Here is a 144,179-nt window from a genome sequence, read left to right on the forward strand (position 1 = left end):
CTCATTCAGCTCCTGAAACTGATCTCACTTTGCCCTTACAAACACCCACATGCCTGCTCCATCCACTGACACCTCCGGCCTACTGTGCATACTATGGGGTAATGATCAATCCCTACTGTCAACTCCTCCCATAGAGATTCATGCCATCGCACTAGATACCAGAGGTCCAAGGCAGACACTTTCCCTGTGGCAACATCAAGCCTGGTCCCTCAGCCATCATTCAGTCACACCAGATCTTCCATTCCTATCAGATTTTCCATCACATGGCCATTTCCATCCACCCCCAGAGTGTTGGGGGCATTAAAATAATAAAAACAGCCCTTATAGTTCCTGTGACTTAATCATGCGTCCAGTATTCATCTATCATCAGTCAGTAATATCTGTCAAAGTGAAAGACTTCCATGTTTTTGCTGGTAGCTTTCGAAGCAATAACCTTTCGGCATTATGGCAAATAACTTTGTTGATTGTTCTGGTCTGTGCCTAGTTACATATACAACTACAGAGAAGGGGACAGCACGTCTACTAGACTAAGTCAATTTCATTGACAGCTTTCTGATCACTTGGACATGCAGCACAATTGGGGAATGGCCCCACAAAAAAGCTAGAAAAAAAAGACAAGACTAAAAACTTAAGAAAACTTCCCATACACACACCAGTTTTATTTGCAACAGCAATGTATCTGGAGCAACAAAACAGAGGACAACACAAATAAAACCCACTATGGTTGTATTAAATTACAACAGACTTGAATTTCACACTATCACTTCACAAAAATAAAATCTCCTCTGGTCTCTGTGGGTCATGCAAACCGTGGAAAACTGGCCCTTTTTTGTTTTATAAACATTTGTTCCCATTCCTCAAAGCACTGAAAGCAGCTATATTTCTTAACTCTCAAACTGTTAGCCATGTAAAATCGAACCTCAGCGGCAGAGCGAAAGCTTGTGTCTGAGGGCATGCACAAGCTGATGTGTAGCAGTAATCAGTAGCCATAATCAGGATCTTTGACTCAACCTTTAGTCAATAGTTTCTTCATTCTCAAGTCAGTGTTTTCTGAATTCCCATAGCTAGTTACAGGGGGAACATTGGAATTTAGGAAATCCTTCATTATTAAATTAGCTACATGAAGTAGTCCAACAATCTATACGCCGCCATCTTACAGAGTATCATGGTCTTCTCTCATTGACAATGATGCTCTATAATGGCAGTGTATACCTAGTTGGACTACTTCATGTAGCAAAAATAGATTCAATTTAAAAACAGAGCATTGTTTCTAAATTCCAACATACCACCTGCAATAGGACACGGTTTCTACGACAACAGTGCCTGGGGGGGGGGGGGGGTCTATGTCAGACACCATTAGAACACTGGCTGCTAAACAAAACAAAAAAAATGCTTTTATCTGATCCAAAAGTCAATGTGAAAGCCTCCCCCTTTCTCATTTATTTTCCTCCTTCCATTTTTCTTCTTCACGGCTTTCTCTGTTGCGACATGTTAATTGTTGTGCAGACTGGTATGCTCCTAAGAGGGGCTGAGGCTAAGGAGGCACACATTAGAGGAAGTACAGCTTGTCTGCCAGCTGGATAGCTGGCTCTGAGTGGAGGTACTGGCCCGACAGGAAGGCCAGTTTGTGGGCATACTTGCACGGCGCAGGCACTCGGATAGTCCCGGGCCAATTCCAGTACATGTGGCACATTTTGAAGGTCAGCCTAGAGTGAGACCAAGAGTTAGATTGTGTTATAACAGGGTTATATGTTAATGCTGCAAGAATGACAGGCTTTCATGTGACGCATCCACTCCACCCACCAACGTATAAAGTCAACAATAACTGAGTTATGTAAACTGGCAGATACTATTTGGCCCTTACTGCCAACTAGAGATTTATGGTGGCATAATTCACTGTACATCTAACATTACCTTTGCAAGTGGTCTGGGGAGAGGTTTGCTGTGTTGTAGACTGAGATGTAGTGTGTAGGCAGGCCACAGCCCTGTCGAACGTGATGCGCCATTAGGTAGAAGTCAACCCTGGGGAGAGAAATATAAATAATTTGATAAATGATGAAGCGTTACAAAACTGATGACTTAAGCCTAATTCTGTCCACTTCTCCACTGAAGTATGCACTTGTTCATTCCCCCCCCATGGATAGGGTCAGAGGAGGAGAAAGGGGAAGAGAACCAGCACTGCGCTCCATTAAAGTGATACTTCAGGATTTTGTCTATTTCCCCAGAGTCAGATAAACTCATGGATACCATTTTTATGCCTCTGTGTCCAGAATGAATGAAGTTTGAGGTAGTTTCAAGACACAATGCCAACTAGCTTAAGTGCAATGACTGGAAGTCTATGGGTATATGCTAGTCATTGCACTAATGCTAGTTAGCATTGGCTCACGAAACTACCTCTAACATAAAAATGGTATCCACGAGTTCATCTGATTCTGGGGAAGTAGATGAAGGGCCACATTGCCAAAATCCTGAAGTATCCCTTAAAGACAGAGCCAGGACTAACCATTCCCTGTTGGTGACTGTGTGGTCCAGGACAGTTCCTGGCGGAGGCGTTCCAAAGCGGTCTCCGGAACAGGAGTACAGGTTGGTGCTGACACGTTTCTGTACCACGATGAAGGCGAGCTTGGGCTCATAGTTAGGGAACGTCTCAAAACACTTGAGCAGCTGAGGGATCTCATACAGCTCCACTGTCTTCAGCTGGCCGTCAGACACTCCGTCCCGATATACCACAATCTTCTCCGGGAAGTTATGGTTCACCTGGAAAAACATAAATCACGGCATATTTTTCACTAGCATATGGGTCTTTCTATAAAACTAGGATACCAGTGATGATTTCCTGCACTGGACAACTAACTATACAGTAGCTGTTGATAAGTCATTGATAATAATTAGCAAACATTTTTAATGTAATTACATTAAGATATAATGGGGATCATAAGATTCACGAGTTGATTTAAAACCGGTTTAATCCTTTATCATGGTTGATGTCTTGATGGATTTGTCCAAAATTGTATGACATAAAACATTACTCTTCTGTCCTTGCATTTACGGAGGGCAAAGTTGTCTTTATATCATATATTAAGCATTAAATCAGTTAACCTCTCTGGGATTGGGGGCCGTATTTTCACATCCAGATGAAAAGCATGCACAATCAGTTAAATTAGACATTGAACTTGTAAGAATCCTGGATCTAGCTGTAAGGACAGTTTTTTTGTAAAGAGATCCGGGAAATGCAGTAAAATTGTGTCTTAAGTTACAAATGAAAATAGTTTCAACAAATCCAAAATAATAAATGCGATTGCAAAATCGAATGCCCCTAAATCAAAGAGTCGCCTTACCTTGCTTGATACTTAAAACCTAAAATCGATACTGTCATTAAAGTGGTTCTTCAATTATGCATAATACTTGTTGGATGCGCATTTGGTGTCCAGATGATTAGTTACGCAGTGAAAATGGATACACATCTGATGCAACAGTCCAAGTGCTGGAAAAATGTCCTGATAATGTGTGTCTCATTCGTTACACCGGTGAAGACAGTTGTGCCTGGATCCACGTTCAATCTAATATCCTAGATTTAACAGAAAGCAACAAGGTAATATGTTAATGTTTTCATTTGTTTCTGGACACAGCCTACCGCACGCAATTGTCTAGGAAAGACTATTGTGCAACACCCAACACTATTCCGATTAATTATTCTGGATATAATGACAAATTACATAGCCTAGTGGGATTATTCACAACATGATCTGGTAATGAATAAAATGACAAATGCATTTTGTTTTCCATGTTACACCTGCAAATTTAAACGATGCAAAGGGGCTTGAAGTAGCCTAATTGAACCTGAATTTGGAGCTGACGTTATCTTCCTGTCTGGGTTGGTGCCCCCCTTGGGTTGTGCCGTGGCAGAGATCTTTGTGGGCTATACTCTGCTTTGTCTCAGGATAGTAAGTTGGTGGTTGAAGATATCCCTCTAGTGGTGTGGGTGCTGTGCTTTGGCAAAGTGGGTGGGGTTATATCCTGCCTGTTTGGCCCTGTCCGGGGGTATAATCGGATGGGGCCACAGTGTCTCCCAACCTCTCCTGTCTCAGCCTCCAGTATTTATGCTGCAGTAGTTTATGTGTCGGCGGGCTAGGGTCAGTCTTTTATATCTAGAGTACTTCTCCGGTCTTATCCGGTGTCCTGTGTGAATTTAAGTATGCTCTCTCGGAGGACCCGAGGCCTAGGACCATGCCTCAGGACTACCTGGAATGATGACTCCTTGCTGTCCCCAGTCCACATGGCCTTGCTGCTGCTCCAGTTTCAACTGTTCTGCCTGGTGCTATGGAACCCTGACCTGTTCACCAGACGTGCTACCTGTCCCAGACCTGCTGTTTTCAACTCTCTAGAGACAGCAGGAGCGGTAGAGATACTCTTAATGATCGGCTATGAAAAGCCAACTGACATTTACTCCTGAGGTATCGACAACTACTGTGATTATTATTATTTGACCATGCTGGTCATTTATGAACATTTGAACATCTTGGCCGTGTACTGTTATAATCTCCACCCGGCACAGCCAGAAGAGGACTGGCCATCCCTCATAGCCTGGTTCCTCTAGGTTTTTTCCTAGGTTTTGGCCTTTCTAGGGAGTTTTTCCTAGCCACCGTGCTTCTACACCTGCATTGCTTGCTGTTTGGGGTTTTAGGCTGGGTTTCTGTACAGCACTTTGAGATATCAGCTGATGTAAGAAGGGCTATATAAATAAATGTGATTCTATATTTAAGGAATAAGGCACGAGGAGGTGTGGTACATGGCCAATATACCACGGCTAAGGGCTGTTCTTATGCATGACACAAGACGTGCCTGGATACAGCTCTTAGCCGTGGTATATTGGCCATATGCCACAAATCCCTGAGGTGCCTTATTGCTATTATAAACTGGTTACCAATGCAATTAGAGCAAGAAAAATACATGTTTTGTCATACCTGTGATATACGGTCTGGTATACCACAGTTGTCATCCAATCTATATGTACAATTATATAAATTGTATAACATTATACAACAGGTGGGTCTAATCTTGATTGGTTAAAAACAGCATTCCAGGTGTCTATTCTATAAGTTACCACCGGCTAAATCTATGACGTAAAAATCATATTTACTCTGTTCCATCTGACTGCGCAATCCATTGTCTCATTAGACCAGCTAGGCAATTTATAAACTTGATCTCCACTATAAAAAAAATATCTAGACATCTCAAACTAACATTTAGTTTAACAGCAGAGATTTGTATAAACCTTGGAGTCTGTCTCTTCGACATTTGCAACATTGTTTCAATATTCAAATTCGATCTCCAGCTGTCCCATAGTATTGAACGTGTCAGGAGTTGGGATGAGACAGACCAGTCAAAATCATGAATCAGCTGGCATCATTTTTACGGATATAAGTCATGTAAATTGAAAAAAGGTAAAAAACGGAACGAAGTGCAGGTAGTTTGCTGTCTTTCCAGCTTCAGTTTGAAGTTAAGTGTGTTAGCTGTGTTGTGGCTAGCTCCTCTAAACAGTGTCCTGACAAATGAGCACATTTTTCATTGTTATGGATGTATCTAAAAAATAATGTCACTAAAAAACAGCTTTCCGAAATGCAGCTACTTTGCTGTTATTCTGGCTGCACTTTTTGATGTGACTAAGTTAGCTGTAGTTGGCTAGCTAGCAAGCAATGGATAAGAACGTTGACAGCCAATATAACAACGGAACATTTATAATGAACGACTGGGTCGCGTCCATAGATAGAGCAAAAAGACTGAACCATTATTTATTGAAAAGACCCATGCCCACTGCCAGTAAAAACTCTTTATTTTACTGTAACTAGATTTGAGAACACACACGGTCAAAAGTTTTAGAAAACCTAATCATTCAAGGGGTTCTCTTTATTTTGACTATTTTCTACATTGTAGAATGACAGTGAATACATCAAAACTATGAAATAACACATATGGAATCATGCAGTAACCAAAAAAGTGTTAAACAAATCAAAATATATTTTGTATTTGATATTCTTCAAATTACCCACCCTTTGCCTTGACAGCTTTGCACACTCTTGGCATTCTCTCAACCAACTTCATGAGGTAGTCACCTGGAATGCATTTCAATTAACAGGTGTGCCTTCTTAAAAGTTAATTTGTGGAATTTCTTTCCTTCTTAGTGCGTTTGAGCCAATCAGTTGTTTTGTGACAAGGTAGGGGGGTATACAGAAGATAACCCTATTTGGTAAAATACCAAGTCCATATTATGGCAAGAACAGCTCAAATAAGCAAAGAGAAATGATAGTCCATCATTACTTTAAGACATTAAGCTCAGTCAACACAGAACATTTCTAAAACTTTGAACGTTTCTTGAAGTGCAGTCACAAAAACCATCAAGCGCTATGATGAAACTGTCTCTCATGAGGACCACCACAGGAAAGGAAGACCCAGAGTTACCGCTGCTGCAGAGGATAAGTTCATTAGAGTTACCAGCCTCAGAAATTCCAGCCCAAATAAATGCTTCAAGTAACATACACATCAACATCAACTGTTCAGAGGAGACTGTGTGAATCAGGCCTTCATGATCGAATTGCTGCAAAGAAACCACTACTAAAGGACACCAATAAGAAGACACTTGCTTGACCCAAGAAACGCGAGCAATGGACATTAGACCGGTGTACATTTGTCATTTGGTCTGGAGTCCAAATTGGATATTTTTGGTTCCAATCACGTGTCTTTGTGAGACACGGTGTGGGTGAACGGATGATCTCCGCATGTGTATTTCCCACCGTAAAGCATGGGAGGAGGTGGTGTTATGGTGCTTTGCTGATGACATCGTCTGTGATTTATTTAGAATTCAAGGCACAATTAACCAGCATGGCTACCACAGCATTCTGAAGCGTTTACACCATCCCATTTGGTTTGGGCTTAGTGGGACTATCATTTGTTTTTCCACAGGTCAATGACCCAACAAACCTCCAGGCTGTGTAAGGGCTATTTGACCAAGAAGGAGAGTGATGCAGTGCTGCATCAGATGACCTGGCCTCCACAATCATCCTGACCTCAACCATATTGAGATGGTTTGGGATGAGTCGGACCGCAGAGTGAAGGAAAAGCAGCCAACAAGTGCTTAGCATATTTGGGAACTCAGTCAAGACTGTTGGAAAAGCATTCCAAGTGAAGCTGGTTGAGAGAATGCCAAGAGTGTGCAAAGCTGTCATCAAGGCAAAGTGTGTCTATTTGAAGATTAAAAAAATATAAAATATATTTTGATTTGTTTAACAAATTTTTGGTTACTACATGATTCCATGATGTGTTATTTCATAGTTTTTATGTCTTCACTATTATTCTACAACGTAGAAAATAGTAATGATAAAGAAAAACCTTTGAATGAGTAGGTGTTTAAAAACTTTGACCGGTAGTGTATATATATAAAAAAATCCCAGGCTGGGCTGAAAGGCCTTTAGTACACTGTGTTAAAAATAAATAAAAGGCCTCAACGCATAGTAGGCCTATTTTAAAAGTCACCTCATAGTATTTCTGCAGTGCAGCCAGCAGACACACTCTGAACCCGTTGATGATCTCCTCGTTGGGCATCTGGAAGGTCACTCTGGAGTACCACCTAGTCAGCAGGCTGAGTGAGGAATAGGAGGAAATGTCATAGGTTGAATCCCAAATAACACTCTATATAGTGCACCCTTTGGGGCCTGGTAAAAAGTAGTACACTATATAGGGTAGCCATCTAAACCCCAAAAGACTAGGTCTGGCTCTGACTGCATGTGTGGGTACACAGACCCACAAGCCACTGTGGCCCCTCATTATTTCAGATTTTTTGTTGCCCCCACTCCCATTAAATTTGCCCATCCCTGATATAGGGAATAGGGTGCCATTTGGGATACAACCATAATTACTCAGAAAAGCCATCAAGTAAGTTAATTTCATACACTGATATGTTACTGTGCGGTGTGTCTTTTAGGGGGCGTGATTACCTATTCAGGCTGGCGACGAAGCCCATGACTGATCTGTTCTTCTTGCTGGTGTCGTGATGGACGTCCACTCCAATCACCATCAGATGTTTCTGTTAAAACGTAAAGCAAAGACAGGCGCTAAAAACACTAAACTAAAACAGGAAATCTAACCGCTGGATAAATCCATTTGAATTCAATCACTTATTGACAACCCCCCCTTCTGTTTAATAGAAAAACAACCAAATTGGATGTTCTAAGTCCACAACAACGCTTAAACCACCTCAAGAGACCACTTTTGAGGTTAAGGTTGAGAAATGTAGATTTTGGGGTGTAGTTACCCTTTAAATCAACTGCACATCAGCCAGAGACCATTGTTTGGTTAGCATTGTTACTGATGTTTCTGTAGCGCTCATGTGATTGCAGAATTTGCTAAACAAATGGCCAATGGATCGATGCAAATAATCATGATATCCTTCTGCCAGGTGGGCATAGGCTAATTCGTAGTTAACATTTAATTGAGAAGGTTTAGGGAAAGCCTTTCGATCTACCAGAAGACGGTTGACATTCAGTTAGCATCATCGCTAACAGCAACACAAAGTGGTAGACAAACGCACACAGGGGCATTCCTGTGCAGTCAGAGCCAGGGTATTCCTGTGCCATTGCCTCTTCAGAAAGTTGAAAGAAAATACAAATCACTGGTGCATATTATTCATGTTTTATGATAAAAATTACATTTATAGTTTATTTCCTACTAAGTTCAATACATTTGGAATATTTTGACTTCCGTTTTAATGTCTGGATTCCATCCACGTTTTCCGCAACAAGAATTTCATAGGGTCCAAAGCTTGAATTCTGACTTGCATGTCTCACTGTCTCCATCTAGTGGACACATAGCATCTCTACACCCAAACATAGTCAACATCAGCCAAAACCTTACCAGTAGTGAAAAATATATCACTAACCAGAGGGACATTCACGGTCCACAGCTCTCCTCCCAGTTTGCAGTTCATCTGCAGCAGGATTTTCTGGGCTACGCTCCTCAGCTTTTGGGGTTGGGAGATGGTCCGGATGTTAATGGCCTACAAAGCCAAAGAAATTAACATTTTTCAATTTTAGATTTACCTTTGCTTTAGGCAGTTGATAAACCTTTTGGTTCCTTGCCTCTTTCCCTGAACCTTACACCTTTAGTATTCACAGATCTTATAGTACCTGAGTTAGTGGTGTAAAGTAGCCCTACCTAAGCAGTTTTTATGAGTCTCTCGACTTTACATTTATATAACTTTTGCTTTTACTTCACACTTAAAGAAAGTAATGCATTATATACTCTATACACTTTCCCCTGACACCCAGAAGTACTCATTAGATTTTGATGGACAGGATAATTAACTCACTTATTAAGAGTACAACCCTGGTCATCCATACTGCATGTGATTTGGCGGACTCAGCAAAACACACATGCGTCGTCTGTAAATTATGCCTGAGTGTTGGGAGTGTGCCACTGGCTATCCGTAAATAAAAAAATATATATACACTGCTCAAAAAAATAAAGGGAACACTAAAATAACACATCCTAGATCTGAATGAATGAAATATTCTTATTAAATACTTTTTTCTTTACATAGTTGAATGTGCTGACAACAAAAATCACAAAAATGATCAATGGAAATCAAATTTATCAACCCATGGAGGTCTGGATTTGGAGTGACACTCAAAATTAAAGTGGAAAACCAGACTACAGGCTGATCCAACTTTGATGTAATATCCTTAAAACAAGTCAAAATGGGGCTCAGTAGTGTGTGTGGCCTCCACGTGCCTGTATGACCTCCCTACAACGCCTGGGCATGCTCCTGATGAGGTCGCGGATGGTCTCCTGAGGGATCTCCTCCCAGACCTGGACTAAAGCATCCGCCAACTCCTGGACAGTCTGCGGTGCAACGTGGCATTGGATGGATGGAACGAGACATGATGTCCCAGATGTGCTCAATTGGATTCAGGTCTGGGGAACGGGCGGGCCAGTCCATAGCATCAATGCCTTCCTCTTGCAGGAACTGCTGACACACTCCAGTCACATGAGGTCTAGCATTGTCTTGCATTAGGAGGAACCCAGGGCCAACAGCACCAGCATATGGTCTCCCAAGGGGTCTGAGGATCTCATCTCGGTACCTAATGGCAGTCAGGCTAACTCTGGCGAGCACATGGAGGGCTGTGCGGCCCCCCAAAGAACCCCACACCATGACTGACCCACCGCCAAACCGGTCATGCTGGAGGATGTTGCAGGCAGCAGAACGTTCTCCACGGCGTCTCCAGACTCTGTCACGTCTGTCACGTGCTCAGTGTGAACCTGCTTTCATCTGTGAAGAGCACAGAGCGCCAGTGGCGAATTTGCCAATCTTGGTGTTCTCTGGCAAATGCCAACGTCCTGCACAATGTTGGGCTGTAAGCACAACCCCCACCTGTGGACGTCGGGCCTTCATACCACCCTCATGGAGTCTATTTCTGACCGTTTGAGCAGACACATGCACATTTGTGGCCTGCTGGAGGTCATTTTGCAGGGCTCTGGCAGTGCTCCTCCTTGCACAAAGGCGGAGGTAGCGGTCCTGTTGCCCTCCTACGGCCTCCTCCACGTCTCCTGATGTACTGGCCTGTCTCCTGGTAGCGCCTCCATGCTCTGGACACTACGCTGACAGACACAGCAAACCTTCTTGCCACAGCTCGCATTGATGTGCCATCCTGGATGAGCTGCACTACCTGAGCCACTTGTGTGGGTTGTAGACTCCATCTCATGCTACCACTAGAGTGAAAGCACCACCAGCATTCAAAAGTGACCAAAACATCAGCCAGGAAGCATAGGAACTGTGAAGTGGTCTGTGGTTGCCACCTGCAGAACCACTCCTTTATTGGGAGTGTCTTGCTAATTGCCTATAATTTCCACCTGTTGTCTATTCCATTTCCAGAACAGCATGTGAAATTGTCAGTGTTGCTTCCTAAGTGGACAGTTTGATTTCACAGAAGTGTGATTGACTTGGAGTTACATTGTGTTGTTTAAGTGTTCCCTTTATTTTTTTGAGCAGTGTATATATATTGCCGTCTGGTTTGTTTAATATAAGGAACTTGAAATTATTTATGCGTTACTTTTGATATTTAAGCATATTTTAGCAATTACATTTACTTATGATACTTAAGTATATTTAAAACCAAATAATTAGACTTTTACTTACGTAGTATTTTACTGGGTGAGTTTTACTTGAGTCATTTCCAATTAAGGTATCTTTACTTTTTCTCAATTTTGACAACTATTTCTACCACTGCAGAGGTGTAGGTTAAGAAAAACAGTGCTGGCACCTAGCCATGTTATTTTTTGTACATTTACTGTATGTTGTGTGTTTGTTGCAGAGTGGACAATCCTGGCTAAATGAAGATCAATAGTGAATTGTTTGGAGGTGTGGCAGAATTAACCTGAGAGGGCACGGGACTCTGGACGCAGCACAGCTTCTTGATGGCACTGTAGAGGTCGTCTCTGTTGCCTGTCATAATGCACACTACCAACTGCACATTGGGCTGAAAAACGGGCCAAGGTAAAAAGAGAAAGCTCATAATAGATTCATAATTAATAGGATTTATATAGTGCTCTTCCACATCAAAGCGCTTTAGAATGAAAGGACAAATCTCCCTACCACCACCGTTTATGCATTACTGATGTGAATAACTCAAACATCATCATAGAAATAACCACAAAGTTGAGATACATTCGAGAAACAAACTAACTTCCACATTTTTATTAGTCAAATGTTTGAAGTAGGCTCAAAGGTTTGGGCTGTAAGAGAGGTTGGGAAGATATTCAGAACATTTTTACTGTATTTCTCTTCATGGCCTATACAGCTTCTGTGACTCAATAACAACAATTGATCACAAAAAATGACTGTTCTAAGGTGCTCAGAGGCAGTAGTGTCATGTCCTACCTCACTAGTGAGCTGGGAGTGGATGCTCTTGACGTAGGTCTCGGTGCGGTCGTCCTTCAGCTCCACGCGGATGGGCCGATCCAGCCTCAGGCCCATAGGTCCGGCCACCTTCCCAAAGCAGGACACTAGCTCCTCGGCCTGCTCAGCACAGCGCCGAGGGTAGAAAATGGCCCAGCAGTTCATGGGGATCTGAGAGAAAAACAACAGAACGGGCCAGAGAAGTTTGAGACTGAAATGGCATTATTCCCTATATTTTTTTATTTTACCTTTATTTAACTAGGCAAGTCAGTTAAGAACAAATTCTTATTTTCAATGACGGCCTAGGAACAGTGGGTTAACTGCCTGTTCAGGGGCAGAACGACAGATTTGTGCCTTGTCAGCTCGGGGATTTGAACTTGCAACCTTTCGGTTACTAGTCCAACACTCTACCCACTAGGCTACCCTGCCGCCCCATATAGTGCACTATGATTGGCCAGAGCCAGGCTGATTTCTTGATTCCTCAGTTTCTTTTTCTTCAACTAAATCAAAACGTTTAAAGTGACTGCGTGGGAGACTGATATCCTTAAATCAACCCTAAAACAGACTGCAATACAGACACAAATTATAGTAAGCTACCGTAGTCATTCTCCTGACATCATTAGTGTGCTGTACTTGACCCTTTGACCGTGAGACTCACACAACTGATAGAAGCATCCCTGATAACCTCCCTGGACCAGCTGACATCAGCTCCGGTGACAAAGGACACTGACTGCAGACAGATGGTCTCCAGAGGCAGAATTCTTCCTATAGTCTGGATGGAACAACAGAGAATAGTTCAAGTTTCCACAAGCACCCCCCCCAAACAAATGCCTGCGGGGTCGATAATTGTCGGTTATCACCCTAGCCATAGCGTGTGTGTGTGTGTGTAAAAGAAATAGGCCCCCCGACCCACCATTTTTGTCAAACAAGCTCTATTTTGTAGTCCAGCAACTATCACGAAATAACACTGATCACATTTTTTCACACTTTTACAGTTATTTTAAAATCAGCTCTTGTACAATATGATATAAAACACAGGGAAAATGTATTTGACTGCACTGGGCATTTAAATAATCCTGTAAGAGTCTGCTGACTTCCACAGGCTTTTAAGAGGCATTTTCTCAGCTATTTGCAATACAGGTAAAACCAATATTCTTTGAAAATCCCAGATAAGTATCATTAGAACCATTCAATCCATTTCCTTTTATCATATTTTGAACCACTCTCGACTAGCCTACCTATTGTTCGTGCAGTGAGGAGGATTCACCATCTTCATTTTTTCCCAACAATTTATCTGCAGATAATTGCTAAAAAGGATACCAGTATGCAAATTAGGAAGACAAATGAACGTCTTACCGATGCGATTCGGTAGGCTACTGCCGAGTTATTCACTTAAAAACACCAGTCTGGCAAATCCTGATGGACTGCATATCGGAAATACAAATGAGATCTTTGGTTAACTTGCACCAATGCGATAGCTTGGACATATAACTACGTTACATGCCCGAACATCACTTTCACTGCCCCAGACATGGTATAGTTCTTAAATGCATTGGGGTCATGCAGGACCTATATCATGCTTTCGCTCTATATTCAGCTATTAATAGGCTATATTTGGTTATTATGATATGTATTAAGATGCTATGTAATAATTTAGCAATACAAGTCTACTCTATTCTTTAGAATCGCGTTGTATTAATTGCATACATTTTTGCTTCAAAAGCATGTCATTTTGAGAAGTTTTGAAAATAGAACACTGCCTCTAAGACAAACATTCCAGATAGATATCTACATGGCTACAGTAGGCTAGCCAAGACTAATGCTAGGCATCTTTTTGTAGCTTTATTTTTGCAGACCATCCACAGTAGCCATCATATTGCTAGTATGTTCACTATTGAAGGTTTACTTCTGTAAATCACTTTCCCTAAAATAAATAAGCTCAGTGAGTAGATTTATGAGGCGCTTTTTGCTCAAGACAGCTTGCATGTGCTGTGTGAAGGCATCAACTCATGTATGCTCAGGTATTTGGGACTTGCGGGAGCGTGGTGGTGCTTGAACGAACGGTCATTAATTTTGCTCAAATAAAAATAGCATGACTTTTTGTCTGAAGAGAATTGAAAAGTTGCCTTTTAATTTAAGTGGAAAAAGTAGCCAGCTGAAAATGAGTTCGTAATCGGCTGTATAGCCGACAGCCAGTGCTAGTGGAAAACACTATCTTGCTTATCAACTGAGATTTACTTCTGGGAATTGCTTTTATTACTTGACTACTTTTATAGTTACACAAAGAAAGGTATGTGAGCCTGTATGCATAAAACGTCTCCAGCATGGGGAAAAGTAAAACCGGAGAGTAGTGGATATATACTACCGTGGTTAAGGAGTCAGGGTAAGAGCTCTGTATAAACATTCTTTACCCTCGAGTCTGATTAACTCACCAGGTATGTATTTTTAGGAGACTTTTTAACCCATTAAGAGCTATTCTAACCCATTAGGAGATGCAAGCAGGTCACTGCAAATTGTTAATCAACTGAGATTCACCCCTGGGAATTGCTTTTAATTACTTGACTTTTAAAAGCAGGTTTTAGACAATTTATGATATGCTCTTGTGGGTAAACATTAAGGGAGAAGCGGTTTGTCCCTAAGATGAAAATCAGGGTGGGGACTGTGGATCCGTCTATGTCCGTTAGTACGTTCATTCGTCACACGCGATATCTGAGACAGCACTAGCCCAATTTTGACTCAACTTTGGAGAGTCTTGCCACAGAGATCTGGCATTTTACAAAATTACTCTGATTGGCCAGATGGTGGTGCTATAACAAGCGATTGAAAATGCTAAATCTGAAAGGTCACGCCCGAAACGCTGTTTGACCTAAAGTCATGAAATTCGGTACATATGTCCCTCTCCTCACAAGGAACATGTTTTCGTCAGGGTCCCATAAGGTGCGACATGATGGAATTGAAAAGTTGTAAAAAAAAACATCATTCATGGGGGACAACAACGTTTAAATGTTGCCCTGTTTTTCACAGTTCTAAGTTGTTTTTCGAAGGCTAAACTCAGCTTCAACGTGGACCCTGGGAGCTGTGCTGGTAACCTTTCTGCATACAGGACAATCCCAATAGACCTAACCATAGCAAGTGATTAAGGACCAGAAGAACTTCATTCAATTTCATAGTAATCATAAATGTGAATTTGTGAATTTAATTTAACACACGGCTGACCTCGTCCATTTACCGTCAATGGATTTCACTAACGACGATCCAGTACCCGGCCATTTTTGAAAAATGTGTGAGTGAGAATGTTGTTTATTATGTAATGAGCTGTGTGGAGTCTCACCACTAGGGTGACCACATTTAAAATACCCAAAAGCGTGACAACAAGATGATTTTGCGGGACATTGCGGGTCAGTGTAGTAGATGGTGTTAAAGTATATAGCCTCCCTTTATTTTGTTTCAATCAAAGCATATTCTGCCTAGTGGTCCGCACTGTTGAGTTTTGGCCACATTACATAATTTTTCTAAAATCGTATAAGAAATGTGGTGGTGTTTTTGGTGTAACAGTGACGTTATACCAAGGCATAAAATGGAAACCTGCAAATGTGGGTAGGTTTAGTTATTGGCGGGTAAGAATGTCTATTTCACCAGCCACGTTGGTGGGTGGTCAATTTGCAAGGCTCTACATTGAGAGCATTATATTCGCAAAGAAAAACTGTCAAAAGTATGTGCACGTGCGAGTTAGAACAATGCTGCGGTAGCTGTTTAAGTATTCCTGCCCTTTTGTTTCATAGCTGCTAATTGCACAAAGAAATACAAATCCTTTCTCATCTCGAGCATAAACTGCCTTGCATAGGAGATGTGTGCAATGAGTGGTGATAATCATTTTGAGGCACTGGCACATGCATAAAAGTTGGTCTAGTTTACTTGACAGTCTACTAAGTGAGACTTTGTCCTCGTGAGTTTTTGGGGCTTTTTAGATTTTGTTCACAATTTCAGTTGTTTTTCAAACGTCGACTGCATCAATTGATAGCGAACAGACATCCTAGTCAGATTCCAAATCTCACACAGACTCCAGTGGCAACGTTAAGAAGGTAACCTCCCAGCATCTGAATATTGATATTTTGATTATTAAAAGACTCCGGTCACAAAAAAATGAAATTAAGCATTACACCACATTACTTCTTACTAATACATTTCTTATTTACGAAAGCATGCTCACCTGTTTTTTTTTGTACTTAACTATGAAAAAATATTTTAGCTGGTAAAAAAATCTGAGTGGCTGGTAGATTTTAAAAAATCTACTTAGACTTAACAGGATTGAATGAAGTAGAAGCAAATATGTTGAAAGAGCAACTAATGAGGACGAGAGCTTCGTAAGTTTGACGAAATTACTGTTTATCTTTAGAAGCAGATTTTTTTTAATAGTAGTTAATTAAGCCTGTCTTCTCCAAGTTTAGCTGGAATTTAGCCCGAAAGGATTAGAGAAATATGATTGGTTGACGAACAGCTCATTACAAGATCATGGGCATTAATATGGAGTTGGTCCCCCCTTTGCTGCTATAACAGCCACCACTCTTCTGGAAAGGCTTTCCACTACATGTTGTAACATTGCTGCAGGGACTTGCTTCCATTCAGCTACAAAAACATTAGTGAGGTCGGGCACTGATGTTGGGCGATTAGGCCTGGCACAAAGTCAGTGTTCCAATTTATCCCAAAGGTGTTCGATAGGGTTGAAGTCAAGGCTCTATGCAGTCCAGTCAAGTTCATCCACACCGATCTCGACAAACCATTTCTGTATGGACCTCGCTTTGTGCACAGGGGCATTGTCATGCTGAAACAGGAAAGGGTCTCCTCCTCCACCAAACGTTACTGTTGGCACTAGACATTCAGGCAGGTAGCGTTCTCCTGGAATCCGTCAAACCCAGATTCATCATTCGAACTGCAAGAAAGTGAAGGTTGATTCATCACTCCAGAGAACGCTTTTCTACTGCTCCAGAGTCCAATGGCGGCGAGCTTTACACCACTCCAGCCAATGCTTGGCATTGCGCCTGGTGATCTTAGGCTTGTGTGCGGCAGCTTGGCCATGGAAATTAATTTCATTAAGCTTCCGACAAACAGTTCTTGTGCTGACGTTGCTTCAAGGCAATTTGGAACTCGGTAGTTAGTGTTGCAACTGAAGAAAGACCATTTTTACGCACTACGTGCTTCAGCATTCTGTGAGCTTATGTGGCCTACCACTTCGCGGCTGAGCCGTTGATGTTTCCACTTCACATTAACAGCACTTACAGTTGACAGGGAGACCGCTCTAGCAGTGCAGACATTTTACGAACTGACTTGTTGGAAAGGTGGCAATGGTTTGTCTATGGAGATTGCATGGCTGTGTGCTCAATTTTATACACCTGTCAGCAATGAAACAGCCAAATCCACTAATCTGAAGGGCTGTCCACACACATCTGTATATATAGTGTATGTTTTCATAAACGTAACGTGACTGCAAAAGACGGGTAGCATTGTCTGACTGAAATATGGGACAAATGGACCATTTTTTTCCAAATTTGTGGTGTATGAATTGATTGCAAAAAAAGATTTAAAAAAAAAATCACCTTTATTTAACCAGGTATGCCAGTTGAGAATAAGTTCTCATTTGCAACTGCGACCTGGCCAAGATAAAGCAAAGCAGTGTGACACAAACAACACAGAGTTACACATGGAATAAACAAATGTAGTCAATAACACAATAGGAAAAAAATCTATATAAAGTGTGTGCAAATGAGGTAAGATTAGGGAGGTAAGGCAATAAATAGGGCATGGTGGCGAAGTAATTACAATTTAGCAATTAAACACTGGTGTCATAGATCTGCATAAGATGAACGTGTAATTAGAGATAGGGGGGTGCAAAGGAGCAAAACATTTTTTATAACAATATGGGATGAGGTAGTTGGATGGGCTATTTACAGATGGGCTTTGTACAGGTGCAATGATCTGTGAGCTGCTCTGACAGCTGGTGCTTAAAGTTAGAGGGAGATATGAGACTCCAGCTTCAGTGATTTTTGCAATTCATTCCAGTCATTGGCAGCAGAGAACTGGAAGGAAAGGAGGCCAAAGGAGGAATTGGCTTTGGGGGTGACCAGTGAAATGTACCTGCTGGAGCGAGTGCTACGGGTGGGTGCTGCTATGGTGACCAGTGAGCTGAGATAAGGCGGGGCTTTACCTAGCAAAGACTTATAGATGACCTGGAGCCAGTGGGTTTGGCGACGAATATGAAGCGAGGGCCAGCCAACGAGAGCACACAGGTCACAGTGGTGGGTAGTGTATGGGGCTTTGGTGACAAAACAGATGGCACTGTGATAGACTGCATCCAATTTATTGAGTAGGGTATTGGAGGCTATTTTGTAAATGACATCGCCGAAGTCGAGGATTGGTAGGATGGTCAGTTTTACAAAGGTATGTTTGGCAGCATGAGTGAAGGATGCTTTGTTGCAAAATAGGAAGCCAATTCTAGATTTAACTTTGGATTGGAGATGTTTGATGTAAGTCTAGAAGGAGAGTTTACAGTCTAACCAGACACCTAGGTATTTGTAGTTGTCCACATATTCTAAGTCAGAGCCGTCCAGAGTAGTGATGTTGGACAGGCGGGCAGGTGCAGGCAGAGATCGGTTTAAGAGTATGCATTTAGTTTTACTTGTATTTAAGAGCAGTTGGAGGCCACGGAAGGAGAGTTGTATGGCATTGAAGCTTGCCTGGAGGGTTGTTAACACAGTGTCCAAAGAAGAGCCAGAAGTATACAGAATGGTGTTGTCTGCGTAGGTGGATCAGAGACTCGCCAGCAGCAAGAGCGACATCATTGATGAATACAGAGAAGAGAGTCGGTCGAAGAATAGAACCCTGTGGCACCCCCATAGAGACTGCCAGAGGCCCGGACAACAGACCCTCCAATTTGACACACTGAACTCTATCAGAGAAGTAGTTGGTGAACCAGGCAATGCAATCATTTGAGAAACCAAGGCTGTCGAGTCTGCCGATGAGGATGTGGTGATTGACAGAGTCTAAAGCCTTGGCCAAGTCAATGAATACGGCTGCACAGCATTGTTTTATCGATGACGGTTAAGATATCGTTTAGGACCTTGAGCGTGACTGAGGTGCACCCATGACCAGCTCGTAAAAGAGATTGCATAGAGGAGAAGGTACGGTGGGATTCGAAATGGTCGGTGATCCGTTTGTTAACTTGGATTTCGAAGACCTTAGAAAGGCAGGGTAGGATAGATAGAGGTCTAATAGTTTGGGTCTAGAGTGTCACCCCCTTTGAAGAGGGGGATGACCGCAGCAGCTTTCAATCTTGGAGGTCTCAGACAATACAAAAGAGAGGTTGAACAGGCTAGTAATAGGGGTTGCAACAATTGCGGCAGATAATTTTAGAAAGAGAGGGTCCAGATTGTCTAGCCCAGCTGACTTGTAGGGATCCAGATTTTGCAACTATTTCAGAACATCAGCTATCTGGATTTGGATGAAGGAGAAATGGAGAAGGCTTGGGCAAGTTGCTATGAGGACATACTTGTTGGTCGTCGGACAAAGGGCCAAAATGTGGGACTGACCCGTATAATCCGGGAATGTGGTCACCCTACTCACCACCAGGCTTGGGCGGTATACCGTATACTGGGGTATTTTGAAATACCACCAAATAAATTATCTCCAGCTCAGGGCTCCAGCTATGCATTTGGTTTGCTAACTTTCTAGGTAAGCAGCTAGCATGCCAGATCAAGCTTCTTGGTTACAGCAGAGATAAATAATCCCCTCCTGGATCAAGATCCCTGATGACTTATTATTTTTTGGGCTGTTGTTTTTTTTTCTCATTGGAAAGAAATAGCACCCCTTGTGTACACTGCCTTATTCCCCAGTATGGTTCAGGAACGGTAAGAAAATCTGAATACCGCCCCAACCTACTCACCACCAGATAAATAAATGTTAATTGTGTTTTTCTATGTGCGACTTTAGCTACACAACTAATTTGTCTCCGAGATAAATTATATGTTTTGTTTGATTGTGCAGTGTATACTCACCACCAGGATGTCTTGACTGATCTCCAGCCCCCAACGTGCCAGTTCTGTCTGGGCCTCTGGGTTGGTGTTGATGTTCTTCAGGAGCTGCTTCAGGGAGTGAGTGTGCTGCTCACTACTCACATTGATGTGCATCGTCAAGTCCTGGGACAGTAAAACCGGCACTTTCAGAATCTATACAGTACTAGACTATCCGCCCCAGTTACTATGTGACTTTTCTGGGTACAAATATAATTTGTACCCCCCCCTATTCAATTGATTTCATTGCGCCAGGAAAACTAAAGCAAGCGCAGCTAAAGTCTTTGATAGAAAAATTGGCTGGTTACTATTGCTATCAAATCACTGTGTTGCCTTCATGTACAGTGGATGTCATAGAACACTCCCCAGGGAGAATTCATTGCCGACAATGACTTTACCTTCATGGCGCGGAAATCCTTTCTCATTTTGTCAGGGATTCCAGTCATAAAGGAGAGCTCTGGCAGAAGCAGGATCTCGCCGGTTATGACTTGCTGTAAGACAAAATCACACAATTAAATATAATGTATATTGTATCTTTATGGAGAAAATGGCTCCAACTCAAAAACTCAAATGACTATCTACAAAGCATGTGTGATAGTAGAACATAAAGACGGAATGAATACAGACTCAAGCCACAAGGTGTCATTCTGTTACAAAGATACAGACAAGTACTTTGTTACAGGGTAGTTGGGTGTGTGAGGAAAGACAAGGTCCTGTTTATCGATGAGTATGAAATAAATAAGTACAAAAAGTTAACTATGTCAGGATAAAGCTACATTTCATAATATCCTTTGAAATAGTTTTACCTTTCCCCCAGGCTTGGACCTCTCTTTGGGTCGATGGATAAGCATGGGTTGGTCCATCTCTTTTATGGTGATGCCATAGTTTTTGCTGTTCAGATTATAGGAAAAAAGTTAAACTAGACAAGTTTTCCCCTATATTCATTTAGCAGCAGTGGCCACCGCTGCAAAAAAATATGGAATTTTCTTCATACACTGCTCAAACAATTAAAGGGAACACTAAAATAACATCCTAGATCTGAATGAATGAAATATTCTTATTAAATACTTTTTTCTTTACATAGTTGAATGTGCTGACAACAAAATCACACAAAAATTATCAATGGAAATCAAATTTATCAACCCATGGAGGTCTGGATTTGGAGTCACACTCAAAATTAAAGTGGAAAATCACACTACAGACTGATCCAACTTTGATGTAATGTCATTAAAACAAGTCAAAATGAGGCTCAGTAGTGTGTGTGGCCTCCACATGCCTGTATGACCTCCCTACAACGCCTGGGCATGCTCCTGATGAGGTGGCGGATGGTCTCCTGAGGGATGTCCTCCCAGACCTGGACTAAAGCATCTGCCAACTCCTGGACAGTCTGTGGTGCAACGTGGCGTTGGTGGATGGAGCGAGACATGATGTCCCAGATGTGCTCAATTGGATTCAGGTCTGGGGAACGGGCGGGCCAGTCCATAGCATCAATGCCTTCCTCTTGCAGGAACTGCTGATACATGCCAGCCACATGAGGTCTAGCATTGTCTTTGCATTAGGAGGAACCCAGGGCCAATCGCACCAGCATATGGTCTCATAAGGGGTCTGAGGATCTCATCTCGGTACCTAATGGCAGTCAGGCTACCTCTGGCGAGCACATGGAGGGCTGTGCGGCCCCCCCACACCATGACTGACCCACTGCCAAACCGGTCATGCTGGAGGATGTTGCAGGCAGCAGAACGTTCTCCACAGCGTCTCCAGACTCTGTCACGTGCTCAGTGTGAACCTGCTTTCATCTGTGAAGAGCACAGGGCGCCAGTGGCGAATTTGCCAATCTTGGTGTTCTCTGGCAAATGCCAAACATCCTGCACGGTGTTGGGCTGTATGCACAACCCCCACCTGTGGACGCCGGGCCCTCATACCACCCTCATGGAGTCTGTTTCTGACCGTTTGAGCAGACACATGCACATTTGTGGCCTGCTGGAGGTCATTTTGCAGGGCTCTAGCAGTGCTCCTCCTGCTCCTCCTTGCACAAAGGCGGAGGTAGCGGTCCTGCTGCTGGGTTGTTGCCCTCCTATGGCCTCCTCCACGTCTCCTGATGTACTGGCCTGTCTCCTGGTAGCGCCTCCATGCTTTGGACACTACGCTGGCAGACACAGCAAACCTTCTTGCCACAGCTCGCATTGATGTGCCATCCTGGATGAGCTGCACTACCTGAGCCGCACTACCTGAGCCACTTGTGTGGGTTGTAGACTCCGTCTCATGCTACCACTAGAGTGAAAGCACCACCAGCATTCAAAAGTGACCAAAACATCAGCCAGGAAGCATAGGAACTGAGAAGTGGTCTGGTCACCACTTGCAGAACCACTCCTTTATTGGGGGTGTCTTGCTAAATGCCTATAATTTCCACCTGTTGTCTATTCCAATTACACAACAGCATGTGAAATTTATTGTCAATCAGTGTTGCTTCCGAAGTGGACAGTTTGATTTCACAGAAGTGTGATTGACTTGGAGTTACATTGTGTTGTTTAAGTGTTCCCTTTATTTCTTTGAGCAGTGTATATACACACACACATTCCTGCCGAGGCGCTTTTAAATGGATAGTTGTTGGCTCAATGACTGGAAGTCTATGGGAACAGCTAGCATGCTATTGCGCTAACGCTAGAAGAACTCTACATAACAAATGCACACAATTCTCCAGCCTTACCTGTAGTACTCGACGAAAGTGGTCGTTGAGCCGTCGGCCATGGTGAAGGTGTCTTTGGGGGACTTGCCCCACTCAATGTCGTCGATGCGGTAGGTGCGGTTGTTGTATCGGGTGATGACAATGCTGCCTATCAGCTCTTTGGTGCACTCATCCTGGAAGCTCTCCCTGCTTTGCTGGTAGATCACGTTCCTGGATGGGAGAGGGGTCAAAAGGTCAAAGGTTATCAATCAGGGCCCCGCAACTCACCCCAATTTGGCCTGAAAACCACCCCATTTATGCTCTTCATATCATTCCATTTAAAACCTCAAAGTAAAAAAACAAGGGAATAACACTCGCACATGTCTTTTTATTCTACCACTGACTTTGCTGATAAATAAATGTACTTAATGTGTGGTTGTCTCACCTCTAGTTACCTAAAGATGAATGCACTAAATCGCTCTGAAAAAGAGCATCTGCTAAATGACTAAAATGTAAACTCATTTGTTCCTTGAATGTGACCCTTTAGTGCCCTAGCCTTGACATAACCCCGCAGTCTCAATTCCCTGAGATAGTATGTCTCAACCACTTTAAAACAGTGTCCAAACCTCTATGAGCAGGCAGATTTACTTTCCGTGAAAGCTTGTTGATGTGTGTGGAAATATACAGTTGAAGTCGGAAGTTTACATACACTTAGGTTTGAGTCATTAAAACGACTTTTTCAACCACTCCACAAATTTTGTGTTAACAAACTATAGTTTTGGCAAGTCGGTTAGGGCATCTACTTTGTGCATGACACAATTTTTCTAACAATTGTTTACAGACAGAATATTTCACTTATAATTCACTGAATCACAATTCAAGTGGGTCAGACATTTACATACACTAAGTTGACTGTGCCTTTAAACAGCTTGGAAAATTCCAGAAAATGTCATGGCTTTAGAAGCTTCTGATAGGCTAATTAACATAATTTGAGTAAATTGGAGGTGTACCTGTGGATGTATTTCAAGGCGTACCTTCAAACCCAGTGCCTCTTTGCTTGACATCATGGGAAAATCAAAAGAAATCAGCCAAGAAGTCAGATTTTTTTTTTTTTAGACCTCCACAAGTCTGGTTCATCCTTGGGAGCAATTTCCAAACAGCTGAAAGTACCACGTTCAGCTGTACAAACAATAGTACGCAAGTATAAACACCATGGGACCACGCAGCCGTCATACCGCTCAGGAAGGAGACACGTTCTGTCTCCTAGAGATACGAGTCCAGTATCGACATAACCTGAAAGGCCGCACAGCAAGGAAGAAGCCACTGCTCCAGAACCAACATAAAAAAGCCAGACTACGGTTTGCAACTGCACATGGGGACAAAGATCATACTTTTTGGAGAAATGTCCTCTGGTCTGATGAAACAAAAATAGAACTGTTTGGCCATAGTGACCATCATTATGTTCGGAAGAAAAAGGGGGAGGCTTGCAAGCCGAAGAACATCATCCCAACCGTGAAGCACGGGGGTGCCAGCATCATGTTGTGGGGGTGCTTTGCTGCAGGAGGGACTGGTGCACTTCACAAAATAGATGTCATCATGAGGTAGGAAAATGGTGTGGATATATTGAAGCAACATCTCAAGACATCAGTCAGGAAGTTAAAGCTTGGTCGCAAATGGGTCTTCCAAATGGACAATGACCCCAAGCATACTTCCAAAATTGTGGCAAAATGGCTTAAGGACAACAAAGTCAAGGTATTGGAGTGACCATCACAAAGCCCTGACCTCAAACCTATTGAAGACTTGTGGACAGAACTGGAAAAGTGTTTGAGAGCAAGGAGGCCGACAAACCTGACACAGTTAGACCAGCTGTCAGGAGGAATGGGCCAAACTTCACCCAACTTACTGTGGGAAGCTTGTGGAAGGATACCCAAAACATTTGACCCAAGTTAAACAATTTAAAGGCAATGCTACCAAATACTATTTGAGTGTATGTAAACTTCTGACCCACTGGGAATGTGATGAAAGAAATAAAAGCTGAAATAAATACTTCTCTACTATTATTCTGACATTTCACATTCTAAAAATAAAGTGGTGATCCTAACTAACCTAAGACAGGGAAATTTTACTAGGATTAAATGTCAGGAATTGTGAAAAACTGAGTTTAAATGTATTTGGCTGAGGTGTATGTAAACTACCGACTTCAACTCTACATGGTGTATCAATGAATATGCTATTTGTAAATATCTCTATGACCAGCATAAGAATACGGCCTGTTTAAATTTTTATGAACTCATCACATACTGTAGACAGTGCATCATGTGGATATGCACACCATGTGAACAAATAACTGGCAAGAGAAGAGATTTATCATGCATATTTTTGAGTATCACAAAAGTTAGTAAGTTACGCAATGCAACAATGCTTCTATGTGGTGTAAGGTGCACTGAAATAATCTCACATGCAGTCGAGGACAGAGTCATTTCGCAGCACTTTGTGGGACACATCCACCTGGAGGTACAGGCCTCCGTCAGTGTGCTTTATGCACGTTGAGTAACCTGGCCACACCTGCAACCTAGGATAACAAAAGACAGAAACCAAGGGGCTTGAGTCAACTGCTATGATCATTGAGATTTCAATTGGAGTATAATTTCTAATCTAATCACTTACCGATGCTTCCCAAGTATGACTGCGCTTTTTGGATCGTAATGATTCCGCCCCACAAGCTTCAGTCCCAGGATCTTCATTACCCTTGACAACACACATGAGGAGAACAATGTCTTGTTGCACCAGACAAATTTAACATTTGGTAAAGCCAGTGAGATGTTTAGTTTTTTATTTCATGTTTTTTTTTTTACAAAAATATAAAACGCAACATGCAACAAAGATTTTAATGAGTTACAGTTCATATAAGGAAATCAATCAATTGCAATAAATTCATTAGGCCCTAATCTATGGATTTCACATAACTGGGAATAGAGATATGCATATTTTGGTCAGAGATACACAGCATGGCCAAAAGGATGTGGACACCCTTCGTATTAGTGGATTTGGCCATTTCAGACACACCCGTTGCTGACAGGTGTATAAAAATCGAGCACACCACCATGCAATCTCCATAGACAAACACTGGCAGTAGAATGGCCTTGCTGAAGAGTTCAGTGACTTTCAACGTGGCACTGTCATAGGATGCCTCCTTTCCAACAAGTCAGTTCATCAAATTCCTGCCCTGCTAGAGCTGCCCCGGTGAACTGTAAGTGCTTTTATTGTGAAGTGGAAACATCTAGGAGCAACAACGGCTCATCAGAGAAGTAGTAGGCCACGCAAGCTCACAGAATGGGAACGCAGAGTGCTGATGCGTGTAAAAAAAAAAAAAAATGTCTGGCCTTGGTTGCAACCCTCACTAACTACAGAGTTCAAACTACCTCTGGAAGCAACATCAGCACAAGAACTGTTGGTCGGGACGCTTCATGAAATAGGTTTCCATGGTCGAGCAGCGCACACAAGACTAAGACCATCATGGGCAATGCCGATCGTTGGTGTAAAGTGCGGTCATTGGTCTCTGGAGCAGTGGAAACGGTTTCTCTGGCGTGATGAATCACACTTCATCTGGCAGTTCAACAGACAAATCTGGGTTTGGCGGATGACAGGAGAACGCTAACTGCCTGAATGCATAGTGCCAACTGTAAAGTTCGGTGGTGGAGGAATAATGGTCTGGGGCTGTTTTTCATGTTTCGGGCTAGGTCCTTTAGTTCCAGTGAAGGGAAATCTTAACACTACAGCATACAATAACATTCTAGACAATTCTGTGCTTCCAACTTTGTTGCAACAGTTTGGGAAAGGCCCGTTCCCGTTTAAGAATGACAATGTCCCCGTGCACAAAGCGAGGTCCATCCAGAAATACTTCTCGAGATCAGTGTGAAAGAACTTGTCTGGCCCGGACAGAGCCCTGACCTCGACCCTATTGAACACCTTTGGGATGAACGCCGACTGCGAGCCAGGCCTAATTGCCCAACATCAGTGTCCGACCTCACAAATGCGTGACAACTCCTTTTCAAAGAGTGGATGAGGTTGTTGATTGTGGCCTTGTGGAATGTTGTCCCACTCCTTTTCAATGGCTGTGACACGCTTACATCGATCCAGAGTATCCCAAACATGCTCAACGGGTGACATGTCTGGTGAGTATGCAAGCCATGGAAGAACTGGAACATTTTCAGCTTCTAGGAATTGTGAACAGATCCTTGTGACATGGGGCCATGCATTATCATGCTGAAACATGAGGTGATGGTGGCAGATGATGGTGGCACCACAATGGGCCTCAAGATCTCTTCACAGTATCTCTGTGCATTCAACTTGCCATTGTGCTCGTTGTTCGTAGCTTATGGCTATCCATACCATAACCCCACCGCCACCATGGGGCACTCTGTTCCCAACGTTGGCATCAGCAAACCGCTCGCCCACACAACGACGGTTAGACGTACTGCCAAATTTTCTAAAAGGAAGTTGGAGGCAGCTTCTGGTAGAGAAATAAACATTAAATTATCTGGCAACAGCTCTGGTGGACATTACTGCTGTCAGCATGCCCATTGCACACTCCCTCAAAACCTGGCATCTGTGTTGTGATAAAAACTGCACATTGTGCCCCTGTGTAATAATCATGCTGTTTAATCAGCTTTACATGTTGCATTTATATTCTTGTTCAGTGTATAATTCGCTACTTCAGTGAAAAATCTTTAGGATTTAGGGGGAAATGGAACGCTTTAAAAGAAGTCTGGTTTTCTGTGTAAAACAGCTGAAGCCTCGTAATAAAGCATGTTTTTGCATGAAGCTATCAAGCAAGCACAATAGATAAGAGATTAGCTCATTACTGACAATATGGGTACACTAAGGCCAGCTTAGCGCACAGAGAACTTCCCTCATAAGTAGACCACAGGCCTTTTGTTGAAAAACACCCCCAATATATCCTAATTTAAAGTGAAAATGTCAATTAGTGGTAGGCAATTAGCGGTTTATATTGCAGCACCAGTGTGTTATTATTAGATTCAAAATGGAAGCAAACAGAAAATCAGCAGGGACTACACAAACTTGTCCAATAAGAAATATTGTTTTCCATTGTAAAATATTTTGCCACAGTGTGCCCTAATGATGGCTAAGTTTTGCCCTAATGAATAAGGACGGCCCTGTCACCTTCTCAGCACCACGTTGTAGAAGGGGATGCACAGGTCAGAGTTGGGTGGAAGGATCTTAGTCATCTGGACCTTGATGTCAACCTCTTGGTTGTCAGTTCGTCTCACACTCTTTAGGTGAACCACCTGTATGGAGGAAAGATTAACATCACAACATGGGGCACAGAGGGGAAGATGGCTAAAGACAGAAGTGTAGCTGCCCTATGTGCCACACCGGTATTGTGCGTTGATGTTGGGTCTAGTTGAGTGAAGACACTTTTAAAACAGTATAGTTACTGTAACTCAAATGCGTAAGCAACTGTTCCCGTTTTTTGTGTATTTACAAGTATAAGCCAATTATCTGCACATAATTAATACACATCTATAGTCACAGACACAGTAGGCCAGACAGAGAAAAGTGACATACCTCTTCCATCTTCACAGGGAGGTAGAGAATTGAGCCATCAAAAGCAACAACCTCCCCAGTAGTGGGGCGATGGTCCTTCATCATGCCAAATCGCATACCCATCGACTCCACATTAGGACTGAAAAGTGGGACAAAATGTAATAAGTTACTCCTCTTTAACAAACCAAATGATATTTCCAGAGCAGATATTTTACACAGGAATGCTGCATAAAATATGAATGTAGCTAACACTTTTAACTTAATACATGTACTTACGTGAAAGTGACATGGTACTGATAGACTGCCTCATTCCTGCAGTGAATGGTGATGTGGTTTGAGCCTATGGGCAATGGTGTTCCTTTGGTACCAGTCTTGTGTAATGTTTCACTGCAAAGGGAGAGGAAATAACCTTTCAATGAATATGCAAAACGACCGTTATAGTCCTCATAAAACAATTCATAATTGACCTAAATACATTTCTGCCTCATTTGACTGCCTTCAACGACAGTAACATCATTTTAAGCAACATAATTTGCTTCATAATAGATGGTTTCATTACATGGTTTTACAAATAATGGTACTTTGATGGTACTTACCAGGTGGCCTCCATCTTAAGTTCTCCCTTAGTTTGAGAGCAATCTGGAGTCATATGAGCCTCTTTGGGTGGGGATGGAGGGAGAGTAGGGGGCACAGTTGGTCCCCTCCCAGTACCCAAGGGGAGCATTGACGCTCGTCCCATTCCCACCATCTGAGATGGTACACCTCGGCCAAGGAAGCTGCAGACAGAAACAGAAGCATTACAAGTTCTTCATTGAATTTGTTTTAAATTCCCATCCATAACTACGTTAAATAATATGTATTAGGAAAAAAAGCTGCTATCGAATCAATCTTACTGCTCATCTATTTGTCTGAAGAAAAAATTCTCAATTTTCATTATCTGGCCTAGTTGTCTTTGAATTATCGGGAACGAACCTTGACAATGAGTCACACTGAAAAGTGGAAAGTCTGATTACCTCCACATTAACAACGGATAATTCAATAATAATTTGAAATTAGATGGGCATATACTGAAAAGGATGGGGATATGTGAGAGGGACCTGTGTATGTGCACAGCATGAATGATGCATTCTAGAAGCATTACTGTCAGGACCCTAAGGACCTTAGTAGCATGGAGGAATTGGCCTGTTTTAGCAACAGGTTAAGTCGCAGGGTTTGAGCTCATCACCTTCTTCTCACCTGTTACCTTGGCCCATCATGTCCTCAGGGAATCTGTCTCCACCCGGGCCGACAACTGCCACTGCTCCAACAGGGGCTGTCTGTGGTTGGAGCGCTGCTCCAAAAGCACCCCTCCCTGGGCCAAACACCAGAGAAAAACACACAATGAGATTCAGTGGATTCATCCTCAAGGCCTCAGTTGGAGCATAAGGAAATCAAGCAACATCCCTAAATATTTTAAAGCTCAAATTACTTTTTGATTCTGTCTACATTTTGACAGAGTGCTCAGAACTTAGAGGCTATGTTGGATGAGGCAAATATATTTATTGCGTAACAAAAATGGTTCAACTTTAGTGCATCAGTTAGGGCGATTAAATAGAATTTATGTTTTTGGACAGATTTTTGCACTCTCGCTTCACCTCTTCCTCTGGTTTACACACACACACCAACAAAGTTGAGAGATCACATCTTCCTCTCTGACAAGCGGTTTCAACTCGCCATTTGCATGAGAGGTTTGGTCAAACAGAAATCGTTTATATGGACACCAAAACATACTGAGACATTATTTTACTATAATAGAGGCGAAGTTAACTTTTCTAACAATACTTTTTTTTAAGCCTCAACTACTCAAATTGCACACAGAGCAGACACTATGAAAACAAGAGTATCAATGGACATTGATTATGGTAAATTAATGCAGTTTGTCGCGCGCGGCATTGGGGTACCACATACTGTAGCTGTCTAGTCTGTTTTATAAATGTGCAATAAGTATAAAACAATTACATAAGGAATTGGCAACTCGTTCTCATTCTGAGAAATAAGGTAGGCCACTTGATTTCCACTTGATTTCAACATCTAAACAAAGTGGACAGGCTAACATCCTTTGCAAATAGTTGGCGACAGAGAAGGGTGTGCACATAACAATTCAACTGTTCAACCTTGTTATCTAGCAAATAGATCCAAGTTGGCTAAACTTTAAATAAAGATTATCTGGCTAATCACTAGCACATGGGCTTGAGAGATTGCTGATGAGACCTGTGTTACTTTCCTATAGTTTAATGCCTGCTACAAGAAGTCATTATTGGTGAATGTGCATTATGCATGGTTCTAGTTACATTTGTAACAAAAGGGCATTTTCATACACTTGAGAGTTCAGTGATTATTGCAACAAAAAAACAGCCGTTTGAACTATTTTGATAAAATGATCATGGTTGTGGCAGGCTTATATACACTACATGACCAAAAGTATGTAGGCACCTGTTCGTCGAACATCTCATTCCAAAATCATGGGATTTAATATGGAGTTGGTCTCACCTTCGCTGCTATAACAGTCTCCGATCTTCTGGGAAGGCTTTCCACTAGATGTTGGAACATTGCTGAAGGGACCTGCTTCCATTCAGCCACAAGAGCATTAGTGAGGTCGGGCACTGATGTTGGGTGATTAGGCCTGGCTCGCAGTCAGCGTTCTAATTCATCCCAAAAGGTGTTCATAGTGTTACGATTTCCCTTCATTGGAACTAAGGGGCCTAACCCAAAACATAAAAAACAGCACCAGACCATTATTCTTCCTCCACCAAACTTTACAGTTGGCACTACGCATTCGGGTAGACCGCGTTCTCCTGGCATCCGCCAAATCCAGTCCCTCAGACTGCCAGATGGTGAAGCATGATTCATCACGCCAGAGAACGCGTTTCCACTGCTCCAGAGTCCAATGACAGCAAGCTTTACACCACTCCAGACTAAGTTTTGCATTGTGCATGGTAATCTTAGGCTTGGGTGCGGCTGCTCGGCTATGGAAACCCATTTCATAAAGCTCCTGACGAACAGTTCTTGTGCTGACATTGCTTCCAGAAACAGTTTGGAAGTTGGTAGTGTGGGTTGCAACTGGGGAGACGATTTTTACATCCTTCAGCACTCAGCAGTCCCGTTCTGGTGTTGCTGAAATAGTCAAATACACTCATTTGAAGGGGTGTCCAAATACTTTTGTATATATAGTGTATTTAGCCTAGGTATAAGGTCACAAGCCCTGAATTCATTTGATTATTTCTGACTGTTTGAAATGCAGTGTATTTTACCTTTAAATTGTACAACAACGCTTATTTAGAGAAAACATTTTTTTTTTTTTTAAATCTAGATATATTGTGAATCACCCATATGTTAGAGAAAAAAAGAGAAGATTTTTAGGCCATATTGCCCAGCCCTAATCAGAGTGCATCAATATGATGGATTTCCAATCTTCTAATTTATTAAATGTAAAGGCCAACCATTACTTTTAACCCATGCCATTTGAGCTTGAGGGGAACACGTGATACTCTTCCCAGTTAGTTTCATCCAGTATGCCTTCATCTATGGACTGTGTCCCAAATGGCAACCTATTCCCTATGTAGTGCGCTACTTTTGACCAGGGCCCATAGAGAATGGGGTGCCATTTGGAATAAAAACCTAGTTTTTCATAAACTCAAGATTACTCACCCACTGGCAGCCCTCCCCTGCCCCAGGTCTTTGAGGGATCGATCCCCATGCCTCTGAACATGGACACCAGCGACGATCCCTGGCCTTGGGTGGACATGTCCACCTGCCAATTACAATATCGTTACAAGAGCTATGAGAGAAAAAAATAACTTGGCTTAAATGGTATTTTAACAATTTAAAATATTTAATCTGCTCTTGATCGAGCTTGCATGGAACTAATAGACTAGTCCAATAAGTGCAAACCTTGAACCCTGGTATGGGTAGAAGTTAGGAGAAAGACTTTACAACCCCAAGGAACACAACACAAACCTGTTTGGCTACTACTTCCTCTTCTGCCTGCAGACTTGGCATCTCTTCAGGCAAGTCTTGCTTTGCAAGCTGACCTGGAGTGGCTTGTCTAGGGTGAGGCCCCAAACCAAGAAGGGGTTCCCCTCTTGCCACACCTACGGTCGGATCAGCTGTCGAGAGAAGCCACCCTCTAGGGCGGCTAATCCCACCATCTTCTGATCTAGGCATGGGTATCCCCCTGGCAAAGCCAATGAAGGGATCGCTCACTGGGAAGGGCACTCCTCTCCCGTACTGCATAAGCAGTGTATCACCAGCGGTGGTGAAACCCCTGGCTCTTCCTAAGCTAGCAGACCCATCTGTTGCAAACATAAGGCCTCTGGCTCTGCCTATTGCTGGTTCATCTGAACGCAGTCCTCGACCCCATGCTTGCTGCTGCAGCCAAGGAATGCGGGTTGCACCAGGGAGGCCTGGGAAACAAGGCTTCTTTGGATCCATTCCAGCTAGCTCCTCTCACATGCAATGCCTGTAGTGCAAATGCAAAGGCTTATTGGCAAGGGGAATTGTGTAAACTTTGCTAAACCATGTGAACGGTCCAGATGGCATGTCATTTGTATTTAGTCATAATGAAAGAACTAGCTACTTTGTTAGTATCAAAACATTTATGATAAATGTATTGATGGGGCATAAGACAGGGAGCATCTTGCCAAGTGTACTTTACTCAGACTGAGAACCACCTCTGAGTTGAGCACAAGGTGTAGATACCATTATTGTTAATGTCAGGTCAAACGTCGCAATGTCTATCTCGACGCTTGCGCAAGCGGTTGCAGCCAAGAGGAGTAATCATTACGCCGATTCTGTTGCAAAACGTTTTGCAACAGAAACCGTATACACCAAACATACAAGTTACTGTTTCCATAATGAATACACCCCAGTTGGGCATAGCTAGTTACCTGCCTGCATATTTTCTCCCTAAAATGTACGAGACTAATAGCTACTTGCTAGAATAGATGGTTACATTTCACACCAAAGGTATATTAAATATTGCAATAGCTAGCAATGTATGTTTTAGCAAAAGCGAATGAATGTTAATAGGTTCGTCATTAGCTAGCTAACGTTAGCTAGCGTGCTTGCTTTTGATTACAAGCAAATGCACCAGGGGAAAAACGGGAGCCGAGAGATAAACAGTTTTAGGAACTTAAATGCATATTTCGTTGCGTCGTACGTTCTTCACAATTCAAATATAACTCCAAACCTTATTTTTCTTATACTGACTTTAAATGCGTATGGAGCACTTTCTTCTCAACATTGGTACAGACCTTTTGCCATCTGTAGTCAAAATTACCGGGAAACGTTTGGCCACCTGGACACGCCCATGGTAATAAACTATTGGTTAATAGAACAACTTTGTCAAAAGTGTACAGGCTCTCGAGAGCTGTCAGTAACCATGTTTCAGTCACTTTTTTTATGGAGTAAAGTAGGCTAAATGTCGGATACAACATTTCATGACAGGCTGATGGATGGAAAAATAAAAAAAAATCGGTAAATGTTCCAAATGTCAACAAATCAAAATACGCAAGACAAGGTGGGATATTTTTGTGTCGGTAAAATGAATTATGCGAGAATGTCGGCGGAAACGCATTTATGCACAAATATTGACATAATAACCATCAAATCAGATCATATCGTAGTAAACTTGGGAGTCACACTGTGACATTTGTGATTTTGTGGTCCACAATAGGAGTTTTTTTAAACATGCAGTTTAGTCCTGTGGATTTAGAGATAACTTCACAGGGTGATGAAAGTGCAAGGTTGAGTTTGATGCTCTTTGGAGTAAATATCGAGGGTATTATTCTGGTGACGTGATAATCAATGCTTGGCTGCCGTTGGACAAATTAAAATAATCTCGCTTCTTTTTCCATAATAATATGAAATAGTATCATGTAGTCTATAAGTGCGCTCTAGCCAACAGCGCTAGCACCAAAAAAAAGTTGAGTTGAAAAAGCGATGGGCACCTTTTTTCGGCACCTGGTCATTTAAAAGCAAAATGTATTTTTATATGCACTATGTCATCATGCACAGCCTTTTATCTGCAACAAGTCAATTTGATGGAAACATCTCTGGTGGGAAAATGCGCATGATTTTATGCCGATTTTAGAATATTTGCATGAAATTCTGTCAGCAATTGGATGGAAACCAAGCTAGTCTGACAAAATACAAGTGAATTAAATATATATATATGTGTGTGTGTGTGTGTATGTATGTAGGTAACACAAGAAATGTACATAACAATAACGAGGCTATGTACAGGGGTACAGGTTAGTCGAGGTAATTTGTAAAGTGACTATGCAGAGATAATAAACAGCGAGTAGCAGCACTGTAAAAACAAAGGGGGGGTCAATGTAAATAGTCTGTGTGGCCATTTGATTAGTTGTTCAGCAGTCTTATAGTTTGGGGAAAGAAGCTGTTAAGTAGCCTTTAGGTTCTAGACTTGGCGCTCCGGTACCGCTTGCCGTTTGGTAGCAGAGAGAACAGTCTATGACTTGGGTGACTGGAGGCTTGGATCATTTTTTGGCCTTCCTCTGACACAGCCTAGTATATAGGTCCTGGATGGCAGGAAGCTTGGCCCCAGTGATGTACTGGGCTATACGTACTACCCTCTGTAGCGCCTTAAGGTCAGATGCAGAGCAGTTGCCATACCAGGTGGTGATGCAACCGGTCAGGATGCTCTCGATGGTGCAGCTTTAGAACGTTTTGAGGATCTGGGGACCCATGCCAAATATTTTCAGTCTCCTGAGGGGGAAAGGTTTTGTCGTGTCCTCTTCAAAACTGTGTTGGTGTATTTGGAAGATGATAGTTTGTTGGTGATTAGGCAAGTCAGTTAAGAATAAATTCTTATTTACAATAACGGCCTACCCCGGCCAAACCCTAACCTGGACGACGCTGGGCCAATTGTGCGCCACCCTATGGGACTCCCAATCACGGCCGTTTGTGATACAGCCTGGAATCGGACCAGGGTCTGTAGTGACAACTCTAGCACTGAGATGCAGTGCCTTAGACCGCTGCACCACTCGGGAGCCAGATGGGTTTAATGATGTTGCATACTTTGTAAATATTATCAAGCAAGAAATGTAATAATTTGCAATCCTGTCAGAAATCAATTCATCACCTATCCTGGACGTTAGTCCAGTTAATTATTACCTTCAAGGAGATTAAGCTTTTGGGCAGCCACAAACCACTGAATACAACTTTTATAATTACTCTGATTATTGGCATTCGTTATCATCATCATGTGATTGTTTCACATCCCAGAACCGTTTCCCCTGACAGATAATGTCTAGGGATTAAGGTCACAGAAACAAATAATCTTCAATTTACCAGCAACTAAATGAGATGAACAACGTTTACCTTCATCTCACCTAGAATGAGCCATCATAATCACACAAACTGTCCCACAGAATGTACAATCTGCTGGTAAAAGAGAAGACAGCAGAGAAGGGAGCTCTGTGTTTGATTGGCCAGGACGATTATTGCTATTTTACCTTGTCAAAGACTCAGTAGCTTTGGCAGACTGACTCATATACCCATTTCTCCCAATTTATTAATCTCTGATAACAAAATGATTCACTCTAATCAAGTATTACAAAAGGCAGAGTTTTAGGGAACTGATGAATTACCTGGAGTCACAAAAAGAACAGAGATTGCTGGGCTGACTGATTGGCCACAAAGAGGGGCAAGGGTATGCTACACTTGTAAAACTCATGACAAGAGGCCCGTAATACAAAAATAAATACAAGATTTGTTTTCATGATTTCCTTGAACTTGTTTTGTCGACGGACTGTCACAAAGCCAAAGTGACATCCCAATCAGCAGCTACTATCTACAGTTAGTTTGAGCTGTCACTCACTGCATAAACTGGCGCTCTTGCATAAAATTCCACAGCAGGAATGTTCCACCAGTCTCCCAGAGCAGCTTAAATCCCATTTAATCACATCTACTTCTCCCCTCCTCTCCATTACAAGAGACTGACTGGCTGCTGACAGGTTGTTTTCAGAAGATCTCAATGCTTGTGCCCTCCCTGTTTTCCTGGGTAACAACGTGTACCACCGTTCCTTGGCATCCAAACCATTGATTAATAATAATAATTAATCATGTGCCTCATTGTGAAGTGGGGCAATTTCAATGACAGTAGGGCTGGCCAAGCACTGTCACTAGACACTGTTGGTAATCTAATGCAACAACCAGCATGCCCATCAGACCCAGCAGTGGGTAATGGCGAGCAAAGTCCTAGGCTGTGCTGGTGATCACATCCGGGGGAGAGACAGACAGCCCAGGCAGTGGTGGTATGTGGGAAGGAGCTGGCCTTCCCAAGGCCCAAAGGGGTTAACGTACCACAGCTGTTCCCTGGATGATGATGTGAACAGCCTGGGAAGCGCTCTATCCCTTATGTCCTGTCCACGCTGTCTGTCTCCCCCAGCATATTTCCAATGTTGAAAATAATATGTTTTAAACTCCAGTGGTTTTGACTGAATATTCCTCATCGGTTTATTTGTATTAACAGGTGCCCTCTGTTATGCCCAGGGGTGGCATAGAAGGGAACCAGAAGGACTGTTTCTTGTCTGACCTGCAATGTCACTGTCCACAGATCATTGGGAAAAATCAGGTCCTTTCCCATGTATTTAATAGAAAGCAAGATATATTGTATTTATTTGTTTTATTCTAATTCCAATCACCATGTACTTGACACCTCAAAACCAACACAATTTAAGATGGTCTTTATAAACAATCATGACCTAGCTTTGGCAGGATAATCAATTCAAGTCTTTAAAATATATCACTTTTCCAAACATATTAGTTTTGTATACCATCCCTGTAATCAATCATACTATGACCTCTGCAAAGAGGTCTGAGTGTTAATGGCACAGGCGATAATCCACTCATCCAATCCATAACTCCATGGGTCACTGGTTCAATCGCCAGCAATGATTACCTTTCATTCCCTATATAATGCAAAACAGTAATATGTCCAAAACTTCTGGATAAAATTGAGATGAAAAAGAACAAAAAGCAGTCATTTAGCTGGTTTATGTTTAATAATGTGTAAGGATATTTATGGCCCCCCTCTTGACATCGTATATATCTTTTTTAAGGTTTATAGCTCATTTCCTGCAATTCTACACATTTTGCTATCGGGTGGAGAGAAATTGTTGTAGTTTTAAAACAAGTTTACTGCAATTCTACACAATTTGCCATGGGATAGGGAGAAGATTTAGCAATTTTATAACTCATTTCATGCAATTCTACTCATTTTGCCATGGGTTGGATAGGAAAAATAGCGGTTTTACAGCTAATTTTTCTGCAATTCTACCCATACAGCCATAGTGTGGAGAGAAATGTTTTCAGTTTTTGGGCTAATTGAATGACTGTCAGTGTCTCACATAACAAGAGAAAAACTGCTGATGCACAACCAAATTTTGTGTATTCTAACATTCAACAGTAAGTTGAGACTCTGACTGAGTTCCTAAAAATGTATATAATAGATTTCCATGAAATATGACCTATAATTAACTACAATATGAGTTAAATAGTTTTTCTTCCAAAACATTAAGTATGTTAAAAGTAGCTTTTCAGCATTAATATTATTCTCTCAAAATGTTTGATTAGCATTATAAACTGCACATCTTTCTCTCTGCCCCATGGCAAAATGTGTTGAAATGCAGGAAATAAATACAGTACCAGTCAAAAGTTTGGACACACCTACACATTCCAGGGTTTATCTTTATTTGAACTGTTTTCTACATTTTAGAATAATAGTGAAGACATCAAAACTATGAAATAACACATATGGAATTATGTAGTAACCAAAAAAGTGTTAAACAAATCAAATTATATTTTATATTTGAGATTCTTCAAATTAGCCACCCTTTGCCTTGATGACAGCTTTGCACAATCTTGGCATTCTGTCAACCAGCTTCATGAGGTAGTCACCTGGAATGCATTTCAATTAACAGGTGTGCCTTGTTAAAAGTTAATTTGTGTAATTTATTTTCTTCTTAATGCGTTTGAGACAATCAGTTGTGTTGTGACAAGGTAGGGGTGGTATGCAGAAGGTAGCCCTATTTGGTAAAAGACCAAGTCCATATTATGGCAAGAACAGCTCAAATAAGCAATGAGAAACGACAGACCATCAATACTTTAAGACATTAAGGTCAGTCAATCCAGAACATTTCAAGAACTTTGAACGTTTATTCAAGTGCAGTCGCAAAAACCATCAAACGCGAGGATGAAACTGGATCTCATGAGGACCGCCACAGGAAAGGAAGACCCAGAGTTACCGCTGCTGCAGAGGATAAGTTCATTAGAGTGACCAGCCTCAGAAATTGCAGCACAAATAAATGCATCACAGAGTTCAAGTAAGAGACACATATCAACATCAACTGTTCAGAGACTGTGTGAATCAGGCCTTCTTGGTCCAATTGCTGCAAAGAAACCACGACTAAAGGACACCAATAATAAGAAGACCGGTGGAAATCTGTCCTTTGGTCTGATGAGTCCAAATGTAAGATTTTTGGTTCCAACCGCCGTGTCTTTGTGAGACGCAGAGTAGGTGAACAGATGATCTCCACATGTGTGGTTTCCACCGTGAAGCATGGAGGAGGAGGTGCTTTGCTGTTGACACTGTCTGTGATTTATTTAGAATTCAAGGCACACTTAACCAGCATGGCAACCACAGCATTCTTCAGGGTATGCCATCCCATCTTGTTTGTGCTTAGTGGGACTATTATTTATTTTTCAACAGGACAATGACCCAAAACACATCTCCAGGCTGTGTAAGGGCTATTTGACCAAGAAGGAGAGTGATGGAGTGCTGCATCAGATGACCTGACCTCCACAATCACCTGACCTCAACCCAATTGAGATGGTTTGGGATGAGTGAAAGAAAAGTAGCCAACAAGTGCTCAGCATATGTGGGAACTCCTTCAAGACGGTTGGAAAAGCATTCCAGGTGAAGCTGGTTGAGAGAATGCCAAGAGTGTGCAAAGCTGTCATCAAGTCAAAGGGTGGCTACTTTTAAGAATCTCAAATATAAAATATATTTAGATTTGTTTAACACTTTTTTGGTTACTAAATGATTCCATAAGTGTTCTTTCATAGTTTTGATATATTCACTATTATTCTACAATGTAGTAAATCGTAAAAATAAAGAAAAACCCTTGAATGAATAGGTGTGTCCAAACTTTTGACTGGTACTGTATATATATATATATATATATATTAAACAATTGGGGCGTTGGGGGGCCTTCTACTTATCCTTCCATATATACGGTTTTCAAAATACCCCTTAAAATACCACAAAAGAGGCATAATAAGTCATGTCAAACTGTTGAATTAGGTGAAACACATTTTAAAATAAAACAAATAAAAAAACTGGGATACCCCGCGTACCCGGTATACTGTTCTCTCCCAAAATATCTGCACCACAATTTTGCCCTTGGCCCATCCTATATTAGACTAGTAGGGTACAAGTGGGTAACTTGTCCCCCTTAAGAACAATGTCTAATTGCTGACACAGAAAAGCAACTTTTGGAAAAAAAATGGTATGTGGATGAAGGTCATGCTTAGGTGAATAAACTATAAAGGGAAATAAATGGCTACAGTTGACACTTTTTTTGTTATTTCACTTTTTTTGTTTTTAGAAAATTGCCATTTTTTTATGTCCCGGGGTAACTGCCCCCGGGGTACCAGTTATCCCAGTAGACGATTATGACACAGGGTTTCACACAAGTGTGTTAAAATCCATTTAATCAGTTTAATTTATACATTCTCTAGTAATTAATGCTTAAAAGCTAAGTCTAGTTGTCTTATTTTAATTAATAAAATAAAATATGGGGGGGAAATGGTGTTGCACATGTCACCATTAATATATGCACCATGAGGAGATTTGATGTAAAGTCTCTCTTTTTAACTCACCCGCACATTAATTTGCTTTGTTCTTTCTTTGTTGTTCCTTTTCCGTACAATACATTATGTACAATTGTACTAAATATTATTTTAATAATGCAAGACTTTAAATCCCAGCAGTCTTTAAAATGACATTCAGGAGCAAAAGGTTTTCGATAGTTGTTTAAAATTAATTTAAAAAACATATTAGTTGGAATATCAGAGTGCATGCACATCCCGGCTGGCCAAACCCTCCCCTAAACCGGACAACGCTGGGTCAATTGTGCATCACCTTGGTCACAGCCGGCTACGTCACAGCCCATGATCTGTAGTGACAACAAAAGTTGTGATGACACAGAGGACATTTTTTGTTGAGCAAGACCAGTGGCAGCCACGGAAATGTTTGGAAAAAATAATTTGGTGACATCTTGTGGTCTTAAAGTGAATTACAGAGTGGGCAGTTACCCCAGGGGGCTAGTTACCCACTAGTACCCTACATTGATGTCCTCAATTTGAACCAGTATAGACCTACTGTCCTCAATTAAGTTTAGAGATTATGTAAATATGATCCGTTTGTTTTTTTGATTTAATCCTTTTTTCCCTGCTGGAAAAAAATCGAACAATATATTATAATAGCAGGTATGCACCAAGTCCTATAGCCTTAAGTACATGAGTAGTAAAATGTTTGATACGTTTCAATTACCTTGCATGGACTTGTATCTTTGTGAACACATTTTCGTGTTTGAGCGTTCGCAGATGGATCTAAACCGCTCGTGGGAAAATGTATTTCTGTCAGCGAATTAGCCTACCCTAAGCCACACTGGAAAACAAGCGCGTTGTGAAATCAACCTAAAAATAGCTTTAACATGCAACGTTTTTTATGACGTTTTAGAGATTTTTCTGGGAAGATTTCTTTGAAGATAACTCGATGCTGGCCATAAAATTCATCATTGTTTTTCGCCTCTTCTTGCGCATTTGGAGAGGCGCGGATCACTCTTTTGGGAAGGTGAAACGCTCTGACTGTGCATGGCTTTAAGGTTTGGACTTATGTTTCTCAGTACTGGCTGTCTTGTTACATAGGAAAACCATAAACTACTGGACCCAAGATCACAGGCGTAGCCTACTGATCAAGAATGCGCTTAATTGGAGTACACTGGCGAGGTGTCCCTTGCATCACCGCCGGGATCACGTTTTCGTAATGTTCAATACTTCGGGCGTCGATCCCACTTCCAATAAGAGAGAGGATGTTTCCGAAGTTATCAATGGCACTCTGGAGCTTTTCTATAACGTCCTGGTCACAGCTGGTCCAACAGCCATGTGGAACGATACGTGCGGGGAGACACTACTTGATTTCGGCAGTGGAGAGAAGATAATAATCGGAGTGATGTTGGCTATCATCACAGCGGTCACGGTGATGGGAAACACATTGGTTGTCATAGCGGTTTGCGTGGTGAAAAAATTAAGACAACCGTCAAACTATCTTCTTGTGTCCCTGGCTGTGGCAGACCTCTCCGTGGCCATAGTTGTCATGCCCTTTGTTATAGTGACAGACCTAACTGGAGGCAAGTGGCTTTTTGGGGAGGTGTTTTGCAACATCTTCATTGGTATGGATGTAATGTGCTGCACAGCCTCCATCATGACCCTGTGCGTGATCAGTGTTGACAGGTGAGTTAGTTAAACTTACCAGTGAAATCAAATGTACAACAAGGATGTATCTAATGTAGGCTATTCACCTGAGCTATTCGGTGACGTTAGTCAAAACATTTATAGCGCCAAATGACACACATCAGCGGAATGATAAATTGGTTTGCTTGAGGTAGATGTCCATCATAAAACACATGAGCTCTTAATAAGCCAACATGAACAATTCTTTGATAAATAGGCTATAGTCTAATTATGGATTCATAGCCCCTTGAGAGTGGATCTATTCGTAAGGGTTGTTGATCGTTAGACCTTGGTTGGTCGCTACCCACTGTGCACAGGCTGTGGGCACATACATATATTTAATAACGTCTATTCCACGTTGGTTTAACGTAATTGCCTTGAAATGACGTGGAAACAACGTTGATTCAACAAGTGTGTGCCCAGTGGGTAGCTCTTACATGCCCAATGTAAAATGTGAAAGTTTATTTCGGTCATTGCAAAGAACGTGTCACTGTGACTAATTTGATTTTCTTGTGACGTTAGGCTACTGTCTAGGGACATTCGTGAAAGCGAACGTGTTGCAAGCTAGGTTACTGTTGTAAATTGCAATGTGTCAATGTTATTGCATCTGTCCCTACTCCGACGTAATTAATAAAATATGAATGCTTAAAATATCATGAATCTGTGAGTCGCGCCAATGACACGATTACGCGCCAGTGGGTTTCAGTAAAATACTGGAAAAACGAATGCATTTCAGGTGTTTGGTTCCTGAGGGATGTCTTCTGTGCGGTCAAGTGCTCCCCCCCAGAAAATCAATAAGCAGTCTGCGATGAATGTATAGTAAGCCTAATTTAAATGTGGTTATCCTCTTGCACCAGAACATGGATACAATCATGCATGGCCTAATTACACATGCTGGTTAATGTATTGTGTATTCTATGAATTGTATGCAGTGTTTGTGTTAATTCTCCACATACGACATATGGGCTATATTATAGTCCTCCTAAACATAGTGCAATATTGGCCTATATTTCACATTAATACTTTTTTAAATTAATACAAATTCATGCGATGTTTGATGTCATTCTGTCATATCCCATTTGGCACTCCACGTCATTTCAACATGGAAATGTGGGTAGTATTTGGTTTAGACGTTGAGCAATGAGATTTCCACCTTTATCCACCAACTCGCTCAAAACAACTTCTCACAATAGCACATTGGTAGTTGTCAGTGTCAAATATCAAAGCTAAGCATAGCTGGGCTTAGTTAAAAGCCTGGGTGGGAGACGAAATCGATAGCTCCAGTAGGAGGTCTTGCCCAGATCCGACATTGTTTAAAAAGGTAAAAATTCGACATATTTTATACAAGGTTTGTCTGTGTTGAAAATTGGTTACCATGATGACAAAATCCTGCGGTTAAAATGTCACCCTCAAAACAACATTTTTCACGTAGATTCCACGCAACAATATATTGACAAATTACTTTGAAACATAACGTTGATTCGACCAGTTTGTGCCCAGTGGGATGTGACTCACTGTCCAATTGAGCAAACTGGACCTATCCATTGCCAAACCCCACTGATTTCAAAGGGCAAATAAACACATGCTCTCTGCCAGTTACACTGATCCCTGATATTAATATGTAGATAAAAAGCACCGAAATGGGCATCTGTTCAGCAAGCATACTCAGAGTACACACAATGCTCACAGGGCTTTACACAGCAGTTATGCTTTTTCATTTGCCAAAATTATGAATGCAAACAATCCACATTTTTTCCTCAATGTATCTTTTGCATCCATCCACACATAATTCTCAGGATAATTCTCAGGATGAAGACTGATACCCTGATTAGATTGAAAATATTGAAAATAATCCTCAACATTATTCCCCATCCCATCTCAACCCCTCCTTTTCCTTCTCCTCCTCCTCCCTTCCCTCCCCTCTTTAAGAACTATCACTGTCTGCCTGGGGAGGGAAAGAAGAGAAGCCTGCTAGTGGGAATCATTGCTCACTGTGATTGACTGGTTCTAGATTGCCCTTATAGCACTGTTGATTGTTCAGAGAGGAGACAGATTGGAAGCACTCCACTGTTCCCCAATAATAATCCACTATAAAATAAATTCAAGTGATCAAATCGGGTTGCTCCGCCTCACTCAGAAGCCACAATTAAGACTAATAGCAGTTACAATGGTCAGATTATCCTTCTCCCTTCTTGCTCATAATGCCTTATTAGTAAAATACATTACACCAAGAAATTATTCATGGTGCCAGCAGTGCTTTCGCAAAACAGAATGATTCTGTATGCCGCAAGAGCTAATGCTATTAATGGTGGAACAGGAACACTGAGATATGAGCATTTCTTAATCTTTAGTATTGTTATGGCCATCCCTTCCTGATGCCCAAATGGTATGGAGGATACATATAACATATGATGACATATCCCACCGGGCACACTACATCATTTTAAACTGGATAATTGGGTAATATTTGGTTGAGATGTTGATCAATGAGATTACAACCATATTCACAGACTGAAAAAAAACAGCCAAAAGTTAGTTGAATTTCCAATGTGTTATCAATAAGCTTTCATCCATCTAAAAGCACAACCACATTCTAATGGAAAAACAATGTCATATTTTTGGTTTAGTTGTCACCCAAATGTCTATCACTGCACTTTTAACCATTTAAAAGCACATAAAAGTTCAAATGGGAATACAATGTCAGATATTTTGTTTATTTATACAACAGATGTATGTGTAATCACTGTTCTTCATCTAATAGCATAACCAAATTACCTGGATTGCAGTTGAGATTACAATAAAAGTACATGGTTCAAGTGGTCAATGCCATTCGAGATTCTGAGCAGATTATTACAGCAATTGTGAAGATCTCCACAGACCTCCGATGACATATGCATGCTATGTTAAACATGCACACTTTATATGATAACATAATAACTTTAATAGCTTTCCCGAGTAGTGCAGCGGTCTAAGGCACTGCATCGCAGTGCTTGAGGCATCACTACAGACCCTGGTGTGACCGGGAGACCCATGAGGCGGTGCACAATTGGCCCAGCGTTGTCCGGGTTAGGGGAGGGTTTGGCCGCCCGTGATGCTCTATCGACTCCTTGTGGTGGGCCAGGAGCCTTCAAGCTGACTTCGGTCGCCAGTTGTACAGTGTTTCCTCCAACACATTGGTGCGGCTGGCTTCCAGGTTAAGCAAGCAGTGTGTCAAGAAGCAGTGCGTGTTGGCAGGGTTGTGTTTCGGAGTACACATGGCTCTCGACCTTCACCGCTCCTGAGTCCGTACGGGAGTTGTAGCGATGGAGTAAGACTGTAACTACCAATTGGATATCACGAAAAAGTGGTAAAAAAAGAAATAATAATAATAATTTTAAAAATAATACATTTATAGTTACCGTAAACACTATGCTTGAAAATATGGAGAGTGGTACTCAGTAATGTGTTGTATTGGATTTACCCCAAACATAACACTTTGTATTCATGACAAAAAGTCAATTGCTTTGCCACATTTCGTACAGTATTACTTTAGTGCCTTGTTGCAAATAGGATGCATGTTTTGGAATATTTTTATTCTGTACAGGCTTCCTTCATTTCACTCTGTCAATTAGGTTAGTATTGTGGAGTAACTACAATGTGGTTGATCCATCTCCCAAGTGGCGCTGTGGTCTCAGGCACTCCATCTCAGTGCGAGAGGTGTCACTACAGACACCCTGGTTTGAATCCAGGCTGTATCACAACCCGGCCATGATTGGGAGTCCCATAGGGCGGTGCACAATTGACACAGTGTTTTCTGGGTTTGGCTGGTGTAGGCCATCATTATAAATAAGAATTTGTTCTTAACTGACTTGCCTAGTTAAATAAAGGTTATATACCAATAGGTGGCCTTCTTTGTGGAAAACCTTCCTGGTATTTGTGTTTGAAATTCACTGCTCGACTGAGGGACCTTAGAGATAATTGTAGGTGTGGGGTACAGAGATGAGGTAGTCATTCAAAAATCCACACTATCTTTGCACACAGTGAGTCAAGTTATTATGTTACTTGTTAAGCAAATTAATTTGTAAAAATGTAGAAAAACATAATTCCACTTTGACATGGGGTATTGTGTGTAGGCCAGTGACAAAAAAAAAATCTCAATATAATCCATTTAAATTTAGGCTGTAACACAACAAAATATGGAAAATATTTCATGTCTATGGCAAAAGATGGTTGGAGAACATATTTGAAATGTGCAGTGAGTGTCATTGATGGCTCAGAGAGACAGGAACTGGGGTATATGGCCAGTGGTTTTTCATCCTCCAGTGAACTCATCTGCCTTTCTATAGCACGTCGCTCATGGATCCTCTCACAACAAAGTCTTCCTCTGTCCCTCATGCAGGTGGTTCTATGGGCTTACATTTTCAAAACAACAGGTTGTTGTTGTAAATAAGAATTTGTTCATAATTGACTTTCCTGGTAAATAAAAGGTAATTGTAAAAAACTAAAAATATCTTAACACCCCCGTCTGTCTGTATACAGAAAGACGCCAATGTTTTATTTGCACAGGAAGGGCAAGATCCATTCATCTAACCAGTCAGCCATAAATTCCTTTCTCTCTCTCTCTCACACACACACACACACGGATCCAGTCAGCCATAAATTCCTTTCTCTCTCTCTCACACACACACACACACACGGATCCAGTCAGCCATAAATTCCTTTCTCTCTCTCTCTCACACACACACACACACACACACACACACACACACACACACACACACACACACACACACACACACACACACACACACACACACATATTCCATCTAGCTAACCTTTTAAAGGAGAAATAAACAAAGCTAAACATAACCTCGCTTTTGAGGACAGCAGCACCGAGAGCAAAGTCAACATGACCTCACCCCTCGTTGGGCATTGCTGCCAAATTTGGCCTTCCCTATTTGATGACAGGCAGACAATTGGCCCCAGTCAGAGAGGAAGCGAGAGAGATAACTGGGCCCAAAATCTTATCCAGCAAGTGGCGTTTTTTTTCTCCATTTACCAAGTGATTGAATATAAATGTCGTAATGCTTAAGTTGTTACGAGTGTACTGATAAATAGGCCACGTGACATTTCGGGATCTTTAAGAAAAACCACTTTGGCTGCATTTCAAACTCATAAAAGACACACCTTCCTCCACTTACCCTCGCCTTTTGCCGTTGGGGAAATCCCCGCGGCCATCTTTGTCGTTGGTCCAAATGATTAACAAAGAAAGGGAAGTGGGCAATGTAAGCCCCTCTTGTCCTCGTTTTTGATCGAGTTTGCAAGTGTACAATTATGTTCACTCCGGGCCTGAAACGCCCCATAATTAAATTCCCCATAATTGTACGTCCACTAAGAAAAGTCCACCAAAACCTAAAAATCAACATTAATATGGAAAAGTCAACATGCACGTGTAAGTACAACCTAATGTAAATAAGTTAGAAATTGAGATGACGGCTCAAACACATAACGTTATCATAAAAGTCATGTTTTTGTTTGGTTAGCTTTTGGAAACGTTAACTTGCGCACATAACTTTCCCTGACATCACACTTATCCGTTGTAATTTTAGATTTACCTGATATAGTAGGATGGCTAACATTAGATGCCTGTGGATGCGTTGTCTTCTAGCCAAGATATGAAATGCAATCATAATTGACTGTAGCGCATATAAGGCACACACAACAGTTCCATGATGACTGAAAACACAACCGTGGGATGAACGAGTGCCACATTTTTGGGAAAGAGCGGTCCAATTCATTCTTCCCTTGCCCTGCAAATAAAAATAAAAAGTGTTAACTCGTCAGACGTCATGATACGTCATCAGAAGTGTCACTTAATTTGAGGACTGAGGGGAGAGGGTTTGGAATGCAGCCTTTATATTGGAGTTGTGCCTGTTGTTCACACGCATATCTGCCTTCACTGGCTAGAATGGTCCCACCTGATCTCACCTTCTCCTGATTGCCTTCCATTATTTTCATTGTTCGAGCGGCTACTTAAGTATCTGGTCAATTTCATAGATAATCTGTGCCTCCCTAGAGATCCTATTAATCTACATTTTCAGAATGGTTACCTGGAGGAAAAAAAGAACGCGGGTCATGCCTTTTCAATTTCAGTCAATATGAGGGTTTAGTTTAAAATAAATCTAGTCCAGAGGGGGGGTCATATAATTTATAGTTAATGAAATTAAAATGATTTCTCCGTTTTTTAGAATTAGTTGCTTATTAGGCTATATATCGATGTGTGCTCGATGCCGCCCCTCATCTCTGAATCTCAAATGGGCGCACAATAACAAGTGTGCCTATAGGCTATTTAGTGTGCTCTCAATCAAATGATCCATAGGCTATAGGCTACAAAGTGCATGCTCGGAGAAGAATAGAGCAAAGTTAATATTTATATTTCTAAGATAGCTGCTGGGATGGTTTAAATAAAACGAGGCTGCATTACACACTGCAATGGATATTCCAACTCTTGCTGATCGAAAACATTTTTGTGTGCTGCTTTTAACCAATGGCTGTTCTGTGTAGGGATACGGTGGCAGTTCAGGAGGAGAGTCAAAGGTTTCTTCCGAAAAGACATTTTGATTAGGCCTAGTCCATGCGCGCGGATAAGCCTATAGTCTATGTTCTGTTTAGTTTGAGAAGGAGAGCGCGAAGATGAGGAGGACCGGAGGTCAACTTTGATAGCTGGCCACTACTATAATATATTTGATTAAAAACAATATGTTTCTTGCCCATTATGTATTTATCACAGTTATTGACCTCACAATAGGCCAGATTCGAGTCATTTACATTGTGGTGCTAAAACTTCAAGCAGCAGCCGCGGCACAATCAATCGGATGGACAGCTCACGGTGCATATAAATAAAACTGATCAGTTTATATAAAGTCATCTATAACATCGCTTTCCTCCGTGATTCTTTATGCGAGAAAAAAGCTGTAAAATACCTGGGCATGTCACGTTCACTGTCTTCAAACTCCCTGTCATAGATGAGCCAAGGCGCAGTGTGCATGTAATTCCACATCTTTTAATAAAGTGAAACTTTCACAAGAAAAACAGTTAAACAGAACGTGGCGCACACAAACACACACAGAAAATAAATAATTACCCACAAACACAGGTGGGAATAAGGCTGCCTAAGTATGATTCCCAATCAGAGTCAACGATAGACAGCTGCCTCTGATTGGGAACCATACCCGGCCAACAAAGAAACAGACAAACTAGAATGCCCACTCAAATCACACCCTGACCTAACCAAAAGGTGAAATAAAAAGTCTCTCTAAGGTCAGGGCGTGACAGGGCAAGACGTGACTCCGATGCATAATGGGGATATCATTGTTTAGTTTCCTTGACTTTCAGAGGCTGACTTTGCTTGTGAACTAATCTAATTCTGTCACTATCAATTGATAAAGCTATTCACTTTCTGTACAATAGATGTTTAAACCCAGACAGATTTTAGGGAAACACTTTTGACCTTCTCTCATTGGGTTAAGCCACGAAAGAAGAGTAGCCAGCAGGTAAAGCTTACAATTTTATGCGTCGGTATTATGTCTGAGGTGGAAAGGTAGGCCTAACTTTTGAAATTACCCCTCTTCAATTCCTAAGGACGTCTCAGATTGAATTATTTGCAAACAGGCACAGTTTTGTTGCAAACAAGACACGTATTTGGCATTTCTACGAATAGGATAAGATCGAAACATAGGCCTATCTCTCTGTCCATTCTCAGCCTGTAATTTCTGTAGTTTGTGGTGTATAAAAAAATATTCTGCTAATATGTAAAATTACACAGAATTGTTTCACATATTTATAAAAGGCCATTTTTTTCTCGGACACGCAAAGACGATAATAGATCAATGCAATGCTTTTGGCATGAAGGAGATATTTTCACCCCTACTCTTGTCCACGGTGGTCTGCGAACCCACAACCTTGCAAATTCCTGCATTGCCATGTCGTTTTTACAGGTCAAAGAACAGTTTCTAAAACTGCATATGTAAAACTCTGGTCTGTCCAAGAAGTAAGGGTAAACGTTATACTTTACATGTTCTCTGCTATCCACTTTGTTTCAATTATTATTTTGGGTGTAGGGGAGGCTCACTTGTTTTTTTTTCAAGCGTTCATGGAGGGTTTAGGTCAAATATATTTTGCTGAAGGGAGGGCCACCCATTCTAGTATTCTAATGCCTAATTCTATGGTAGTCTCAGTCTCTCCCTAAACAAAAAAATAGCGTGATCGTGACTGCTGTGAGCGTGATCGTGACTGGTGTTTATCAGGGACCATCGTGTGATTTAAAATGTCCTTGTAGTTAAGGGTCTGATCTGAACAGCTCATCCATCTCTTATGCTCACCGGATCCAGGGACAAAAATATCTTATGTGAGGCAAAGAATGTCTAAAATGATAAGACGGACAATTGGATCTGTCAACTACTTGAGACAAATAAGACATGTGTGTTCCCAAAACAATCCTCAAGCAAGGGAAGACCTTTCCAGATCTTAGGCTCATGCTGCAATTTACTTATTTGATGGGAAATTAACAATAAAGTCTTAACTGATTTAGCGCCCCAGCTCAATAAAGCAATTTTATAAAGAAATAAACTAATCTTGAGATAATCATCTGGGATTTTAGTATTATTGTCAAACTGTATATTTAGAGGTATTGACTGTATCTGCACACCAGTGGAGGCTGGAGGGAGGAGCTATAGGAGGACAGGCTCATTGAAATGACTGGAATGGAATAAATGGAACGGTATCAAACACATCAAATGTATAGAAACCACATTTGACTCCCTTCCATTAATTCCATTCCAGCGATTACTATGAGCCAATCCTCCTCTGCTGCACACTTTTCAGTCATATCCTTGAAAGCCAGAAAATTATTTTCTCTTCAGTGTAGCACACTCATTTAAAAAACTACTGTGCAGTTGTAAAAATATGTTATAGGCCTATACAATTGATATATGTGGAAAAGAGAATGAAAGAGATTTAGATTGAACTTGTCAGTTGTAAAAAATGATTGGCCTGATAATGCTGTTTGATATGCCTTTCAAGATTCCCAGCAAGGTCATGTGATAAAACTGTCCCTGTCCCTCACAGGGAATATTACACCTATAAAGGTGTATTCTGTTTAGTCAAACACTCTGCGTCCTGGCTATATAGGCCAGTGGTTCGAAACTGTTTAAACATGTTTTTAAATAAATGGAGGAACTTATTCAAGAAAGATCAAGTGTAATATATTGTAAAAATGAAGCAAACTGGAGGAATATGGAGAACTATTCACACTTTAAAAAAAAATCTTCAACATACAAATGCTACCCAAAATGATTTACTGAAATGTGTTACCTATGATTCACCAAACAATATTTTGAAAGAGGAAGCAAAGCATTTGTTTTCATTTCAGTCTCCTCCATCTCCACTTGCCAAAGTTAATGGGATTTCCCCCCTATTAATAATATAAAACGAACAGCTGTACAGAAAGACATGTGTAGGCCAAATTACAGAGGAGGAACTTCTTGATGCAATTAAAGCCTTTAAGTCCGGGAAAACTCCAGGGCTGGATGGCATACCAGTGGAGGTATACCAAACCTTTTTTGATGTACTCAGAGGATTTTCAGATACTCAACAATAACATCTGACTTTATTATTACTGAAACAGGACCTGTGGTAAAGTATAAAGTCCATTTAAAAAAATGGAGGTCCCTTACACTTCAGTGTTGTGATGCAGAAATTCTAGCAAAGTGTATAGACTTAAAAATGTATTGTTTGATATTATTCTTCCTAATCAGACAGTTTTTTTACATGGACAATACATTGGAGATAATATATGACAAGTACTGGAAACAATAGAACGCTATGAAAAATCTGGGAAACCAGGCCTGGTATTCATAGCTGACTTTGAAAAGGCTTTTAATAAAGTACAACTGGAATTTATATATAAATGCCTGGAATATGTCAATTTTGGAGAATCTCTTATACAATGGGTTAAAGTTATGTATAGTAACCCAAGGTGTAAATTAGTAAATAATGGCTACTTCTGAAAGTATTCAACTGTCAAGAGGAGTAAAGCAAGGTTGTCCACTATTAGCATATCAATTTATTATAACCATCGAAATTGTACCTATTAAAATCAGATCCAACAATAAAATCAAGGTCTAGGGCTTAAAAACAAAGGTGTCATTGTACGCGGATGATTCATGTTCTTTTAAATCCACTATTTGGATCCCTCCACAGCCTTATAGAAAACTAGATACTTTTTCTAACCTCTGGATTACAACCAAATGATAAGTGTACTATATTACATATTGTATCACCAAAAAGTACACTTTTACATTGCCGTGTAGTTTACCAATAAAATGGTCTGATGGTGAAGTGGACATACATACGGTGGAAAGGAAAATACCTGTCTATTTGTAGAAAAATCACCCTGATTTAACTCTTTAGTCATATCCCAGTTTACCTATTTGCTTATGGTCTTGCCTACACCTAGCAACTTTCAATTAAATGAGCAAAAAATGTTCCATTTTATTTGGAACAGCAAGTAAATTTTGCCCTCCAAAATGAAATTTCAGAGAGCAGAAATTATTAAATGTTAAAGCATTTAGACCTCTCACTAAAGGTTTCCTCTCACCATTTCCAACATATCACTATTTTTGAAACAAGCCACAGGAAGTTGGTTGCAATTTCAGTTTAATCCACCAGAAAAGACCAATCAAATATTACAAAAAATATTATGGTTAAACTCATACTAACTGATAAAAATAAAAAATAAACATTTTGGATAAAAAGGTATAATCATTGTAAATGATATCATATATAGGACTGATGGTTTGTGGAAAAATCACACTGATTTAACTCTTTAGTCATATCCCAGTTGACCTATTTTGTTCATGGCCTTGCCTACACCTAGCAAAAAATGTTACATTTTATTCGGAACGGCAAGTCAATTTTGCCCTCTAAAATTATATTTCTGAGGGCAGAAATGATTAAATATTAAAGCATAAGACCTCTCACTAAAGGTTTCAGTCATGAACTGATACACATAACACTAGATTCAAAACTTAATTCTTGCAACCAATAGAATGTTATGTATATATAGAGGATACAACTTTCCCAGCTCTGCAGATTTTTCCTCGGAGAGACATAATCTTTAGACAATTTGTTTTGGTACAGTCGATATGTAGCTTGTTTTTGGTCGCAGGTTCAGGAATGGCTGAAGAATTGCAACATTTTCTTGGAGCTAAATCTGCAAATAGCACTGCTAGGTGATTTAAAAAGTTAAAGTCAATTGATCAATAATACAATAATACTCTTAGCAAAAATTATTATCTTTAAATGTATAATTTGTAGAATCTTTGAGAATAGAAAGGTTCAGAGTTTTTGTGAAACATAACAGCACAGTTGAAAAATATATGGAATATAGAACTGTGTCCTTTAAATGTACAGTGCATTCGGAAACTATTACGACCCCTTGACTTTTTCCACATTTTGCTACATTACAGCCTTATTCTAAAACTGATTAAATAGTTTTTCCCCCTCATCACACAATACCCCATAATGACAAAGCAAAAAACGTTGGTTTTTTCGCACATTTATAGATTAAAATAAATAAATATCACATTTATATAAGTATTTAGACCCTTTACTCAGTACTTTGTTGAAGCACCTTTGGAAGCGATTGCAGCCTCCAGTCTTCTTGGGTATGATGCTACAAGCTTGGCACACCTGTATTTGGGGAGTTTCTCCCATTCTTCTCTGCAGATCCTCTTAAGCTCTGTCAGGTTGGATGGGGAGCGTCGCCGCACAGCTATTTTCAGGTCTCTCAAGAGATGTTCGATGGGGTTCAAGTCCGGGCTCTGGCTGGGCCACTCAAGGACATTCAGAGACTTGTCCCAAAGCCACTCCTGCGTTGTATTGGCTTTGTGCTTAGGTTTGTTGTCCTGTTGGAAATTATACATTCACCCCTATTCTGAAGTCCTGATTGCTCTGGAGCAGGTTTTCATCAAGGATCTCTCTGTACTTTGCTCCGTTCATATTTCCCTCGATCCTGACTAGTCTCCCAGTCCCTGCCGCTGAAAAACATCCCACAGCATGATGCTGCCACCACCATGCTTCACCATAGGGATGGTGCGAGTTTTCCTCCAGATGTGACGCTTGGCATTCAGGCCAAAGAGATCAATCTTGCTATCGTCAGACCAGAGAATTTTGTTTGTCTGAGAGTCCTTTAGGTGCCTTTTGGTAAACTCCAAGCGGGCTGTCATGTGCCTTTTACTGAGGAGTAGCTTCCGTCTGGCTACTTTACCATAAAGGCCTGATTGGTGGAGTGCCGCAGAGATGGTTGTCCTTCTGGAAGGTTCTCCCATCTCCACAGAGGAATTCTGGAGCTCCATCAGGTTCTTGGTTACCTTCCTGACCAAGGCACTTCTCCCCCGATTGCTTGGTTTGGCCGGGCTGCCAGCTCTAGGAAGAGTCTTGGTGGTTCCAAGCTGCTTCCATTTAAGAATGATGGAAGCCACTGTGTTCTTGGGGACCTTCAATGTGTTCCCAAATGCTGGAAGTGGGGCCTGAGTGAAACGTTTTGGGAACCCCTGATATAGGCCATATGGTCCCAACTGACTTGACTGTCTTATGTCGTCGCCGATCAGTGGTCCCTGAGATCTCCTTACTGTAGGTCTCAGCAGAGGAATGTAGCTACCACATGATTGTGGATCAAAGAGAGAGTGACAGCATGTTCCAGGAGATCTGTTTAAGCAAGGTGAGGTGCAGAATTGCTTATCTTGATTACATAAAGTTAATTTATTTGGGATGCAAGGTGGGGATTTGTAGATCAGTGATTCTTCACAGTCCGACTGCATGAATCACGTTGTAGTGATTAGTGAATCTCAAACACCTATACAAGCACAGTGGTTTTTGGTCTCTGTTGGAACTGAGGCTGCATCCCAAATAATATATGTCCCCTGGTCAAAAGTGCACTATAAATGGAATATGATGCTATTTGGGACGCAGCTTTTAGAGGTCCTCTGGATTAGTATGATCCTGTCAGCAGCTCAGACAGGGATAAAGGATGCATAGAAAAACATGGACCACTCTGCTGGAACTAATCTCTGCACTTCTCTGACATTTCCCCAGCCATCATGTTGGTTGGTCTCTAGCTTCACACACACACACTGCACACTGGAGAGGCAGGCCCCAATTCACAATGATTGAAGATGGCTTTTTTTGGTGTAGATTTTCTTTGTGGGTGGTTTATGCATACTTTTTAGTCACTCTTATCCAGGAGAAATTAGGGTTAACTGCATTGCTCACCTCAGCAGATTTTTCAATTAGTCAGCTGTGGAATTTGAACCAACAACCTTGGGTTATTGGCCCAATGTGCTTAACCGCTAGGCTACCTGCCGCTGTCATACAGGTGAATTAGTTGTATCTCAACTATCATTCCTGGATGAGGATCTTCTCAATTTGCTTCTACTGGGCTGAGCCAAACTATATTCCTGCCACGTTCTTACCACGTACTTTAAGTGGCCACTGTACAAATCTTACTCTGAAAAGTGTGAATAGTAAAAAATACATTTATTTGATTTTTTATTTATCCGTTATTGTATTTAATTAATATTGCAAACTCATGATTCATCATCATAGATGGAAATAGTCTTACCTTCTCCAGTTTGAAAGAACTAGACCTGCACTTGTCCAGTTCCTAAAAAGGTGCTTTCTCTTGTGGCCAGTTCTAGTTCTCCCTCTAAGAGTAATATATATATTCTTTATTTTTAAAACCAGATATGAATAATTCATTGGCAACAGAGGGGAGAGGGAGGATATTCCCTGTCTAGAGTCACCCAGCCGCCAATATCTAGATAGTGCTTGGGGAATGGAAGAGTTTGTTATTGCAAAGAGACAGATCCTCATTAAAAATGCAAATAAGAAGTAACACTGTCTTGCACTCAGTACATTTTTATGTACTGAGTGCATCAGCATTTGTGGGTTCGCAAAACACCAGTCTCAACGTCAACAGTGAAGAGGCGACTCCAGGATGCTGGCCTTCAGGATGCTGACAGAGTTCCTCTGTCCAGTGTCTGTGTTATTTTGCCCATCTTAATCTTTTCTTTTTATTGGCCAGTCTGTGAGATATGGCTTTTTCTTTGCAACTCTGCCTAGAAGGCCAGCATCCCGGAGTCGCCTCTTCACCGTTGACGTTGAGACTGAGGTTTTGCGGGTACTATTTAATGAAGCTGCCAGTTGAGACATTGTGAGGCGTCTGTTTCTCAAACTAGACACTCTAAAGTACGTGTCTTCTTGCTCAGTTGTGCACTGAGGCCTCCCACTTCTCTTTCTATTCTGGTTAGTGCCAGTTTGTGCTGGTCTGTGAAGGGAGTAGTACACAGCGTTGTACGAGATCTTCAGTTTCTTGGCAATTTCTCACATGGAATAGCCTTTATTTCTCAGAACAAGAATAGACTGACGAGTTTCAGATGAAAGATCTTTGTTTCTGGCCATTTTGAGCCTGTAATCGAACCCACAAATGCTGATGCTCCAGATACTCAACTAGTCTAAGGAAGGACAGTTTTATTGCTTCTTTAATCAGAACAACATTTTTCAGCTGTGCTAACATAATTGTAAAAGGGTTTTCTAATGATCAATTAGCCTTTTAAAATGATAAACTTGGATTAGCTAACACAATGGGCCATTGGAACACAGGAGTGATGGTTGCTGGTAATGGGCCTCTGTATGCCTATGTAGATATTCCATAGAAAATCTACCGTTTCCAGCTACAATAGTCATTTACAACATTAACAATGTCTACACTGTATGTCTGATCAATTTAATGTTATTTTAATGGACAAATAATGTGCTTTTCTTTCAAAAACAAGGACATTTCTAAGTGACCCCAAACTTTTGAACAGTAATGAATATATAATTGTATTTAATCCTTCACAATCTTCCTGACATCTGACGCTTCACACTTGTTATTAACCAGCATTTGGTTTCCAAACAAAAATGTCAAAGCCTTTCGTCTTGAGTGAATCCCACCTTAGTAGACTACGTCTTGGATGCTCAATTCAGAATTGTGCATCTGCACACACATTCCACAATCACAGAATAAAAGTCCTCCACCTGCTTTTCAGTCTTTTTCGTATCAGACATCCTACACATCGATGTCATTATTAGCAAAGAAAGGTTTAGGTAGGATTAGGCCTACACTATGGAGCTGCTTGCTTTCCAAGACATTAACATTATTTACACAAATCACTTGTTGGCTAAATAGCCTACAGGAAGAAATAACAATGAATATTGTAATAATGCAATTATGTAGTCTATATAATTGTTTAAAAACAGATTAATTCCCGAAGTTGTCATCGAACTAGGTTGTTTATTTATCAGCTGAATGTCAACTGTTGGGTGGCAAGTGCGAGCAACTCCTCACACAGCTGATTGTTGTGCAGAATGAAATGTGTTCTTATGTTCTATGTAAGCATTTCACGGCAAGGTCTTCTACACCTGTTGTATTCGGCACATGTGACAAATACAATTTGATTTGATAATAAGCCCAGTCCCTGCACAAAATCTCTAAATGCAATCTATGGAAAAGACAACGGTTTTGAGGGTGATTATTGAAAAGAGCGGCATCCCAACTTCCCAGTGCTGTATGATTTATTTCTCAGACACTCTTTAGTGTCTGGCATGACAATAAAAAAACTGACCACATTGGCCACTCCTATGCATAAATTGAAGGCATATATGCCAATGCAATTTTTTTTAGGACATTAAACCAGCAACAAGATCATATTTAGAATCTGTGATCTAAGTAATGGTTAGCCCATTGGGGTAAACAATGCAGCGGAGCAACCCCATGCGTCAGCTATGTAGTCACGATGCTGCATTAGGCTACAGGTGATAATGCTTATTGCTAAACTAGCTCACCTGCCTGAAAATATGGATCATGTATAGGCATGGCAGCGGGAAGATGTTTTGGGTCCTGTCAGGGGTGCTGAGGAGTATTTTTCTCTGCTAATAGAGGAGTAATACATTTTTAAAAAATAGATGAGTTCACCAATTAAAAATGATGTTTTTATATATTACGATTTATCAGGGGGTGCTGCAGCACCCTCTGCCCCCTTACTTCCCGTGTTTATGTGTATAGGCCCTAAAGATATTGCTTTTCATCAATGTGTTATTGGGCTCATTTCTGGAGAGGAATGTTACATTTGAAACGGTTTCATATGTGAAGGCTATATGTCCTCATTGAGTTGGGGATGGTTTCAATTTAGTTTTTCCAAACAATCAGTGTAAATATCAGATTTTATGGTTGGCCAGAATATAAAGGTACTTGCCCAGACGGCAAATGATACATGAAATCACCCACAATTGAAATTCTGGGTGCATAACTTGCTTTCCTGTGATCTTGGCCCAGGCCAGCAGTTTTCACTTGGTACTGGCCCGGTGTGACACTGGCAAATTTATATGAATGTCAAGTCCTGATGTGATTCCCCTCCATTGTGACAGATTGTTTTGGCCCTTACATTCTGCCCAATTTACCCAGAACCAGATGGGTGCTTTGACAGAGTTCATACCGGGAGCAGTAAGCACCTGTGTAAGCCCATAGCCTGACATGACAAGCCTGTGTGGAATGTACTGTATATAGTCCCCCTTTTGCTACCTTTAATTATTGCATGTGAGCCAGTGCCAATTCTGTAGAACTGTTGAACATACCAGTACAGTATACAGTATAGTCCCCACTCTACCTTTGATTGGTGTTTGTGTGCCAGTGAATACGTTCAACCCAGGGGAGGTCTGGGAGTATGGGTGTCTGTGTAGTTATTTGGTGCAGAATGAATATCCACCCACCACAGCACAGCAGCACCCAGCCACCACCACAGATGAGTTGACCTGGATGACGGTTGCACAAGTAATACAGAGTGACACCAAGGAGGATACACACTCAGTGGCATCCTCTCTCCTTCCTTCCTCCACCTCTCCACAGACGCAGTGCCCTGCCTACTCTGAAATATGTAGGAGAGGAGAAACATGGCTGAGGAGAGAGGATCTTCTCTAAAGCTATAGTAGTACGGTCAGATCTAAGTTAATGTGTACTTGGAGAGGCATGCTACTTCTCATGTAATCCTTTAATGTGTTTTTTTCATCCGTGCTTTTTCATCAAGTCCATCGGTGTATAGCAGTGATGTATTCAGTCCTCTATGCACCTTTCCCAGTGGGAAGTTATGAATAGCAGTCTGCAAACAGTGTTTTCCAAACAATGGGAAGTTGGAGTTTGTCCGACATACTGGAATTTGTCAAAACGTGAATTAATAATTCAGTTTGCTCGGTGCTTTATTCATGGAAACATTCATTCACAATAATAGCCGTGCCTCAGAACTGCCCTCCCCCTTGTTGGGCATTTGAGAAAAATAGAAAAGACGAAAAATCGGTCAATGGTGTCTTTTCAATGTGACAGTCCTATAATGTCATCATTGGGAATAAAGTACTGTCTGTTTAAATCCCATATCCATGAATTACCAAAACACATTGTTATAGAGCTACAGTGCCAATCCATCATAACGATCTGTGAGAGAGAAGAGTTCCCTTGGGACTTGGTCAATACGATAGCAGAAAGGAGAATAACACTGCCCAGGTGCCTAGACTACATCGTTTGTCCTCCTACTTAATACATTCCCTCCTCTACAATATTGACTCTGTGAGGTCAGAAGTTGCCTCAGTCGTTTACTTGGGTCCCAGTTATCATAGAACTCCAATAAGCTGTCTGGCCAGCTGATTCATAGGGAATTGAAGACATTTGCCTCACGTCATCTCCCTTACAGTTAATATAACCTCTGCTCACTGGCCTCAATATAAGAGTCTTTGTTTTGTTTTTAAAAACTTTCATGGTTTCGACCTTTAGCTCCAGTCTAAACACTTTGCCGTGGGGTGAATGCATTGGAATAAGTGTACTAGATATTTTTTCCACACATACAGAGTATATACTGTATACCTTATATTGATTTTAGTACAGGCACAGACTGGTTCATTGGACCGATATGGATTTTCACCAGACCCACCTCTTGGTCCTATTTCGTCTTGTTTTTCTTTGCTACAGTAGCTACTTTGTCAGACAAAAAACTAATCAGAGATAACTTGAAACCTTTCCAGGTAAGCTTCATACGTAGAGAGAGTAGGCACGGTGATGGAACAGTAACATGGAAAACTTCCCAGAAGAAACTTCCTCAGGCAAGGTGTTAATGTCACGATTACAGTGAGGGATCATTGGGCTGATAGTGGGAATAATGTGCACATTTTGCACGGTGGGGATAGACAGGATGGATAAGCTATAAGCCTCCAGGAGATCGAGACCTGCTTCTTTGCTGTGCATATAACCTGGCAGTGACATCCACATATAATCTGAGTGAGCGGGCAGGGGGGAAAAGATCAACGGGGTCTTAATGGCGAAGGGAGTTTGGCATAAATCATGTTGCGTGTTTGGCTGTGGTGCATTATTCATCTGGGATGAACAAAAGCAAAACATTTTACACAGAGCAGGATCATGGGTATCCCATTGATGGATCAGATTATATACAGTAGATAGTGTTCTGGGTATTTGTATACACAATTGAGTCTGAAGTGATTGACACCCTTAATAAAGATGAGCAAAAATTACTATATAAAACAAATAATTCAAATACTGAGCTATATTCTATGCAATTTTGGGGGATGGGGCGAATTATATTATTTTATTTGAATACAATCGCTCAAAGAAAGTGATTTTGTAAAAAAATTCATACTTATTTTTCTCAAAAAGGTATGGGTCAAAATGATTGACACCCCTTTTTTCAATACCTTTCAATATCTTTTGAGGATAACGGCACTTTTCTAAAATGTTTTATGAGTTGGGGAACACATTGGGAGGGATCCATTTCTCCATACAGAATCCCCCTCCATACAGGGGGGTTCTACTAAGCTATATGGAATTGTTTTAAGAAGGTCATACCATGGATCATTTAGCTATTTGATTTGGACCCCTTGAAGTATTTTTTATTTTTTTTAAACATTTTTGAAAAATAAAAATATGTTTTTGCCCTACACTACAGATGATTTTGTGAGAAGATCCAGTTTTGGGATGCCTCATGGTGTGACAAACACCACTCAAGCTCTTTCACCTTTCACCACAAATGCGGAAGTGGGACAAAGGCGGAATGCTGTTTAAGACACATCCAATGCAAAAAACGGATATCTCTATCTGAAACTGACAGGTTTTTATGGATATTTTTTTATTGTACTAATTACATTTCCGCGGTGGCGTGGATATCGACCTCAGGGGGTTAAGGTCATAGGCATCATGAACTTTATCCAGTACCAGGACATGTTTGTTTGTGTGTGTGTGTTTCTGTGATTTGGCGTTGGTATAGTGCTCTCCAGCCAAGGATACTAGAGAGACACAGATACAGTTCCTTCGGAAAGTATTCAGACCCCTTGAATTTTTTTGTTAGGTTACAGCCTTATTCTAAAATAGATTTTTTTAAAGTATAATGGTTAGAGCATTGGGCCAGTAACCTAAAGGTTTCTGGATCGAATTTCTGAGCTGAAAAGGTAAAAACTGTCGTTCTGCCCCTGAGCAAGACAGTTAACCCACTGCTTCCCGGGTGCCGAAGACGTGGATGTCGATTAATGCAGCCCCCCGCACCTCTCTTATTCAGAGGGGTTAAGTTAAATGTGGAAGACACATTTCAGTTGAAGGCATTCAGTTGTACAACTGACTAGGTATTCCCCTTTCTCAAGCTCTGTCAGGTTGGAGGGGAGCATTGCTGTACAGCTATTTTCAGGTCTCTCCAGAGATGTTATAACGGTTCAAATCCGGGCTCTTGCTGGGCCACTCAAGGACATTCAGAGACATGTCCCGAAGCCACTCCTGCGTTCTCTTGGCTTTGTGCTTAGGGTCATTGCCCTCTTGGAAGATGAAACTTCGCCCCCAGTCTGAGGTCCCGAGCGCTCTGGAGCAGATTTTCATTAAGGATCTCTCTGTACTTTGCTCTGTTCATCTTTGCCTCAATCCTGACTAGTCTCCCAGTCCCTGTTGCTATAAAAATCCCCACAGCATGATGCTGCCACCGCCATGCTTCACCGTAGGAATGGTGCCAGGTTCTCTCCAGACGTGGCTCTTGGCATTCAGAGTTTAAACTTGGTATCATCAGACCAGAGAATCTTGTTTCTCATGGTCTGAGAGTTTAGGTGCCTTTTGGCAAACTCCAAGCGGGCTGTCATGTGCCTTTTACTGAGGAGTGGCTTCCGTCTGGCCACTCTACCATAAAAGCCTGATTGGTGGTGTGCTGCAGAGATTGTTGTCCTTCTGGAAGGTTCTCCTATCTCCACAGAGGAACTCTAGAGCTCTGTCAGAGTGACCATTGGGTTCATGGTCACCTCCCTGACAAAGGCCCTTCTCCCCCCGATTGCTCAGTTTGGCCAGATTCCAAACTTCTTCCATTTAAGAATGATGGAGGCCACTGTGTTCTTGAAGACATTCAATGCTGGCGAAATGTTTTTGTACTCTTCCCCAGATCTGTGCCTTGACACAATCCTGTCTCAGAGCTCTACAGACAATTGCTTTGACCTCATGGCTTGGTTTTTGCTCTGGCAGGCACTGTCAACTGTGGGACCTTATATAGACAGGTGTGTGCCTTTCTAAATCATGTCCAATCAATTGAATTTACCATAGTTGGACTCCAATGAAATTGTAGAAACATCTCAAGGATGATCAATGTAAACAGGATGCAGGATGCAAAAAATGTCTAAACTTCCGGTGCCGACAGAGATGGCCGCCTCGCTTCGCGTTCCTAGGAAACTATGCAGTTTTTTTTTACGTGTTATTTCTTACATTGGTACCCAAGGTCATCTTAGGTTTCATTACATACAGTCGAGAAGAACTACTGAATATTAGAGCAGCGTCAACTCACCATCAGTACGACCAAGAATATAACTTTCCCGGAGCGGATCCTGTGTTCTGCCTTTCACCCAGGACAACGGAATGGATCCCAGCCTGCGACCCAAAACAACGACGTCGTAAAAGAGGCAAACGAAGCGGTCTTCTGGTCAGGCTCCGGAGACGGGCACATTGCGCGCCACTCCCTAGCATACTACTCGCCAATGTCCAGTCTCTTGACAACAAGGTTGATGAAATCCGAGCAAGGGTAGCATTCCAGAGGGACATCAGGGACTGTAACGTTCTTTGCTTCACGGAAACATGGCTCACTCGAGAGACGCTATCGGAGTCGGTGCAGCCAGCTGGTTTCTCCACGCATCGCGCCGACAGAAACAAACATCTTTCTGGTAAGAAGATGGGCGGGGGCGTATGCTTTATGGTTAACGAGACGTGGTGTGGTCACAACAACATACAGGAACTCAAGTCCTTCTGTTCACCTGATTTAGAATTCCTCACAATCAAATGTCAACCGCATTATCTACCAAGGGAATTCTCTTTGATTATAATCACAGCTGTATATATTCCCCCCCCAAGCAGACACATCGATGGCTCTGAACGAACTTTATTGGACTCTTTGCAAACTGGAATCCATATATCCTGAGGCTGCATTCATTGTAGCTGGGGATTTTAACAAGGCTAATCTGAAAACAAGACTCCCTAAATTGTATCAGCATATCGATTGCGCAACCAGGGCTGGTAAAACCTTGGATCATTGCTATTCTAACTTCCGGGATGCATATAAGGCCCTCCCCCGCCCTCCCTTCAGAAAAGTTGACCACGACTCCATTTTGTTGCTCCCTGCCTACAGACAGAAGCTAAAACAAGAAGCTCCCACGCTGAGGTCTGTTCAACGCTGATCCGACCAATCTGATTCCACGCTCCAAGGCTGCTTCCATCACGTGGACTGGGATATGTTTCGTATTGCGTCAGACAACAACATTGACGAATACGCTGATTCAGTGAGCGAGATCATTAGAACGTGCGTTGAAGATTAAAACATTCCCAAACCATAAACCGTGGATTGATGGCAGCATTCGTGTGAAGCTGAAAGCGCGAACCACTGCTTTTAATTAGGGCAAGGTGACCGGAAACATGACCGAATACAAACAGTGGAGCTATTCCCTCCGCAAGGCAATCAAACAAGCTAAGCGTCAGTATAGAGACAAAGTAGAATCGCAATTCAACGGCTCAGACACAAGAGGTATGTGGCAGGGTCTACAGTCAATCACAGATTGCAAAAAGAAAACCAGCCCAGTCACGGACCAGGATGCCTTTCTCCCAGGCAGACTAAATAACTTTTTTGCCCGCTTTGAGGACAATACAGTGCCACTGACACGGCCCGCAACCAAAACATGCGGACTCTCCTTCACTGCAGCCGAGGTGAGTAAAACATTTAAACGTGTTAACCCTCGCAAGGCTGCAGGCCCAGAAGGCATCCCCAGCCGCGCCCTCAGAGCATGCGCAGACCAGCTGGCTGGTGTGTTTACGGACATATTCAATCAATCCCTATCCCAGTCTGCTGTTCCCACATGCTTCAAGAGGGCCACCATTGTTCCTTTTCCCAAGAAAGCTAAGGTAACTGAGCTAAACGACTACCGCCCCGTAGCACTCGGCCATCATGAAGTGCTTTGAGAGACTAGTCAAGGACCATATCACCTCCACCCTACCTGACACCCTAGACCCACTCCAATTTGCTTACCGCCCAAATAGGTCCACAGACGATGCAATCTCAACCACACTGCACACTGCCCTAACCCACCTGGACAAGAGGAATACCTATGTGAGAATGCTGTTCATCGACTACAGCTCAGCATTTAACACCATAGTACCCTCCAAACTCGTCATCAAGCTCGAGACCCTGGGTCTCGACCCCGCCCTGTGCAACTGGGTACTGGACTTCCTGACGGGCCGCCCCCAGGTGGTGAGGGTAGGTAACAACATCTCCACCCCGCTGATCCTCAACACTGGGGCCCCACAAGGGTTCGTTCTGAGCCCTCTCCTGTACTCCCTGTTCACCCACGACTGCGTGGCCACGCACGCCTCCAACTCACGCCTCTTTAATAATGGGAATTGATGGGAATTGATGTAAAATATATCACTAGCCACTTTAAACAATGCTACCTAATATAATGTTTACATACCCTACATTATTTATCTCATATGTATACGTATATACTGTACTCTATATCATCTACTGCATCTTTATGTAATACATGTATCACTAGCCACTTTAAACTATGCCACTTTGTTTACATACTCATCTCATATGTATATACTGTACTCGATACCATCTATTGCATCTTGCCTATGCCGCTCTGTACCATAACTCATTCATATATCTTTATGTACATATTCTTTATCCCTTTACACTTGTGTGTATAAGGTAGTAGTTTTGGAATTGTTAGCTAGATTACTTGTTGGTTATTACTGCATTGTCGGAACTAGAAGCACAAGCATTTCACTACACTCACATTAACATCTGCTAACCATGTGTATGTGACAATAAAAATTGTATTTTATTTTATTTGACCTGAGCTCAATTTCGAGTCTCATAGCAATGTGTCTGAATACTTATGTAAATAAGGTATTTCTGTTTTGAAAATTTGCAAAAATGTCTAAAAACCTGTTTTTGCTTTGTCATTATGGGGTATTGTGTGTAGATTGCTGAGGATTTGTTATTTATTTAATCTATTTTAGAATATGACTGTAATGTGACAAAATGTGGAAAAAGTCAAGGGGTCTGAATACTGTCCGCATTCACTGTTTAAGTACATCCCTGTGGACATGTAGATTTATCATGTTGGTTAACAGTCTTCCACACAAATTATGATTGGCAGTGAATATTTTGTGTGTGTGTGTGTGTGTGTGTGTGTGTGTGTGTGTGTGTGTGTGTGTGTGTGTGTGTGTGTGTGTGTGTGTGTGTGTGTGTGTGTGTGTGTGTGTGTGTGTGTGTGCGTGCGTGGACATGTATCTACTCTACACATTACACTTCCACATATTCGGTGAGAGTAATCACTCTCAATTCCAAAACGTATCATTTAGAATTATGATGTTGCTGCAATATGACCACATTTTACTGCTTCCCTAATCACCACTACTGACACAGGGAGAGAACATAAAGTACCATTATGATGTTGTACATTTCCTGTGAATCACAGATGCAACCAGTTTTTCTTGTAGCTTTTAAAATGAGTAAAGGCAAGGGCAGCAAGGGCAGCAAAGGTAATCTTCTCTCAATTAACAAATAGGCTACTTATTTCATGCTGGAATAGACTGTCAGTACTTTGACACCCACTTAGTAGTTTACAATAGGCCATAGCAGAGTGGAAACATTTCTAGAAATAAAAACCCTTTCACTTAATGTAGAATAACCTAGCTAAGTTTATTTTATGAATCCTCAAACAATCCATCAATGCTACTTTAAATGTACATATGTAGTATGAAAGCAGATCTGTTATATGTTATCCATAGATGCCTTTCACAATCTATGTTCACTGTGTGAGAGTACACTTTGTGTTTGCTCACCTGAAAAGGTACACTTCAGGCGTTTATCTACGAGGATAATATAAAGCATAGAGATAACAATTCCTGGCAATGTTAAAACTTGTCCCAACTTGTAAAGATAATTAAAAAGATAGAGGGTATGAGCATAAGCAAAGGTAAAACTACACACAGTACCAGCAGATGGACTTTCTGTGACGTATTTTTCTGTGACGCAAGTGGATTATTCTGAGTAAAACAAAGACTTACCAATGTCTACCTCTGCCAGTAAAAGTTTGTTTCCTTGTAGGAACATGAATGTCACCACAAAAAACACTGAAACATTGTTGGTCTACATTGATAAAACCTTATGTCTTAGTCACTTATCACTCTCTGTTTGCTGAATTTAGGGCAGTAGAGATATTGATATATACTCCAGGGAAGGGTTTCACATACTGTAACATAACCAATGTATCTTATCTTTCCAACTATAGCCTAGCTATCTTGCTCGAGACATTTCCCATAAATGTCAAAAGTACAGAGAGAGAGAGAGACATGCTCAGAGCCTGAGCAGATATTTAGAATGCCGTGTGAAGGACACAGGAGGGGAAAAAGCATAACTTTCCACTGTAAGATGACTTTTCTGCTGTTCTATAAAACATGTTATCACGTGTGCTGATGGCACGATCAGGCTGTTTTGAAAAACTGATGCCTCCGTCTTACAGTTCTTTGAAGGAAATCTGAATTCTAACTCTCTCTCTCTTTCTCTCTCTCTCTCACTGTGTTTTTACGATGTTGACCTGCAAAGTGCTGTTAGGGTTTTAGTAAAAGTGTTTATGGTCCCCCTTAGAGGTTGCAATGCAGATCCCATTCCATTAAGAGGTTCCATTTGACACAGCTACAGTTGAAGTCGGAAGTTTACATACACCTTAGCCAAATACATTTAAACTAAGTTTTTCACAATTCCTGACATTTAATCCTAGTAAAAATTCCCTATCTTAGGTAAGTTAGGATCACCACTTTATTTTAAGAATGTGGAATGTCAGAATAATAGTAGAGAGAATGATTTATTTCAGCTTTTATTTCTTTCATCACAGTCCCAGTGGGTCAGAAGTTTACATACACTCAAATAGTATTTGGTAGCATTGCCTTTAAATTGTTCAACTTGGGACAAATGTTTTGGGTAGCCTTCTACAAGCTTCCCACAATAAGTTGCGTGAATTTTGGCCCATTCCTCCTGACAGAGCTGGTGTAACTGAGTCAGGTTTGTAGGCCTCCTTGCTCGCACACTCATTTTCAGTTCTGCCAACAAATCTTCTATGGGATTGAGGTCAGTGCTTTGTGATTGCCACTCCAATACCTTGACTTTGTTGTCCTTAACCCATTTTGCCACAACTTTGGAAGTGTGCTTGGGGTCATTGTCCATTTGGAAGACCCATTTGCGACCAAGCTTTAACTTCCTGACTGATGTCTTGAGATGTTGCTTCAATATATCTACATACTTTTCCTTCCTCATGATGACATTTATTTTGTGAAGTGCACCAGTCCCTCCTGCAGCAAAGCACCCCCAAAACATGATACTGCCACCCCCGTGCTTCACGGTTGGGATGGTGTTCTTCGGCTTACGAGCCTCCCCCTTTTTCCTCCAAACATTACGATGGTCACTATGGCCAAACAGTTCTATTTTTGTTTCATCAGACCAGAGGACATTTCGCCGAAAAGTACGATCTTTGTCCCCATGTGCAGTTGCAAACCGTAGTCTGGCGTTTTTATGGCAGTTTTGGAGCAGTGGCTTCTTCCTTGCTGAGCAGGCTTTCAGGTTATGTTGATATAGGACTCATTTCACTGTGGATCTTCACATGGTCTTTTGCTGTTGTTTTGAGATTGATTTGCACTTTTCGCCACAAAGTACTTTCATCTCTAGGAGACAGAATGCGTCTCCTTCCAATGATGGCTGCGTGGTCCCATGGTGTTCATATTTGTGTACTATTGTTTGTACAGATGAACGTGGAACCTCCAGGCGTTTGGAAATTGCTCCCAAGGATGAACCAGATTTGTGGAGGTCTACAATTTCTGGCTGATTGCTTTTGATTTTCCCATGATGTCAAGCAAAGAGGCACTGAGTTGGAAGGTGGGCCTTGAAATACATCCACAGGTACACCTCCAATTGACTCAAATGATGTCAGTTAGCCTATCAGAAGCTCCTAAAGCCATTTTCTGGAATTTTCCAAGCTGTTTAAAAGCACAGTCAACTTAGTGTATGTTAACTTCTGACCCACTGGAATTGTTATACAGTGAATTATAAGTGAAATAATCTGTCTGTAAACAATTGTTGGAAAAATGACTTGTGTCATGCACAAAGTAGATGTCCTACTCGACTTGCCAAAACTATAGTTTGTTAACACGAAATTTGTGGAGTGGTTGAAAAACGAGTTTTAATGACTCCAACCTAAGTGTATATAAACTTCTGACTTCAACTTTATATACAGTATATACACATTCTTAAAATAAAGTGGTGATCCTAACTGCCCTAAGACAGTGAATTCTTACTAGGATTAAATGTCAGGAATTGCAAAAAACTGAGTTTAAATGTATTTGGCTAAGGTGTATGTAAACTTCCGACTTCAACTGTAGCACATTGCGTAATTAACAGTACGATGTAGATTACACAGAATAACGGGTAAAGCAAGCATGGACCACCATGATTGGATTGAAGCCATGGACTAGTTAAGCATACATATTCAGCTTCCATCGATAGATGTCGTTGTATGATAATGAAGAAAGAGTTGACACATTCATGAATATTTGAGTGACCATTTTAGGACCCTCACTAAATGAGTTCGGTTCTATAATTGTTTTTTTTTTAGGTATAATTATCCGCAATATTCAGAGGAAACGATAGAGCTTATTATCTAATCACAAACTCATATATACACACACTATAATTAAATTTGACATACACACCTGCTCTCATATGTAAAGTGACAGACCAGCTGTGCACTGTATTAGTGCGCCCATTAGACATTTATCGTTTTGACAGTAATAGCCGGCTATTATCTTTATCTGTGGGAAACTCTATAAACTCCAGTGGTGCAGGTGGTTTCTGAGGCCTGTAATGATCCACTGGGCCATAAAACATCAACGTTTATTGACCAATACACAGTACCAGCCACTGAACAGGCTGGTTGGTGTGAGGAAGGAAGCAAGAGAGACAACAGAAGAGAGAAAATCTAACATTTCAGGATATTATGTGCTCAAGAGGTTTCAGGGGCAAGGGTTACTGCTCAAACATCCTCCACTTGTAAAGTGGAAAGAGTCAATGAGGCACAGGTCAGACAAATATTAGGTCTACAGATGATATTATGCTTAAGGCTGGCTGGTATGTTTCAGCACCTGCAAGGTAAAAGTTTTTAAAATGTCAACACACATGGTCATAAAAAAAGTTAAGAATCCAATAGTGTCACAGGGTAGGGAACAATAGTATGGAAGCCGAAGCACATGTGTAGTATTTATTTATTTAAAAATACTTCATCTGTGCTTGATTGAACATTGCCTATTGGAACCAATGGAATCGTCACAGAAGGGTCCCAACACCACCCATCTGGCTCTTGATCATTCTCTCAATCTGCATTCTCAATCAAATTCTCAAAGTATTTGAAAAAATAAATAGATAAAACCATCCAGGGGTGACTCAGTCAGTGTGTAAGAGACAAGTCCAGTTTATATGGGCACTTACTGCTCCTAACTGACCTCTCCGCTCACTAATTTTAACCTTGACCTGGCCAGCGATGGGCTAGACAGCCAGGGTCAGTCAAGTGTCCATACACATACTAAGAGGGGCAGGCGTTAATGGGAGAAAGCCCAATTAAAAGGCCTTTCTCTTTTTTGCTAACTTAAGATAGGAGTTATTAGGTCACTGATGTCATTATACAGGCACATTTGTGAGAGTCGTTAGAAGTCAACCCCTTTCTCTTGAGATCTGCAACAAGGTAGCGTTGTCAATGAGATGTAGGAGGACTTGTAAAGCAATGGCAGCATACTTTAATACAGAGCTATTCAGTATGAAGATGTGCTGAAGTTGCTGTTTTTCTGTACATTCAAGTTTTTCCATGGCACTGACATTTTCTTTATATTTAGCAAACAAACCATGAAGCAAGCAGCAAATGTACTGAAAGTTGAAGGAAAAACAGCAACATGACAGTTCCCGCGTTCTGAGAAAAATTAACTTCTTTTCAGATTAGCATCAGCCCTGGCTGCACATGTGCGTTTCGTTCAAATCCACTGCTCTCTCATCTGTACAAATATAGGACGTGGGTTATTGCAGACGCACATGACGTCTGATATTTTTACTAAAGCAGAACGCCATTTGAAAAACTCAATCCAATTATTTTGTGTATACTGAAATCCTCCCTTTAAGATAAACCCAATTTATTAGAACGTTACAGAATTATATTCTTATTCTTAGAAAGACACTCTATGTAGGCCCAAAAACTATCCAGCCGACTATATTTATTTTTTAGTGCGCTGCTTTTTTAAGAGGGAAGCCATTCCAAATGAGCCACTCCAGCCCAGTTAAATATTTCACCATGTTTCCTATCTCAGACATAAAAGGCTTGAGTGGTGCTCCTGGCTCCTGGAGGTGAGTGACAGCCACTACAACCATGATGCGCATCCAGGCCCTTCCATTCTGCATGTGTGTAGAAAATAGTTCCACTTTACTGTGCTTCACTAGCCTAGCAGAAGTAATGGAACTCTCCATTAGCTCAGCCACTCTGTTTGTCTAGGGCATTGTAATCCCCTAGGGCTCAGGAACACAACAACTGTGGATAGGCCCTAATCCATCTGCAAAAAAAAGCAACAAAAAAAGAAGAGATCAACTACATTTGATAAGAGCTGTCCCTCTTCTGTCTCTATCTGGCTCAGTGATAAGTGGTGGCATTCTATCAGGGTGTGCATCCCGAATCGCACCCTATTACCTATAAAGTGCACTATTTTTAATCAGGGCCCATATGGCTATGTTCAAAAGTAGTGCACTGTGAAGGGAATAGGTTGCAACCAGTGTGATTCACCTGTTTCCACTTTGTGTATTCTGGGGAGGTGATAATAACTAATAGACATCTGTGGTGACATATTCATGATCACCTTGATGTTGGACTGGACTGTTTCCCTCATGTGTTTTTTGTGGTGACACTGGAAATGCATGTTGGGATAGCAAATCTCAATTTACAAAAAACATTCAGATCATGTAAAAGCAGGGAGCCAAGTTGTTGGGCCAGTAACTGAAAGATTGCCCACTGAGCTGACAAGATAAAAATCTGTAGTTCTGCCCCTGAGCGAGGCAGTTAACCCACTGTTCGCCGGGTGCCGAAGACATGGATGTCGATTATGGCAGACCCCTGCACCTCTCTGATGCAGAGGGGTTGGGTTAAATGTGGAAGACACATTTCAGTTGAAAGCATTCAGTTGTACAACTGACTAGGTAACTTTCCTTTCCCTAAAACAGAAAGCTTGAGATTGTGTTATACGTGGGATATGAACCCGGATCACCCACAGGAACACCCAACATCTTAGACTGTTAGATTGAGAGGATATTCCCTCTTTGGCTGAAGGCAGACACAGGTGTTGAAGTTTGCAGGCGGGGCTACCTCATCACGTAACCATGACTGACTCATGTCTGCTACATATGTTTCATGAGTCACTATATCAAGGAGTTTGACTGACAAAAGTATAAAATACTTGCATTCCAGCATATGTCAATCAGTCTAATTCTATAGGGGCAAAGATGGCAATATTAGTGTCCAAATTACGATTGGTTCCTAAAACGTCTGTTATCATGGAAAGGCCAAGCAGTATGAGGCACTGATACAGAATCACTCATGTGTTTTACTTTTCCCACAGATTTTCGTGTTGTTTCATAAAACATTTATTGCACAGAGAGAGGCATTACCGTGGCAGCCATCATGTTTTTCTCTGAATTTCCTCAGAGGATAACCTAGTACAGTTTAAGTCGTATGTTTACATACACCCTAGCCAAATGCATTTAAACTCAGTTTTTCACAATTCCTAACATTTAATCCTAGTAGAAATTCCCTGTCTTAGGTCTGTTAGGATCACCACTTTATTTTAAGAATGTGAAATGTCAGAGTAATAGTAGAGAGAATTATTTCTTTCATCTTTTATTTTTTCATCACATTCCCAGTGGGTCAGAAGTTTACATACACTCAATTAGTATTTGGCAGCATTGCCTTTAAATTATTTAACTTGGGTCAAACATTTGGGTAGCCGCCCACAAGCTTCCCACAATAAGTTGGGTGAATTTTCCCATTCCCCCTGACAGAGCTGGTGTAACTGAGTCAGGTTTGTAGGCCTCCTTGCTCGCACACACTTTTTCAGTTCTGCCCACCAATCTTCTATGGGATTGAGGTCAGGGCTTTGTGATGGCCACTCCAATACCTTGACTTTGTTGTCCTTAAGCCATTTTGCCACAACTTTGGAAGTATGCTTGGGGTCATTGTCCATTTGGAAGACCCATTTACGACCAAGCTTTAACTTCCTGACTGATGTCTTGAGATGTTGCTTCAATATATTCACAGACTTTTCCTTCCTCATGATGCCATTTATTTTGTGAAGTGCACCAGTCCCTCCTGCAGCAAAGCACCCCCACAACATTATGCTGCAACCCTCGTGCTTCACGATTGGGATGGTGTTCTTCGGCTTGCAAGCCTCCCCCTTTTTCCTCCAAACATAACGATGGTCATTATGGCCAAGCAGTTCTATTTTTGTTTAATCAGCCCAGCGGACATTTCTCCAAAAAGTACGATCTTTGTCCCCATGTGCTGTTGCAAACCGTCGTCTGGCTTTTTTATGTTGGTTTTGCAGCAGTGGCTTCTTCCTTCCTGAGCGGGCTTTCAGGTTATAGAACTCATTTTACTGTGGATATAGATAATTTTGTGCCTGTTTCCGCCACCATCTTCACAAGGCCCTTTGCTGTTGTTCTGGGATTGATTTGCACTTTTCGCACGAAGTACATTCATCTCTAGGAAACAGAACGCGTCTCCTTCCTGAGTGGTATGACGGCCGCATGGTCCCATGGTGTTTATACTTGAGTACTATTGTTTGTACAGATGAACGTGGTACCTTCAGGTGTTTGAAAATTGCTCCCAAGAATGAACCAGACTTGTGGAGGTCTACAACATTTTTTTTTAGGTCTTGGCTGATTTCTTTTGATTTTCCCATGATGTCAAGCAAAGAGGCACTGCGTTTGAAGGTAGGCCTCTAAATACAGTGCCTTGCGAAAGTATTCGGCCCCCTTGAAGTTTGCGACCTTTTGCCACATTTCAGGCTTCAAACATAAAGATATAAAACTGTATTTTTTTGTGAAGAATCAACAACAAGTGGGACACAATCATGAAGTGAAACGACATTTATTGGATATTTCAAACTTTTTAACAATTCAAAAACTGAAAAATTGGGCGTGCAAAATTATTCAGCCCCTTTACTTTCAGTGTAGCAAACTCTCTCCAGAAGTTCAGTGAGGATCTCTGAATGATCCAATGTTGACCTAAATGACTAATGATGATAAATACAATCCACCTGTGTGTAATCAAGTCTCCGTATAAATGCACCTGCACTGTGATAGTCTCAGAGGTCCGTTAAAAGCGCAGAGAGCATCATGAAGAACAAGGAACACACCAGGCAGGTCCGAGATACTGTTGTGAAGAAGTTTAAAGCCGGATTTGGATACAAAAAGATTTCCCAAGCTTTAAACATCCCAAGGAGCACTGTGCAAGCGATAATATTGAAATGGAAGGAGTATCAGACCACTGCAAATCTACCAAGACCTGGCCGTCCCTCTAAACTTTCAGCTCATACAAGGAGAAGACTGATCAGAGATGCAGCCAAGAGGCCCATGATCACTCTGGATGAATTGCAGAGATCTACAGCTGAGGTGGGAGACTCTGTCCATAGGACAACAATCAGTCATATATTGCACAAATCTGGCCTTTATGGAAGAGTGGCAAGAAGAAAGCCATTTCTTAAAGATATCCATAAAAAGTGTTGTTTAAAGTTTGCCACAAGCCACCTGGGAGACACACCAAACATGTGGAAGAAGGTGCTCTGGTCAGATGAAACCAAAATTGAACATTTTGGCAACAATGCAAAACGTTATGTTTGGCGTAAAAGCAACACAGCTCATCACCCTGAACACACCATCCCCACTGTCAAACATGGTGGTGGCAGGATCATGGTTTGGGCCTGCTTTTCTTCAGCAGCGACAGGGAAGATGGTTATAAAATTGATGGGAAGATGGATGGAGCCAAATACAGGACCATTCTGGAAGAAAACCTGATGGAGTCTGCAAAAGACCTGAGACTGGGACGGAGATTTGTCTTCCAACAAGACAATGATCCAAAACATAAAGCAAAATCTACAATGGAATGGTTCAAAAATAAACATATCCAGGTGTTAGAATGGCCAAGTCAAAGTCCAGACCTGAATCCAATCGAGAATCTGTGGAAAGAACTGAAAACTGCTGTTCACAAATGCTCTCCATCCCACCTCACTGAGCTCGAGGTGTTTTGCAAGGAGGAATGGGAAAAAGTTCAGTCTCTCGATGTGCAAAACTGATAGAGACATACCCCAAGCGACTTACAGCTGTAATCGCAGCAAAAGGTGGCGCTACAAAGTATTAACTTAAGGGGGCTGAATAATTTTGCACGCCCAATTTTTCAGTTTTTGATTTGTTAAAAAAGTTTGAAATATCCAATAAATGTCGTTCCACTTCATGATTGTGTCCCACTTGTTGTTGATTCTTCACAAAAAAATACAGTTTTATATCTTTATGTTTGAAGCCTGAAATGTGGCAAAAGGTCGCAAAGTTCAAGGGGGCCGAATACTTTCGCAAGGCACTGTACATCCACAGGTACACCTCCAATTGATTCAAATTATGTCAATTAGCCTATCAGACACTTCTAACGCTATCATTTTCTGGAATTTTCCAAGCTGTTTAAAACTTCTTCGGGATAGGGGGCAGCATTTTCACTTTTGGATAAATAGCGTGCCCAAATTCAACTTCCTGCTACTCATCCCCAGAATATAAAATATGCATATTATTAGTAGATTTTGATAGAAAACACTCTGAAGTTTCTAGAACTGTTTGAATCATGTCTGTGAGTATAACAGAACTTATGTAGCAGACAAAACCCAGAGGACAAACCATTCAGATATTATTTTTTTGAGGTCACTGTCTATTCAATTTGTTTTTCATTGGGAAACCAGACTTGTAAGGGAATTGTTTGCAGTTCCTACCGCTTCCACTGGATGTCACCAGTCTTTAGAAATTGGTTGAGGTTATTCCTTTGATTGAGTGTCACATCATGTGTACTTTTTGAGTGGCTCATGGCTCGAAAGTAGCATCAGTTTGTCTTCCTGTATTGAACACAGATAGTCCCGTCTTCAATTTGATCGATTATTAACGTTTAAAAATACCTAACGTTGTATGACAAAAGTAGTTTGAAATGTTTTGGCAAAATTTACAGGTAACTTTTGAGATATTTTGTAGTGACGTTGCGCAAATTGGAAGCTGTGTTGTTCTTGATCAAACGCGCCAAATAAATTGACATTTTGGATATATATTGACGGAATTAATCGGGGAAAAAAGGACCATTTGTGATGTTTATGGGACATATTGCAGTGCCAAAAAAGAAGCTCGTCAAAGGTAAGGCATGATTTATATTTTATTTCTGCGTTTTGTGTCGCGCCTGCAGGGTTGAAATATGCACCTCTCTCTCTTTGTTTACTGTTGTGCTATCATCAGATAATAGCATCTTATGCTTTCGCCGAAAAGCCTTTTTGAAATCTGACATGTTGGCTGGATTCACAACGAGTGTAGCTTTAATTTGGTATCTTACATGTGTAACTTAATGAAAGTTTGATTTTTATAGTAGTTTATTTGAATTTGGCGCTCTGCATTTTCCCTGGCTATTGGCCGAGTGGGACGCAAGCGTACCGCCTATCCCAGAGAGGCACAGTCAACTTAGTGTGTGTAAACTTCTGACCCACTGGAATTGTAATACAGTGAATTATAAGTAAAATAATCTGTCTGTAAACAATTATTGGAAAAATTACTTGTGTCATGCACAAAGTAGGTGTCCTAACCGACTTGCCAAAACTATAGTTTGTTAACAAGAAATTTGTGTAGTGGTTGAAAAACAAGTTTTAATGACTCCAACCTAAGAGTATATAAACTTCCTACTTCAACTGTATATCTATCCTGTTATACTGTGGCCTACATCATGTATCCATTTAACATGGGCTACCCCCGGATATATTAAAAACTCATTCAGTCTTACCACAGCTGTGTACATGCACTGGGACTGACTGAAAGAGAGAGAGTTTAAAACCAATGTTTTTTTTTGCATTAGTCAGAGTTGAGGTGGGGGAGTGAGTGGAGTGGTGGTGGCATGACTGTGGCGTTGTGTAACCAAGTTATGACACACACAACCATATTCGGTGTTGCTGTCTCTTTCCTTCTTTTTTGGAAGACTTCTAGGAAACATGGAGTCCATTCTCAGTCAATGTCAATCACTACTGTTTATTGAGAGTAGATAACCGGTCTGTAACCTAACGCTCAGATATTGTACCCCTCCGGTTTGTGCGAAGGATAATTGTCCACGAAACATCACATTTTAGAAGTTTAGGTCTTAAAAAATAAAATTCCGAAGCCAGTGGTGGGAAAAGTACCCAATTGTCATACTTAAGTAAAAGTGAAGTAAAATAGAAAAAGACTCAAGTAAAAGTGAAAGTCACCCAGTAAAATCCTACTTGAGTAAAAGTAAAAAAGTATTTGGTTTTAAATATACTTAAGTATCAAAAGTAAATGTAATTGCTAAAATATACCTAAGTATCAAAAGTGAAAGTATAAATCATTTCAAATTCCTTATATTAAGCAAACCAGACGGTGCGATCTTCTTGTTTTTAACATTTACAGATAGCCAGAGGCACACTCCAACACTCAGACATAATTTGCAAACAAAGCATGTGTGTTTAATGAGTCTGCCAGATCAGATGCAGTAGGGATGACCAAGGATTTTTATCTTTAAGTGCATGAATTATACACTTTTCCTGTCTTGCTAAGTATTCAAAACGTAACGAGTACTTTTTGATGTCGGGGAAAATGTATGGAGTAAAGTACATTATTCCTTCAGGAATGTAGTGAAGTAAAAGTAAAATACATAAATAGTAAAGTACAGATATCCTAAAAAACTACTTAAGTAGTACTTTAAAGTATTTCTACTTAAGTACTTTACACCACTGGCCAAAGCCTTTTACAACCGTGATCTGATGGGATTTGTTTTAAGCCATTCCCCGATAATGCACAGCCTGATAATGCACATTCCCCGATAATGCACAGCCTATTGCTTACGTATAGTACAGTACACTATACATTTGAATTCCCTAAAGTCAGTACAGTGTTGTCAGTACATTGTACCCCAAGAGCTGCTCTTATGACCGGAACAGTAGTTCTGTAGATTCCTTTAAGCCTCTTTACAGAAGGGTAAGGAGTCAATGGCTCTTACAAAGATGATGGAGCTTACACTTGACCATCACATTAAAGAGAGTGTTTTTTTCTTTGAAATGAATAATAAACTCTTTGATGTACTGTACAAGGCTAAGACTACGAGCAGCCTTGATGTATTTAGGGAGGAAGGCTGCTCTTTTGTTGCTCAAGGTAATGATAAGCAAGCAGTGCTGTAGTGTTTTCTCAGAGGGGACAAAACTTTGTAAAACAAGCAGATGATAGAGGAGACTCAAACAATTGCAAAAACAGACAGGAGATTCATTGTACTAATTTCAGAGTATAGTACTCCTTATCCTGCTGCCCTAGTGTCTTTATGTTTTGCATTGTATGTAGCCTGCTTGCATTTCTACATGGGATAATAAAGTTTATCTGGCTAAATTATTTGTGTTTCGTCTCTCTCAGGTATCTGGGGATCACCCGCCCCCTCACATACCCAGCCAGGCAGAACGGCCAGCTGATGGCCAAGATGATCCTGGGGGTGTGGCTGGTGTCCGCCTCCATCACCCTGCCACCCTTCTGCGGCTGGGCCAAGAACGTCCACGCGGGCGGCGTGTGCCTCATCAGCCAGGACTTTGGTTATACCATCTACTCCACGGCTGTGGCCTTCTACATCCCCATGCTCGTCATGCTCTTCATGTACTACAAGATTTTCAGGGCCGCCCGCAAGAGCGGCCTCAAGCACCGCTTCACCGACTTCACCCGGCGCGAGCGGCTGGAGACGGTGGCAAGCGAGGCACTGAGGATGCAGGGCCTGAAGCCGCAGGGCGTGGCTGAGGAGTGTGCGGTGCTGTCCCGTCTGCTGACCCGCGAGCGCCGCAACATCTCCATCTTCAAAAGGGAGCAGAAGGCTGCCACCACGCTGGGGGTGATCGTGGGCGTGTTCTCCATCTGCTGGCTGCCCTTCTTCATCCTGTCCACAGCCAGGCCCTTCATCTGTGGAGTGGAGTGCAGCTGTGTGCCCATCTGGCTGGAGAGGTTCCTCCTCTGGCTGGGCTACGCCAACTCCCTCATGAACCCCTTCATCTACGCCTTCTTTAACCGGGACCTGCGCTCCACCTACAAGGATCTGCTGCGATGCCGCTACCGCAACATCAACCGACGCCTGTCCGCCGTAGGTGTGCACGAGGCCCTTAAGGTCTAGGAGGAAGAGGACAATGACTAGGAGAGTTTGGGTCCCCAGAAGCATCCAAGGAATTTCTAATCCTGTCCTCATTGTAAAGACTACTGGCTGCTACTCTTTGTGATTGTATAATAGAGGCTGAGGGATGACCTGTGACCTGTGGCTGTAGATAAAGACAGAGACAGACTGTTAATACCTCTCTAACCTGCTGTAGAGACACAGAGACAAGGCCATCACTTAGGTCTGTGTCTGTCTGACACACACAGTCATTCTATTTTGGGACACAAAACCATAGACCGTATTTGACGGCCTATTCAAGTTGACACTGGCTTTGTGCATATGCTACAATTTAGTCCTGACTTCATATTCATGTCAGGAAGATGATGCATTGACTTGGGAAATCACATGCGGACCCTGGCAATAATTCTAGGTCATTAAAAGCATGGGCTGCAAATGGATTTCTGCACAATAACATTTGCTAAATTAATGCTTGCGCAAGGGGTGCCATTGGCTGTTGACTTAAACCAGTGAAGGTCACGGAATCTGTATCTATGTAACTGTTTCCAGTTCAACTTGTCTGTCGTCTAGTAGGTGATGATGGTGAATAATTGAAAGTGGTCTGTATAGGAACATGTGAATCTATTGTTTTTTGGAGGCAGGCAAGTGTTTAATGCTCACCAACAAAAACACTGCAAAACAGAAAGCATCCATTGTCAGTTTATTTTCAGACATGCCTTTGAACACATCTATCTCTGCAAAGTCAACCCAATGGACACCCACACAGACCCAGGGGAAACACACACAGTACATGGCCAAGATTATATATTCCTTTGGAATATAAATCGTAATGTGAATGAAGGCTAACAAACAAAAGTTAATCTTGTAATGTTACCACAAAGCACTTGAGGGTGGTAGGGATAACAAGCCTGTGATTTGACTTGATTTAATGGGGAAGATGTTAGAGAGGTGGTACAACAAGTAGACCTAATGGTTAGAGTTGGAGAATGTTCTGGAACAAGCTACATACATCTCTGAGAAATGCCCATTTCTGCTTGAAACTCACATCTGTCGAACATGCTATGCATTATCCATGAAGATAATCCAGAATGTTGTGCATAGTCAGTTTGACATAGCTCAGCAGCACAGTGGTTCATACTTCACTTCACCCTAGCACACTTAGGCACATACATGTAAAACATGTAGAAGGTGCCCACTGGGAGCACACTGGTTGAATCAACATTGTTTCCACGCCATTCTCATTAAATGATGTTGAACCAACGTGGAGTAGATGTTGAATTGACGTCTGTGCCCAGCGGGTGATGACAGATCTTAAATATTTTCTCCAAGTTCAGTTCACAACACACAAACAGTTGGTTGGCTGCACGAAACAGACAGATTTTCTCTACTGATTTGATTGTGTTATAACAAAAGCTTATCAAATTGTTCAACTATGATCCATTAAGGAAAGGCACTCATTGTGCTGATGAGGTTCTCCCAACAAGGAATGAGTCCACCCATCAAAGTCTTCATCGCTAATGCCTGAAGCAGCAGGTGTTGCTACTTCTGCTCTCTTTCATAGCAGGATGTGGTCAAAACTTTTATGAACTCTGCATCAACTTGGTTTATTCACAACAACTCTGTTCTGTTGTAATCTGTGTAAAAAATTGTATAGTTGAAGCAGTGTGTGCTTTTCTCTACCTCGGTTTTCGGAAAATACTTGTTAATTATTATTGCAAACAGATATATTCCTGGCTTGCACTATATTTTGTCATATGATTCCTTGTTATTTAAGTGTCTAGTGTCGACGCCATTCATTGACATACCCTTCTACAACTGCTTTGCGAACGTTATTCTCCAAAATGTACCTGGAGAAATTAGAGTATATTTCTTTCATCACTTTGTAAATAAAGCAGCACTTGGTTTAAAATCAAAAATGGGTTTCTGCCAGAATGCACATATATTCCACAGTCACTCAGACATGTATGTGGTCATAAACTATTTAATACCCATAGTTTTAAAAGCTCTGCCAGCTGTTTCACACTTAAAACAAGCCTTATCTTACACTTTAAAACAAGAAGCCTTCACAAACCGCGTTTCCATCCACAGTTTTAATGCGAGTCACAACAACTTTGATGGAAACAAGACGTTTTGGTGTAATTAGCCTAATGGCCTAATTATTTTGTTTGACATGGTGGGGTCTTTTTGTGTCTGCACACACCTTTATGTGCAAATGTATATAATAACAATCATATCGAAGTCCATTTGGAGTCAGGCGATGAGATGGTATGTGGTCCTCCCACTACGACTGCAGTTTAATAGGCTACAGATTAAATAAGTTATGGTGAACTTCACAGGGTGTTGAAAGTGCACGGTGATGAGCTTGATGATGCTTTCCAATAAATATAGAGGGTCTTAATCTGGTGACATGATGAGCGATGCTTAACTGCTGTTTGTTAAGCAGAGCAGCACAGGGGAACCCTAGAGCAGACTCAGATGAGGAAACAGAGATGAATGAACCTAGTTATTTATTGTAACACAGGGAGATACGGAGTGCAGATCCGGGGATGCTTGGATGAGTTGTAGGAAACCAGATGTGGAGGCTGAGGTTGGAGTGTGCTGGGTTGGGACAGTGTAAACAGGTCCGGAGAGGAATCCAAGGGAGTGGTGGTGTGGTCCAGAATAGGGTAGCAGGGTGGTGAGATGTGGATCAGGAGCCAGAGTCAGGGCGGCAAAACTGCAGTGAGAGGATAAACAGCATCAAGCAGGGAAACAGGTACAGCAGGGTAACAGGATCTTGAATAATATTAATGGCTAGAAGCATAAACTGACTGAGCAGAGATTACAATCTGGCAGAGTGGAAGTGGCAGAACTGAGTATTTGTAGAGGTTTTGATAATGGAACGAGTTGCAGCTGGTAGGGATCTGCTCTGACTTCAGCACAACACACAATCACACACAAAGAGAAAGGGAGGAGGAAAGAGAGAGAGTGTACTGGGGGAATGGCTGCAGGTCAAGCAGACACCGGATGACCACGAGGGGGTCAGGAGGTGTGGCAGGAGCACATGTGACACTGTTTGGCAAATAAAAATATTCTCGCTCTTATTCATAATAATCTTATCATTTAGACTAGACAACCAGCCTGCACAGCCTACCCGCACTGTGTCTGCGAGCTGTTGGCTAGAGCACAGGTACCAAGACCAGAGTAGGCACATTTGCTATTTAACATTTGCTATTTAACAGTTTTTCTGACAAAACTAGTTGAAAGTGCGATGGAAACTCATTGAACTTTCTATTTTTATTCGGTACATGAAAACTTAAGCTCAAAAGTCAATGTTGTGTGCCCTACGTCATCATGCGCGGATCTTTATCCACAACAAGTCCATTTGGTGGAAACATACCACTGGTGGAAAATATGCATATTTTCTTTATGCGGATTCTAGAATATTCGCATGAAAATCTGTCGCCTATTGGATGGAAACCCTGCTACTGTCACATAAAACATCTCATCAATGAGTGAAACCTAAATAGTGCAAAATACAGTGCCTTCGGAAAGTATTCAGACCTCTTGACTTTTTCCACATTTTGTTACGTTACAGCCTTATTCTAAAATGGACCAAATAACAACAATTCCTAAGCAATCTACACACAATACCCCATAATAACAAAGCGAAAACAGATTTTTAGATATTTTTTTTAAATTATTTTGATAAATATTCAGACCTTTTGCTATGGGATTCGAATTTGAGCTCAGGTGCATCCTGTTTCCATTGATCATCCTTGAGATGTTTCTACAACTTGATTGGAGTCCACCTGTGGTAAATTCAATTGATTGGACAGGATTTGGAAAGGCACACACCTATCTATAGTTGACAGTGCATGTCAGAACAAAAACCAAGCCATGAGGTCAAAGGAATTTTCCAAAGAGCTCCGAGACAGGATTGTGTCGAGGCACAGATCTGGGGAAGGGTACCAAAAATGTCTGCAGCATTGAGGGTCCCAAATAACACACTGGCCACCATCATTCTTAGATAGAAGAAGTTTGGAACCACCAATACTCTTCCTAAAGCTGGCCACCCGACCAAACTGAGTAATCGGTGGAGAAGGGCCTTGGTCAGGGAGGTGACCACTCCTCAGTAAAAGGCACATGACAGCCCGCCTGGAGTTTGCAAAAAGGCATCTAAAGACTCTCAGACCATGAGAAACAATATTCTCTGGTTTGATGAAACCAAGATTGAACTCTTTGGCTTGAATACCACGTGTCAATTCTGGAGAAAACCTGGCACCATCCCTGCGGTGAAGCATGGTGGTGTCAGCATCATGCTGTGGGGATGTTTTTCAGCAGCAGGGACTGGGAGACTAGTCAGGATCGAGGCAAAGATGAACGGAGCAAAGTACAGAGAGATCCTTGATGAAAACCTGCTCCAGAGAGCTCAGGACCTCAGACTGGGGCAAAAGTTCACCTACCAGCAGGACAACAGCACTAAGCACACAGCCAAGATAACGCTGGAGTTGCTTCGGGACTGGACTTGAACCCGATCAAACATCTCTTGAGAGTCCTGAAAATAGCTGTGCAGCAACGCTCCCCATACAACCTGACAGAGTGTGAGAGGATCTGCAGAGAAGAATGGGAGAAACACCCAAAATACAGGTGTTCCAAGCTTGTAGCGTCATACCCAAGAAGACACGATGCTGTAATTGCTGCCGAAGGTGCTTCAACAAAGTACTGAGTAAAGGGTCTGAAAACTTGTGTATGTGATATTTCAGAGTTGTATTTTTTATAAATGTGCAAACATTTATAAACCTGTTTTTGCTTTGTCATTATGGGGTATTGTGTGTAGATTGATGAGGGAAAAAAACAATATAATCAATTTTAGAACAAGGCTGTAACATTACAAAATGTGGAAAAAGTCAAGGGGTCTGAATACTTTCCGAATACACTGTATATATACACAAAGCTGGCGAGATTGATAGACCTTTCATAGACCTTAAGTCATGGTATAGGTCTTGTTGTGAAATATTCATAGATTTTCAGATGAACTCAAAAAAATCATAAAAAAGGTTCCCTGAAACTTGAGCGACTCTGGAGGAGTGAATGAGGACAGTGACCCAAAAACTCCCCTTAATTCCCATCCTGCTACCAGAAAAATATTTTATTCAAAACTAGTGTGGCAGCTGTCATAGAGTCATTTAGGTAGTAGGTACTGGAACCAATTTGTGGAACAAATGGAACAAGGACATTGCTTCACACAGTAGCTATAAAGTACATGACTGAGAGGAGAGAAAATAGCATACACAACAAACTAAAGAAAAAAATAGAGAGGAAATAGGCTTTTCTCCTGTAGCATGCTGACATTCTGGTAGTCAGACACACAAGACCGACCGCCAGCCCCATCCTGTCTAACCGACAGCGTCTGATCTCCTTACAGCCATGGCAACAGGGGTTACACTCTGAGGTATGAGCAGAGCAAACCTTAAGAGGAAGCCACCCGCCCTGCATATCAGCACACAGTTTTGCTAGCGAGCTTCCTGTCCCTGTCGCTCTCCCTGTGCTGGCTTCAATGTCTGTCACCAAAGATGGGGTCAAATGTTCACATGTGATGTCTGTTCATCAAAGGGAAACAGAGAGAAGCAGATGACTCCTTCACATATGCTGTCCAAAGGCTCTTCTCTCTGCCAACTACAGAATGACAGCCTGTGGGGGGGTGAAGGATGAACACACGCACACATATATTTTTAATCCCACCTGGTAATTAAGGCGAATGCTTTGATGAAACAAAGGAAAAATAGCTAACGTTGTAAAACTGATTAGTGATGAGGTTGAAAGAGCACTACAAGAAGATATGCAGCGTGTCCTAAAGCAGTAGTAACTGTTTTTGATGTGTGCAGCACAGCAAAGGAAAATTTATGCAAATGTATGTTGGTATTACCAGTGCCAATAAAAAGCATAAGCTGGCGCACACCCAGAGAAGATTATTTAGTGTAGAGGTGATGACTAACGGCGAATAAACTGTAAGCTATAAAAATAAAGGGAGTCACACACTCTGTATATACAAACTCCCAGTAATTTATTGGGTAAAACACCAACGTTTCAGCATCACTGTGCCTTCTTCAGGATTATTACGAGTACCACCACACACTTGACAAGTACTTGAATTCACTTAATGTCTATGTCACCTGTTCTGTTAGGGTGAATAAAGGTACTGTGGGCATCTTGCTGTACTGATGCAGTGGTAGGTGAACCATAACACTGGGAGGCCAAAACATACATAGACAGGCGGAGTGATACACACTCATTCTCACATTCGTAGAAATGGGGTGTAAATGCACCCTTGTTGCCCTTGCACCACTCTCGCTCCTACCAACCTCGTTCAAGCCTCAGCTATAAATAAGACTACCAGTAAACACATCAGTTACTGAGTAATCCAATTGATTTGGTGTGACCTGAAATATCAAGTTCCTCCCAGAGACATACATATCCTCTGGGCCGACCGCTGCACGAGATACAGGTATTAACAGTGCCACTTATACAAGCATGAGATATAAAACACACAAGAGATATCGTGTCGACATGACTGACAGTCAGTAATTGTTGTGTACTTTCTGTCAGTGAACACAGCAGGAGGAATATATGCTTTCATTCATGTAGCAAAGGGAAAACATGATTGTAAACATAAACATAAACCGTCAAAGCAATAACTACTGTAGCTTAAATGATGCAGTCCTTCCCCCTTTGAGTTAAAGTGGATCTTACCCACCATACAGACCTATACCAAAATCACAGTATATTTGTGTCTTGATTCACCCTCTTGCATTTTAACACCGTATATTCATTAGGGTCAATGCCAAGATTACACTCCTACGAACTGTATATATATATATATATATATATATATATATATATCCAGTACTGTGACATCAACCAGAGTCTTGTGTGGGAAGGTGCTGCATATTAAATCAATTTTTTTGCATATTCTCACAATGTACAAAAATCATCCTTATCATGCTGTTGAAAGCCTCATTGTTTAGCATCAGAGCTTTAGGGAATGATGAGAGAATCGTTTTTTTTTTGTCAGGGCTCAGCAAAAGAAAAACAGGGATGAATGAGTACATTTGCTTGAATGTAATAAAATAAACGAAAAACATCACCATTCTTCACTTAAGATAACCAAAAAGTACTATTAGTTTCATCAGCGGGGAACAATGAATTGAATGAGACGGCCCGTTAGCCTGTATACTACCATTGTTCATCCTCTGCTTCCATCTCATATTCATTCCAGGTGAGTGTCCTGCCTGCTGTTCTGTTATCTGTTCTAGTCTAGCAGGCATTCCGCCTCACCTCCACTCTATCTCCCCAGGCCAGCGGGGGAGACAACCGCTTTGTGGAGGTCAGATAAGATCCCAAACAGTTTTTCCTTTATAAGATCAGACATCATTACAGTACATACAATAATTATAATTCATTTTTTTCTCCTGCTTTTCTCTTTTATGTCTGGTATCGTGCTGTGAGTTTCTTTGTTAGTCTGATGATTAAGAAAAGTCCAATTTTCCACCCGCATAAGATATTGTTGAGTCATAAACTCACACACAAGTCAGGTAATGAAGCACATTTCAGTGCACATTCAGTGCACTAACAAACCATGTAGCTGTTTTCTCCCTCTGAAAATATTACAAAAACATTACAATTATAATTTGTCATATTTATAATCCAGATTTCTCACCAACTTTGATCATACATACAGTATCTACTGTACATTCACAACTCACTGAAACCATATTTAAACAATCTGGTCACTAATGGGGATGGGACAGAATTGGGAAGAGAACCGAGTGGTCCTACGTCTGACTAGAGGGAATACAGCTCCGAGTTACTTTTTAATAGCAGGTTAGGATAATTAACGTGGCAGGTTAGAAGACTCAGGTGAAGGTTAGTAAAAAGGTTAGGGTGTGCTAACATGCTCTCCTAACCTGCTACGAAAAGTAACTTCCTGTCTTAGCTGTAGTTCCTCTCGTCACAACCAATCACAGCGTATCCACTTTTAGACCCGCCCGCACTTGACCAAGTTTCTGATTGAACTTGACTGTTTTTCTACTTCCAGCCCACTGACAAACAAGCAAACCCATCGTTAAAACCCTTTAGTCTTGTACTCGTATACAGGTTGAAAATGCCAGATTTGGGCACTTAAAAGCACCTAAATTGGAACCCAGTGGCTGTACAGTAACATGCTACAAATGACGTCAGAGCTCAAACTGTGGTTTACAGCGCTGTATGGGTGTATGGGGTAAGGGTTTGACAACACCAGTTGTCCTGTAACTCCTGTAACTCAAACCCTTGTCATTTTTTTGTTTTATGTTGCACCTAAAACAACATTTTCCAGGAATATTCTAATCATGTTACTGACTGTATCCAGAGTATTTTCATACTTCGTTATCAACAAATGCAGCAAAATAAAAATATAGAAAATAAATCAGTGTAAATCAACAGTGTAAAGTTTGGATTCAGTCTTGTATCAGGTGAACGGTTGTGTCCTCAACTTTGGTCTAATAATATTCCCATAATCTCCAAACGGTTCTCTTTGAATTGCTACCATGATTGTACATACGCTTCTCATGTTTCTACTTTAAGAAACATTTATATTTAGCCCTATCCATATAGGCTCATTCAAACGAGTGTAAAGGGATACTGACCATCCAAACAGCAAGTTACAAGTGACCAAATTGTATTTGTGTGGGTTCAGACAGCAGTTATTTGCATGCATGGTAATGCAAGTTGACATAGTAATGATGGGTGTGTGCGCAGTGGTGTAGGCTGATTGGTTGTGGTGCTCATGCATCCTATCACTCAGTAGTTATGTAGAAAGCTAAGGTGACAACCATGCCTGCCATGTATGTTTCCCAGTTGCTTTGAATGTTCAAAATCATAGTGTAAGAACACTAAAGCCTTAAAGGATAAGATGATCCAACTTTTCTTTTGGCTAGCTACAGCAGTCAACTAGCTAGCTAGGTAGCTGTTTAGCTAATTTGTTTGTAAATAATTAACATTCTCGCTAGCTACCACATGTTCTTGTCAAAACTGTCAACAGAGTAGCTAGTAAGCGACAAAGTCTGCCAAATAACAGTCTAAAACCACTTGAGGACAAATAAATCATATTTGACCGTTCAGACACAAGTCGCATGGCCAGAAATCAGATTTCAAATGTGGCTTAAAATATCAGATTCTGTGTTCTTTTTGGCTTTTCAGAATGCAGGAGAAATTAACAGGTTTGAATCTGATATGCAATAAAATTGTATTTGAGTCACTTCAAATGCCAGTGTGAACAAAACTTAAGTCACCTGTGTGTACAGTCTATCACTCAGTCTCACATCAAAAACCGTCACTGCTTCAGGTCATGCTAAATATGCCTTCTTGTAATACTCTTTCAACCTTTTCTTCCTCGAATTACTCTCCTGTGAGTATTTTCTCTGACCACTGCTACACGTTGGGAGATAGGGAGGGAATCTTTGAAATTCAATTTTTGCTCTCAGATATGCTCACCGCTCACCATTGGCATTTTATTTTGTTAAACAGTTTATTATTAAATGTTAACTTTGTGGTATCCCTTATGCATGGACAGAGATGGTACAAATAAAAACATGACCAATCCACAACCTTGTTTCTATTGCAGTAGCCATGCCATAGCGATCTCCAATTCAAAGTGACCACTTAAAATCTGCAGGTTAAATTGGTGATGAAGAGGTGATAATTGTCAGTCTCAAAAGCCAGAAGCAGAGACCTTTTTCTCCTCTATGTCTATGGCCAGAACCCCCTCCTCTCTATTTTGTTTGCCTGACAGAAAATATAGAGACCCTTCGTACATTGAGTTATAAATGTGCAGTATATTGGCCTGTAAAGTGTATATTGGGGCAGAAACCCAAGCTCAAGGTTCCACAGTAGAAAATGAGTTTCTCGCCTCGCATTGACCAGCCATACAATTAAAGAGATCACACACCTAGCCCAGACGCACTGAGCTGCAGCTCTGAAAACCCAGTCATACAAAATCAATGGCGCTGAACAAAATCACCAAGATAAAAGACAAACCAGTTTCCTTTTTGCCTCTCGACAGTGTGCTTTTCTACACTGTTTTCAATCACATAAACCTTGACCATCTGATTGATTTGAGAAACTTCAGGCACAGTACTTTTTAACGGCTCACCTTGGCTGAAAATTACATACAGATAAAAACATGCAGCAACAACACAACATACACACACGCACAGTCACACACATGCACACACACACACACATACACAAATATCTCATAAACCCTGACATCTGATTTATTTTACAAACTTCCGGCACACTAGTTTTTAAAGGCTCACCTTGGATGAAAATTACTTAGAAATAAAAATGTTTATGTGGTCAAGCAACAATAGCACACACGCACGCACGCACGCACAGTCACACATACCAGATGGTGTCAGAGGAAGGCCCTAAAAATTGCCAAAGACTCCAGCCACCCTAGTCATAGACTGTTCTCTCTACTACCTCTCGGCAAGCGGTACCGGAGCACCAAATCTAGGTCCAAAAGGCTTCATAACAGCTCCTACCCCCAAGCCATAAAACTGCTGAACAGCTAATCAAATGGCTACCCTGAGTATTTGCATTGACCCCCCCGCCCCTCGTTGCTCCTACTCACTGTTTATTATCTATTATCTATGCAGTCACTTTACCCCTATTACCTCGTACTAACCCCTACCCCCGCACATTGACTAAGTACCAGTACCCCTGTATATAGCCACGTTATTATTTTATTGTTGCTCTTTAATTTTTTACTTTAGTTTATTTCGTAAATATTTTTCTTAAAACTACATTGTCGGTTAAGGGCTTGTAAGTAAGCATTTCACTGTACGGTCTATTCCGCGCATGTGACAAATAACATTTGATTTGATTGGAATTTATGTTACCATTAATAACATATTGTAATCAGATTACAGATACTTTAGAAAAACTGGATGATTAGATAGAATGTTTGCAAAAAAATACATTGACACTTTTATATTTTCTCAATGACATTAAATTTAACATTGAAAAAAGTAAAAAGTTTAAGTTTGTTCCACGTGAGTGAGTCTGACCACAATTCAGAGATCAATGTGATGACACGCCAAATGCATTTGATGGATCCTTTTTGTCTTCTTCTAATGCCTCTTAAGGGGAAAGGAATCCAAAAGTAACTTTAAGTAATATTACGTTACTGATTTTGAGTAATGCTAAAATTACACCACTGATTACAGCTTCAGACAGGTAACATTACAGTAACAGATTATATTTAAAAAGGAAAAAGTAACTTACCCAACTTTGCATACACACGCACACACAGAGAAACAGCTTGACATCTAAATTGTTTAGCAGATGATTATGTAATTAAAATATGGAGAAATTCCACAGTCGAGTCTCAATATTGTGGATAATATGAACAATATTATTATATAGACTATCTGTGGTCGACTAATGTGACAATGTCCACCGGCACTAAGTCCAACATCACTGCACATTGAAGCATCCTTTACCTTATTTACCACATGCAGATTAGACACCATTACTCTCCACTTTGGAGCGGGGCTGACAAAAAACCCAAATACAGCCTGATTACGTCACTGAGTTAACAGTAAACAACTAAATGAAGTGAATCTCAAACCCCCCTTCCTCTTCCTCATAGTAACGAATAAAGCTTTGCCCATTCGGGTGGGTAATTTATGATCCATTAATTCATGTATTTACGTAATTTCCATTTCTTCTCATTTGCTTAGAATGGAGGTTAGAACAGTTTGACGTTCAGCAGGAGTCCATATCCATTTTCCTTAGATAGCATAAGATAGGACAGAAACTCTTCTTGGCCACTGCCAGTGGTTGTTATTTTCATCAAGGTTATTAGGGAGGAGGCTGTCTCAGACATGGGAGACAGGGGAATCAATGTGAAAAAAAGATTTACAAAAGGTCATCAGCGTAAGGGCATTTCATTCTTTTTAACAAACGCTAAACCTAAATCCAATGACATGGTGAAATGTTTTGTTGATTTCACGTTGAATTCACATTAGATGACAACTAAACCAAATGTAAATCTAAACTAGACATTGAACTGACGTCTGTGCCCAGTGGGATGTTTTTGGGGAGAAATGTATTCAGGACATAGTCATCTCCATATGTGTCCCTGGTCTCTATGCATCCGGTTAGTCAGAGTAAATGTAGATTTAGTGTCAGAGATCTCCACTGCTGATCTGAATCCAGATTACTCACTCTTGAAATTACACTGCACTTGTGATAATATATTTGATATTTTGCATCTCAGCTCCAAATTGAAGTTCTCACTTGTGACCAACAAAAAACTGAAGCACATTCACACACTACAAACACACAGCTTGCAGTATGCAGTATGAAATATGGCACCACATGCACTGCCATCTGGCTAAAATCCTTGGTGAAAGGTACAATATAAGGGGAGAAATATAAAAAAACAGATAAACAAGACACAGAAATGTCCCTATACATATTCATGGGAGCGTCCACTGCCTCCCTTTTCCCTCTCCCTAAGAAACTCATGCCTGGAGGGCAGTAATGAAACCCACACCAACAGACAGACAAACAGCAAATGTAAGGGTGGAGTGTTTCAGTTCATCTGTTCCACACTGAGGCTGGGAAGCAGTAGTAGCAGCACTAGAGCGTCTCCTGGAACAGTCTGTGGCTGACTCCCAAATGGCACTCTATTCCCTTTATAGTACACTATTTTTGACCAGAGCATGGGATCGGGTCAAAAGTAGTGTACTATAAAGGATATAGGGTGCCTTTTGGGACTCAGCCTGTATTCACTAGCTGTGTCAGGGTGCAAGATGAACAGCTCAACTACCTTGAGCCATCCATTATTGTATTCCGCACAGTGGACCCCCATCTCTGGCCCGACAAGCGGAGCGTCAGCAAGGTAATGATGGTGCATTAAGATGATGAAAGGATCATTTTGGATTTCCGGTATGGCGACTATGGGGTAGTCCAGCTTCTTCACCTGTGGGATCGTCTGGGGGGGGGGAGGGGGGACAAAGCCCTTTTGTGGGGAGATACAAATCCTGATTGGCTGGGGCTGGCTCCCCAGTGGATGGGCCTAGCTCCAAAGTGGGTGGGTCTACAGTGTACTCTGAAAGTATTCAGACCCCTTCCCTTTTTACAGCCTTATTCTAAAATGTATTAAATTAAACATTTCCCTCATCAATCTACATACAATACCCCATAATGACAAAGCGAAAAACAGGTTTTTGGAAATACCTTATTTACGTAAGTATTCAGCCCCTATGCTATGAGACTCGAAATTGATCATCCTTGAGATGTTTCTACAACTTGATTGGAGTCAACCTGTGGTAAATTCAATTGACTAGACATGATTTTTATAGGCACACACCTGTCTATAAGGTCCCACAGTTACCAGCGCATGTCAGAGCAAAAACCAAGCCATGAAGTGGAACGAAATGTCCAGCTCCAAGACAGGATTGTGTCGAGGCACAGATCTGGGGAACCTGTACCAAAAAACGTCTGCAGCATTGAAGGTCCCCAAGAACACAGTGGCCTCCATCATTCTTAAATGGAAGAAGTTTGGAACCACCAAGACTCTTCCTAAAGCTGGCGGCCCGGCCAAACTGAGCAAACGGGGGAGAAGGGCCTTGGTCAGGGAGGTGCCCAAGAACTGGATGGTGGATCTGTCAGAGCTCCAGAGTTCCTCTGTGGACATGGGAGAACATTCTAGAAGAACAGCCATTTCTGCAGCACTCCACCAATCAGGCCTTTATGGTAGAGTGCCAAGATGGAAGCCACTCCTCAGTAAAAGGCACATAACAGCCCGCTTGGAGTTTGCCATAAGGAACCTAAAGGACTCTCAGACTATGAAAAACAAGATTCTCTGGTCTGATGAAACCAAGATTGAACTCTTTGGCCTGAATGCCAAGCGTCACGTCTGGATGAAACCTGGCACCATCCCCTGCTGTGGGGATGTATTTCAGAGGCAGGGATTGGGAAAAAGATTAATGGAGCAAAGTACAGAGAGATCCTTGATGAAAACCTGCTCCAGAGCACTCGAGACCTCAGACAGGGGCGAAAGTTCACTGTGTTTCTGAATGTAAATACCTTCCTAGAATATTTACGGACCATAGCCCATTGTCCTTCACGTTTAAGCTCAGACCTCCTATTCCAATAAAAAAAGACATGGCGTTGAACACAATGCTACTAGGTGATAAGGATAAGTTTAAGGATAAGGATAAGTTTACCTCTTATTGCAACACACAGATAGACATGTTTTTGTAAATAAAGGTAGATCATTAAGTATGCCCAACTCTTGTCTGGGAAGCTTTTAAAGCATATATGAGAATTGGTATCATGTTTTACTCTTGAAATAAGAAAAAGAAGACACATAAAGAACAAGAAATACTAGAACAGAAAATCCACGACTTACATGCTGACCAAACCAGACGCGAGCGTGCGCCCTCGCATGCATTTTGATTTTGTACCCCTACACCAGACACTATCAGGACACGCAGGTGAAAATATCAAAACAAACTCTGAACCAATTATATTAATTTGGGGACAGGACGAAAAGCATTAAACATTTATGGCAATTTAGCTAGCTCGCTTGCTGTTGCTAGCTAATTTGTCCTGGGATATAAACATTGAGTTGATATTTTACCTGAAATGCACAAGGTCCTCTACTCTGACAAATAATCCACAGAATAAACGGTAAACCGAATTCCTTTCTCGTCATCTCTCCTCCTTCCTCAGGCTTATTTTTTTTAAACTTCTTTGGACTTTATATGGCGGTTGTAAATCAACTTTACAGGGCATTTCTACAACCGACTGGGGTGTGGACATCAGTACATCTTTCAATCACCCACGTGGGTATATGCTCCTAAACATCAATGAGGAGAAGGGAGAGGCTGGACTTGCAACGTGTTGAGCCTGACAAATAGAACCTATTTCTATGTTTCACCTGGCCACCAGACACTCGCTGAGGCGTGAGAGCAGTGTGGGTGTAATGATTGAATAACATGTATGTGTAAATGGATTTATAATTTATATACAGATTTTAGCCTCAGTCCTTGGCTGCTTCCCAATTGTAAACTATTCCAAAGCAGCGGGAAGTCGGGTTGCTGAGGGTGCTGCAGCAACCCCTGAAAAATCAGAATAACCCTCCCCAAAAAACAATTTATTCTCATGAAAGTAGTGCACTGGGCCATTACTGGTCCTTTATTAGCAGACCGATAAAGTCTTCTGTAGCACGGGCCAAAATGTTTTATGCCTCTGATTGTTATTGCTTAATGAATGTTTGAGAGGGGAATTTACCAGTCCATTTTTATCTGCTATTGGGAATGCATGTGAGGTCAAGTGTGCTTTTGGAACTCTTGTTCAAACGGGCTGTCACTGGCACTGATGTGGACTAAAATGTTGAAGTGATGCTGAATCACGAGGTTAACACCTTTGGTTAACACCTCCAGTGAAATCTAAAAATGTAAATCCTTCCAGTTAGGCACATTTTTTTGAGCACAAAAAATTTGAAGTGTTACTCTCGTCGCTGCCCTATGTTTCTAATCAATGACCCCAATCCAGTTTCCTCTGAACTGGAGATAAACAAACAACATGCCATACACTTCATGGGTGTTGGGGGTAGTGTGAGCTGTCCACTCCTCACACCTCACGCACAGAACTAGCCTATGTGCTAAAACAGACTCACACTAGTTTCCATCCACCACCGGTGAAAATATATGTACTGTATGATATATTATACAGGGCCTTCAGAAAGTATTCACATTCTTTGGATTTGTACATATTTTGCTGTGTTACAGCCTGCATTTAAATTACATTTTGTGTCATTGGCCTGCACACAATTGCCCATAATGCCAAAATGGAATAATGTTTTTAGAAATGTTTACAAATTAATACAAAATTAAAAACGGACATGTTTTCAGTGAATAAGTACTCGACCACTTTGTTATGGCATGCCTAAATAAATTCAGGAGTTAACATTTGCTTAAAAAGTCACATAATCTGTTGTATGGACTCACTCTGTGGGCAATAATAGTGCTTAACATGATTTTTGAATGACTACCTCGTCTTTTTCACATCAAGTTTTTATTATCTCAATTCATAGGATTCATACGCTACATTTATAAATGTATTTTTATACCCAGCTGGCAATCTGATAACATGTCAAATCAATCATGAGATAAAAACTAATAAATAAATAGTGCATAGTAAATATACTGTACAATACATCATATAGCCTAAGAAATAGTTGCAAATTATTGATATATATTCATGGATGTAAAGGCCTGTTGGTTAAGAGTTCAGAAGTGTCCTATGCTGATTTTTTCCATGTGCCCAGAGTAGACGCCTTGGCTCTGTGGATCCTGGCCACAAGGACGATCGTCCATAAGGACGATTTTCTTAAATGTGAGCAGCCATTGTTGCAATGGTAATGGATGAGGTGGAATCCACCTTTGTACAATCATTTTCTTAGCAGGTGTGGTTCCTGCTAACCACACTCTCTGTTGGTGTTCTGACAAGTGCTAATCCGGGTCATCACAAAGCAACATCACTATTGGATCTAATGGCAATATTTGATCTATAGGTACAGAAATTGCATTGTCGACTTTCCCCTAGAATTGAACCCCCCTCCGCCCCTGGGAATTTCCACAGCACACATTGAAAAGTACCAAAGTCCCCTGTGGTGCAGATTTCAGATAGTGGCGATTGACTCATTTCCATGTGATGTCTTTTTTGAGGTGTTAGATAGGTTCTATGGCACATTTTTAAACAATTGATTGGTGATTGGAGTTTTTAGATGATCCAAATATGTTTCTCCATACTGTCTCCCAATTTATTTGTACATCTTTTTCCCATACAATGAATAGAGTTAATGGTTTTTGTGCTGAGAGAATTAATTGACTTTATATATCAGAAACAACTCATTTTGAGGTGCGCCTGTCCGTTAGAAGTACTGGTAGTTCTGCTTGCCAGGGGACCCCATAGGCTCGCATGGATAGTGGAGTTGAAGATAAAGACAAAATTATGAACCTGGGACATTAAAACACTGGCAGATTTCCTGAAAACTGAGGACTCTATTCACATTGAATATGTCTTTGAAACAATAAATCCCCTTTTTAGACCAATCTGATTTAAATGCTTTCTTATATGTTAAGAATGATTTATTACGCAATTCTGGACAGTATGAAGGCCATTTAAGATGAGATCTCATATGCTTCTCTGTGGCTTTCCACACATTTACTGTGTATGCTATGATGGGTACAAACAATAGTGCAATTTTTGGGGGAGTACATCCAGAAAATAAATTATATAATTGGACAAACTATTGACTCTTCTGTAGCACACCAAGGAACAGAAGAAGCCTATGGCTTTAACCAGATCTTCAGGAAATTCATTTGGAATGATGTTATAAAAATAGAAATTTGGAACTGAAAGTCCACCTGATGCATTTGTTCTCTGTAGTGTTTAATATTTAATATTTCATCTGTGTTCTGTGGTCTTTTCCCCCAAATGAACTTTTTTTTACGACAGAGTCACGTTTAGAGCAATAGTCTATAGGAGGAGGCAGTGGTAACATTGATACAAGGGAGGAAATATATTTTAACAATTGAGATTCTAGCATGCAAAGAAGTGGGCATAGCAGACCATCTTTTTATGTATTTTTTTGACCTTTTGAAAGGTTTCTAAGTGTTATGACTGTCCTGTGATGATCCAAATAGGTCAGATCAGCGTTGCAATAAATAACTTCAACCAGACCCTCTCTCACCCACAGAGGGGGGAGAAGGGAACTGGTGGGGGGTTGACAGCTCACGCCCTGTTGTAAATCAAGGACAGAGCATTCAGCATTTGCCTCTCCAAATCCACCCAAGGATTGTGCTGCTGTCTCAACAGACCATTTCCCACCAAAAATCTAACATATTCTAAGGCGGATACTGGAACAGTACTTGTAACATAGAACATGGGGAATGGTCAGAGGCGATCTGGAGAACACTGGTGACGTTTTGGTTGTTATTTTGTGACGTTCTTTAAAAAAGTTATAAAGGAAATACTGTAACTTGAAAAGTATACATACTATTTGTGAAGTGTCCATCCTATACATTCTGCATGAAATATGAAAAATGAATAGAGATAACAGTTTTACATAACTTTGTACAAGCAACAAGCCACGCCCCTGAGTGAGGTACGAGAGTGTGTCAGCCTGACGGAACCACCGTTTTGAATGAACTGTATAAAATTATGGGATAAGAATTAACATATTAGATTAGAGAGTTGTGGAGGTGCAGTGTCAAACCCTGATCTGTTTCACCTGTCTTTGTGCTTTTCTCCACCCCCCCTCCAGGTGTAGCACATCTTCCCCATTATCCCCAGTGTATTTATGCCTGTGTTCTCTGTGAGTCTGTTGCCAGTTCGTTTTGTCTGTCAAGCCTACCAGCGTTTTTCCCCCTTGCTCCTGTCTTTTTCTATAGTTCCTGTTTTCTAGTTTTCCCGGTTTTGACCATTCTGCCTGCCCTGACCCTGAGCCTGCCTGCCGCCCTGGATTATTGATCTCTGCCTGCCCTGACCCGGAGACTGCCTGCCGTTCTGTACATTTTGACTCTGATCTGGATTACTGACCTCTGCCTGCCCTTGACCTGTCGTTTTGCCAAGCCCTGTTCTCATAATAAACTTTTGTTAATTCGACACTGTCTGCGCCTGGGTCTTCCCTAAAACGTGATAGTACAAACTGGCCATGACTGACCCAGCAGAATCGGACCAACTCCGCAACACCATCTCCTCCCAAGGAGCCACCATAGGAAGGCACGAGGAGTTGTTTCATGGTTTTATGGAAGAGATTCCAGACCTTGGGCGAATGCCAAGACCGAGCGTTGAACACATTGCTGGGTTGCTTGTTAGGCAGCATACCATGACGGAAACCTCCCAGCCCTTCAGTAACCCGGCTGTTAGCAGCGCCATCTCCCTGGCAACCCCGTTTCCCGGGAACCCCGCTTAACACCCCCGGAACGCTTTGATGGAGAGTAAGGCACCTGTCGGGCGTTTCTAGCTCAGTGTTCCCTCATCATCGAGCTGGAGCCTTCCTCCTTCCCCTCAGACAGCTCTAAGATAGCGTACCTCATCATGCTGATGTTCCTGGGAGGGTCCTTGCCTGGGCTACGGCAGTATGGGAATAGCAGATGGCTGTATGCTTCAGTCTGGAGGAGTTTGTGGTGGAGGTAAAGAAAGTTTTGATGCTCCATTGTTCGGGAGAGAGGCTGCCCGGAAGTTACTCCAGCTTCGACAAGACTCACGCAGTGTGGAAAACTATGCAATGGATTTCCGCACGTTGGCAGCTGAGAGTGCCTGGAACCCCGAAGCGCTGTTCGACATGTTCATGCACAGAGTATCGGAGGAAGTAAAGGATGAGCTTGCAGCCCGGGAACTACTGGTGGATCTCAACTCGCTCATCGCCTTGACCACTATGGGACCAGTATTGATTTCACTCGCCCGACCAAGGATTCCGCCTCACCTCCGTGGCATCCCGGAAATCCACAACAGCTCCGTTGCCAAGAGAACCCAGGACTACCTGTATTCCCCTGAAAGTCTCCGAAGGCTGCCGATTCACCTCTTCCCTAGCCAATGCAACTAGGCAGAGGGAAGTCTGTCTCCAGCCGAATGGCTATACAGGATTCACACTATAAGAGTTGCCTGTATTGCTGGACTACTGGTCATTTAGTCTCCACCTGTCCACTGAAAGACCAGGCTCACTGGTAGGAGCGAGTACTCTTCCCTCTCCCCTGACTCGCACTCCTTTTCATGACATTTTTCTGTGGGGAAACCAGTCGAAGCCTTTCCGGGTACTCATCGACTCTAGGGCCGATGAGAGCTTTATGGACGCTACCCTGACGTCTGAGCTAGGCATCTCCACTCAGCCCCTCTCCATTCCCAACGACGTTAGAGCGCTGGACGGGCGCTCGGTAGGCCGGGCGCTCTATAGGCCGGGTCACCCAAAATACCACACCATCAACCTACAGGTGTCAGGGAACCACAGCGAGATGATCCAATTTCTGCTCATCAAAACTTCTTAGGGCTAGGCCCCTTTTTTCTCAGTTTCCACCTGAATTATGTGCCCAAAGTAAACTGCCTGTACCTCAGGCCTTGAAGCCAGGATATGCATATAGTTGGTACCATTGGAAAGAAAATACTTTCACGTTTGTAGAAATGTTAAAATAATGTGGAGAATATAACACAATAGATACGGTAGGAGAAAATCCTCGTACAATGGCAAGTATAAGGTCATACTTGGATGCAATTCCTATGGCTTCCACAGGGTATTAGCAGCCTATGTTCAAGGTTTCAGACTTGTAACTTCAAAAATGAATATGAAATATCAGTTTTAGTACAGGGACACAGTCTTGGAAATTCTTGTTTGCTAGAGCCATGAAGACAGGACGCACCCGCTAAAATCAGTTTCCTATTGAACATACTTCTTTCCGTAAGAAATATTATAGTTTGATTACATTTTAGGGTATCTGAGGCTTGTATAGAAACGTATTTAGGGGTAGATTTTTGGATTCCTTTCTCTGTATGTTGAACGAGTGGATTACTCAAATCCATTGTGCCAACTAACCAGACTTTTTGGGATATAAAAAATGATTTTATCTAACAAAACAACACTACATGTTATAGCTGGGACCCTTTGGATGACAAATCAGAGGAATATTTTCAAAAAGTAACTGAATATTCAATCGCTATTTGTGAATGTATGAAACCTGTGGCGCCGTCTTCAAACAATTGCTTGGCATGTTTCGCTGTAATAGCTACTGTAAATCGGACAGTGCAGTTAGATTAACAAGAATTTAAGCTTTCAACCGATAGAAGACACTTATATGTACCTAAATGTTTAATATCCATAATTTTATGATTATTTATTTGAATTGCGCGCTCTCCAGTTTCACCAGAAGTTGTCCCGCTAGTGGAACGTCAGGGAACAACAGCAAAATGATCCAATTCCTGCTCATTAAGTCTCCTCATGTTCCCATGGTATTGGGATTCTCTTGGCACCAGCGGCACAATCCCCTTATTGACTGATCTGCTGGTGCCATCATGGGTTGGAGTCCGTTCTGCCATGCTCATTGCTTGAAGTGAGCACAGCCTGCCCCGGGACGTCTTCCTGGGGGCTCAGAAGTTGCCCCGGACCTCTCTGCCATTCCCGTGGATTACCATGACCTCCGGAGGGTGTTCAGTAAGGCCCAGGCCACTTTGCTTCCGCTGTACCCGGTCATCGACTACCTATCGCAAAGACATCACAGTGAAGATCCACTACCACTCACATCCTCGGCCTTCGAGCTGCTTCGGGGGGCCACCGTGATCTCCAAGCTGGACCTATGAAACACCTACCACCCGTTGTGGATACAGGAAGGGGACAAGTGGAAGACTGCCTTCAACACAGCCAGCGGTCACTACGAGTATCTGGTCATGCCATTTGGCTTTATGGGACTCCTAACCACGACCAGTTGTGATACAGCCTGGACTCGAACCAGAGTGTCTGTAGTGACACCTCTAGCACTGAGATGCAGTGCCTTAGACCGGTGCGCCACTCTGGAGCAGTGGTCACTCATTTTAAAATTCAGCTCAACTCTTGAGGCTACAGAACAAATCGTACGTTCAGTATTTCATTTGTCCCTTCCTTTGCATGATGAATTCAGTCTGGTGTAGGTGGGGAATACAAAACGGTTGGAGTCCATTTTATTCATAGATCAGTGCTATAATATATTTGAGAAGAGGTCTGATTCTAGTAGACTTCAGGGCTTTGAGATTAGATTTTGTTGACAGACAAACAAGACATTCTTTATGTAATGAGACATCATATTAATGTCACCACAGAAGTTAATATTAGCGGAGGTAACATCCAAGGACAAGAACTTCCCACTGTTAGGATAGGATGATAAAGATAATAACTTGAAGAACAAACATCTGGGGATTACCAGAAGGACTGGCACTTTATCAAGAAGCCGTGGAAGCATCAAAGAAATAACGGGATTCACCATGTAATGACGCTACATAATACATACGTGTTCATTAAAACAACAGAAACACATAATTAAGCATATGCATAGCTAACATTAGTCACGTTTGCCACTTGAATAAAGCATTGTCCTTACCCTAATTGTAATGATAAATGGTGACTGGGGAATGAGGCAGTGAGAACAAAGAACCTTGTACTACAAGTGTCCATGCCCTCAAAACCCTATCTATTCTCTTCTAACTCCTACAAGGCTTTTCCTAAGCCATCATCTGAGTGTCTTTAGTTAATGTGTGTTCTCCCTCACGCACCAAGACCTATCAGCAACTTCTGGAGAAGTGAGAGCAGGAGTATTTATGATGTAAGAGCAGAGAGGGTGAGGATTGAGGAGATGGATTTTACTGCTGCCTGTATAGTATGTCACACATGGTCATGGCTATCTAATGCACTGGTATGTATCTAGGCTATAGAGAAGCAGCACACACCGTAGGCTGATGTATGTAAAGAAGGCAACAGCGGTGAGTAAGACAAAGCAGAAGACAAATGACTGTATGCACGTCATTACAGTATGACAGGCAGAGAAGTGGGAACGATGAGTTATCACACCATACTGATTCACCATTCTGGACATCAAACAGTCTTCTTTTGTTGTCATGTGTGACCTACTGTGTCTGTGTCATATTTTCCCCTGCTTCGTGACTGCTGTGTTTCCTTTATCAACAAAGCCAAACAAACCACAAAATAATTAAAATGCAACTACCCCCACTGTTAATTTCTATTAGGAGGAAATCAAGAGGATTCAGACAGACATGGCATCTTGGGAGTAATGCAGGGGAGGCCTTTGCATTGAGTCTCCTTTTATGAGATCATAATCGTTTCTTTGCCTGGAAACCTCACAGGGAGAAGGCTTTTATTCCAAAGGTCTCCTTCACAGACACTCACTTCCCCCACACAATACACCATGGGGCTCAGCCTTGGGCGTCATCAACGCTGCTATCCTATTCTCCACAGCCTTCAGGCAAACACAAGGGCAGGCGGACGGACGGACAGGCGGACGGGCGGGCGGACGGACAGACGGACGGACAGGCTGAAGGACAGACGGACGGAAGGACAGACAGAGAGACAGAGAGACCTGTTATTACGGATGAAGCAGACTGAGAAGAATAGAGGTAGATGCAGCCAAGTTTAAGGCCTCGTTATTCTCCCTCCAGCCACGCAGACTTATATATTTGTTAATAATACATCTCTGAAAATGCATGCTTTCCTTTGTTTGAGCATGTATTGTAAGGAACAGAGTGTAGGTGGTAATTTAATAGACATTGTGACCTCCAGACATTGTGGTAAAAGAACATTGTACTATGGTCATTATTAAATCCTAATTGGAGGATCTGTTGTGCATGTGCGTTTATGCTTACGCAAGCGCACATGTCAAGGGAAGGAAATCAAGTATCCTGGCAGATTACAACTTGTTCAGAATGAGTCTGACGTAGTCAGGTAATTTTCAGGTCAATGCCTGGAGGTCAGTCAGAATTGGTGTCGAGGGAGTCTGTAGTGGTTTTACTACCAGTCACTGTCTTCCACTATTGTAGTGGCGGTAGGTATGAAGAAGTATACTTCATAGCTATGTTATCCATGGAGGAGCTAACCTCATGACAGAAGTACTCTAAGTATTAGACCAGTTGTACGTGGTGTGATTGTGGTTCATGACTTCTAATACCTTTTCTCCTGAACGGAGGGTTCTATTTATTAGTGGCGTGTGTAACCATTGGAAGAGTGCAATGGATATTCCCTTTCCCGTGTTGCACTCTGAGTGACTCCTATGTTGCAATTATCAAAAGCAATTTAACTTGTGAGGTTACTAATCCTCTTACTGAGTGTTGCTGGACTGACTGTGGTATTGGTACTGGTGCTCAAGGGGTCCAGTTGTCCTACCGATTTATTCTGAAATGTTATCCTACAGGAATACATGATTAAAGCATTTTACTAGTTGTCTTGTAGTGTCTACTACACATAGCAAGGAATGATTATTGTTGCCGTCGAGGTCTGTCAGTCACCACCGCGTCCGCGTGTGGCAACCTCTTCAGTACCTGCAAACTGAGACGAGGATATCGGTCTGTGATATCGCAAAGTGTTTCACCAGTGGTAGTCAACGGGTCAGTTGCTGGACTGACGCCATTAGTGTCATTGTCAGGGGTGACCGTCCCCCACAAAGCGGAAGGTGTGTCATCGGAAGCAGAGTATACTCTGCGCATCAATGTTTTTCTTGCTGAGACGGCCGCACGCAGTGCTTGCGGAAGTGTCCGAAGGGCAAGAGAAGTTAATCTCAACTACCATATTGCATGACTGCAAGGAGGGAAGTTGCTCATTCACAGAGACAGCTGGCTCTGTGAATGATCAGATTGGCTGACGCAATGTGTCGAGATATCGTAATATCTCCTTAGATCGGATTCTGCACCAAGTGTTTCCTAAACGTCTTTTTCCCAAGGGGTGCTTTTGACAGATACCCCTCGTGAATGACTGCAGCTAGCGTTAGGGGTAGACAGTGTGGTCGGTGGAGAAGGCACTGTAGCCTGTGACCATACCTGGTTGGTTTTCCAATCCATCAATGGGAGTAACCGATCCATCAAGTCTGCTCCAAGTAGCAAGAGTACAGTTTCGAGGCTGGTAACATACACAGGATGGATGAGCGATACGTCCTTGAAGTGTAGTTTCAGCATGACTCTCAATGTGAGAGGCAAGGTAGTCTGAGTGACCCCACGAAGTGTAGTGTCGTATCGTTCCACTTTTAACCAATGTTTAGTTTGCTTCAAAGCCCTTTTTAGATCATCAAACAATGTTTGAGAGATGAGTGATATTGTCGCACCCGAATCAATTAGCGCATGACAAGTTAAGCAGTCCTCCAGGACTGTTTCCAGGTCTGGTCGTTTCGATTCGTGTTTAGTGGACATATTCCCCACAAAGTGGAGTGGTCGTTCGCAACGACGTAATGTGTCAATTCTGTTCAAGGTGGAAGCAGATCGACTTTTCAGATTTTGAGTGGGCTTGGCTTTAACGAAACGATTTACCTTTTTCTTCGCAACCTTTGTATCAGAGTCGATAGACAAAGCCCGTGGGCTTGTTTCTTGATCAAGCGGGCCCTGGATAGGGTCCATCTGGATATCATAAGTAATTACTTGAGTGTGACCTGAATAATTTTTCATGAACGAATATAGTAGGGCACACGTCAGCGGTCAATGATTTCACACGCTGAAATCAAACAGAACTACCTGGGACGGGACTTCCGTTCCACAAGGCGGAGGAATTTCAACGTAGCACAAGAAAACAAAATGGCTATTTTCCCTTGTTAGCTTTAGCATCTCATCCAAGCTAAACCCTCCCTTGTGCCTGAAAATGCAGCACATAGGATTCCTTCCTACTTATAACGTATTATGTTCAAACCTTTTTCTGCGTTTTTTGACAATGTTTTAACCGGAACACGCGGCAAACAACGAAATGCACCGTGGTCTACTCGTGAAGAAACAGAGATAATTATCGCTGGTCAAGCCTATATCGGTTGGCTCTTTGTCCTCGCTCGAGAAATGAATAATGACCGAGCCTACCCGCGTCTGAAACACAGGAGCCAGAAATAGCCCTGCGTTTGGCCAAACGCTATATTTCTCAGATTTCTATAATTAGCTTTCTCAGCACTTATACAGAAATGTATTTGCTTATGTTACCCACTGACTACATCAGAGAACAACACGGAGGCGGGGAATCCTCAGCACACACACACCCAATAATGCTTGTCTCTATCACTCCAAAAATGTGTATAATAAACTTGGTATATAATGTAATCTGCTTTTCAATTTTATACAGGCTGAATCAAAATGAAAGCCTCATTCTATTTTAGATTCCTCACAGGGGGCACCAATAATGTTGGTCTTTGGCTATGCCGGATTAAGTTATATGACATGCTATTCTATAAAATAATTTCTCCGTAATTAATATTACCTGATTGATCTAATCATGTAAATGTAATTAACTAGAGAGTCAGGGCACCACAAAATAATATTTATAGAGCTGTTATCTTCCGAATAAACTCTTAAAGACCTAGTAATATTTTACATCAATAGCAGTCAATATTAATCCTCACCTTAATTCAGTCTCATCTGAAAGTTGTAAATTCTTGGTTATCTGCACGAACCCTGGCTAACGAGTTGAATCAGCAATACAAAATTGGGTTTAATTATTTATTTGCTAAATACCTAACTAATCACACAGAATTACACATACACATAATTAATCATAACTTGATTACAAATGACGTCATAAAGGAAAACGTCCCGAGCGGGCGGAACAGATATGACAGCTGGTTACACAAAAGAAAAGGGCTGGGTTTCAGTGAAAGAGCGGGAAGACTGAGGGACACAGGGAGAAGCTGTGCTATCGTAAATACAGTATCTTATGCATTCTAAATTACCACCCATTTGGAAAAGGAAAATGCAATAAATCTTTACTCTGAGCTGCGCTTCACTAGGTTGGTGGTAGATGGAAGCCTGTGTTGCCCAACCGAGTCCTTTGTCCTTTGAAGAATGTCTCTGCTGGTAAATTGAATACATTGTAGTAACGTTGTTGTGTGGTAGACGGGATACTCTGTCTGTTCCTTCCTAACCTGCATTTGCAGCTGCTGTTGCTGACTCAATGGCTAGGAGGTATCACTTCTGTAGGGAATAAGAATTCAAAGTTCATACCCTTCGCAACCAAAGCTCACGCTGATGTTGGCTTCGTTCTGTAGTTATTATCTGAACCATTCTGACATTGGACCGTCGTCCTCACATCCTCGGAACAGGAGGTTATATTGTCTTCAAGGCTTTATATAGGAAGGGAGAAGAGGGCGTGTTTTTCATAGTTTACAACCTATGTCTCTTCACGTGGGCAGGACACTGAGTCGGGCCTGATTTACTCATGAAAACCCAATTCTCACATTTTAGAAGCTAAAATCACATTTCATCCCATCACGAAAACTGTCATATTCAAACATTTAAATTGAACAACAATTCCATGTGAATCCGATAACTCTGATGTGTAGACTTTCCACTGTAGAGTTTATGTCATCTTATCATTGATGAGAATGTCTCAGATGACAACCGAACTGACATCATATTCATTAAGTACCACCGCATATGTTCAATTGGTCGGATTACCAGGGTATAGTTCATTTCCCCCCACCTTCTGATGTTCCCAGAATCTCTATTTTAACCAAGGGGTTTGCAAATGTAACATCAGTAGGGTAAAGAGAGGAAAAAGGGGAAAAGAGGTATTTATGACTGTCATAAACCTATCCCCCAGGTCAAAGTCATGACACTAGTCATCAGTCAAAATGAGGATGTCTTGCACCTGAAATCTGCTCCTACATTTGTAAAGGACGTCACGCTGCTTGCTTAGCAAGTACCACTTGTTCCCCATTCGGACCATACTGTACCTGGCGTGAACTCGGGAGCTCTGCCTTGACAAACACACGTGACCTCCATCTTCAAGCATTTTAGCTAACTGTGCCACCTCCAAAGCTAGCTAATGAAGTTTCACACATCCCCATGTGCCACACATTCATCACAGTCATCAGCAACAGCGCATGTTTGACATCAATGTGTGCACGATAATGATGATAATTGAATGTCAATTTAAAATATATATACACAACATAAACATACCGTTTTGTTGGTTTTGACACTCTTATGTAGGTGTCATAACCAGCCATAAAATAACTACCATTGTAGGTTTTGTGGGTTTTTACACTTTTATGTAGGTGTCATAACCAGCCATAAAATAATGCAATATGTGTCATAACGGGTCTAAATATGTGTGTCATGACAGTGATATTACCATATTATAATAGGTTATGACAAGTTATGTCAGCTGTTATGACATGGTTATGACTGTGGCATAATGTGTTATGACGCTGGGTGTCAAGTAAAGTGTTAGCAAAGTTACAGTAATGCTACAGTAATACAACCCAGTCACTACAAATACATGTGGAATTCACCTTTTAACAGGTCATCAATATCCACACAGTGGTCTAATCTTGCTTCTGATTTACCTATGAGCTGTACACATTTCCTCCACAGAAAACAATAGGAGAGAGAGAGAGAGAGAGGGGCTAGATCTCAACGGGCTGGGTGATGAGGGCGAGGCAGTGGGCTGCCGGTTGTTTGCTCCACATCAGAATGTCAAGCACTGTAGCAGCAGCCGCCACTGAGTCACAGAGGTGAAATTAATGTCTCGGGAGACGACTCACAAGGCTCTGTGGACCAAACACCAGCCGTAACACAAAATCAAGAAGTTCAGACAACATCGGATAATAAAATACCATCACTGTACCCTGTCACAGTGAATAGGCCTGTGTCTTCTCACAGACAAAGATTCAACAGTAAAGGAGAACAAGTTTAATTTACAATCCTTTACTTCAAAAGAGAGAATTCCACGTGATGCACTTAGAAATTCTTTGTTTGTGTTGTGCTCTGTCAATGTAACTATAGCCTCCCTGTGCTGTATGTGTCTGTGGTACACAGAGCAGTGTGGTGGCACCTGCTCAGGCCTTCTTCACAGCAGCTCCACAGGTCTAGTCTGGCCCTGCAGGACAGTCTTATGAGGAAGACACAGGTACAGATGAGATTTGGTTGGTGTCTCATCAATAAGTCATCATCATACACACGAAGCTGCCGCTATCCTATGACTCACAAAGACAGCTGCACTGGGTGCCATGGATGGCATGCGGCAAATGTCTTTGTTGTCATTACAAGTTTGTCTCTGCCCTCTTTGACACCTCTTTCATGCAGAGTGCAAATATGAAATGGCACCCTCGTGTACTTTTGGGCATACAGGGAACGGTACCATTTCAGACAGCTGACAAATGACAGGCTATGTTAGGATTCTTGGTGGATAACCTTTGGATGAGCCCTGTCAGGATATTAACGTCTCTCCAGTTATAGTCTCCACTGGCTGGCTTGCCAACTTTGCAAAATCTGACTCAACTCCTAAAATACATCTTTGAGTGCTGTAGCCGAGGAGGAGAAATCTGACCTAAATTAAAAAGATGGTCAGTATTTGCAAAGGAAGTAATACATAGGTTTATTATTTGAAGTCACAATGGACATATTTCGTGAAGGATGGACTCCTAGGACTCCAGTACACAGACAGGAGGCGGGGGCGCTGCAGTATAGTAGGTGGTGGTAATGCACCATAATGTTGAATGCCAATCACCAATAAACCCCACAGAACAAGAGGTGGGCTAGCTAGCTGGTAGCTAGCTAGGACAACGGTAGACAGTGTCCTTCTCCCCCGTCTGTCAGGCACTGTTTTCCTGCAGATCTGTTAACAACGGCACTGGGTGCTAGATAGTTAGCTAGCTAGTTACTTTGTTAGGACTCCGGTACACATCAAGTGGGATAGGTAGCTAGTTAACTTGCTAACAATAGCTAAGACATCGGTAAACAGTGACCTTTGCCCTGCCTGTCAGGCACTGGTTTCCTGCAGTTCTGTTAATGACGGTAAGGGATGTTTGGCAAGCGGGAGAAAAAGACACTGTGTACTAGCTAGCTAATTAGTTAGCTAACTAACTAGATAGGACTCCGATACACAGAAGGCGGGATAGATAGCTAGCTAGCACACCGGTAGACAGTGTACCTTCGTGGCCAAAAGTTTTGAGAATGACACAAATATACATTTTCACAAAGTCTGCTGCCTCAGTTTGTATGTTGGCAATTTGCCTATACTCCAGAATGTTATGAAGAGTGATCAGATGAATTGTAATTAATTGCAAAGTCCCTCTTTGCCATGCAAATGAACTGAATCCCCAAAAAACATTTCCACTGCATTTCAGCCCTGCCACGAAAGGACCAGCTGACATCATGTCAGTGATTCTCTCTTTAACAGAGGTGTGAGTGTTGATGAGGATAAGGCTGGAGATCACTCTGTCATGCTGTTTGAGTTCGAATAACAGACTGGAAGCTTCGCTTCGAAAGGAGGGTGATACTTGGAATCATTGTTCTTCCTCTGTCAGCCATGGTTACCTGCAAGGAAACACGTGCCGTCATCATTGCTTTGCACAAAAAGGGCTTTACAGGCAAGGACATTGTTGCCAGTAAGACTGCACCTAAATAAACCATTTATCGGATCATCAAGAACTTCAAGGAGAGCGGTTCAATTGTTGTGAAGAAGACTTCAGGGCGACTTAGAAAGTCCTTCAAGCGCCAGGACTATCTCCTAAAGTGGATTCAGCTGCAGGATCGGGGCACCACCAGTACAGAGCTTGCTCAGGAATGGCAGCATGCAGGTGTGAGTGCATCTGCACGCACAGTGAGGCGAAGACTTTTGGAGGATGGCCTGGTGTCAAGAAGGGCAGCAAAGAAGCCACTTCTTTCCAGGAAAAATATCAGGGACTGATATTCTGCAAAAGGTACAGGGATTGGACTGCTGAGGACTTCTTCCAACCATCCAGGAACAGTTTGGTGATGAACAATGCCTTTTCCAGCAAGATGGAGCACCTTGCCATAAGGCAAACATTATAACTAAGTGGCTGGGGAACAAAACATCGATATTTTGGGTCCATGGCCAGGAAACTCCCCAGACCTTAATCCCATTGAGAACTTGTGGTCAATCCTCAAGAGGCGGGTGGACAAACAAAACCCCACAAATTCTGACAAACTCCAAGCATTGATTATACAAGAATGGGCTGCCATCAGTCAATGTGTGGCCCAGAAGTTAATTGACAGCATGTCAGGGCGGATTGCAGAGGTCTTGAAAAAGAAGGATCAACACTGCAAATATTGACTCTTTGCATCAACTTGATGTAATTGTCAATAAAAGCATTGTAATTATACTTCAGTATTCCATAGTAACATCTGACAAAAAAATATCTAATGACACTGAGGCAGCAAACTTTGTGAAAATTAATATTTGTGTCATTCTCCAAACTTTTGGCCACAACTGTACTTCGCCCCTGCCTCTCCGCACTGCTTTCCTGCAGCTCTGTTAACGACGACGTTAATATCAAAGTGTTTATCAAAAATGACACACATGTATGAAGTTGCCGTGCTCGAGGGAGGGTGTTCATGCAGTAACCAAAGGAATGCTCAATGTGTGTGTGTGTGGAGGGGGGGGGAGACTTACAATTTCATTAGTGTTGAAGTACCGGTAGCTCATTATTTTTCATTGCCTTTTTCTCTCAGTTTGATGCCTTCACGTGGACATCTAAATTTGACTTATTGGCCTGAATCTTCTTGATACAGCCTCCAGCATCCAATTGCTTTTTTGTCAAACAAATTGCCTCTACAGCAAGAACATGATTACTCCGAATAGTGCCTGGAGTAACTTTTTTTGTTTTACAGTAAGGGCTCAAACTCTATTAAAGGTGCAATATGCAGAAATGCGAATAGTTTGACTAATTTAAGTTCATGTGGGAAAACAAGCAAGTGTAGGGAATCATTGTAAATCAAATTAAAATCCTATTTTATTTGTCACGTGCCGAATACAACAGGTGTAGACCTTACTGTGAAATGCTTATTTACAAGCACTTAACAATGCAGTTCAAGTAATAGAGTTAACAAAATATTTACTAAATAAACATTAATACATTTTTATTTTATTTTTATGTCATCAAAAAGTAAGAAGAAAATTACAAGGGGTACCGGTACCGAGTCAATGTGCAGGGGTACAGGTTAGTCAAGGTAGTTTAGGTAGGAGTAAAGTGACTATACATAGATAATAAACAGCGAGAAGCAGCAAGGGGAGGTGGGGGGAGGGGGTGGTCAATGTAAATAGTCCTGGTGGCCATTTGATTAATTGTTCAACAGTCGTATGGCTTGAGGGTAGATGCTGTTAAGGAGACTTATGGACCTAGCTGTTAAGGAGACTTTTGGACCTAGACTTGGTCCTCCGGTACCGCTTGCTGTATGACTTGGGTGACTAGAACCTTTTGAGGATCTGGGGACCCATGCCACATCTTTTCAGCCTTCTGAGGGGAAAAGGTATTGTCGTGCCCTTCTCACAATGATCTTGTTGTGTTTGGACCATGATAGTTCGTTGGTGATATTGACACCAAGGAACTTGAAACTCTCGACCCACTCCACTACAGCCCCGTCGATGTTACTGGGGGCCTGTTCGGCCCTGCTTTTTCCTGTAGTCCATGATCAGCTCCTTTGTCTTGCTCTTGTTTTGGGAAAGGTTGCTGTCCTGGCACCACACTGTCAGGTCTCTGACCTACTCACTATAGGCTGTCTCACTGTTGTCAGTGATCAGGCCTTCCACTGTCGTGTAGTCAGCAAACTTAATGATGGTGCTGGAGTCGTGCTTGGCCACGCAGTGGTTTGTGAACAGGGATTACAGGAGGGGACTAAGCACGCACATCTGATGGGCCCCAGTGTTGAGGATCAACGTGGAAGATGTGTTGTTGCCTACCCTTACCACCTGGAGGTGGCCCATCAGGAAGTCCAGGATTCAGTTGCAGAGGGAGGTGTTTAATCACAGGGTCCATTGCTTAGTTATGAGCTTTGCGGGCACTATGGTGCTGAACGATGAGCTGTAGTCAATGAACATCATTCTCACATAGCATTCTCACACAGCATGCATTGTACCATCTAAACTACTGTGAAATATCTTTTCAATAATCAAAAATACTGTATTGTATTTTCTGCTGTTTGAAGTTGGTGTACAAAACTGAAAGTAAAAGACAGAAAAATGAAACTTCAGCAAGGGAAGTGTAGAAATAGTGCACATAGAACAGATATACCGCTTCTTAAACTTGCTTTCAATGAGAATGACAGATCTATAACTCACATTTCTATTTGAAATTGGTCACCCAAAAAGTTACATATTGAGGGTTATAACATTAGGGGCTAGGTGTTATTACAGTACATACACTCCCCAATTTATATATTGGACAGTGAAGCTTAAATGTTTAATTTGGCTCTATACTCCAACATTTTGGATTTGACATCAAATGTTTCATATCAGTTGAAAGTACAGAATGTCACCTTTCAATTCTGGGTATTTTCATACATATATGTTTTACCATTTATAAATGAAAGCTCTTTATGTATCTAGTCCCCCCATTTGAAGGCGTCATACGTTTTTGGACAAATTCCCTTATATGTGTATTAAAGTAGTCAAAAGTGTAGTATTTAGACATTTATTCCTAGCAGGCAATGACTACATCAAGCTTGTGAATCTACAAACTTCTTGGTTGCATTTGCAGTTTGTATATCATATAATATATATCACATAATTTGACCACATCAATGCATTTGTTACGATAATAATCTGTATAAAGTACACTCATTTATTAAATTAGAGGCACGTGTGAAAGTGAAACCATTGTTGAAATACTATAAAAGAGGGAGATAATAGGAAATGGAATGAGAGATGGCTGATATTGCTCTGGTGGAAGATTTGGCACATGCTGCATTTCAAAGAGAGCGTGTTTTTAGAGAAAGGTTGTATCATCAGATATCGTTTCCCAAAACCAATCATGTACGATTTTTGCGAAGATTGAAGACCTACTTAAGGCCATTCCGAGGCACATCCAAGTACTATCCATTGCGTTTTTGGCAACAGGTCTCAGCCCTCGATGAGCCAATGTTTTGGATGCAATCATCAGCAAAAGGAATAGTAACATACAATTTCCATGCACCATTGCACAACAGGTTGAAGTCAATAGGGGTTTATTTGTCATCAATGGGTTCCCAAAAACAAACGTTGCACCGCTATAAAAGCACCATCCCAAAACGAGTTCAACTTTGTGAACAGAAAAGGCTTTCACCCACTTACTAGGCATATTTCCATTGACCCAGCTTCATTCCTTGACCCAGAAAATATAAAAAACTATCGGCCTATATCTTCCATTCCTCTCAGAAATGTTTGAAAAAGCTGTTTCACAGCAACTCACTGCCTTCCTGAAGACAAACAATGTATACGGAATGCTTCAGTCTGGTTTTAGACACCATCATAACACTGAGACTGCACTTGTGAAGGTGGTAAATTACCTTTTAATGGCGTCAGACCGAGGCTCTGCATCTGTCCTCGTGATCCTAGACCATAGTGCTGCTTTTGATACCATCGATCACCACATTCTTTTGGAGAGATTGGAAACCCAAATTGGTCTACACGGACAAGTTCTGGCCTGGTTTAGATCTTATCTGTCGGAAAGATATCAGTTTGTCTCTGTGAATGTTTGTCCTCTGACAAATCAAATGTAAATTTCGGTGTTGCTCAAGGTTCCATTTTAGGACCACTATTGTTTTCACTATATATTTTACCTCTTGGGGATGTCATTCGAAAACATAATGTTAACTTTCACTGCTATGCGAATGACACACAGCTGTACAGTTCAATGAAACATGGTGAAGCCCCAAAATTGCCCTCGCTAGAAGCCTGTGTTTCAGACATAAGGAAGTGGATGGCTGCAAACGTTCTACTTTTAAACTCGGACAAAACAGAGGTGATTGTTCTAGGTCCCAAGAAACAAACAGATCTTCTGTTGAATCTAACAATTAATCTTGATGGTTGTACAGTCGTCTCAAATAAAACTGTGAAGGACCTGGGCGTTACTCTGGACCCCAATCTCTCTTTTGACGAACATATCAAGACTGTTTCAAGGACAGCTTTTTTCCATCTACGTAACATTGCAAAAATCAGAAACTTATCCATGCTTTTGTTACTTCTAGGTTAGACTACTGCAATGCTCTACTTTCCGGGTTACCCGGATAAAGCACTAAATAAACTTCAGTTGGTGCTAAATACGGCTGCTAGAATCTGGACTAGAACCAAACAATTTGATCATATTACTCCAGTGCTAGCCTCCCTACACTGGCTTCCTCTTAAGGCAAGGGCTGATTTCAAAGTTTTACTGCTAACCTACAAAGCATTACATAGGCTTGCGCCTACCTGTCTTTCGGATTTGGTCCTGCCGTACATACCTACACGTACGCTACGGTCACAAGACGCAGGCCTCCTAATTGTCCCTAGAATCCTATAGAGCTCCATTTTTATGGAATGGTCTGCCTACCCATGTGAGAGACGCAGACTCGTTCTCAACCTTTAAGTCTTTACTGAAGAGTAATCTCTTCAGTGGGTCATATGATTGAGTGTAGTCTGGCTCAGGAGTGTGAAGGTGAACGGAAAGGCTCTGGAGCAACGAACCGCCCTTGCTGTCTCTGCCTGGCCGGTTCCCCTCTCTCCACTGGGATTCTCTGCCTCTAACCCTATTACAGGGCTGAGTCACTGGCTTACTGGTGCTCTTTCATGCCGTCCCTAGGGGGGTGCGTCACTTGAGTGGGATGAGTCACTGACGTGATCTTCCTGTCTGGGTGGGCTATACTCGGCCTTGTCTCAGGAGGGTAAGTTGGTGGTTGAAGATATCCCTCTAGTGGTGTGGGGGCTGTGCATTGGCAAAGTGGATGGGGTTATATCCTTCCTGTTTGGCCCTGTCCGGGGGTATCATCGAATGGGGCCACAGTGTCTCCTGACCCCTCCTGTCTCAGCCTCCAGTATTTATGCTGCAGTAGTTTATGTGTCGGGGGGCTCGGGTCAGTTTGTTATATCTGGAGTACTTCTCCTGTCTTATCCAGTGTCCTGTGTGAATTTTTGTATGCTTTCTCTAATTCTCTCTTTCTCTCTTTCTTTCTCTCTCTCTCGGAGGACCTGAGCCCATGCCTCAGGACTACCTGGCATGATGACTCATTGCTGTCCCCAGTCCACCTGGCTGTGCTGCTGCTCCAGTTTCAACTGTTCTGCCTGCGGCTATGGAACCCTGACCTGTTCACTGGACGTGCTACCTGTCCCAGGCCTGCTGTTTTCAACTCTCTAGAGACAGCAGGAGCGGTAGAGATACTCTGAATGATCGGCTATGAAAAGCCAACTGACATTTACTCCTGATGTGCTGACCTGTTGCACCCTCGACAACTACTGTGATTAACATTATTTGACCATTCTGGTCATTTATGAACATTTGAACATCTTGGTCATGTTCTGTTATAATCTCCACCCGGCACAGCCAGAAGAGGACTGGCCACCCCTCATAGCCTGGTTCCTCTCTAGGTATCTTCCTAGGTTTGGGCCTTTCTAGGGAGTTTTTCCTAGCCACCGTGCTTCTACACCTGCATTGCTTGCTGTTTGGGGTTTTAGCCTGGGTTTCTGTACAGCACTTTGAGATATCAGCTGATGTAAGAATTTGATTTGATTTGATTCAACAAAAGCAATTTTGCAAAATTGAAATGGCAGATATAGTCGAAATGTTATTGTGGAAAAGGCCCATGGAGTCGGTGAAATCACCCATTAATTCATGGCCACTTGCACAGCTGGGCAAGAAAGTTTAAATTAGGTCAGGTGGAAATGTCTGACATATCTCATCTCATGTGCTGTTTGTGTCGCACTGCTTTGCTTTATCTTGGCCAGTTTACAGTTGTAAATGAGAACTTGTTCTCAACTGGCCTACCTGGTTAAATAAAGGTGAAATAAAAAATGAAATAAAAATTTTTAAAGGAGGAAATCGCCACCGCCCGACCTCACTGCTTTCTCTCCCCCAACTCCAGACATGTGTGTCCACAAATCAACGTAAGGCCACCAAATATTTTATCTTTTATCTGAATTATCTGTTGTGCTCGGGAAAGTTGGCCATCAGTTATCGTTTATAGTTATTACCATGATGCCCAGCTTGGAGTGCACGCTTCACACCTATTGTATTATATCAATGGACAATGATCACGGACCTACAGATCATCACGGGACGATTATGCCATTGATACAGTGCTGTTTTCAGACCCCTTTACTTTTTCAATTTTTTTTCAACATTTTGTAACATTTCAGCCTTGTTCCAAAATGTATTAAATTGTTATTTTCCTCATCAATCTACACACAGTACCCCATAATGACAAAGCAAAAACAGGTTTTTAGAATTTTTAGCAAATGTAATAAAAATAAATAACGGATCACATTTACAAAAGTATTCAGACCCTTTACTCAGTACTTCGTTGAAGCACCTTTAGCAGCGATTACAGCCTTGAGTCTTCTTGAGTACGACGCTACAAGCTTGGCACACCTGGATTTGGGGAATTTCTCCCATTCTCTGCAGATCCTCTCAAGCTCTGTCAGGCTGGATGGGGAGCGTCGCTGCACAGCTATTTTCAGGTCTCTCCAGAGATGTTCGATCGGGTTCAAGTCCGGGCTCTGGCTAGGCCAGTCAAGGACATTCAGAGACTTGTCCCGAAGCCACTCCTGCATTGTCTTGGCTAAGTGCTTAGGTTTGCTGTCTTGTTAGAAGGTGAACCATCGCCCCAGTCTGAGGTCAGGAGCATCTGGTGCAGGTTTTCATTAAGGATCTCTCTGTTCATCTTTCACTCGATCCTGACTAATCTCCCATTCCCTGCCACTGAAAACCATGATGCTGCCAAACCGATGCTTCACCGTAGGGATGGTGCCGGGTTTCCTCCAGATGTGCCGCTTTGCATTCAGGCCAAAGAGTTCAATCTTGGTTTCATCAGACCAGAGAATCTTGTTTTTCATGGTCTGAGAGTCCTTTAGGTGCCTTTTGGCAAACTCCAAGCGGGCTGTCATGTGCCTTTAACCGAGGAGTGGCTTCCATCTGATCACTCTACTATAAAGGTCTGATAGGTAGAGTGCTGCATAAATGGTTGTCCTTCTGGAAGGTTCTCCCATCTCCACAGAGGAAGTCTAGAGCTCTGTCAGAATGACCATCGGGTTCTTGGTCACCTCCCTGACCAAGGCCATTCTCCTCCAATTGCTCAGTTTTGCTGTGTGGCCAGCTCTAGGATGAGTCTTGTTCTTGGGGACCTTTAATGCTGCAGAAATATTTTGGTACCCTTCCCCAGATCTGTGCTTTGACATGCACTTTCAACTGTGGAACCTTACATAGGCAGGTGTGTGCCTTTCCAAATCATGTCCAATCAATTGAATTTCCCACAAGTGGACTCCAGTCAAGTTGTAGAACCATCTCAAGGATGATCAATGGAAACATGATGCACCTGAGCACAAAACTAATGTAATTCAAGTATTTCAGTTTTTATTTTGTGCAATTTTTTAAATCCATTTTAGAATAAAGCTGTAATGTGTTATGCTACTAATGAGAATGATTGTGTTTATGATTTGACTTTGTAATTATTCATTTGATTTGATACAATTCTGTTTCCTTTGTTATGCAGCACAGAAAAGTATCCAGTAAATGTACCACTTTGTGGTTAAAATAATTCCTGCCTCAGTCTCCTCCATTCCTCTCAGTCACTTGACCCATGACCACCTGTACACCTTCACTATTGTCAGTCTTCCTGCCTGTATGGCAACACACACAGATTTCATTAATCTTTCAGATCTAAAGATCGACAACCTTTTTAATCGTTTGACACTGGTGAACTTGTTTTTTTGGCTAACTTTCTTTATTGCAACAAATTAGGATAGAAACAGTGTTTTTAGAATAAATCAGCAGCTCAATCAGCCCCTCAGCAGCTGCCATTGTTTAAATCGTCCCTTTCCTAAATTAGCCATTGATGGAGATAGGGATTTGGACTTGTGGTTTTACTTAATTCTCCGTACTGGCCAATGATTATAACGGTGATTCTGATCCAACCATAAATTCATACATTGTGCCCCTGGCCTGAGAGGATGGAAGTTAAACATGTAGCTAGATGTAGTAGGCTCAGGTTAACTAGCTGGCCTGGTGCATTGTTGCCCATGAAAGAGTTAGGCATCGACCAAGCATTTTAGCAATGTAGCCTGGGACAACAAAAACTAAAAGTGTGTACTGTATGACAGACACAGGATGGTGGTTGGACCTTAATTAGGGAGGACGGGCTCATGGTAATGGATGGAGTAGAATAGGTGGAATGGCACCAAATACATCAAACACATCGTTTCCATGTGTTTGATGATATTCCATTTGCTCTGTTCCAGCCATTATTATGACCCATCAGCAGCCTCCACTGATTATAGAGTGATAGACCGTTTAGGCAACAATGAAAAGGATAGCATTTGCTTTTCTCTACAAGTAGGGTGAGTCAACATGTTTTTTTCGACTTGCATGCACGCACGCACGCACGCCGCACACACACACCCACACACACACACACACACACACACACACACACACACACACACACACACACACACACACACACACACACACACACACACACACACACACACACACACACACACACACACACACACACACACACACACACACACACACACACACACAGATATCAGTACCATGTACAGCCACATCATATTTAGCTTACATTGATTGGACGAAATAGTTTTTTTTAGTTGTCACTGTATTTGACTAAGCATAGGCAATTAGATGATGTTGAAGTGGTGCTGGAATAGTGGAGGCAGGTCCTGTTTTCTTTATATCTCACGGTAACTCTCTGTTCTTTATCAATAGTTTTTTAGTGTCATGAAAATGTCTGAAACATTACCATTCTTGGCCATGCTGTTGGCAGTGGGAAAAGTAGCCAAATATCATCCTTGAGTAAAGATACCTTAATAGAAAATGACTCAAGTAAAAGTAAAGTCACCTAGTTAAACACTACTGTAGTAAAAGTATACAAATATTTGGTTTAAAATATTCTTAAATGTCAAAAGTAGAAGTATAAATAATTTAAAATTCCTTATATTAAGCAAACCAGATGGCACCATTTTCTTGTTTATTTTTAACGGAAAGCCACGGGCACACTCCAACATTCAGACATAATTGACAAATTAAGCATGTGTGTTTAGTGAGTCCACCAGATAAGAGGCAGTAGGGATGGCCAGGGATGTTCGGTTGATAAGCATGTGAATTTGAATATGTTTCTGTCCTGCTAAGCATTCATAATGTAACGAGTACTTTTCGGTGTCAAGGAAAATGTATCGAGTAAAAAGTATCATCTTTTCTTAAACTTTTTATGGCTGGGGGGGAAAGTATTGAGTAGCTTGGATGAATAAGGTGCCCAGAGTAAACGGCCTTCTCCTCAGTCTCAGTTGCTAATATATGCATATTATTATTAGTATTGGATAGAAAACACCCTGAAGTTTCTCAAACTGTTTGAATGATGTCTGTGAGTATAACAGAACTCATATGGCAGTTAAAAATCTGAGAAGAAATCCAAACAGGAAGTGAGAAATCTGAGGTTGGTAGATTTTCAACACAGTTCCTATCGAAATCCCATTGAGAATTAAGTTGCACTTCCTAGGGCTTCCACTAGATGTCAACCTTCTATAGAAATTTGAATGAGGCTTCTAATGTGTTGTGGGACTGAATAAGAGCAGAATGAGCCAGGTGTCTGATATCCACTTGCGTTCCGTTGCTCCTCAAGACACAAAGGAATTCTCCGGTTGGAACTTTAAGATTTATGATAAAAACATCCCAATAATTGATTCTGTACTTAGTTTGAAATGTTTCTTCGACCTGTAATATAACTTTTTGAAGTTTTTGTCCGAGGTAACGCTTGACCAGAATGAGTGTTTGGATATGTATACCAAACGCGCTAACAAAAGGAGGTATTTGGACATAAATAACGGACATTATCGAACAAAACAAACATTTATTGTAGACCTCGGATCCCTGGGAGTGCATTCTGATGAAGATCATCAAAGGTAAGGGAATATTTATCTTGTAATAATTTCTGGTTTCTGTTGACTCCAACATGGCGGCTAATTTTATTATTTTTCTGAGCGCCATCTCAGATTATTGCATGGTTTGCTTTTTCCGTAAAATTTTATTGAAATCTGACACAGCGGTTCCATTAAGGAGAGGTATATTTATAATTACATGTGTATAACTTGTATTATCATCTCCATTTATGATGAGTATTTCTGTTGAATCGATGTGGCTATGCAAAATCACTGGATGTTTTTGGAACTAGTGAACGTAATGCGTCCATGTAAACTCAGATTTTGATATAAATATGAACTTTATCAAACAAAACATACATGTATTGTGTAACATGAAGTCCTATGAGTGTCATCTGATGAAGATCATCAAAGGTTACTGATTCATTCATATCTCTATTTGTGCTTTTTGTGACTTCTATCTTTGGCTGGAAAAATGGCTGTGTTTATTGTGGTTTGGTGGTGACCTAACATAATCGTTTGTGGTGCTTTTGCTGTAAAGCATATTTGAAAACGGACACTGTGGTGGGATTAACAACAAAATTACCTTTAAAATGGTATAAGATACATGTATGTTTGAGGAATTTTAATTCTGAGATTTCTGTTGTTTTGAATTTGGCACCCTGCACTTTCACTGGCTGTTGTCATATCATCCCGTTAACGGGATTTCAGCTTAAGGAATGTAGTGAAGTAAAAGTAAAAGTAGCCAAAAATATAAATAGTAAAGTAAAGTACCGGTACCCCCCAAAATGACTTAAGTAGTACTTTAAAGTATTTTTACTCATTAAGTACTTCGCACCACTGGCTGTTGGTCATGTAAGTGTTAGTTACATGCTGTATGTTTTGTGGACTTCACCGGACAGATGTTTTTCTCCGGTTTTGTAATGAAACAAATGTGTGGTTGAATTTATTCTGTCACTGTCTTCTTATGGTCTCTGCCTTACAGTATTTCCCGGTATCAAGGCATGTGAACTAACAGGTTACAGAGCAAACAACACAATTATCACAATGCATGGCTTCCCCGGTGATTTTACACATGCACCTCTACTGTCTATATGCCTACAGGAGGGAACTATTGAGGTTGAATGGCTTATTGGTGAGTGTTGCATACTCATTTGAAGTATAATTGCCATTGCAAAAGCAACTTCAATTGTCCTAATGGTCCTCTCTTTGTAACTATGTTTTTATTTTTACTGGTCAAGCCACAAATGAGCGAGCCAAATAACATATTTTGACTGTACTCAACCTCTGACAGTAGCACCTCTATTTTATGCCATCACGTAACTATAAAGCTCCACTACACATTTAATTCTAAATGCCTACTGTTAGCTAAAGCATGCCTTAATTGCTTTGTCCTGCTTTTGTTTTTTGGATGCAAGTTTCACCATCCAATTATTTCAGATCTACACGACTGCAGATTTCACCAGGGCAAGAATCGTGGCTATACCTTGGCACCAGAGGAGGCTGGTGGGAGGGGCTCATTGTAAAGGCTGGAATGGATTTAAATGTTATACTCCATTCCATTAATTCCATTCCGGTGATTACAATGAGCCTGTCCTCCTATAGCTCCCCTCACCAGTCTCCTCTGGTTGTCACATGATAATTAGCCTCAAGTCAAGTTGTATTGGTCGCATACACATATTTAGCAGATGTTATTGCGGTGTAGCGAAGTGCTTGTGTAGCCTATTAGAATATGGCACATATTTGTAAAATCTTGCATTCTATGCATCAGATGGCTTATTCATGAGAAAATCATTTGATGTTGCCAATTATTTTAATGATTACTTCATTGATTACTTCAATTATTTTAATGATTACAAAGTGGGCGAACTGAGGCAAGGAAATGCCAACAACAAATAGTGAGCCATCGTATTCATGGGTTAAAAAAAAAACAATGAAGGAAAAGCACTGTAATTTTGTAAAGTTAGTGTGAGATATGTTGGAAAATGATTGTTATTGAGCAATAATGATAAACCTCCTGGCATTGACAACTTACATAAATGGAAAGATACTGCGGATGGTAGCTAACTCTACAGCCACTCCTATCTGTCATATCTTTAATCTGAGCCTAGAGGAAAGTGTTTGTCCTTAGGCCTGGAGGGAAGCTAAAGTCATTCCGCTCCTGAAGAGTGGTAAAGTGACCTTTACTTGTTCTGACAGAAGACCTATCAGCTTGCTGCCAGCTCAACAAACTGTTGGAAAAAATTGTTTGACCAAATACAATACTATTTCCCTGTAAACTAATTAACAGACTTTCAGCATGCTTATAGAGAAGGGGACTCAACATATACTGCATTGACACAAATGACTGATGATTGGTTGAACTTGATAATAAGATTGTGGGAGCTGTACTGTTAGATTTCAGTGCAGGCTTTGATATTATTGACCTTAACCGGATGTTGAAAATACTTACACCACCGTTCAAAAGTTTGGGTCCCTTAGAAATGTCCTTGTTTTTGAAAGAAAATATCATTTTTTGTCCATTAAAATAACATTAAATTGATCAGAAATACAGTGTAGACATTGTTAATGTTGTAAATGACTATTATAGCTGGAAACGGCTGTTTTTTAATGGAATATCTACATAGGCGAACAGAGGCACAATATCAGCAACCATCACTCCTGTGTTCCAATGGCACCGTGTTAGCCTTTTAAAATGAAATAAACTTGGATTAGATAATTGATCATTAGAAAAATCTTATGCAATTATGTTAGCACATGTCCCAAAAAACAAAGAGATGAGGGATGATCTGAAAATTCATCTTGATGGTTATACAGTCGTCTCAAATAAAACTGTGAAGGACCTCTTCATTACTCTGGACCCTGATCTCTCTTTTGATGAACATATAAATAATATTTCAAGGGCAGTTTGATTTGAGTTGCAGACCTGTTTCACCCTCTACAACCACTGTGATTCAAATCTGACCCCGCTGGTCGTCTGCAGTTGAAGACGGAAGATTACATATACCTTAGCCGAATACATTTAAACTCAGTTTTTCACAATTCCTGACATTTAATCTTAGTACAAATTCCCTGACTTAGGCCAGTTAGGATCACTACTTTCTTTTAAGAATGTGAAATGTCAGAATAATAGTAGAGAGATTGATATTTTTCAGCTTTTATTTCTTTCATCACATTCCCAGTGGGTCAGAAGTTTACATACACTCAATTAGTATTTGGTAGCATTGCCTTTAAATTGTTTAACTTGGGTCAAATGTTTTGGGTAGCCTTCCACAAGCTTATATCCACATAATTTTCCTACCTCATGATACCATCTATTTTGTGAAGTACACCAGTCCCTCCTGCAGCAAAGCACCCTCACAACATGATGCTGCCACCCCGTGCTTCACGGTTGGGATGGTGTTCTTCGGCTTGCAAGGCTCCCCCTTTTTCCTCCAATCATGACGATGGTCATTATGGCCAAACAGTTCTATTTTTGTTTCATCAGACCAGAGGACATTTCTCCAAAAAGTATGATCTTTGTCCACATGTGCAGGCATTTTTTATGGCGGTTTTGGAGCAGTGGCTTCTTCCTTGCTGAGAGGGCCTTTCAGGTTATGTCGATATAGGACTTGTTTTACTGTGAATATAGATACTTTTGTACCCGTTTCCTCCAGCATCTTCACAATGTCCTTTGCTGTTGTTCTGGGATTTATTCACACTTTTCGCACCAAAGTACGTTCATCTCCAGGAGACAGAACACGTCTCCTTCCTGAGCGGTATGACGGCTGCATGATCCCATGGTGTTTAGACTTGCATACTATTGTTTGTACAGATGAACGTGGTACCTTCAGGCATTTGGAAATTGCTCCCAAAGATGAACCGGACATGTGGATGTCTACAATTTATTTTCTGAGGTCTTGGCTGATTTCTTTTGATTTTTTACAATGATGTCAAGCAAAGATGTACTGAGTTTTAAGGTAGGCTTTGAAATACATCCACAGGTACACCTTCAATTGAATCAAAGTATGTCAATTAGCCTATCAGAAGCTTCTAAAGCCATGACATAATTTTCGGGAATTTTCCAAGCTGTTTAAAAGCACAGTCAACTTAGTGTATGTAAACTTCTGACCCACTGGAATTGTGATACAGCGAATTATAAGTGAAGTAAGACTGTCTGTAAACAATTGTTGGAAAAATTACTTGTGTCATGCACAAAGTAGATGTCCTAACCGACTGCCAAAACTAAAGTTTGTTAACAAGAAATTTGTGGAGTGGTTGTAAACAAGTTTTAATGACTGCTACCTAAGTGTATGTAAACTTCCGACTTCAACTGTATGAACGTTTGAACATCTTAAAGAACGATCTGGTCTTAATGGCCATGTACTCTCATAATCTCCACCCGGCACAACCAGAAGAGGACTGGCCACCCCTCATCGCCTGGTTCCTTTCTGAGTTTTGTCCCAAGTTCCTGCCTTTCTTGGGAGATTTTGCTTCTACATCTGCATTGCTTGCTGTTTGGGGTTTTGGCTGGGTTTCTGTATATGCACTTTGTGACATCTGCTGATGCAAAAAGGGCATTATGAATACATTTGATTTGATTGAACTATAACCAGTCACTAACATTACTACTGAAGTCACTATCGCTACTATAATTTATTTCACAACTATAAATACTTTATGACAAGATACATAGCAAGCAAACAGAAAATGTACTTTTCTAGTTGATTGTAGACTCCCCTTTGGCTGGTCTCCTTGGAGACAGGAGTTTGCCCAGGTTTGCCACACCCAGGCCTCGTTTAACTTAACAAGCTACCACTCTACTGAAAAGGGAGCTTTCAGCTCCAGTCTGGGCCTGTTACATTTATTCCAAGTGCAGAAGAAAGTCGGGGAGGACGGCAGGAAGAGACAGAAGAGAGGAGGCTATTTTTACAAGACCAAGGATGGGACACAGCCAGTTGAAAAAGACTATAAATGTGATAGGAAAGCATCCAACAAGAAAGTGTGATTATTGCCAGGAAACAGAGACAGTGGCGCATGTACTGATACAGTGTGGGCAGTATGAGAGGGAAAGAGAGAGGCTGAGATCCAGTATGAGGGAGAAGGTGATACAGGGCATGAGTTTAAATCATACTGAGTAGAACGTCATCAGATAGTCTCAAATATTTAATCTTTCTTAAGAGAAACGTGGCTGGTCGGTAGGATTTAGTTTCTTCCTGTATCTGGCCCACACTCCTATACAGTAGATGGCTGTAATGCACCATTACGTTGGATGCCCACCGCCGATAAACCCCAGTGAAAAAGTCTGGGTCTGCTGGTGGAAAGGAAATGCCACCACCGCTACTGCCGATACACCCAGCCATCGTTGATACCCAGAGCCAGAGGGGGACTAGAGTCGACAACACTCTACCACACAGATAAGGGACGACCCCCTAAACGTGTGGGTGAGGTCAAAAGAGTAAAGTCATCATTGCCACTAACATAATTGAACTTTTAGAGGTGGTAATGGAACAGTGCATGGGGTCATTGACTTATTCTTCTATCCTCAGATACTGTTTGAGAAGCTGTGCAAATCTCTTTCTATTGAAATCCTGAGCCTGGCTGAGTCATTACTCTTAAGAACCTCAATCTTCCCACTCTCCCTCATCACTGTGATTTGGTTTGTGCTTGCCATTGGTAACTTATTCAGAGAAATTATTTCAGAACCCTGGAGATGCATTTGATATTCAGGGGACTAAACTGAATTGAGGTTGAGGACTGACAGTGAGGGTTATGGTGAATAGATCTACTGTGGTCTCTGGTCTGGTTATTGCCTGTTATTTGTCATTTCCCTTCAGACAAACCATACTTACCTGTTACCTATTCTACATAACCAACCACTTGGTTACGGAGTCAAATCACTACGCAAGACATAAAAACCTATTCAACCCATCTGAATAACATAAATCAAAACAAATTTATTTATATAGCCCTTCGTACATCAGCTGATATCTCAAAGTGCTGTACAGAAACCCAGCCTAAAACCCCAAACAGCAAGCAATGCAGGTGTAGAAGCACGGACACTGTGGCCCCATCCGAGGACACCCCGGACAGGGCCAAACAGGAAGGATATAACCCCACCCACTTTGGCTTGGATATCTTCAAAAACTCCATAGAAAGGCCAAAACCTGTAATAGGGTTAGAAGAAATCCCAGTGGAAAGAGGAACCAGCAGGTAAAATCCATACCTTTTGCCAAAACAATATATGGTCCACTGAAAAACGTAAAGACTTAAAGGAACACTGAAATTTACAGTTGATTTGTCAGAGGACAAACCATTCACAGAGACAAACTGATATCTTTCCAACAGATAAGATCTAAACCAGGCCAGAACTTGTCCGTGTAGACCAATTTGGGTTTCCAATCTCTTCGAAAGAATGTGGTGATTGATGGTATCAAAAGCAGCATTAAGGTCTAGGAGCACGAGGACAGATGCAGAGCCTCGGTCTGATGCCATTAAAAGGTAATTTACCACCTTCACAAGTGCAGTCTCAGTGCTATGATGGGGTCTAAAACCATACTGAAGCATTCCGTATACATTGTTTGTCTTCAGGAAGGCAGTGAGTTGCTGCGCAACAGCCTTTTCAAAAAATTTTGAGAGGAATGGAAGATTCAATATAGGCCGATTTAGTTTTTTATATTTTCTGGGTCAAGGTTTGGCTTTTTCAAGAGAGGCTTTATTACTGCCACTTTGAGTGAGTTTGGTACAAATCCGGTGGATAGAGAGACGTTTATTATGTTCAACATAGGAGGGCCAAGCACAGGAAGCAGCTCTTTCAGTAGTTTAGTTGGAATAGGGTCCAGTATGCAGCTTGAAGGTTTAAAGGCCATGATTATTTTCAACATTGTGTCAAGAGATATAGTACTAAAACAGTTGAGCGTCTCTCTTGATCCTAGGTCCTGGCAGAGTTGTGCAGACTCAGGACAACTGAGCTTTGAAGGAATACGCAGATTTAAAGAGGAGTCCGTAATTTGCTTTCTAATAATCATGATCTTTTCCTCAACATGTTCCATGCCCTGTATCACCTATCTCCTCTGAATACATAAAGACTCATAAACTGCATCTTTGCCTCTGCCTGCACCCCTACCAGCGCCCACGGTAGATAGGCATCTATTTATCATAACCCTCCCCTTAATTCAGTTACATTGGTCCTTTGACACGGATTGAAGGGAGACGCCCTCAATGGCTGCCGGTATAATTACCTGGCCATAGAGATATATAGAGGGCACAACTGCCACGAGTGCTCTCTGTCCTCACGTGACCATAGAGTTGGGTAGAGGGCACCACGAATGCCCTCTCCCCAACTCCACCCTATACAGATATGTCTCACCCATAAGGTTAATTATTTTCTTTGATTTAATTTAATTTGCCATTTAAGTATTGAGATTTGGGAGTAAACAGCTTATTTCCCAGGACAGATAATTAAACAGGTTTCTAAGATCCCATGCCACCACACAGACAATGTTATGAAGATTAAGAGTTTTTAATTAAACATTTATCTCGGTTTTACACCATTCACAGTCACAAACACATTCACACCAATCATACGCTCAGTCCCATATTGGAGAAGCCTGTTCTATTGTATAGATGGGTTAGCTGACAACATCACGAATATATATATATTTTTTTTTTAAAGGGGTGGATCAGCTTAATATTGCGGAAAGAATACTAGTTCCATCAATGTAATTGTCTGCATCATTTCCAATCCCCCATATATTTTTTTTGTAAATATAAATATCCATACACATATACATACACATACCTATATGCACATACCTATATAGACATACGTACTTTTTTAAAGAATATGCCTTTATTATTATTTCCCACAAACCCTACCACCGATCCCCCAATTGGATTAAACTAATAAACACTTCGGCTTTTACCTTCAATTTATACATCTTATATAAATTTTACAGACTATTTTGCAATAGTTATTTATTTTTATTTTTTTGTCCTTCCTCTATTTCGGATGTCCATCCAGTTTGATTTCTATTTGTAACTGTGCTATTTCACAAAAGTTCTGAACCTATAGACATTTTACAGACCCCGTATGTTTTACATGTTTTATCTTGTTATTAGTCCCACCCTTCAGCTCCATTCAACCCCTCCCATCTATCTCTCACCATCATCCATTTTGGATTTCTATTTGCCATATATTTTTCAACTGTGCTGTGATGCTTCACAAATGAATTGAACCTTTCTATTCTCATAGCTTCTACAGATTGTAAATTAAAAATAAACATGTTTGCTAAAATAATTATTATATTATTGATTGATTGACTATGGCTTTTCAAATCATCCAGTATTGCGATCTGCAATGTTAGTTTTAGGCAAATGTTGCAATTCTTCAGCCATTCCTGGGCCTGTGACCAAAAACGAGCTACATATGGACAATACCAAAATAAATTATCTAATTACTCTGCCTCCTCACAGCAGAATCTGCAGAGCTGGGAAGATGGTATTCCCCATATATATAACATTCTATTAGTTGCAAGAATTTTGTATAGTATAGGCGTTGTTTTGCATATCAATTCATAAACCATGTGCCATGGAATGGGTACATCGAAAATCTCTTCCCAACTATTTTGCAATTTACATGGCACAGCTGTCTGTTTTTTGGTCCTTAAATGAAATTGGTATATGTTTTTATTTATCACACTTTTCTTTAACCATTTATGTTCTTTAATACAGGGCCGACATACAAGTTCCTTACTTTTTCCCCGTTCTACTTGCCTCTTCCATTTTTGTGGTAAAGCTGCAATTAATTGGTTGTAATTTTGGGTAGAGCAGACATTTCCATAAATCTGTGTTAGCTGCATGTGTGACATAATTCCACCAGTCCTATTCATGATATTATTCACAAAAATTATACCTTTTTTAAAAATTTCTTCAAAAAATACAGTTTAAAAAAAATCAATTAGCATATTTTAATTTAACCACAATATGTGGCTTGTTTAAAAAAGAAAGATATTTTGGAGATTATTTCCTTTTCAAACAATCGAAAGTGGGCCAGTGTAATCTGAATAAAGGGGAAAAGGCCCTTCTTGAACATAGGATGAGACATTCGTACCAATTTACTAGAGAACCAGTTTGGATTTAATAAGTATAACTTTTGTATGACTGATGCCTTTAGTGAGAGGTCTAATGCTTTAATATTTAATCATTTCTGCCCTCTGAATTCATATTCTGTATATAAATAGGCCCTTTTAATTTTATCTGGCTTGCCATTCCAAATCAAATTGAATATTACATGTTCATATAATTTATAAAGCAGGTCACTAGGTGTAGGCAAAACCATAAGCAAATAGGTCAACAGTGATATGACTAAAGAGTTAATCATGGTGATTTTTCCACAAATAGACAGGTATTTCCCTTTCCATGGTAGCAAGATCTTATCTATTTTTGCTAACTTTCTATAAAAATGTATTTGAGTGAAATCATTTCTTTCTTTTGGGATTTGTATACCGAGTATGTCTACATCTCCGTCACACCATTTTATTGGTAAACTATATGGTAATGTAAAATTCACATTTTTTTAGTGATCCAATACGTAATATCATAATTATCATAATAATTTGTCACTGGTTTTAATCCAGAGAGAATAGCCAAAGTATCTAGATCCTCTATGAGGCTGTGGAGAGACTCTAATTGTGGTTTTAAAAGAAAACCTGAATCATCAGCGTACAATGACACCTTGGTTTTTAAGCCACAGATTTCTAATCCCTTAATATTATTGTTTGATCTAATCTTAACAGGTAACATTTCGATGGTAATAATAAATAGATATGCCGATAGTGGACAACCTTGTTTTACTCCTCTAGAGAGTTTAAAACTTTCTGAGATGTAGCCATTATTTACTATTTTACATCTAGGGTTACTATATATATATATATAACTTTAACCCATTTTATAAGGGATTCCACAAAATTGAAATATTCTAGGCATTTATACAGAGGCAAAAAAGTATTTGATCCCCTGCTGATTTTGTACGTTTACCCATTGACAAAGAATTGATCAGTCTATAATTTTAATGGTAGGTTTATTTGAACAGTGAGAGACAGAATAATAACAAAAAAATCCAGAAAAACCCATGTCAAAAATTTTATAAATTGATTTGCATTTTAATGGGGGAAATAAGTATTTGCAAAACATGACTTAGTACTTGGTGGCAAAACCCTTGTTGGCAATCACAGAGGTCAGACGTTTCTTGCAGTTGGCCACCAGGTTTGCACACATCTCAGGAGGGATTTTGTCCCACTCCTCTTTGCAGATCTTCTCCAAGTCATTAAGGTTTCTAGGCTGATGTTTGGCAACTCAAACCTCCAGCTCCCTCCGCAGATTTTCTATGGGATTAAGGTCTGGAGACTGGCTAGGGCACTCCAGGACCTTAATGTGCTTCTTCTTGAGCCACTCCTTTGTTGCCTTGGCCGTGTGTTTTGGGTCATTGTCATGCTGGAATATCCATCCATGACCAATTTTCAATATCCTGGCTGAGGGAAGAAGGTTCTTACCCAAGATTTGTTGGTACCTGGCCCCGTCCATCGTCCCTTTGATGCAGTGAAGTTGTCCTGTCCCCTTAGCAGAAAAACACCCCCAAAGCTTCCCCCTCCATGTTTGACTGTGGGGATGGTGTTCTTGGGGTCATAGGCAGCATTCCTCCTCCTCCAGACACGGCGAGTTGAGTTGATGCCAAAGAGCTCCATTTTGGTCTCATCTCACCACAACACTTTCACCCAGTTGTCCTCTGAATCATTCAGATGTTCATTGGCAAACTTCAGATGGGCATGTATATGTGCTTTCTTGAGCAGCGGGACCTTGCGGGCGCTGCAGGATTGAGATCTTGAGATCATTGACAATATCCTCCCGTGTAGTTCTGGGCTGATTCCTTACCGTTCTCATGATCATTGCAACTCCACGAGGTGAGATCTTGCATGGAGCCCCAGGCCGAGGGAGATTGACAGTTCTTTTGTGTTTCTTCCATTTGCGAATAATCGCACCAACTGGTGTCACCTTCTCACCAAGCTGCTTGGCGATGGTCTTGTAACCCATTCCAGCCTTGTGTAGGTCTACAATCTTCTCTCTGACATCCTTGGCGAGCTCTTTGATCTTGGCCATGGTGGAGAGTTTGGAATCTGATTGATTGATTGCTTCTGTACAGGTAACAAACGGAGATTAGGAGCACTCCCTTTAAGAGTGTGCTCCTAATCTCAGCTCGTTACCTGTATAAAAGACACCTGGGAGCCAGAAATCTTTCTGATTGAAAGGGGGTCAAATACTTATTTCCCTCATTAAAATCCAAATCAATTTATAACATTTTTGACATGCATTTTCACTGTTGCACTGTTCAAATAAACCTACCATTAAAATTATAGACTGATAATTTCTTTGTCAGTGGGCAAACATACAAAATCAGCAGGGGATCAAATACTTTTTTCCGTCACTGTATATAAACTCCAGTCGTACTTTATCAAAAGCCTTTTCAAAATCAGCTAATGAAAACCAGGCCTGGTGTCCCCGATATTTCATAGTATTCTATTGTTTCCAGTACTTGTCTTATATTATCTCCAATGTATCGTTCATGTCTGATTAGGATGAATAATATCTGACAATATTTTTTAAATTCTATGCGCCAAGCATTTTGCTAGGATTTCTGCATCACAACACTGAAGTGTAATAGGAAGTGTTAATTTTACAATATTATTAGGGAAAAAAATCCATACAATTAGTTTCAGTTAGTGGAGATGGAGGAGCCTGAAATGAAAACATATTCTTGAAATACTTTACTTCCTCTTTCAAAATATAATTTGGTGAATCATGCGCAACTCCATCATTTGTAACAATTTATAAAACATTTTTTTGGTAGCATTTCTATTTTGAAGATAATGTGGTGCATTTTTCCCCATATTCCATCCAGTTTGCTTTATTTTATAATCTATTACACTGGATCTTTCTTGAATAAGTTCCTCCATTTCTTTTTGTTTTTCCTCTAACTTAACTGTGCCTCTATGGTACCGTTTTTATTGCTATCTAACTGTACTGTTAGTCCTTCAATTTCCTTTGTTAATATGGACGCTTTTGATCTAAATTGCTTTTGTTTTATGGATGAGCACTGAATTGCATGGCCTCTAAAGGCACACTTAACAGTGTCCCATACAATAAGGGGATCTGCTGTACCTATGTTATGTCTGAAAAAGTCTGTTATAAACTCTTCTGTCCTAGATCTAAACAATTTATCATCTAGTAGGCTTTGATAAAATTTCCAATATCCTCACCCACGTGGAAATTCTGTAAGAGTAATATATATGCCAATTATGTGATGATCCGACCGCATTCTGTCCCCTATCAACACTTTTTAAAAAACTTTTGGTGCCAGAGAGAATGGCATAAGAAAGTAGTCAAGACGACTAGCTTGATTAAGCCTCCGCCATGTATATCTCACTAGGTCAGGGTATTTAAATCTCCATATATCCACTAATTCCAATATATCCATGACATTCATGATTTCCTTAAGTGCCTGAGGGTGATAGTTTGTAGTGTGATTTCCTTTCCGGTCCATAGAGGTATTTAAAACCGTATTAAAATCTCTCACCATAATAATAGAGTCTAGTGTTGCTTGTAGAGTTGATAAATTCTTATGTATATTTCCAAAGAAGCTTGGATCATCATTATTCGGACCGTATAGGTTAACAAGCCATATCTGTCTATTGTCCAATAACATATTTAAAATAATCCATCTACCTTGATAATCTGCTTGGACAATTTGTACATTTGGATCAAAATGACTGTTAATTAAAACCATCACCCCTTTTGAATTTCTTTGCCCATGGGAGAACTATATTTCACCCCCCCCCCAGTTCTTTTTCCACAAAACTTCATCTAAAATGGTTGAATGGGTTTCCTGTAAACAATAGCTATTATATTCCTTCTCTTTTAGCCAGGTAAATACTGATCGTCTTTTCTTATTATCTGCTAGGCCATTACAATCGTAACTGGCTATACTTATTTCACCACTTACCATAATGAGACACAACTTTCAATTCTATTTATCAAATTATATGTTTGTAAACATACCATTAAAAAGTAACATGATGATTGAGTGTCTATATAGCTGAACCATGATATTTGCATTGCTACAAAGTAAACTTCCAATTGGTCCCCACCATTCCACCCGCTAAAAGCCCTCCTCATCCCGAGCTGGGCCGTAATCCCAATGCCCGGCAGACCACCTCCGACCCTCCCCATCCCATAGCACTGAACAGACTGGGATCCATCCTTCGAAAAGAGCACACAGTGCCATTTACCGAATTGAAGTAGATCAACTGCCAAATGCATTTCCATCGCTCTCACATCGATTTGTATTATATATAGCTGTGGATCATCCTCTATTGTCCCTAACATCTTTTACTCCTTCGCAACAGTTGTGGGATACACACATACACCCACACTCAACCCTTTCCAACCCCACACAACCATAAACTCACATTCTCAACTGTTGCACCATCCCAGAGCCCAACTCAAGAAAGGTCCTGATTTACAAATGCACTTACTGTTGCAGCTGCATGAGAAGGCCTGCAAGACCGCTCAAAAGAAATGGGCAGAAATTTAGAGATTTTATTAACCATTGTCACATCCTAGATGATGGAGGTCAAATGTACACCTTTTCCCTGAAACACCCACAATACGGTCACCCATATTGACCATATTCCCAAGCATCTCCATGCAGTCAGACTTTTGATTTTGTGCCACCAGGGTCACAATAATATACCCCCTCTCTGAATGTCCGAGTGTGACCCCCTCCCCATGGGTTACTGCAGCTAGTGTTGCCAGCACTGCCACTGCCTGGGTGGGGGCACCCCACCGGCTAGGTACAAGGTCGTCAAGGTTCTCATTAGCAGAATTGAGAATTTCCTTGTATAGTATGCTCTCCCTTTAGGGAGCTTTGGCTTTGCAGGACCAACCCTGCCAAGCAGGCTCAGAATCTTGAGGGGGCAGTGCTGCTCTTGGTCTCTGACCATCATTTGGCTGCATACAGACCACTAACAGCAGGCCCATAAAACAGTTAGGGACTTCTCCTTAGTGTCTGGGTCATTCAGGTGGGTGTCTAGGGTATAGGGTTGTGGACCATACCATTAAATTAGGATCATAAATAAATAATTAGATATCATTTATTTAAAAAATGTAGTTCCCCACGATAGGACAATAAATAAATCAAATGTATAATTTATTTAAAAACTGTTCCACCATGCCAGGACAATAAATAAATAAGACGTATAAATCATTATAAAAGTATATCCATCATCTGAACAACATTGAAAGCCCTCTCATACCCCGGCTCACAGCAATACATTGGTTCTGGGATATGCAACCATTTCATTACTCACTCACTCACCTTTCCCAAACATAACAAATAAAATAAAAAATAAACACACACCACACCATCCACACATACTGGGCCTTCTGTTTACGTAGTTTTTATCTTCACGATTTTGAATTAATGCTTGTGTGTTCCAATTAGTTATATGTGAATATATATACAAAAGCTATTTTTTTTTATTGTATTGTTACAATCAATAACCGGGCTAGAATTGTGTTTCATTATTTTCCTCATCTATGAGAACTTTGTAATTTTTTAAAATAACCATGGATTCGTCTTTATGTCTCTGAATAACTGGTTAACAATATATAGTTTATCAATGACGAGAGTTACTCATTTCCCTTTTAATCTATTTTCTTTGAAAATTGGATACAGAACTTTACACCGTTCTGCAATTTCCTTCGGAAACTGATCATTCATGCCAATTTTGGTCCCAGCAAGTCTTTTACCCAGGCTTTTAACCTTTATTTTATCTTTAAATTAAGCAAATTTGGCAACGATTGGGCGGTCATACCTTTGGCCTCTCTGTCCGAAGCGGTGTACACGTTCAGGTTGGATTTTGTCGATAGCTTCGTGTGGGATCTGAAGCGCTGTAAGGAGCATCTCTCTAACTACAGATTCAGGAACTTCCCCTTCTTTCTCCTGGATACCTGTAAGTACCAGATTCTCTCTCATGGATCTAGTTTGTATTTCCAGTAAGGCTTCTCTCAGAAAGGTGTTCTCCTTTTTAATTTAATTCACTTCGGTTTCAATCTTATTGCCTGTCCCTTTTAGATTGGAGGAGGAAACAAACAATGTCGCAGCTTTTTCATCACTCATCTCGAGGCTTGCCTTCAACTCTTTTATATCCTAACTAACTAATTCAAGTATACCCAGTTTGTCATTTATTGATTTTAACAGATCGGTTTCGACCTTTACCATTCCCGGTGGTGAAAATATTAAATCGTCTGTGTCTGTAGAAGAGTCACGTTTTCGTTTTGGAATCGGTTCCCCTGTCTTACTCTCCGTCATGTTTGGGTGTTGCTTGTTTTCGTAATATTTGTCGATAAATGTCTCTACTCTTAAGATTTGTTTTGTGTTATTATCCAGATTGAAGGTTATCACCCACCAGATTGTGTAGTGCTAATATTTTAGTTTAACTTGCCGATATTGAATATTACGTTTTATCTTGAGGTGCTCCACATATCTTCGTTCAGTCCGCCATTACCTGTCCGCCATTTTCCGCCACGAAAAAATGTTCCGTCACGTAAGCAATTTGCATGCTTCAATGGGGCAGAAGTCAGTGAGTTGTTGTGATTCTGGATGGCCAGATAGCTACCAACAATGACAAGAACTTGCCATGTGGGAAATTGTAAGTGACTCGTTTCATCTTGTTCTTGATATCATGTCTTGTTTTGACTGATTTCATTTCAATGATAATATGGCAAAAATTCTCTAGCTAGCTAAACCACCAACATGTAGTTGAGAGACAAAAGTGCCCATTGTGCAAATGTATTTATGTGTTCAATAAACATTGAACACAAAATATAGTTTACATATTGTCAACAATCTACGTCAACATCATCTGTTTTGCCCGATAGCTGCTCACCGGTCAGTTATGTTGCTAAACAACCAACCCGTCTATAAGGTCCTGAAAAAGACAAAATATCATACAGTTATCTACCTCTTCAAACCAAAAATAATCACATCCACATGATCAAAAACGAGGTCATTGCTTTTCCCACCCCATGTCCTTCAATTGATCAATATACTGTAAGTTCAAATGACTACCTTTTTATAGAGATTTCATTCAAAGTAAGGTGCCTTCTTTCATAACATATTTCCCTGTGTTGCATCACGCCTATAAAGTATGAACATGTGCTAATGATGATTCCATACATACATATTCAACATCCATTTTTGTAGGGCATGTCATCAATTAACAACTGAGCTGGGTCTAAAGCCCCTTCCACTGAATCCCTTTCAAGTGCCTAACTACTGAATATTCAGTAGTGAATACATCCACTACACTTCAAGTGGCTCTAGGAATGCTCTACTTAATAACAACCACTTCAGACTTCATCTGGTGAAAAAAAAAAAAATTGCTTAAAAATCCATCCTTAAAAATATCAATGGACCTATTTTTGATTAAACTGTTGGCATAGAACGGCTTGGGTGTGCAGAACTGCTTGTTAGACAGCTCATTACAATGTCTGGATTTAATTGATTGGGACCTTAATTGATTATTAATCAACACTGTAGAGAGAGGAATCCATGTCAATCTCAGCCCAAACAGCTCAGTAATCCTTTCCCTCCCAACCACTTAGACATGTGGATAGTAAGTGGTTGCTTTTTTAAGAAATATGTCATGTTACAGAGCATTCAAATAGACATGTATTTAATGGTTGAATGATTTTCTGTCCGATTGAACAGGGAATCATGGCAGCTCTTTTCATTCCATTTATATATGCAACATTCATAATGTTTCAAATCAGAATTCAGCCCTGGTGAGTTACACACGTCTCTGGGCAGTCACACCCCCCTGCCTCATCTCCTGCTGTGGCGGGTGAATCATCCACTCATATGTCTTCTGTGTGCCTGCCGGTGGAGGAGAGATGAGAGGAGAGATGAGGCCCGCGACCCCCGGTGCACAATTAATTAGTGATCATTATCCCATCTCCGCTTCCATGAGTGGGCGCTGGGCTTTTGTCCTGTCTGACAAAATAGCTAACATAGCTAACACAGCCGCCACCGTGACACCCACTGCCTCTCAATTGAGCGCATGATTTAGGAACATGACAGTGCATCATAACAGGCTTGGCTACGGCTTTGCAGCATGCCAAGCCTGATAAACAGATAGGATTCATTAGTGCTATTGTAAACACGAAATGGAGAGGAAGGAAGGAAGCAGAGGAGGATGGTGGATGTTCTAGAGGCCATAAGAAAGAAACAGATGAGATCGCACTCTTTTTGTTTTGTTCTTGTTCTTTATAAAATCACAGACAGACAGAAGGTTTGACATTGTGGGTGACATATCATTGTCGATGAAAATGTCTTGCTCTCGCAAGAACCTCAAGGGGCGCTAGACCCCTGCTTGTTTTACGTTTGTATACACAGGGACATAATGATGTCTGCTCCATAACAATACAAATGCATCTTGAGTTCATATGCATGACACATTGCATAAAACTGACAAAATGTAATCATGATTTGTATGAGGTATGGTGGCCATTGGCTAAATTTACCACAAGGCCATTGGCTCAACTTACCACAAGGCAAACATTTTGACTATATTAGCCCACAAAGCTACACTTTCATGCTAGGTTTAGGACCCCATACTGTAGCTTATGGAGACCCCAACTGATGTATAAAACTAGCTTACAATATCTACTTTGGTTTAAGTACAATACAACCTATAACACAAATACATTTTACATTGTGAAAAGCAGTTTTTTGGACAACTTTTTCCACATTGTTTCTTCCTTCACAGACTCCATGAAAAGATGACATCTTCCTAAATATGGTTTCCTAGAAACAAGAGGGGGCTGAACCCTTTAACCTCAACTTACACCACTCTCCGCAACATTTTAATGCAGATATTCTGCAATACTTCAGCAATGCGGACTGAATCCAGCCCTAACTCTTTTCATGTTCAGATCCATATTTGGTTCCCAGAACCTTTGAAAGCCATTATAACCATAAAGGGAATGCACCCTCCTCCAATACAGAAACACACACAGCCAAAGGTCATTTGTGTTGACATTTTTATTGTCTATCACATCACTGGATGCTGCTTTACAGATAATGTGTGTGCCTTCTATTGAGGCCTCTGACACAAACACAAATTAATTGTGACCATTTTTCTATGCTGCTATTAATCAAGATGTGTGTTTGCGTGTGACTTTCTCTCTTTCGCTGGCTTGGGTGAGCCTTGGTACTTTCCCTCTAATAAAACAGATACATGATGATGAAAGTGATACCTTCTGGAGGACTCTCTCCCTCATGACTCACGACGGCGGGGGAGTAAGTAAACAAAACATGAGCATCATTAAAAACTCCAGATAAACCAACAGGATATTCTACTGAGAAATGTGGTGAGGACAACAGCTGACGCTGATTAGTCAAGGCTCATGGCTGGCGGCCCGGCTCAGTGTGCTGAGAGAACAGAGTGCCACAGTATGGGAGTGGCTGCGGAGTACATCTGGCGGTACAGTATGGATCCTTTCCACTGTCTCCTCTCGGAGCTGAAAAAGGTTAAGGTCGACAAGACAACGTTGGTCAAATCTTACTTGCTCTGATACGTCTTTCTCAGCAAGAGGAGAATAGGCTGGTCTGTCTGTATGGATCCTTTATACGCAGTCTCCGCTTAGCACTGATACAGATTTTCTTAAAATTCCGAGACGAGAAGTGCTTGTGTGATAAAAGCTACCGATGGACTGACTGAGAGTCAGACAACATTGGTCAAACATACAGGAGGCTGCTGAGGGGAGGATGGCTCATAATAATGGCTGGAATGGAGAGAATGGAATGGTATCAAACACATGGAACCATGTGTTAAATGTGTTCATAACCATTCCATTATTATGAGCCCATTTCCCCCAATTAAGGTGCCACTGGCCACCTGTGGTCAAACGTTACATGTCCTGACATTTCCTGATAAATAGAACTTTACTAAAAAGTAGTTAGTCATCTTGTTTACAAAGAGATGGATGAAGTTATACACTGAGTATACAAAACATTAGGAACACCTTAATATTGAGTTGCACACAACCAACCACCCACGTGACATCAATAAGGGATCATAGCTTTCACCTCAATTCAACTGGTCATGGAAACAGTCTATGTCATGGAAAGAGCAGGTATCCTTCATGTTTTGTATACTCAGTATGGTGTATTCAAGAGGAATGGGACATGGAACATTTTGCTTTTAAAAATACACCCAGATTTTTCTGACTTGGCAAAACCACACCCAGCACAAAATCCAAACAGGAAATCCAATGAGAAATGTGTCCAGCAGTCCTCTTTGGACCTAAGGTGGCCTTGCCAAACACTATGGTTATCATTAGCACTTACAGAAAGCTGCACGCAAACATGACTGTGTCAGAGTGCTATGCGAGCTGTGAAATGTTATGAAATGTTTTGAAAGCCTTGGACGAATCAGATGGAGTTAAATCAGAGATTTGCTAAATAGACATTGATGCACAACAGATTAGGTGGATTAAGGGAAATGTTAAGGGCAAATAGTGGGCGACCTTGTACAGCATCCAGCCATCCGAGGCTTACACATTGTGAGTACTGGCATTATGATTATCAAAATCACAAACATGATTATGCAGCAGGGAGAGTGTGAAAGGCAATTGGAAGGTAGGATGTGGGAAATAAATAAACAGGGGTTGGTAGGGAGCCCAGTTTGTCTCAAGAACTGCAACGATGCAGGGTTTTTCACGCTCACCAGTTTCCGGTGTGTATCAAGAATGGTCCACCACCCAAAGGACATCCGGCCAACTTTTCACAACTGTCTTTAACTTCAACTTTTCACATTTGAGTCAACATGGGCCAGAATCCCTGTGGAACACTTTCAACACCTTGTAGAGTTCATGCCCTGATGAATTGAGGCAACTCAATATTAGGAGGGTGTTCCTAATGTTTGCTATACTCAGTGAATATTCTGTGGACCCGTGTATAATGTGTCTCCTCAGTTGAGCACAGAAGGTACTGTAATGTGTATTGTCTGGGCTGGGAATGGTCCACACCCAAACTCGCCACTCATACTGTCGATCAGAGAGTAGTGGAGCAACAGCATCCCCATGTGGTCCTTTTTCCTATTTCTGTTACTGAGGGTAAGTTAATTAGAGGGCTAGTGAGCAAGACTGAGAAAAGTACATTTCACTTTTGCGTTTGTGACATTCGGACAAACAAAAGGAACAATCTGCTCTGGTCAAAAAGTGGAACTGTATCAGTCTGACTACAGACACAGTCCACCAGACTGTAGGGCAAGAATGGACAACTTTAGTCTACTTGCCAATGGGGGCCTGAGAGGATGTCTGTTGTTTCTCTTTTTCCTGGAAATTGATTGCTTACAAAGCGCACATACCTGAGGGGTATTCCAGAAAGCCGGATTAGTGAGTTAGTGAAATCCGTCGTACCAGAATTTGAGCAACCTCAGAATTTCTGGTTTCAGAAATTGAACACGATGTATAGCCTGATCAGAAACCATAGCAACGAATACTCTATAGCAAACCGTCTACCTACTAGGTTAACTTGACCTTAGTCTGTCCTGGTGTATAAAGAAGGGGCTCTCTGCCAATCAGATTCTTGTCCGACAGTAAGGCTTGTTGCTTGGCTACCCATACTCCTTGCTCCTGCCAATGGTGCAGTTATTAATTACACTTTGTACGGTGAATCAATACACAAAGTCACTACTATGATACAGGCACCTTTCCTAACTCAGTTGTCGCAGAGTAAGGAAACCGCTCAGAGATGTTACCATGACGCCAATGGTGATTTTAAAATAGTTAGAGTTTAATGGCTGTGATAGGAGATAACTAAGGATGAACAACATTTCAGTTACTTCACAATACTAACATAAATGACAGCATGAAAAGAAGGAAGCCTGTACAAAATACTGCAAAGAATATGGCAAAAAATGTACTTTTGTGCTGAAAACAAAGGGTTATGTTTGGGGTCAATCCAGCACAACACATCACTGAGTACCACTCTCTATTTTGTTCAAGCATGGTGGTGGCTGCATCATGTTATGAGTATGCTTGTCATCGGAAAGAACTAGGGAGTTTTTTTGTTGATAAAAATAAACGGAGTAGAGATACGTTCAGTCTGCTTTCCAACAGACACTAGGAGATTAGGACAATTACCTAAAACACAAGGCCAAATATTCACTGGATCTGCTTAATAAGACCACATTGAATGTTCCCAAGTGGCCTAGTTGCAGTTAACTTAAATTGGCTTCTATGGCAACGTCTAAGGCAATACTTGAAAATGGCTGTCTAGCAATGATCAACCACCAACTTGACAGAGCTTGAAGAATGCATTTATGAACAATGGTCAAATACTGTACAATACAGGTGTGCAAAGCTCTGAGTCTTACCCAGAAAGACTAACAGCAGTAATCACTGCAAAATGTGATTCTAACATGCATTGACTCAGGGGGTTGAATTCCTATCTAATCAAGACAGTGTTTATTTTCCATATATATATATTTTTTTACATTATAATTATTTGGGGAGATCGTTGACAAAAAAAAGGCAATTAAATCAATTTGAATCCCACTTTGTAACACTCGTTTTGTCACTTGAAGTTTCCTATAAGAATGTGGGCAATGCTGAACGATTTGGCAAGGGGGGTACTAAGCTACCATATGGAGAGAAAAAAATATGGTAATACCATGGATCATTTAGCTATTCGATTTAGAATTTTAGATTCCATAAATGTGTCATAAGGAATAAGGTTTTGAAGTGTCTGTCCTATATTTTTTATTTATTTTTATTTCACCTTTATTTAACCAGGTAGGCTAGTTGAGAACAAGTTCTCATTTACAACTGCGACCTGGCCAAGATAAAGCATAGCAGTGTGAACAGACAACAACACAGAGTTACACATGGAGTAAACAATAAACAAGTCAATAACACAGTAGAAAAAAAAAAAAAAAAGAGTCTATATACACATTGTGTGCAAAAGGCATGAGGAGGTAGGCGAATAATTACAATTTTGCAGATTAACACTGGAGGGATAAATGATCAGATGGTCATGTGCAGGTAGAGATACTGGTGTGCAAAAGAGTAAATAAATAAATAAAAACAGTATGGGGATGAGGTAGGTATATTGGGTGGGCTATTTACCGATGGACTATGTACAGCGATCAGTTAGCTGCTCAGATAGCAGATGTTTAAAGTTGGTGAGGGAGATAAGTCTCTCGATTTTTGCAATTCGTTCCAGTCACAGGCAGCAGAGAACTGGAAGGAAAGGTGGCCAAATGAGGTGTTGGCTTTAGGGATGATCAGTGAGATACACCTGCTGGAGCGCGTGCTACGGGTGGGTGTTGCCATCGTGACCAGTGAACTGAGATAAGGCGGAGCTTTACCTAGCATGGACTTGTAGATGACCTCGAGCCAGTGGGTCTGGCGACGAATATGTAGCAAGGGCCAGCCGACTACAGCATACAGGTCGCAGTGGTGGGTGGTATAAGGTGCTTTAGTAACAAAACGGATGGCACTGTGATAAACTGCATACAGTTTGCTGAGTAGAGTATTGGAAGCTATTTTTTAGATGACATCGCTGAAGTCGAGGATCGGTAGGATAGTCAGTTTTACTAGGGTAAGTTTGGCGGCATGAGTGAAGGGGGCTTTGTTGCGGATATAGATAGCCGACTCTAGATTTCATTTTAGATTGGAGATGTTTGATATGAGTCTGGAAGGAGAGTTTACAGTCTAACCAGACACCTAGGTAATTATAGATGTCTACATATTCTAGGTCGGAACCATCCAGGGTGGTGATGGTAGTCAGGCGTGCGGGTGCAGGCAGCGAACGTTTGAAAAGCATGCATTTGGTTTTACTAGTGTTTAAGAGCAGTTAGAGGCCATGGAAGGAGTGTTGTATGGCATTGAAGCTCGTTTGGAGGTTAGATAGCACAGTGTCCAAGGAAGGGCCAGAAGTATACAGAATGGTGTCGTATATCTAGGAGATAAGAAAGTTCAGGAAATATCTTTGTTTTTTTGGACACATATTTAACCCCTTATTTTTATTGGCACAAAACTACCTTCATACTTCCATTTTTTTTGTATGGGTTATCTTCAAACGAGTCCTGTGACAATTGTGGGAGTCATAGAGCAAAACGGAGAACACCGTCATTTGTCAGATTCCCCTTTCCATAGAGTGGCCATTAGTTTGTAGACCAAACCTTTCAGATACTACAGATGTTTTTGTGAGAACATCAATTTTCGGGGTGTCTCATGGTCTAACAAACACAGCTGTAGCTCCACCACCTTCCACCGCGGATGCGGAAGGTCGACATAGGCGGATGTGGTGGATTGAGAGGCAGCCCATGCAAAAATATATCTGGCTTAAAGTGACGGATTTTGATGGAGAAATTATTACTTAGACTGACGCACGTGTGCATCAATAGACTCTTAAGGATCTTAAATATTTTGGCATCTTTGTTGCATTCCCTGGCCATCAAGCTGTCCATCAAGGAGGACCTTTACAGGAATCCTACAGTAGGCTGCGGTCAGTTTACTGTCAGTTGACTACTTTGTTCATCTCAAATTTATAAACCTAGGCAACATGATACAATAAAATAAATTGCCTCATTCATCCCACAGATTTTCCAAGCGTCATTGGTGACATAGAAGAGACCCATATCTCCATTCAAAGACCCTCTGCACCAAATGAAGGAGTACGTGAATAGAAAATATTTTTTCACAGCATAAACAAACACATACATTAACCTACCATTAACCTACACTTTCAAGAAACTTATTTTCAGAAACAGTCATTCAACTCAATGATATCCCTTGCTTCTTTTGTCAGATGATCTGTGACTCCCATGGGGTTACTACTAAACATGGGACACGTTGTTGCGCGTGTTGTCATGAAAAGCACTGAATTCAATGAATAATAATTTATCCTACTTAGGCTACCATACCACTACCTTAGGAATGGGCCTACCATTTCAATTGTGACAGGCTACTACAACTTAAATATTAGGCTATAGCCTTGACACATCACCAGTGTTGCAATAAAAGTGCTCTATAAAGTGGACACATTATTACTAATCACCCATGTGTGTAAGCTAGGCCTATTAGATATTGGAATTGTGCCATTTCACTTACACATTTACCAGTGGTGTAGTGGTGCCTGGAGAAGTGGGTACTGCATACTCTAATTTGGCAAAAAAAAATCCCAAAAAATCTTGCCATTGTCTCAATAGGTTTTCACTCTCAAAGTCACACTTTCTAAATTAAACAACTACCAAATTAGATGTTCTAAGTCCACAGCAATGGTTAAACCACATCAGGAGACCACTTTTGAGGTCTGGGAAAAATCTAATAAATGTTCTGTAGTTTTTGTAGCGCACATGAGATGGAGTGCAAAACAAATGGCCACTGGATTGATGCAAAAAAAATCATGATTCCAGGTAGGCATTTAAAAAATATATTTTTTATTACATGTTCACA

The 144,179-nt window shown here is 41.3% G+C and overlaps 2 protein-coding genes across 5 annotated transcripts; one reads left to right on the forward strand and one right to left on the reverse strand.

Annotated features, from left to right (window-relative positions):
* Positions 1–628: 628 nt before the first annotated feature.
* On the reverse strand, positions 629–33,658 carry piwil2 (piwi-like RNA-mediated gene silencing 2). 4 transcript variants are annotated; one of them, XM_024417801.2, is made up of 23 exons: positions 33,535–33,658; positions 32,240–32,741; positions 31,931–32,033; positions 29,480–29,594; positions 28,840–29,019; positions 28,520–28,630; positions 28,265–28,382; positions 27,860–27,984; positions 25,343–25,423; positions 25,134–25,247; positions 22,718–22,906; positions 20,817–20,901; positions 20,409–20,501; positions 19,996–20,136; positions 12,606–12,719; positions 11,930–12,118; positions 11,427–11,528; positions 8,933–9,049; positions 7,992–8,080; positions 7,531–7,636; positions 2,504–2,757; positions 1,915–2,022; positions 629–1,706 (listed from the first exon to the last, which is right to left on the reverse strand). In XM_024417801.2, the coding sequence occupies exons 2-23, from the start codon at positions 32,711–32,713 to the stop codon at positions 1,550–1,552; spliced, it is 3,165 nt and encodes a 1,054-aa protein (XP_024273569.2). In that variant the 5' UTR covers positions 32,714–32,741; positions 33,535–33,658; the 3' UTR covers positions 629–1,549. The 4 variants fall into 4 exon arrangements, with proteins under 4 accessions (XP_024273569.2, XP_042176617.1, XP_042176616.1 ...); XM_042320683.1 differs by having other exon boundaries at positions 33,491–33,588; XM_042320682.1 differs by having other exon boundaries at positions 33,471–33,577.
* Positions 33,659–40,668: 7,010 nt separating this feature from the next.
* On the forward strand, positions 40,669–80,890 carry LOC112248626 (5-hydroxytryptamine receptor 7-like). Its single transcript, XM_024417802.1, has 2 exons — positions 40,669–41,821; positions 78,253–80,890. Exons 1-2 carry the CDS (start codon positions 41,355–41,357, stop codon positions 78,989–78,991), a joined length of 1,206 nt encoding a protein of 401 aa, XP_024273570.1. The 5' UTR covers positions 40,669–41,354; the 3' UTR covers positions 78,992–80,890.
* Positions 80,891–144,179: the final 63,289 nt, after the last annotated feature.

The sequence above is a fragment of the Oncorhynchus tshawytscha genome, linkage group LG04 (genome assembly GCF_018296145.1).
Source record: "Oncorhynchus tshawytscha isolate Ot180627B linkage group LG04, Otsh_v2.0, whole genome shotgun sequence".
NCBI classification, from domain to species: Eukaryota; Metazoa; Chordata; class Actinopteri; order Salmoniformes; family Salmonidae; genus Oncorhynchus; species Oncorhynchus tshawytscha.

Coding starts and splice junctions, on each gene's coding strand:
- piwil2 (XM_024417801.2), bottom strand. CDS start 32,713: ATGGATCCAAAGAAGCCTTGTTTCCCAGGCCTCCCTGGTGCAACCCGC. Junction 29,020..29,479: donor ATGATGGGCCAAGGTAACAG/GTGAGAAGAAGG, acceptor TTCTGTCTGCAG/CTTCCTTGGCCGAGGTGTAC. Junction 9,050..11,426: donor AGAGTCCCGTGCCCTCTCAG/GTTAATTCTGCC, acceptor TTGGCTTTGTAG/GCCATTAACATCCGGACCAT.
- LOC112248626 (XM_024417802.1), top strand. CDS start 41,355: ATGTTCAATACTTCGGGCGTCGATCCCACTTCCAATAAGAGAGAGGAT. Junction 41,822..78,252: donor TGCGTGATCAGTGTTGACAG/GTGAGTTAGTTA, acceptor CGTCTCTCTCAG/GTATCTGGGGATCACCCGCC.